Genomic DNA, 124423 nt, shown 5'->3' with positions numbered 1-124423 from the left:
AAGATGTAAAACAGTTTTTTTTTCACTTTTGCTTTTCACTCAATAGTTTTCTTTGCCTTTATTTCATACACTGTTTTCTGCTGCGGACACTGCACCAAGCTGAGGGAACCTTCTCCACACACATTTCAGTAATATCTGTCTCTTTTTATTCATTAACTTTTGATTGTTTTTTATTTAAGAAAGCACTCATTGTCACTTGCTTTTTCTCTAACTTTTGCATCTTTTGCTGAGGCATGGTGATAATCAATCAATCAATCAATCAATCAATCAACCTTTATTTGTGTAGCGCTTAATCACATCAGCAGACATTTCAAAGTGCTTTAACTCACAGAGAAACCCATCAGGACTCACCATGTATAAGCTGTAAGTCACTTATGCTTGCTCTGGAGGGTCTAACTAACTCCTCGCTCTCACTGCAGCGTGTAAAACGAGCAGCAATCATGTTGCCTGCGTGATTCTGCCTTATTAATAAGGCAGAATCACGCAGATTTGATCTCACGCTTTTCTCGCGCAAGATCAAATAATAATGCCGATTTCCGGGTTCGAACTTTAAGTGGAGAAATGGAAAAATTGTCAATATTTTTCTTGAATGGAAGTCCATTTAAAGCTTGCGTCCCTGTCAAAAAATGTGCGTCAATGACGCACACAAAAGAGAACACTGGTACAGTAGATGAATCAATGTTAGTTTAAAGAGACACCAGGTGGCCTTTTTCTTATTTTGGGTCTTAATCATGATTTTCAGGTCCACCATAGCTTCACCTCTTTTCAAGGACACAAGGAATACACTTTTTCAGTGGTATCTTCTTGTGCTGAAAACAACTTCCATTCACAGCAGTTTACCAACAAACAAATACAACTGTTAATAACTTGGCACATCTCACATGAATTACCTCTTTGCTTTTACAGAGAAGCAGCCTCTGAGGATTAGTACTTCACTGAGACAGTTTACAGATGCACCAAAAGCACTTGGGGTTATTCATCCTGAAGGTGTTCTGCTCCCAGTCCCAAACAGAATGCTACAGCATGCTCTGTGAGTACTATCTTCAGAATAATTGTACTATTGTGGATACACCAGGCTTGAGGGACCAGCTAATGTAGTGCATGTCATTATGTCATAAGGGATAAAGACACTTCACCAAAACTCTGATATGTTGGAAGGAGGAATAATAGCAAATCTTTGTCAGATTTACAAGACTGCCAGGAACTTTTTTTTTAAATCTCAAAACGCCGCCAGAGAGAATAGAGATGGATTTGGAACCAGTTAAACAAATTCAATCAATAAGTGCAATGTGAGGGGTGCACAAAGATGCTGTCAAAAATGTCAAAAACAGAAGCATTGCCTTAAGCTCCTCCACACAAACCAGTAGAACTTAAAGGAAGGTTTGAGATGGATTAAATTAAAATTTTATATCCATTTTATCTGACAAACGTCAAGAGAAAGCACTTCACATAGAAGCAACAGTCATACGTAGACTTGACAGCTTGCTCAAAGGGGAGGCTCGCAAGCACGACTCAAAGCCGATGGCTCATCAATTCATATGTGACCCCCGGACATTGAGGAGAGATTGATTTCTGTCCTACTCAGGCAGTTCCATCTTTCATTTGTCGAAGGATTTGAAATCTCCAGAGTCGATGCACAGGCATAGACTCTAACCCATTCCCTAAAATTTGTGGAGATGAGCATTTCCTGAAACACGGTGCTGTCAAAATGCACCTCCTGGAACCTCAGAAAAACACACTGATGGATAAACTGTGGAGAACACTGAGTCAGGGAAAGATGGTTATGCAATAGGGGACTAATGGGACAGTAACAAATGACATCTGTAAATGACTTAGCCCAGACGGATGGTGATATTTGAAGATGTATGTGTTAATGGATAGAAAGGAGAAGCCGAGTTAAGAGAACAGCTATAAATATGCATAAATTGGAAAGGAGGAGCAAAATAATGGGAGAAATGTGACACACAGATGAAGGAGAAGCAGCAGGAAGCCGTTAGGGGAGGAAAGCTGCTTTGATGACTGCATTTAATGTGAAAAATGAAGAAAGGGAGTGGTTGAAGGGCTTCATTACTAATATACGGTGGAACTTATTGACTGGTTTCCTCTTGTTCAGTGGTGTAGCACTAAACACACAGACATGAACGATGTAAAAAAAGACACCAGTTTAGCGTTCCAAGAAATCTTATTAAATAGATAGAAATGTGTGTGTGTGCGTGTGTGTGTGTGTGCGTGCGTGCGTGCGTGTGTGTGTGTGTGTGTGTATGTGTGTGTGTGTGTGTGTGTGTGTTTGTGTAGCTTAGTTAACTCAAAAGCTTAATTTAAGTTATTTTTCTCATTTTAATTGTCAGTTAACTGAAAAACTCAGCATAAAGAAGTACAGTATATCTGGGGAAAACACCCATGGATGATTATGTGGAAACTGCGCAACCTGTTTCTACTGGTGGATTGGGGCTCCCATCTGCCTCTTTACCCCTGGAGAGAGCTCCCCCACTGGCACAACATGGAACAGTCTGCGTCAGCACCACTGTCATCCTGATGTATCCAATATACAACATTATACTGTGTCTCCAGAACATATGGAGGACAATTGCTGGCCTGATAAAGTTAGACTCATACCGTAGTGAAGTATTTAGCTAAATCCAAAGCAATCATTTACCGGTATTAGGGTGGAGAAGGTGGAAAAATGGGGTTCTTACTTCAGTGGACCAACATGAAATCACCTGACAAATTTAAACAATCTAATTTACTAAATATCCTTCTCAAATGTAGAGGTATCTTCAACTACCACATGTAGCTCATCATGTCCTTAGATCAAGATTACAATCTCTAAATTAGTCAGAGAAGCGCTTGAAAAATGTTTGTAGAAAGGGAGAAGCATTTAAATATTAAAATATATTTTTGAATTTTGCAAGGAATAGAATATGCTTTAAATGTGTCTGGATACCTGAAATGGGAGTTGTGTGTGATGAATAGAAGTGGATTGAGATGAGTGGGGGTGTAGAATTATCAGTAGATATATTAATCTTTTGATCGATTTTTAGGCAACTGAAATTCATTCTTAGTTTTTTGTTGTTTTTGGCCTCAAATTATTATTTGTTACAATTTGTTTTTTTAATTGGTTCTGTTTTTTCTTTGGTAAAAGTGTTACAGATGGGCCATTCTGAATGTAAGACCGATGGATGCAGATTACAATGTATATTGTGGAACTACTTGACATAATACAAATAAGTACATAATCCAATAACAATTGATTTTTTTATTTAATGTTTAATCTGGTAAACAAGGTTCCACCACAAACACTTAAGGACTACCTTAGTTAGCACAGACTTTACGGTACTGCATGGTGTTCAAAAATAAAACAAATCTTGAGAAATATACTTTTTGATTTTTGAATTAATGAGATCATCGTCAGTGAAGTTGAAGCCAGTTGTTGATTATGCTGTTAGCAGGGGGGATACCAGTAAAAAAAAAAGAAAAAAGATGGTAATTAAATTAAAAGCAATTATCCTTTCATTACACTTCTAAGGTTGTTTTATTAGACATCTTCATCATAACAAAAGGAGGATTTTCTGTTTCAAAGGCTGACGCTGGATTAGTGTTTCTCCTCTCTTTACTAATTGGCTCTTACTAACATTAGTCAGTCATTTCATGCATGCTTATATATGGCTATTTTCCACTAATTCCACCAAAACCTCTTCTCCAAGTGTAGATATGAGCAAATGAATGTCGGCTTAATCACTTTATTTAATTTATTCAAACAGAATATATGGAAAATCCTACGTTTAAATCTAGTGGCGCAGAAAACTCTACTTAGTAAGCAGGACAGGCCAGGAACAGCTGGTGCACCCAACCCCTGGTCCAGAAAGTTATTAATCAGGTTCTGATGAGTCATCTGGTGCCAGACTCCAGCCTCATCAACCTGTAGCAGTTTTCTAAAAACTGGTCATTTTGCTGCCACAGCCAAGTTTTTATGAAGCATTTGTTATAAAGTATAAAAGATCCACCAAAGGAAAGCAATCATAAAATAAATAAATGAATATGAACTGAATATTTAATTAGTTATAGTTGTCAAAATGTGAAGGAACAAAGCAAAATATGGAAACATATGAAAAGTGAGGAAACTAATGAGAGACAGAGACATAGAGATAGATTGTGTAATCATGAAGTGATGTGAGAAACAACGTGTAATCACATGCAGATGTGAAGCAGAAATGAAGACGCAGACAGGTAGGTGGAGGCATCCAGGTGGATGCTGAGTGGCGCTGACTAGTCTGTCACTTTGACACACTGCTGCTGACTATCATTATCCATTAGCCCTCAACCCACAGATTAAACATTAACATCCTCCCTCAGGTGACTTGCAGACTTCTCCGTTTGTCTCTTTCACTGGACGGTGTGTTCACTGCTATCCGTGGGAATCTTGAAGGTGGATGCGAATCACATTCTGTTTATTTCAAATTTATCCTTGCCATCATTGACGGTGTGTAGACTGTTTATTCAAGAGTGCTGTCACCAGAGCATGAAATTACGGATAAGACTGCTCCACAACTGCAGAGAGGTTTTGGTGCAAAAAAAAAAAAAAAAAAGCTGAGATGAAAGCTATCAGCTTCTTAGAAACAGTTAACATCACTGGCAGTACTGGGTGGTGATACATGCTGGGAAAGCTGCAGTTCGATTGCTAGCGCTTGAATCTCATAAGGATGCATACCCTGGAGGCTGTCTGACATACTTGAACTCTAGGGCAGGCTTCATAATTAGAATCAAGGCTGTGGTGCAGAGTCAATAGCTAATAGGGATTAATCACAGTGTCAACAGTCCTGGAGGAAAAATACTATTTAGTGCAATAAGTGTTCTGGTCTCTTGTCTGACATTATTTGAGCTTAAGTCATCATCATTACCACTACCGATGGATCCTTCGAGTGAGTGCTTCCAATCATCAGGCAGCAACATCAACACCAGAGGAGAAAAGACAAGAATACAATGTTCATTGCAGTTTTAGACAAATAGTAGGGAGTAGCAGAAAATGCTGCTTTCCTGTGGCATGGGAGCCATATGTGTGTTTTATGTAAATGAAGATAGAGGTAGGGAAAAAACTGATGAAAATGAATCAGATGATGGCGATTATCCAAAAGAACAGAGTTCAAGATGCGTGTGTGTGTGTGTGTGTGTGTGTGTGTGTGTGTGTGTGTGTGTGTGTGTGTGTGTGTGTGTGTGTGTGTGTGTGTGTGTGTGTGTGTGTGTGTGTGTGTGTGTGTGTGTGTGTGTGTGTGTGTGTGTGTGAGGGTGGGTGGGTGGGAGGTTAGGGGGCATAAGGGAATGAGCCAGTGCTTTGAAACCCAGGAGGTGGTGTGAAATTGGAAGAGAAGGAAGTAGATAGGGATTAAGAGGCAAAAGAATAAGAAGATGTGGGGGGGGGTCGAGGGGGGTGTGAAACGTAAAAATTGAAAGTGGAGAATGGCATGTGTATACATTGTATGTGGTGGAGGTGGGGGGTGGTGATGAAAAGAGGGGAGAGCGCAAATGAGAGGTTGAGTATCGCAAGTAGAGGGAGAGAGAGGAAGAGAAGGAGGGGGTGCAGAGAGGGTCTGTGGGGAGATGGATACAGCTGTGCAGAGAGACGGAGGGAGATGCATAATCCGGAAAACAACAGTAGCCCATACACCAGGACTGGATGGTAGGAGCAACTGAGATTTTGTTTTTCATGGAAGGAACATTGGGATAAAATCCTCAATAAGCGCAGAAGGAAACCAATCTCAGCTGCTCACAGCATCTGGGACAGACAGAGGAAAAAGAGTGGGGGAGGAAACAAAGAGTGGAAAAAAGAGTGACCCGAGGTGGAAAAAGAAAAGCAGAAAACAGAAACAGGTAGGAGGCAGGGAGAAGCATGATGAGACAAACATGTGGAAGATGAAATTGTGCATGTAAAATGTTAACGTGTGTGAAATGTAAAGGTATGAGATGAACGGATGTTGTATAAACCGACAGCAATAAAAAGAAAATGAATAAAAATATATATAAATATAAATATATAAAAATATATTTACATTAATTAACCATCAAGTAACAGGTATTCAAAACAGGCATATATATATATATATATATATATATATATATATATATATATATATATATATATATGTGTGTGTATATGCCTATATGTATATGACCTATAGCAACAGTATGTCTATATATATATAGACATTTGCTATAGGTTGTATAAATTACACATTGACATTAAATAGTCAATGTATTCCAAACTCTGCTCTGGTAATAGCTGGAAACAGCTTGGTGATTGAGATTACATGGATGAAAGTAAGCGGGAAGGAGGCCTGAAGTCTATTACTGAGAGTGAAATGTATCTGCATGAGAAGGAGGGGGGGGGGTGACAGCATGTAACAACTAGACAATGAAGAATTCCTGATGGCTTAGAAACAGGGTTAGTTATCAGCAAGGTTGTGTAAATAAATCATGAGGTAGTGACAGTATTAATTAGACACACTGTGCAACACACCTGTGTGCAAGACACACTCAAAAACAAGTTTGTGAATGCACAGCCACATTTATCTGGACATGGTGTGTAAAATATGTGTATGTATGAGAGTGCTATGTGGACCATATGCCTATATATCCAGTTAACACAGAGGCATATATCACTTTATTTTTGCACTGAATTTTGCACTAACTTGACATAAAAGGCACAGTTTTGTGGCTCCTTATAGTGAGAATGACTGCTAGGCAGCACATTTTGCTCCAGGGTTATGATGATATCCGGGGAGGTGCTGCCACCGTATGGTTGTGGTTGTGTTAATCCCTAAAATGTGAGCATGCTGCAGAATGACTTGTGGATTTGTGGTTGTGTTCATACTTTGGTTTGTCACATCTCCTCTGAGCACAGCTCCTGACCTCAGCCTCCTGATCCACCATGTCCGGCTGGCTGCATGTGCTGCTACTCTTCCTAAGCTTCACCCTGGGGTGAGGCCAAAAAACACATGCGGATGGCTCAGAGTATATGTTGATAAAATTATTGTGTCTACTGTTTGGGTTTCTTAGCCAACATCTCAATTTTTTTTCATGCCTCTTCTCCATTAGTAGCACCTGTATGTATCCTGGGCACTATTGGGCAGAATGGAACGACTCTCAACTTCTGCCAACAATTCAGAAGCTGATGAAAGGATACAACCGCTACCTTAGACCTAATTTTAATGGTAGGAATGAGCTTGCTGCAGCTTTTTAAGCATCAGTATATCCCTGACATGAAAATTAACTTATTTACAACTCTTCCCATGTCTGTCACAGAGGGTCCTGTTGAAATTGGGATGAGTCTTGATATCGCTAGCATTGATGCCATCTCTGAAATTAATATGGTATACAGTTCTCTTAAATATTTTTTTAAAGTCAGTAGGTTAATAATTGGAAAAATTCATACACAAATGTTAACGTCATCATCTTCACATCAACTATCTTAGGACTACACAGCAACTATCTTCCTCCGTCAGCGGTGGCGGGATTCCAGGCTGGTGTTCCCGGGTAATGAGAGCATCAGTGTGGACGGACGCCTCGTGTCGCTGCTCTGGATCCCCGACACATTCATTCCAGACTCCAAACGTTCCTTCCTGCATGATGTCACAGTAGAAAACCGCCTCATACGTATCTTCAGCAATGGCACAGTCCTCTATGCTCTACGGTAAATGTATTTTTAAAAGGGTTTCAGTGTATTGATTTCATATTTACGGGTGATGTTCACAGCCTTTGCAGAGCCTTTGTGAGGAAACTGAGTCATTTGAGCAGAAAATGAAGGAGAGTTGCTAACAGAAAAACACAAAAATGTAAGAAAAGAGAAAGGAGAGGAAGAAAACCAGGCAGTTTCCCAGATTTTAAGTTGTTTTCATGCCTGCAGTGGTCACAACCATGAATTGGCCGTAGGTTCTACTATATAAAGCAAAGGGGACACTTAGGTAACATGACTCAGTCAAACAACTCAAGGGAATGCCACTGCATTTCCGTGTTTGTCATGCCCTTCAATTCAGCTCACATTGCGTTAGCGTAGATTGACAGTTCTCGAGGGCAGAAGTAAAAATTTGTCCTAACATCTAATCTGCCATCAAACTGGAAAGGAGCTTTATTATGACTAGACAGCTTTATTTAGGACAGAAAGGGTATTATTGTGCAGAGTGGATTTGTCTTGAGGGGAGGAACACGTGTTGATTCATAGCTGTCAGTGAGGTCTGATTTGATGAACCCAATTCAACATTGGCATTCTACCAAACTTCTTTTTGTTCTTCCATGTTTGTTAATTCAAAATATGCCATTATTCTTGCTTTTCTTGTGAAATGAGTTTTTCTGTGTAAGACAAAGAATAATGATGTCCTTGAGATGTTTACAGCATTGCTACAGCATCACCCCCACAAGATTTATAAAAGCAGAGGAATTTGAGTTCAAAGGCCTGGAGACTATCTTTGAGATCAAGCTACCTCTACATAATTTATGCATCATAGAGAAATGACTAATGTTGAATCTTCAGATACGAGTGGTTTTTTTTCTCTTGTGATTGTATCTCTGGGGCAGATATTAATTGATTTCTCTGTCCTACATCAGAGGAAATTAAAAAAACTATGTTTTGAGGAGGGTTTCTGAAGGTTTCTAATGATCTTGCTATGAACACGTAACAGAATCACGGCAACGATCGCCTGCAACATGGACCTCACAAAGTACCCAATGGACAGACAGGTGTGCACCCTGCAGCTGGAAAGCTGTGAGTACCTATGAATACCAAACATCCACCAAGTGTGTAGGTGGACATAAATCACCACCATCTCATCTTCATCACCATCATTTTCATCATCACTGTTGTGAGTATTTTACAGAAGAAACTATGATACCTTAGCAGGCTGAATTAATCAAATCTCAACAATTAAATTCTCTGTGTGTGTGTGTATGTTTGTGTGTGTGTGTGTAAGGGGGCTACAACATCCAGGATGTGGTGTTCTACTGGACACGGGGGAATGATTCAGTGAAGGGTCTTGATACACTGAGACTCGCTCAGTACAGTGTCGAGAGCTACTATACATCAGTGTCACAGGCTGTGTATGAGACAGGTATGAGACTCCAACTCCCAGAATTCCTTTTACATGTGCTGTTATATAAAGGAAACATTTTGAAAAAGCTGCTACTCTCTATGTCTCCTCTCAGGACAATATCCCAAACTGGTTTTGCATTTTGCGCTGCGCAGAAACGTGCTCTTCTTTATTTTGGAAACGTATGTTCCCTCCATCCTGCTGGTGGTTCTCTCCTGGGTGTCTTTCTGGATCAGCCAATCCTCTGTGCCAGCTAGGACCTGCATTGGTCAGCACCCGGTCTCTTACTGCACAGCTCCATGGCTTAGGACCATTTGACTGCCTGCTTTTGAATTACCATGATCTGATTTCATCTGAATTTTGTGGGATAAAACTGCTGCATTTTATTATAAACATAAAGCATGTTACTTACGTAACCAAAAAAATGACTTAGAGAAACAAAAAATGCTGCAAAATTTGATTCCACATTGCTTGAGATAGATGTAAATGTCAATATTGTGTTAATGCAGTGCTTTAATAAATGCAGTAGGGAGACCCTTAATAACTCAGTAACGCCTGGGGCAAACTGATCATAAACTCACGCAATCACGTGTAAACTGCATTACAACAAAATATATAGTATCTTCATCCTATTAGAACAAGTAGAAGAGATGTGCATCTAAACATTTACACATCCATCACCAGAATTGATTTCCAATTTCTAGATTAGAAATTCATCAATCTTCATGTATTATGAAAATAATACTGTGATATATTTCCCAGGAGTGACAACAGTCCTGACAATGACCACATTGATGATGGGTGCCCGCACCTCACTTCCTAATGCCAACTGCTTCATCAAGGCCATAGATGTGTACCTGGGGATCTGCTTCACTTTCATCTTTGGTGCGCTGCTGGAGTACGCCTGCGCCCACTTCTATACCATGCAGCATCAAACCATAGAGGATCTACACAGGGTGAGGAATGTGTTGTCACTTTTAATGAAAAAGAAAGCAAAATGTTCTGAAATGAAAACACTGCAATCTATGTATCTATCAGGAACTCTTGAAGGAGTTCAATGAATCCAATGGAAATGGCTCCATCCCCATTGTCACCTCCACCCAACCAAGACAGTCTGCGGAGATTGGCTCCACTGCAGAGGAACCTACGGAGCAGGCAGAGATGAGTGACAGTAAGACAAATGTTGGACCGACAGAGAGTAAGCCACGACAGGGATGTGGCCTGTCCTCGGTGAAGAATGCAACACGTAGGGTAGCTTCCGTCTTCACCGTGGAAAATCCTCACAACATCGATTGTCACGCTCGCACCATTTTCCCCATGGCTTTCCTGGTTGTCAATATCCTCTACTGGCTGTACTATCTCTTCCTCTGAGCGCCGCTTTCAAGCATTGCTGATGTCGCCACACTGAAGCTGCTCTACCTCCTCATTCAAGGTGAAACACCATTAACTAATGCCTGGATCTAAATTTAAACATTTTGTATCACATAAAATAATCCTTTTTTGTCAAATAGACAGGACTACAAAGTGATAAATACCAGTTGAATTTCTTACTTTCATCATAATCTGTATTGAAAGCTATATTGGTGATGTATGAATGGATTACTATGAATATTTATCATTATGTCAATTGAAATGCAAAGCCTGTCTACTGACAACTCTGTAATATGAGAATGAGCTTGTTAGCTTTAAAGTATAGGCTGTCTAAACTACATCACAATACCTTGCACTGCATTCAATTGCCTTCATTGACTGACGTAGATGTGGGTTTTATTCTTGTTCTGGCTTTCATACATTGTTCGTATGACAAATCACAACATATAAAGAAATGAAAAGAATAAATAAGTGAACAAAAACACATTGATTCATTTTAATTTATTCAGTGTCTGAAGGGGACGAATGAATTATTGATTTAACATTTGACAACAATGATTAATCCCTTATCCAGGCAGGAGAGCGCTAAAGTGCAAAAGACAAATACAGGTTCAGCAGAAAAGTTCTATCAGAGACGACATTTACACGCTTAAGAAAAAGTTTGGATTGCATTGCCACAACATAGCTGGAGTATTCAGATGCTGTTGTACAATGTGCTAAAAAAGGTCAAAATCACATTTAGTCCCAAACAAATTACTGAGCTGCTGACTTTGCTGTACAGCTTCATCAGAAGCAGATAAGCTAATAAGTAGAGACTTAACATAATCATTGCCCTAACCTCTCCTTAGCATACAGGTAAATTTGCCTGGCAAGTGGGTCAAAGTGATGATGAGTGATGAAACCTGTAACAGTATACTGTAAAACATACAAAACAGTAGTTGTGGCACACCGTATAAAAGCATACAAAAACATACATAAAAAGGCTCAAAATGACTTGGACTGACTCGATTCTCTTATTTCCCACATCACATTTCTCGTGTGGCACCTTAACAATGACCTATTAAGAACACACTCATGTTGGCTTTCCTCTGCATTGCAGCAGTCTTACCTTATCCTCTTCTTGTGACTTTCTTTCTCAGACTCTTTGCTCTCTACTTTCTGTTTTTGAATCAATGCATTTAGACACATCCGGTGAGCAGTCTTTAGATTCCTTCCACTGGGAGTTATCATTTCAAGACAGATGGTTAAATATTGAGTGAAATGTACCTCCACCTAGTGGCTAGTTATCTTCAGTACAGTTTGAGTTCTTTGTAATCCAAAATGTCTGTTTAAACTTGGAAGGATTGAATCACAGTCACAGTGGTTCTTTCCTGACACCCGTTGATTCTTTCTCCAATCTGTTCCATAGTAATGATCTTAGGTTCTTTTCTTTGACTCCCATTCCTGTAGAAATAAAAAAGAAACAGGGGATTTACAATATACAGTATGTCTGTTATTCTAGTGAACCTTAATTATTTAAAAATTGCACAATTTTCAGCCCAATCTGAGAAAAATCTCTTCATTCATATGTAGAGCACTTTTTAATAACTCTCAATATACAGTCAGAAGTTTGTTAACACACAGATTATTCTGAGTAGTTTTCTGTAAGAAAATTGAATGCTGAAAGATGAGTTTTTTCTTAACTTTTTAACATCGTTCTTTGTTCAAAACAGCATATTTGAAACAATGCCCCACTTAGATGGGAGCATAAAGTAATATGGAAGCTAGGTCAGTGATTGGTGGAGTAAAATCAGCACAATAGATTATCTCAGTAGTGGTTCAGCCTAAATACACTGGAGGTGCATAAATATACAGGTACTTAAAAGTCTTCAGCAAAGACAATCTGCCATTTCTTTTTATTGTTCTCTCCTTAGTAGACTTTTCAGTTACACATAAAACCAGAACACAAAGCTCTGCTGGGGATGAATTTATAATGAGTGCCGTCTCCCTCATTTACAGGATGGTTGGAGTTTTAAAAGATCCTTTTTTCAAAAGTTAGCACTTCCATGCCCAAAAAGTTTACTGGTTTAGGGGTATTGTGTATATGGACCATTACAAAAATGCTCTAAACCAACTAACTCAGAAATACAGATTCTCTTGTTAAACTACAAGAAAGCAAGAACATTGTTCATAGACCCAGAGCTGTGGCTGAAATGTGGGAATAGAATTATTTTAATTTACCTTTGCCTTCTGCATGACAGTTCCTGTTGAAGAAGCATAAACTGAAGGAGGTCTCCTCCTCATCTCAGAGGCACAGTTCACTGGCACGCACTCGCTGTATACATAATGTGTCTTTTTGCTGGGGGCCTACAAAAACAGGACAATGAAAAAGACGTGAATTAAAAAAGTAAAGGCAGGCAGCCATGAATGGATTTCAGCAACACGTATACCTTAGTGGGGGGTTTAGCCTCAGCAGGCGCGCCCAGTGCTCCTCCAGCCAGGCTCTTCTTGAGGTTTTCTTGGACTTGCGTTAGCCGGAGCTCCAGGTCCACTCTCTCCGCCTCTTTAGCTCGACAAGCATCTTCCAGCTGCGACAAACGTCTGTTCAGGGAGGACTTCCTCCTCTCTGCACCACACAAATACAGGGGAGCACGGAGCACAGTGAGACACACAGCGATCATCAGAGTCTCATGCCCTTCTTGGGATTTAGTGAAGAGTGTAGAATGCATCATAGCACCTAATAAAAATTCTCAAGAAATGCATCAAGTAACTTTACTATTAGAGTGAATATTACTACAACAATGGAAGGAGGCATTAAGAATCTTAATAGGTACTTTTCACATATCAACCATTACTACTGTAGTACTAATATGGACAGTACTCTCACCACCGCCTGCAGCACCCAATGTACAATTAACTACAGTTGAGGTGGAATTCAACATCCATTTATGTAATTTTAATATTAAATAGCGATTATGGGTTATCTTAATGCCTGATGGGAGTTTGTACTCTCACATGGTCTCCTGTGAAGGAGTTCAGAGTGCAGGGTCCGATATAAGAATACAGACTAGATTCACTTGATATGCAAGTCTTTTAGTTTTTTAGAATTTAAATATGCAACAATTCTCACAAATTATGAGTTCCTAGCTAGTGAGTCTCATTTGTGACTCATGGTTCCTGCAGCTTTATTGAAAACAAAGAGTTTGTGCAACATGTAATTTCTATTTTCTGCCTTACCAGAGGCTGTCTTCATCTCCTCCTTTAGCTCTCTCTTCTCCTGTCGGAGGGTCACTAGTGCATTTCTTATTCCATCTCTTTCTCTTTCCAGCTCATCTTTCTCTTTCAGATAACGCTTGGCATCCTCTTCAGCTCTTGTTTTCCCATACCTTCCATACTGGTTGGTGTCTGGGTTTAGATGTCACAAGGGTGCAAAGGTTAAGGGTCATATAAGTAGAGGTTATGGGAAGAAGACAAATACTTCACTGGAATATTTCTGCTTGTCTTTCTCCATTTCTTACTTCTATCATGACGAGTGTGATGCCATCGCTACAAATCAAATGAAAGCTTAGCAGAAAAATGTGTCATGTGTCATTTTTCAAACCAAGAGTTCTGCGGGTAACAATAATATGAAGCATGAAATAAAAGATAAACAGAAACAGAGAGGTCAGGAGGCAAGACAATGACTTTCATGTGAGCTCCCAGTAAAACTTAGGTTACAACCTGAAGTCTTTGATGTGCCAGAGACACAGAGTGGGTCTGAGAACGAACACTGAGAGGAACTTTGAGACCAATATCACTTTCCTATATCGCAGGATGCTCATTTCCACTGAGGCCAAAGTAACACGACACCAAACATGGGAGAGTTGTGTGAATGCGGTGAGAAAGGAGTATATAAGAAGACTATTGAGCTGGATCAAAGTTCATTTCATGACTGTAGAGCTGGAGCTAGAGCAAAACCATCTGTCTCCAGGTTCTATAAGAACTGCAGTTATTATTGCTCTTCTTCTCCTCCATGGGTACAGTATTCTAAACTTTATAAATGTATCCATGAGTTTCTGTTTATTTAAGATGGACATACATAAAGTGAAGAATTTAAATCATGCTGGTTATTGTTTGTCACCCTTTAAATTTATTTCTGTTTTCACATTGTTTTTTATCCTCTCTAGTTTTCTTATTGACTTTTAGATGTCAGCTGAATCACTTACGTCAGATTCACCAAATCTAATAATCTAATTTAATTAATTTTAATTTATATATTTGCAGAGAAGAAAATGGCTACCTTTCAAAAATTTTGCAGTAATGTTTGCCACAACCTATAAATAGACCTGATGGGTCAATTTGGGGATGTTACTCTTTCATTTTGGTGATGTTATTTATATGCACATAACAGTTGACCTGCACTACTATCATTACAGTGCAACTCATTTTACTATTAACACTATCATCATTGCACACTTTACAAAAATGTAAAGTTAACACCTCTGTCAAACAAAAGTATCAAACCCATTTATGAAGTAGTGATCAAAATACTTGATCAGTGTCTTTTTCCCTTACTATATTATCTTTTACAGCCTGTTGTTGCTGCATCAGTAAAGGTCTACATGCATAGTTGTGTTTATAACCCCCTTTGGTCTGCACATACATACTTACTTGACCCTGTTCGCTTGAGGGGTACTAAAGACTTGTTTCTGCCACTGCTGGAGGAACTTGAGTGCTGCTTCTGACTCCCAGACTGTTTCCTGCAGTTTTCTACTAACTGGGAGGAGAACAGATGGGGCGGAGGGACAAGTCAGACAAAAACAACATGCAAATCATCAAATTTATTGATTTGAGACAATTGAGGATTGTGTTTGTGGCCATAGGTGAAGATAGGTATGTGCTTAAGTGCAGGTCAGGGAGGTTAAGAGGGGGTTTTACAGCCTGTAAAACAACCATGACCTTATGCCATCCTGTCACCGGTTTGAACACTCTTTGAGTTTTGTTGTGCTCCACTTCTATGGCCACACTCCTTTACCTGGCCAACAAAAACCTATCCTTCATAGCTGTGTCTGTTTGGGGATTGATATGGGATGTTAAATTCAGACAGAGACCAAACCTCTGCACATATATATTCAGCTTCCTGTCCTGTAATATCAAAGTAAAGGGAACATGAAAAAGGGTTATCCCACCTGCATGTCCTCATTGGGGACTTCATCATAAGTTCGAGAGTCTGTGGATGTAGAACTGGGGGACGTGGCCCACCTAGAGTCGGGGAAAGGGGGAGATAAAATGAGCATGAGATCCTAACATTGGTCAATGTTCTTGCTTTGACCTCATCCAAATATACCCCCCCCCCTTTACACACAGGAAAGAATGACGAGCAGCATCACGGATGTTAGCAATGGTTTCCACGTCAACATAGTCATAATGCAGTGACTCTGGATCTGTCGCACACCCCGTCTCTGCCAACAGGACACCCAGCCACCTTCCAAGTTCCTCAGAGCTGCAAGCCTGAAAGAAGGCATAACAAATAAGTTTTGAAATATGCTTCTTTCTGCCCACCCAAAGCATGGATGAACTTCATTATTGTCCTAATTCCACCTCAAATAATGTTGATGAGAGCATTGAGAGTGACTCATTGATGTTGGGGGCTATAAAATTAATACAAGCTGACAGATCCTATCAAAGAACTGCATAACCCCCTTAGAATTGTCTTTGGGCAGGTCTCTGAAGTTAATCCCTTTAAAATTTAGTGTTGTAACTAACCCAAATGCAAAATACTGATTAGTACAGGTTAAAAAAGATAACAAGAGGGGGAAAAAATGGTCAGAATTTTACCTCAAGAGCAGCCGTCTCAGTGCTGTTCCGCAATATTCTGAAGGCAAAAGGATGTTTGGGTCCGAGGCCTGGGACTACCTCACAGCCGTGGAGGGGAAGCGGAGGCAGACAGGACCGAGGATCGCCTTTGTCGTGATAGAAGTGTAGGGAGCCTCTAGAAACACAACACCACTGCTCCCGCCACACCTGATTCACCAGCACTGAGAGATAGCCTGCGTTGAGAGGAGCGAAATAAGAATAACATTTTTAGAGACTTCGACACTCGAGAAATAAGACAGGGTAGTTTTCAAAGGAACTTTCATCTGGAACAAGTTGGTGTAAGAAAAGAATGAGAACAACAACAATTTCTTAGCAAGGCTGATATGTAGGAACATTTGTAGGAACATGTGTAAAAACGATTTCAATACATGTATTTAAAGGTATAAATATGAGCATTAAAAGCATGCGGTGAAGTCTTTTAATTTGATGTATTTTTTAATTTAATTTAAACTTCAGAAAATGTTAAACTTAATGGTTCCAGTCAGAAAAAAAATCCTGATTTGTCCAATTTTTTTTGTCATGATGGGTTTTCATAAAGCTGCTGTCCCATTCATGAACTCAGTGAGCTAGGCCATTGGGTCAAATGTCACAACTAATAGTAAAAATTGGTGTACCAGTCCCATCAAATGCTTTATTGTCAAAATTTTCACACTTGCCAAACCTCATGGAAGAATAGTAATGAAACATGGACTGACCTTGACGAGGATCAGACATCCGGAGATCCCCTGGTCGAGGGGGTTTCTTCTTAGAGAAGCTGATGATTCGGGTGATTTTACGGCCAGCAGCAAAAGCCCCCCTTTTAACTTTGCCTATAATAAAAATGGACGAATTACAGTTATTTTTCTTTGTTTCATTTGGAAATTGAAATCCATGACACATGAGATAGAAAAAACAGAGAAGATAATGAACAGTATTTTGATGAAAGGTCATTTTCATGTTATTTAGCATCACATGAAATGGATTCCATTTTCATCTTGACAACCATGCAGACAACCATGAAGGTGTTGTCCATTGTTTGCATATAACTTGCAAAATGTTTTGAGAATCACTAAAATATCAGACTTGGCACTGAATCATACAGAAATTCCTGAAAACTATACTAATATGGTGTCCTCATATTGACAATTTTCTTTTAAGGTTATTCAACCAAGTTGCTTTATATAGATACTTGCTTTAAATTTACACAATGTCATAATCTGCAACTCTGCTATTATCTAAATAAATCATATAAATTATGAAATTATTTGCAATTTATAAACTTTTACATCTGTTCAATACAACTGGAAGACGGATGCAAAGTACAAAAATTATGTGTTACAAACATGTAAACCTCATAATGTTGAAGATTGTAAGGGAAATACATACAAACAAAGATATTGCACAATGAGTTATTATTTCTTCTCACCGTTCTCTCTGCCATTCTCTCCAATTATGATGCCCACACCGTCTGAATCGGATGCATTCTTTTCTGCAGATAACCTCTGTGGGGCAACCAGACAAACAGGTGAAACTTTGAAGAGTGACTGAACTGAACTAATGGCGAGACGTTCCTCTGTCCCACCTACATCCTGTGATTTCCCTCATAGGGCATTTTGCAGTTTTTGTTTTGACAGATTGGTATGCTTTAAGATTAATGTGCCCGTACCATCACTCACTTCCTACCCCTTGTTCTTTCCTGTGGTAACACCCAATTACTCTACATATTTCTTCTTTGTTCTCGCACAAGCTACGGGGATGACTGTATAATCATCTGAGCCAAGCAATTGCTCAGGATAATTGATGGTGACAGGTCAATTGCTACTTGCCACCAACTTTTCCTCACCTCAACAGTGAAAATAAATTGTGTTTTCAGGAGAGAAAGGGCAGGGACATGCTTGGTTACCTTCTGCACTTACCTTATCTAGTTCAAGTTTTCTTGAAATGACAGGAGATGCAGATTCCTCTGGACCGGCACTCTGACCGCTCACCTCTCTAACAACCTATGGAGGTATAGTAAATGTGTCTCTTTTGATTGTACGTTTCCTTCTGATCTTTGTTTCTTCAAATCAATCCCAATTCATATGATTATCAACACTTTTGAAGGTTGTGTTGCCAATATGTAGTCCTACATGCACACCTACAGCATCACTTTGGAATAGAACTTACCCTGAGCCATCTATGGGCCTGCTCTTTGCTTTGCACTGCTAGCACCACTGCATCTCCATTGGGCATGGTGAACCTGAGTTCATGGTGCTTTCTCTTGGTGTCCTTGGGTGCATAGACCACAGTGCACTGAGGCAACAGCAGGTCCACATATGGGCATGTATCCTTAGAACTCTTATAGCACTGCAGACAGGAGGACACATGGCATACTTTATGTTGATTAAGAGAATATGAGTTACAGAGGCTGTGTATAGGTCATGAAAGGGTGACTAAATGCTTTTCTGAACGCTTCTCACCTGTAGTCTGTTTTCCCGAATGACAGTCAACTGTTTTGCCCATTGGCCAAATCGTTTCTTGCGCAGCAGGAAGGCACAGATGCGACAGTCCCTTGCAGGAGGCATGGAACTCTCATCCGAGGGCCACTGATGGGTGAGTTGGACACCAGGGCTCCTTTCTTCTTCATCTTCCTCGTAAGATTCATAGGAACTACTTAGAGCATCTGAGTCATTGTCTGAGAAAGAAACAACAAAGAAGCAAAAGTGTCATTTGTTAGTTTAACAAGTCAGTTTTCATTCTGAATGGGAGACTCAACTTACATGAGTTCTTGCGATGTGAATTTATGCAGGTACTGGGGTAGTTGTTTTCGGCATCCTCATAACCATCCTCAATAGAGTTAGGAGGGCTTGGCCTGACTGAACAAAGAAACCAAAATAAGATTAGTCTTACTGTTCCAACCTGTAATTTGTTGTATTTTTTTAAATTGTTCTATGACTATGTTTATGAAATTTGCAATGCTGAGCAATTACTTAGTGGTTTTAGATAGTTAAGCAAAAGTAAAGAAAATGCTGACCTCTGGTAATGATGTACTCTGGCATTTTTCCTGGGCTTAGTGGCACTGCCTCTTCATAGTAATCCTCAGGAGGAGGTGTTGTAGGCAGAGGGGGAGGGGAATCAGCTGAGTGTGGGGCGAGGGACTCTTCACCGTTTTGCTACGAGAGACATACACAAACAAAAGACTCAAATTTCCTCCACAAACATGAAAGATTGTTTTCACACCCTAGGAACTACACCATCAAAGAGATAGAGAACAACCCTCAAAATTATCCATAAATTAGAACTCTTGAAGGGTCCCTGAATGTGAACTCTTCCAACACTTGGCAGAGTCCATGTGTGTGTGGGAAACCTCTACATAAAGAAACAGCCTCAGTTATGCTTTTATTTCTTTCCTCTCCACAAGTTCTTTAGAGGGCTAACAGTCTATTACAAAGCTGTATTGGAAAAAGATGTATTGGACACTTGCCTCTTTTGTGGTGTTATTTTGGGTGTTCTTATCTTCTTTAGGATCATCTGTAACATCCTTTAGGTCTCCAATTTCACAATCTGTAATGAATAAAATTACACATTTATTTTGCATATATAAAAATAACGTGATATTTGCAACTCTTACATGTATGTGTACATATAACAGCAACATCCTCTTACTTAAACTTACCAAATGTCTCAAAGAGAGATTCTACAAAGCTGGTGCCATTTCTGTACACTGATGAGTTCATGTAGATGTAGTCTGTTCCTGCCACTGGACGTTAGAAAAACACACAAGACACTCACTATCCTGGAACACACTACACACTGCATACACACTACATACACAAACAATTACTGTCTGCAACACTCAGCTTTATCTACCTGTCTTTCCTCACCTGATGGCTGTATCTGCTGCAAGAGGTTCCACACGGAGGTCTTTTTCTCCTGAGTGGAGGAGCTGAGTTTTTCCTGGTCCAGCATCTTCAGCAGTACGCCCAGCTCACTCACCAACACCTCCATTGCTTCACAGAGGGGAGGCAAAGGTCAGGGAGCATTCAGTATATCAGCAGAGAGGTCAAAGGTCTGACTGAAAAGTCCAAACAACCCCCAGGTGTATGTCAAAGAGTCTCTTTCTGCTCTGCCCTTCCCGTGTCTTTCTTTCATTTTCTGTCACTTTGCTTAACAGTTTGTCCAAAACAATCCCTCACCTCCTCCTCTCCCTCTACCCCTTTCCTCATCTGTCTTTAATGGGCAGACTAAACAACACAAGGTGACAGGAAGCATGTTTGCTAATTACTCATGAAGTGAAAAAAAGGAAGTGAAGGTCACTGAAAACCAAAATCATTTAATCACAGACAGAAAATCTTTTTAAAAAAAAGAAAAGAAAGAAAACCAGTGCTTTTTGGTGGCTGCAGTGGCTCAGAAGGGTTGACTCCCTCTGGAAGGCTGGTCGCTCGATCATCACCAAATTATCCTTGAGCAAGATACTGAACACCAATTTCACTGACAAATGCTGGAAGGATCTGTCCAAGGGAGGTACATTATAATAGTACATCCTATTCATTGTATCTGGTAGGTCTAAAACTGTTCAAACAGCGTTGGGCACAAATCTCAATGCTAAGAAGGAATGTCAACTATACTGCAATAGCATTTTGAACAAAAAACAAGAATCTGACCAGGGTAACCATGTTATAGTGAAGACTAGGTGAACCAACAAGTTATTACTCAAATATCTAGTCACATCCTCACAAAAAGAGCTGGTACCGTTTACAGAAATCAATGCTACTTATTGATCTGCTAGATTGGACAGTAAAGCTAAATAAATTATATCAGCCGCAATTTGCTCCTTTTATCGGATTCATCATCTACTTCATCTTAGAATCTTTTGCATCCTGTCTGTCTTCATTGTTGTTGCTTAATCGCTATTTCTCAACCTAGTAATCTTACAATTTTCAGCCAAAAACCAAGTGGCTGAGTCACTGCTGACACACTTGTTTGCCCTCATGTCCCACTCCCTCCATCTCTCTCCTGCTCACTCCCCCATTTTCACAGTCAAGCCACATTAAATGAGATGAACCGTGCATCTAGTTGGGGTCAGTCACAGGACAACCGCTGAGCCAGAAAAGTCTTTGTTCAGTGGGCGGTCATATGGAAGAGAGTTCTGCTGCACTGAACAAACACATACAGAAATGTACACATGCAGAAAAATATGTAAAACACACAAGATTTCAAGTATAAGGGTTTGTTTAATGAGTCGTGTCCAGAGATTGGTGTACCTGTTTGGAAAAGGCTCACAGGTCAGCCTGTTGTGTCTGTCAATTTTCTGAGAATGCTATACATTCAGACCAAAGGCTGGATCACACGTGTTTCTCAACATCCCCTTGCCTATAATCCCATCTGTCAAACAAAACATCTCAATATACTGGGAGATGTGTCTCGTATTTGTTAATGTGTGTTTCACATTTCAATCTGCTCCCACTCCTTAAAAGCAGACATATTTTCGGAAGGTGGGTCTTCCTATGGGCTTAACAATACCCTGCTAAGTCTATTATAGTCAAGAGCAACAGATCCTATCCTTGGTGTGCTTTTGACAGTGTACGTTTAAAAATTTTGTCATTTTGACCAGCGTAGTTTCCTTCTATTGTGATAAAAGAATGCTCATGGGAATGGGATGTTTTTGCCTGGTGAGCGGTCTGTCTATGCCAGAAGTTCCAGCTGTTTAGATTCTGACTCTTGGACACCACTGGAATTCCCCGACACAAGAGGAATTTTATTCACAGTTTGACATCATGGAAGGCAGAAAATGTAATGTACACCTCACAGCAATGAATCAAGGCATTGCTTTCGAGCAGAGTTTGTGTGAGGTAGGCCGAAGCAATCTCTAAAGACCTCGTGTCAAATTGAGCAAAGGGGGATTACTAACTATCCAAGATGTGAGGTGCATAAAACAATGCCAGATAAAATAAATGATTTGCTTGAAGCCATCGGGCAGTAAACTCGGATTTTTTATTTAGTAATTTTTTTTCTGCAGCTGCAATAAAGACAAGACATCATTTTAATCTACCTTCTGATTACTTTAGCTTTTAATCCTTCAGAGAAACCATCAAAAGAGTTCATTAAAAACTTTGAGAGGTGCAGGCAGTGCTCCATTTCTGCAGGAATGTGTGGAGGTACAATCAAGCATTTACTTCCTCACACTAGGCTGGCAATTGCTGTTAAACACTGAACACATTCCTCACTTTGTTAATAGGGCAAGGCTATGCAGAGTGTGTTTGTGCAGGCGTATAGCGAAACAGAGCAAGCAGTTTGTTTAACAGTGCAGACTCAGACCTTTAAAGGAGGCTGACATTAGCAGACTGCACAAGATCTGGGAGGGAGTGACAGAGAAGGGGGGTAGAGTGGGTGAATAATGTCAGTGAGGCAAGCACCTGTGCTAACATGCCCAGCATACCCTGATATGAAGAGTAATGACCTCAATAGAGTGCTGGGGGTTTTCTTTAACTCTTTTTTTCATGCTCAGGACTTTCTTCACATCAAGATGACTTTTCTGGACAATCATCACACAGAAAGAACTTAACAGAATGTCAGAAACAATCAAATGCAGTCACTTGGCAGCAACACTGACTTTCATTATTGATGAAGGAGCATAAGTCTTCCAGACACATGACAGAGTGAGTCTCACAAAGAATCTCTTGGAATCTGTGAAAATGATGGATTTCCCAAACAATGCAGCATGACTGCCGTTCTTTCACCAAGATGCATGATGCTTGAGGCATGAAGTAAACATCACCTGATGTCTCACATCCAGCCTCATGTTTACAGCTTCTCATTGTTGCCTATATTTACATATCCCTTCATTCTTTGCACATTCTTTGGTTTTTAAGTACCTATTGTGTTAGTATAGCAACAAAAAGCAATTCTATTCATCACTTACCCTCAACAGAAGTGGATGAGAGTCCCACCATTTTCTTGGGTTAACAAGGAGATAAACAGGTCATCCATACATGAGTAAGTAATGTAGGAGATATTCCTGAGTCTAAGCCTGCCTGTGTGCCCCGTCCTATGGAGTCTTTGTATGGGAGGTGAGCTATAGTATGCCTACTGCTGCATTCACACGTCCTTTCCCCTCCTCTCTCTGATCTGTTATCTCTTTATACCTCCCTCCCAAAAGTGTCCCCTCCTCTCTTCTAGGGGGGTTGGAAGGTGGGGGTTGGATCACCCTCCACTGATCCCAGGGATTGTATAGCACCTGGGAAAGGCTCGCTGAGTAAACACACAGACACATGTCGACTAATAGCTAACTCACATTCTTTATTTTCCCCCATTCTTTTCCTCAATGCATTGTTAAACTTTAACTAATTGCAGAGACACTGCCAATTAAATGCCAATAAAACCCTTTGAATAACTAGATACAGAAAAACATTACACGACTGATTTATATTTAAGCATGTTCATTAAAGTGACTAAGATAAAAACACCAATCCTTGTCTCCAGTGAGGTTGTCGCTGCATTGTTGCTGAAACATTTGATCGTAATCTATTTGAAAGTATCAAGTGAAAGATCCTTCAGAGATTGGGTAAAAGCCACGCAGTGGAGGCAGAGACAAGTTGAGACATTTCAGAGTTACACGTGGATGACTTGTTGCCTCGAGGCAGATTAATGTGCCCCAACACGATGTAACATGCCACCTTCAACCTCTCACACACATTGATGCTGTGAGAATTCACCCACAAGAACACAAAGACCAACTCACATCAGTTTCACAACCGTGCAGAGACTGATAGACCAAACAACTTTCCACTTAGTGTATACATTTAGTGGACGTCATTACATTTATACATAGTGAATTAATGTGATGTGACCTGTTATTTAGGATCCTGTATATACTCTTAGTATCAGGAAGCAGACTACAACTCGGTTAAACGTCTTGTACAAATTTTTTGTGTATTATGTGGAAATTACAGGAAATCGGTGCTTCCAAAGAAATTAAGCTCCAACAAAAGTTCAGTCAGGAAGACTTTTCCTTTCCGTAGTTTATTTCTCATCAGCATCCTGTCATTCATGAATCTCACACTTAGTTTATATTAATTTCCTTCCACTCTGTCAGATGAGATGTTAGCAGTCATCATTGGCTGATACACTTTTATTGTTTGCTTATCATCTTGCTGCTGGTTTTTGAATATTATTTTCTGTGTCCTTTTAGTTCTGTCATGCTACTATTATGTGTGCTCCTCCACCATTGTTGCACATCATGCCCAGTCTTCACAACCTCACCAATTACATCATTTTATCAGCATCATATCTTCGCGATGATTAATACTAACCCTCATCCTTACCCTAATCCTACCCTTAGTATCATCAGCCACCACTTAGAAATGCATAGTTCATGCTTTATAAGTGCTATAAGATAAAATAAGCCTTTATTCATCGCACGGTGAGGAAAGTTCCAAAATTAATAGTGTAATTATGGAAATTTATAGTGTAATTATGAAACTAGTTTTACTGGAAATATGATTTTAAAGTCTCAATAAGAAAATAAACAAGATATCTGGAGGATAAAAAGTACAGGGTGTCTTAAAGGATGACTTAAATAAAACTCCCTTTAAAAAAAGTTAATCATTGCAGCATTTATTTCTATACTTATTTAAGGTATCAAATAAATAGAATAATATATTTAAAAAACCAAAGCATGTTGTATGACTAATGCATGTTAGCACCAGCAGAGGAACAATAAATGAAAGCTTGTGGTGCAGCTCCTTCAAAAAGACAGAGAAGGATGATACTGAATCTGATTTTAACAATGCTTTGGGGTGGGCATCAATCACATCTGTCTCTTCTCTCTGTTCTTCTTTTCTTTTGCTTGGTAAAAGCTACAGAGTAATGGTGATTCTCTATTATATTAAATTGATGCATCAAATCTGTAAATAAATGTAAATCTTCATGGTAGCATATTCATCAAATTATTTTACTTTGATCTGCTGTAATTCCAAGTTACTAGCAATCTTAGAATGTATCTTCTTTAGAATGCAGGTGGGCATTTCATCCCCCAGTATGATGAGGTCTGGCTATTAGCTGTTAGACTTGGTGTCGGCCTGACAAACCACTCTTTATGATGACAAAAATGTGACCTTTGTCCTCCTGAGTCAAGCTGTGAATTCACACACAAAATGCATAGATACCAGTGGAGGACTGCAGAGAGATGCTAAAACATTTTGAATGACTTTTCTTCTCATTAAAACTGAGTACATGGTGCCTTAGCTAGGTATGGCTAGACATGGTCAAAATTTAGAAAATGTGTGTTTTTTAAAGTTTAAAATCAGTTATCAAATCCATAAGATTAACAAAATATTGCTAAAGTTAAACCAAAAAGTTAAACGCTGCTTTGAGAAACTTGAATGGCAGCACCATCTGTGACTCCACCAGAGATCTGCATCAAATGAAAACCGAAGGTTTTTTCTTGCAGGTCTCGACTTCCTCATTATCTTTGGACACGTTTGGTATGCAGCCATATCCAAACCTGATCCAACATGAAAGATCAGTGAAGGTTGAAGATTGAGTGTGGGAGTGTCTATCTGTCCAGTCAAAAAGAGATTTGAGCAATTTTACCCTGAAACTTTTGAGAGTAGCCGAAAAGCATTTTTTGAAATATAACAGCATGACTGTCGTGACTCAAAGGAGAAAGGAGACAACAGTGTTTAAAAGTTAAAACAATTCCACCGTCTGATTTGATCAAACCTGGGGGACGCATGTTTACAGACAACAATGAATGAATTCTAATACAGATGAAGAATATCTGTCACATGTGGTTGTGGTTCGAAAAGCCCCAATTCATCATAAGTGGATGCTTCATAAAGTTGATCACTTAGGTGTGTGTTTTCTAACAATCCATGCCTACAAAGGTGAGGTAACCCAGATGGCCAGATGTGCTTGGGGTTTAATAGCATCACAATCTGTGCCAACAATGTCTCCTCTCACCAGCATGAAGTGCCCTATCATAATGAAATCCCCTCCCACTCTACTGCTTAGATTCCAGGAATTTCCCAGTTCCTATGGTTCTCCTCTCCCTGGCACAAAACATGCCTGGACATTCATGAACTGATGTCTCTGGAGCTCATGGCAGGTTAGCAGAGACAACGCTGGCTCGTCAGGGAGGTGATGCAAATCAGAACGCGTCTGTCTCATCATCCGACTCAATCAACAGATACTTTCAGTCCTATAGAGCGTTTTAGCATCTTTCAGCTCCCTGTTTTGTACATTCACATTGAACTCATGTGCTAATCTAGATGGTCATCCAGTGAGAGGGTCATCCAGTGTTTCAAGATCGGCGGTTCGATTCTTGCTCCCACCCAAAAACACCCGGAGTGTGAGCTGACGGTGGGAGGTGTCAGCTCACCTCCAGAGCACTGCTAAGGTATCCTTGAGCAAGGCGCCGTCTCCCTTTACAAGCTGCTTTATTTGAGCGTTCCACAAAGGGGGCGCCCGCCACTCTACCTCCCCCTCCCTGCTCACAGGCCCCTTGTGTGTGTTTGTGTGTTCAGGGCTTATACACACTAATGTATATATGCATGTGTACTAACTAGAGTGTGCCACTAATTTCCCCTGTGGGGATTAATTCAGTAAATATATCTATATAAAACGGTGGCAGATCGGCGGTTTCAAGATAGACGGTTCGATTCCCGCTCCCGCCCAAAATAAATACCACTGTCAGCTCACCTCTGCCGAGGCACCCTTGAGCAAGGTGCCGTCCCCTTTACAAATTGCTCATTTGAGGCGCACCAAGAAGGAGCTGCCTGCCACCCTTGCATGCCTACAGGCCCCCTTGTGTGTGTGTGTGTGTGTGTGTGTGTGTGTGTGTGTGTGTGTGTGTGTGTGTGTGTGTGTGTGTGTGTGTGTGTGTGTGTGTGTGTGTGTGTGTGTGTGTGTGTGTGTGTGTGTGTGTGTGTGTGTGCTACAGGGGCCTGTACTCACTAATATATGTATGCATGCGTTTGAACTAGTAACTAGTTTGCTTTCTTAATTTCCCTTCGGGGATCAAACCAGTATATAAAATTTAAAAAATAAAATAAAATAATAATAATTATTCATTATTCAATATTATTATGTGCGTAGCCGCTGTATGCTGCTTTCCCGGTACCTGGTTAACAAATCTTTTCATCAAATTATGATGGACAGTAAAACAAAGATGAATGACAGTGGAAATTGGATTTGGTCTTGAACAGAACTGTAACTACTAATAAATTCTATACAGAGGGGTAAAACTGGACACAAAGAACGAAGCGGTGATGTGTGATGCCAAAAGTTACACTGAGCGTTGAGTACAGAGACACACACAAAAAAGACTGTATAAAAAAGAAAATCTTCTTCTACTTCAATTCTTCTTCTTGGTTGTTTCCATTCAATGCTCCATTTTGTTTGTCTTCTCCGTCTTGCCTTAACACATGTAAAGTGAATGAAGAGTGTGTTCCTGAGGCCCCATCGGTATCCTTGATTAGCTGTCATGCTAAGCCAACCATGTGCTGAAATCATCAAGGCTCACATTTTCAGATCACGCTGGGTATAATGAGCGTACTCGTGGAGACCCTTCGAGTCACTGTCATCTTGCTCCACATGCTGCCAGCAAACCCCATTTCCTGTCCTACATTAGTTAATGGGCAACCAGCTGTACAGGGATGCCTCTTATGCCCCCAATAGAGATGAACTTCCTCCCAATGATGACATCACTTATCATCTCCGGCCTTCTGTTTCCCATTCCTGTCAGCTGACCCATTCCCATTTTAACTGAGCCCATTCTTGTGTAGATCCTCTACTGGATAGAATTGAATGTGCCTGCTGCTTCTGACTGTATTTTAAAGGGATGACAATATAATGGAGCTTTAAATGCACCATTATTACAAACCTTATTTTTGCTCCTAGCCCCTCAAGAGAGAGAATTCCTTTCTCATGGCTCTGACATGCTCATGAAACATGTGGGCGGACATTTTAAATAAAAGGACATCATAAATAACTTACAGCATGCATTGTGCAAAATATGTTGAAGCTGAGCGGCAGGTGAGGGCAGCATGTGGAACAGCTTATTAGTTTAGGAGGTGTTGTAAAGGTATACAAATTGAGGGAAAAGGGGAAATAACATGTTACCCCCACTGGTTTTATAGCACATGGGGAGATGCTTGAGGTTACTATAAAATACAGTAATTATTCCACACTCTGCACTTGAAACCACTCTCACAAATACAGGAAGTAAACAAAACGATGGACACCATCCTGGGTCTCATTTGCAGAAGCAGACTTAACAATTAATTTTGATTTCAAGCCAGATTTTTATACATTTTTGTTATTTCTAACAGCTAAAATGGTTATGATTTCATGCTGTGATGCTGACATGATTTTACCTGTGAGCTGTCTATGCTTGACTCAGGCTTTTTTCGTGCTGGCTATGATGGAGTATTGCTTTGTCGGCGTAAACTGTATGAATCCAAGCATGTGGTGTATTGCATGAAATTTATTAAAAATATGAAAAGGATAAGCATTTGAAGATGTGAGGCATTAATTGCCAAAACAAGTCTTTTCACTTTCCCCAGTTTGATGTCCAGACACACATGTTGCCTGCATTCCATCTTCGCAATTTGGTCACTACGCTCCAAAATATTTGATTTGATCTGTCAGATTGTTTCTGACTAACCCCTGATGTAAGGTTTCATCAGAGCTTAAGTTATGAAAAGGATTGTTTGAACAAACATTTTAACTCTGGGAAAATTTCTGAATCCAATATTAAATAAATCAAAGTACCTGTAAGATTAATTGTAAATTCTGCTTTCAATTACATCATATGAAAAGAAAGGTGTTATCATGTCCTAGATGTACATTAATTCACAGAATTCAGGTGACAGAAATTCGAGATTCTCTCATACTTTCACAGTAGAATGGCTTCTGTTTCTTAAAGATAGAATCAACCCAAAGCAACGACACGCTGAGCAACAATTCCTGCAATATCATCAATTATTTATACACAGAATTTAAATGAGATGTGTCCCACAGCCACACAATTACCGCTATTTCTAGGTTGAATGTGCATCCTGACTCGTAATGATGTCCTAATGAGCCTGATCATTCTGTTTCACAGAAAGAAATCTATTCGAGTCATTAGACCCGCTAATCAGGCGCGATGTTTCCTGGTGACTGAGTGGAGAATTATGGGGGTTTTGTGCCCTCCCACTCACCTGTTGAAGCATTGGCTGCCGTTTGAAAGGAAGCAGTGAACCGCAGAGGTTTTTGATGTTCAAGCACACACGCATGCACGCATGCACGCACGCACACACACGCACACACACACACACACACACACACACACACACACACACACAAATCATTTATCCACAGCTACCTAAGGTGCTGAGTAATCTGGAATCTGAAGTGAGATTTAAGGGCCATTGTTCAGTGTTACGTTAGTAAAGCAATGCTGCTCATATTCCAATCTGACAGCCACAGTCCTTTTGCATGATTTCATTATGCTTAAACCTGGGATCAGATAACATACTTTCATTCAAAGAACATCCAAATTTGACACTTGTGGAACAAAATAAAGATGTGTGCTGTACAAGTATTTTCTTCATGCCAAGTGACACAGTGCTGTATTGTTTAAAACAAAATTGTACTCATAGAAATATATGTTTTTCATCATTGTTGCCTCACTTTCTTCAAACAATGTTTATGTCATGGACACCTCTCCTCCTGCTGTTTTCTATTCCCTCCTAATTGTGTCAGATCTACATCGACTGCCAACAAGCATCAACATATCAGCATATGCCTGCAGAACTCTGTTATAAATTTAGCAAACTCGCAGGGGGATTTCCCATCCCACCCAGTGCATCATGGGATAGGCTGATCTAATAACTGAATTGAAACAAGCAGCTTTATAAGATGGACAGGGAGATATAAGCAGTGTGATTATGGAACGGTCACAGTTGCTGCATTCAATATGGAGTCAGGTCAAAGGTCAAAGGTAGCAGACGGAAACATGATGTGGGTTATGTGTTTCTGCTCAACCCTCTGTTCATTTTGTGTCATTTTTCATCTTCTGCTGTGTGTTTTACTCAGATCAGAGATGGCACAGAGGGCTTGACTCAGCCTGCTGCCAGACAAAGGCTCCACAGTGCAGTGTGTATTATTCAGATCCCATATCTGCCTGAGTCCAATGAGATCACCACCAAACTATGTCTCCCTCACAGAAAAGTATTCACATACTGAGAAAGATGCTATTCTGCAAGTGGAGGCACTGCTTTACTGATGCTGCACAGACAAGGGTAACATACACACATGACAGACACAACACACATGCATGTCTGCAGAAACTCTCTCTCACACACACACACACACACACACACACACACACACACACACACACACACACACACACACACACACACACACACACACACACACACACACACACACACACACACACACACACACACACACACACACACACATAGAATTACATGCACACTAACACAAAAAGAGGAAAAAGAGCTGCTTTGTCTCAGTTTGGGGTTTTTTTGTGTGTGTGTGTGTTAATGGGATTTTGACCAGAGCAAATCATCATCTTCATTCGTTTACCAAAAAATAGGACACACTCTTCTTCTTGCTTCTGGCTGAAGTTAACCACATTGCTTAGTATTAGCTCTCAAGAATTATCCAGGGTTCATTCTGTATTCTCATACAGTGAGCTCAAGAAATCATTAGCATGTAGTTAATACAATACTGTATCTCATATGCATATTTATGCTGAATATTATTTTTAAAAAACAGCTTTTGAAATAATTTCAGAATTCCTCTTGGATGATAGTTTTTATTGTAATTCTTTTATGATAAATGTCATGTGATTTAGGCCTGTGTTGAATAATGTCATCTGGACTTGTAAGGAAAATCTGAAGATGTTTTGCCTCTCATTGAAGAGGCTTTTTTTAGTTAGAGGCTTTTTCAACTGCTACTGCTACACTATGTTGCTGGTTTGCACATTAGATTTATACCTGGGGCAAAAGACATTACAGAAATTGCACAATTTCTACACCTGCAAATTAACATAAATCATATTTCAGTGCTGAATTATGGTGGTTATTAAGGAATATATTACAGGGCTTACCACAGGTTATTTTGAATATGACTTGTTTATTCTACAAAACCTCTGTAATAAATGCCCCTGGGAGGATTATGTATGAACTTGTATGCATTCACACCCCAGGCATAGTCTCACCCTCTGCAGAAGAGTGATGTACACCATATGGATTTCTCTGCAGTATTGCTGTGATGCACATCTTCTTTAACCCCATATACATTACTGTGCAGACAATGACCATTGCCTTTACACAATGCACATGTTCACACCCACATGCACATACAAACACACGTATTCAAGCTGTAAAAACCACAATGATCTCCTCTTCTCACAAGGTTTAATGAGGGGGGATTCCATAGGATTGGTCTACAATCATTCATGATTTACAGCTCATGCATGATGGATCATATCTTAACAACTGTACTATAGGTTAGATGCAGTAAAGTATTTTTTTAAAATGGGTGTATGTATGTCTTGATGAAGCCAAAAAGTAAAGGTTGTAAAGTACAAATCAGTAGACGTGATGAGATACGACATGAAACATGCAGCCCACCAACAGCTGGATAGATGACGACAGCAAACTGCATTTTAATGGAGCTCTTTGGCCCCGCTGACCCTCACACCACGTTTTAATTCAACTTGAACAATCCTTCTTTACTTGCAAAGACATTCTCCACAAACTTGAAGTTCTAGACTTTGTGACCTGTGTCCCCAAAACCACATTGATCCTTTTGTTATGCACAATAAAAGACACATTCATGCCAGCAGATTAATAGGTTCTCTTTTCATATATGTATTTGTCTGTGACATTTGGGCGCAGACTCAATCCATCTCCTTAGAGAAGGCATAGATGGATCATGCATTCCATGCCCAGGCAGACGACTCACATGAGTGTTTTACATTAATCAGTGTGAAGTGTGCAGCTTATTACTGTTTGTTCTAGGAGCTCTTACATTTGCTACAAAAGTCACTGACAATAGCCATGATTCATCATAACTGCTGGACTAAATCAGAGACAATCCCACCATTGCAATGCTTCTCCGTAGAGACAGCCTCTCCCCTCTCACGCCCACCTGATGCTCGAGCGATCTCAGTCAGCAGTAGGGAAAACCGCAGCGTTGCCAGCTGGCTTCCATCGTGAATAATAAGAGGCTCCCACCAGTCAAGCTCATACCTGCCTGTCATTGGGTTTTGCAGATTTTATATCTGAACTCCTGACACTCCTCAAAGCAAACAAGGAACAAAATCATAACAGATTGATCAGTGGAAAATTTATTGATAAGAATATAATAACAAAAGTGATATTTATCTCATTGTTTTCATTTTACACCCCACTTCTTTCCTGCTATGGTTCACTCATTGCTCCCACTGATCAGATTTCCAACAGCAGACAAGAAAAAATCCTCATACCCTGCAATATCTGCCAAGAAATAAAGGATCAACAGACAGAGTAAAATAACCCAACCTAACCTACCTAACCTAACCTAAGCAGATATTGAACAGGTTTTCAGTGTGAAGTAATGCTATATTCACAGCTTTCCTACAGAAATGATCAATTAATACTGTGGTAATGATGAATTGCTAATTGTAAGTAAAATATCAAATTAAAATAAATAAATAATAAAATAGAATTTTGGGGGTCCCAATAAAAATATTTTCTCTGTAAAAAAACAGTAGTAATTGAATTCATTTGAGCTTTTTATATCAATGGTAAAAAAAGAAAAAAAAAACAATTGTAAGGCGCAGTTTGAGGAGGAGCATGTTTTTTCTTATTGTAAAAATTATCAATCCCAAATATTTTATATTATTTAAATTACACATTTATAGATCTCATTACAATAAGCCCTTTGTGCAAAACATGCCAGTCAAGACATTCACTGATCACATCTACAGTCGCGTGCTAACCAGGGATCATCAGCTGTTATTGTTAAATTTTTCCTGTGGTGACACAAACACAAAGCTCATTTAAAAAGTCAGTCAAGCTACATCTCAGTGTGTTGGTCGGTGATGAGGCAGATGGGAGTAACCGGAAACTGTTTCTGTCAACCTGGACAAAGCCTGAAGACTCCTCCTCCTTCAGAAACTTTGTGTACACACCAAACACACATAGTGTCAAGGTAAGGAAAGATGGAAAAGAGGTAACTCGTGAACTGGAAAGACGAGGTGACCGATATGAAGCATCTCTGTCTTGTCACAAAACAGCCTTGGCATAGGCTTCATCCCATTTCCTTTCAAAGTTGTGTGTTACCATTACAATCGTGCTCACGCCCCAGGAGACTGGCAACACCAACATGGAAACAAGCTGTGACAGCACCTTCCAGCTGAAGTGTACCTATACCCAAAGTTGTCTTCATCACTGAAAAACTAGATTGGTTCACAAACCTCTCCAAACTATAAACTGACTTCCAAAGTCATGCCAAAGCCCAAGAGGGGGCAAGATTATTTGCTTTCTCTTACAACGAGGAAAAATGTTGTAACGATACCCCTTCCTCAAAGAAAAACATATTGGGTTGAAACAGATTTACTATTTATTATAACAAATAACGGTGCAGAAGAAATCTCTGCTGGTGGGGTCCAACATCAAACCATGACTGCCTGGAGCCTCATTTTCAAATCGGGTTATTTGACTTGACTCAGGACTTGACTTGACTCAGGATGAGGGAGACACTATAACAATAATCAAATTTCAGGTCCCGTCTAACCTTTATCACCAGGAGAACACAGCAACATTATTATTATTTTATTTCCTTCTTAAAACAGGAGAAAGAATTGGGCAGGAAGTGCATGAACATAGAAAACTGATTCTGTAACCTGCATAGAATAGAAATTAGGACATTAACAGAATAACATCAGTCCCACCTGTTCCCACTGTAGGGAGTGATGTTTATGAGGAAGGGTGTGTGGCAGGATGTCACTGTTTTGACAGTCACAAAAGAAATAACCAATAACTGGAAAATGAACATCAAACTCCTTTAGCAGCAGATGTGTTACAGCAGCATTTGTATAATGAAAATTGAACCTACATTTGATGCATTTGGAGTCCATCCCTCTGCTCAGGCTGTTCATGTGAGCTGATGAGGTTTAACCCAAACCCATGAGTGAGTGAGGGCGTAAGGAACCACTTCTCACTGATTGAATCGCTACCATTCAGACCTGCAGGTCGGGAGCCAGTGCTTTTCAACTGGGTCCTAAAGTCTGTCACAGCACCTCTATACACACATGTTCCCTCTGTGGCAAAGACCCTAGATGGCGCTCAAGAGGGGGTCCCAAGGGGTCACGAACCAGGCACAAGGCATGATGATTTTCACCTGCAGTATTTCAACAAAATGACCATATTATATTTTACTTTGTGCAAATATAGTCATGATTGTAAATCAAAAGTTTATTTTGAGGTAGGCAAATTCACTGCCTTTGATGGCTGTTTCTCTTGCTATGTTTTGGCCGTGGGAGATGGAAACTTGTCCTGGGTGTTGATAGGCCCTGCACAGGACAAAGTGTTACAAAACATAGATCATTATGACATTACGTCTGTGTGGGGTTTTTTTTTCTCTCTTTTAAATACTTAGATATTCTGAATGCAAAATCTTGCAGATATGGTGAGGAATAATGAAAACAAAGCTGGAGGATAGCTCAAAGTAAAGCATATTCATTCATCATAATTTCACTATTGACAAAAGTGACTCGTAGCAGTGCAAATATGAGAAAAATAAGTTGTATGAATCAGTCAATCAGGAACACAACCCGTGCAAACCACACTACAAAATCATTTATCTGGGATAAATTCCCGACCCGGAATGGAATAAATGGCTGAAGATGAGACGGTTCCTGTCGTCTGGTTTCCACAGACGTGGCAGTGGCCCAAGAGGAGAGTTAATGATGCCATCTAGTGGAATATTTTTGAATTACAACACTCACCTTCAGCAATGTGATGAGAACATGATTCTAGTGAACTCTTGTTCACCTCTTTCTTTGTCCTCGATGATAAAGGACTTTGCGAATTAGAGACAGGTCAGTCTAGAATCCCTGATACTTCTATTACAATTCAAAAAGCCTTAATTATTTTACTTTATGCTGGCCCATGTCAATACCAAAAAGAAAAAATGACAACACAAAGGTGACTGGGACCTACTGATAACAATTATAAATATAAAGAAACAGAGTAATGACACCAAAACCTCGGGTTTTTGGTGAAATTCCTAATGCTTTCTTTTTCTACCCAGAATGAATGAACCTACGTTTTTAAATCATTTACTTATGACATGAGTAAATGTTAATGTCCAGCTTCAATCTTGAGAGAACCTGATTGTCCTGAAGAGACCCTCTGTCTCATAGAGAAACCTGACCAGCTAAAGGGTAGATGCTGTAGGTAAGTAAGGTAAATAACATAACTAATAAAATACAAGCAGATGATGTCATGTGTATAGACTTAGTGCCACAAACTTTTAAGAGACCTAATGATGATGATGATTGGGAGGGATTTTTTTTAATTTATATATTCACTATTTTAAATCTCTCCTTGGAAGTGATTTATAATACATAATGTATAACATACAGTATAATCAATGATATACATTATGTATTATAATAAATCTATATTGCAACGTTACATACTTACTGTTTTAGTTACTGTTTAGCAGCAGCTAATTTATTCTGAGTTATATAAGAGTCTGTCACCTTTGTCCCCATGCTGCACATTAATGGTTGTTCAAACACGATCAGACAGTACAGAAGAGGACTCCCTCTGTGTTTTTGTTCTGCAGTCACAATAAAATGAACACCAGACATTAGAGACCAGCCTCCTTCACTTCAGTATAGCCCTGTTCTTCCACTTGGAGCCATGCATTACCTAATTTACTATGAAATTAAAGACAGATTTACAAGTAAACAAACAACGACACAATCTCTCAGCAATGTCTCTGGAAATGCATAGATAGGTTTGTGTAATGGTCAACATGCCACAGACAAAGAAACAAACAAAGAAACAAAGAAACAATTGCATCCTGTCGTCTCATAGCAGCTGAGACACTGTGCTGAAGATCAGGACCCAGCCTGTGGATCTGTGTGCTTGTGAGTGTGTGTGTGTGTGTGTGTGTGTGTGTGTGTGTGTGTGTGTGTGTGTGTGTGTGTGTGTGTGTGTGTGTGTGTGTGTGTGTGTGTGTGTGTGTGTGTGTGTGCGCGCACGCGTGTGTGACATTAGGAATAAACGTACATAGGTGAAAGAAGATGAAGAGAGTATAGAGCTATCTACTTAGTGCAGGGGTGTCAAACTCATTTTCACCGAGTGCCACATCAGCACAATGGCTGCCCTCAAAGGGCCAAATGTAGAGTAGAGTAGAGTAGAGTAGAGTAGAGTAGAGTAGAGTAGAGTAGAGTAGGACTTTATTCATCCCTTCAGGAGGTTCCATCAGGGAAATTAAATGTAACTTATAAATGTAACTAAATGTAACTTCATGTAATGTAAAATAAATGTAACTACTCCTTAATGTTAAATAACTCTGAATTTATTACTTATTCAAGTTACAAAAATTACAAACATATTTGCTTGCTGCTCTGTTATAAATCCTTTTAATTTGTCAGGTTATGAAACCCACAGAACTCCATCAATCACGGACCAAACTATCCAAAGTGAAAAAGAAAAATAGCATCAAACACAAGTTAAAATAGCCTTAAAATCTGCATTTCTGCTTTTTCTCTCCAATATATTGTTATAATCATTTGTTTCAGATGTACTGTAATTATTTTCTGTATAAAATTAATTTTGGTGTTCAAAAAGTCTTTTTTCAAACTTGAGTCTTGAAAAAGAGGGGGTGGTCTTATAATCAGGGTCGTCTTATATTCGGGCCAATACGGTAATTGTTTTTTGTCAAAGCACATTTTTGACCTATTTTATTTTAGACACTCTGACCTTTTATGCTGTCGCAGTCCACATAAAATGATGTGGAGGGCCACAAATGGCCCCCAGGGCCTTGACTTAGTGTCTCTCAGGTCATTCTCGCAGTCTGGCATCCACATGTGCTTGGAGTGAAACCTTTGAATTGTGTGCCTTGGACTAAAACGTTACCTGGCAGTGAAGTAGCTCTGAATGATCATGTATATTCTAAAGCGTAGGTAGAAAGTAGAAACAACACTTCACGATAGGAATGCAGGATTTGAGGAACACCGAACGTTTTGCTGGTCCATAACAACTGGAACTAGATGGGCGGGAGTCATCTCTACCGAATAAACGATCTTTGGTGCCGGTCACGAGCAGAGAGGCGTCGGCCCGCAGAGGAGCGGACGGCGGAGCGGAGCGGCGCGGAGCGGACGGACAGACGGACTCACCATGGCCTTGAAGCTGTACCTGGACATGGTGTCTCAGCCCTGCAGAGCGGTTTACATGTTCGCCAAGAAGAACAACATCCCGTTCACGTTCAAACATGTGTCCCTGATGAAGGGTGAGAACACAAGACCAACGGCCTCGGAAGTAGAACTGAAGTAAAGTTGATTGAATTTAGTTGTGTCAGAAACTTTAGGAGGGTTTTGTGGTAATAAATTATATTCCGCTTAGAAACCTTGAATGTGAATGTTGAAGTTAGTTTTCTTTTTTTCTTATGAAGAACAGTCACCTTTCTTTTAATTCTTAGATTTTTCAGTTTTTATGAAGGATTGGTCCAAAAAAAAGTCGTATAAAATATATGAATACCCAAATAAGGGACTTGTTTTGTACTCAGATGAAAGATCAAAGTTTGATTCTGACATGAACTGAACTAGTTTTTTTTATGTCTGTCCAACACATCGTTGTGAGAAAAAAAAGGTTCCAGGTTTGAGTCCTTTCTGTGTGTAGTTGGTATGTTCTCCTGGTGTCTTTTCTCAGGTTTCATCCACATAAACACAGAAGATATTGAATAGTTTCCCACGATAACTAATGTCCCAACAGGATTTAGTAAAACAATAAATGAAGCCATGAACTCAAATGAAGTCACTGTAGGTGGGTCAAAGGAGACTTCGAAGAGGATTTGTGGCGAAGTAAAATTACAGGCTCTTAAAATCTTGAATGAGGAGCTTGAATTTGTTGTTTTTTTCCCCCTTTTGTAAAAACATTTGTTTTAACGACATTTTTTGAATCGTATGTTTTATTCAGGTTTTGCATTGAGATGAGATCTGTCCTTGGTTTGCTGTTTACTTGGTAACACGCTTTGTAGTTTCCTCCATATCCCAGCTAACCCTGTCACCAGAGGGTTCTTCACAGAAAGTCTATGCACAAAATTAAATGTGCTGGTATTTTTAGTTCATGAATCTTTAAGGTGCAGTAGATAACGCTGTCGCCTCACAGCAAGAAGGTTCTGGGTTTGATTCCTTTCTGCACAGAGTTTCTACGGGTTCTCTCTGGTTTCTCCTGCTTCCTTCCACCTCCAGAAACATGCAGTTTAAGTGAAGTGATCACTCCAAACTGTCTTTAGAAGTTAGTGTACCCCACCTGCAACCCATAGGTAGCTGGGATAGGCTTCAGCAGACCTTTGATCCACAATAATAATAAGCCGCTGCACCATTTACTCACGGATTGATTTACAAGTTATTTCACTGAAGCACTTTTACATAATTAAAAGTTAGTCATACTTAGTAAATGTGTCGGTACACAGACAGTTAATTAAAAGAACTTGTTTCCAGAAAACCAGACCAGATTCTTGTTCATCATGTTTCAGAGTTCCTCTGTCACTCCCACTGACAGAGGCATGAATGCACAATTAATTTTGAAGTGCAAATAGAACTTCAAAATGAATTGCAGACTGTTTACCCACAATTCTGTCCAAAGGGTTCCTCAAACAAACAAGTCCAGCAATTTCATACTTTTATTAAAGAAAACTTTTTCACTTTTGTAATATCTCATCCCCTTAAATGATGAGAACAAAGACTTGAACATAATTTAGAGCTAATTTCAAGATGGATTTGGAACTCTGGGGAGAGTTAAACCCAGAAGCAGGTTCAGACCCTTTTTGGATGGGCTGAACTGCCAAAATAAATACTGCATTATTTTAATTAATGAATAAAATGAGTGTCATGAGGGTTTCTAGAATTGTGTGGCTGGAACATTAAATTTTCTTAGTAATGTTACTGCCATATTTGGAACTCGTCTCTTCTTCATCCTGGCCAGTGTTAACTTTATTTATGATTGTTTATGGCAATTAATATAAATAATATAAAACGATTTTTCATCCAAAAGGTTTTATTCAGTTCTGAACTGAAGAAACGTCTTCAACCAACCATAAGCAAGACTAATCGACTTTTTTTTCTCTCTTCCTGATTTATCTTGACCTGGAGGACTGAGAATCTACTCAGACATGGTTAATGGGTAATGTTTTATATCCTAGAACGGTGATTGCCCAGTCCTTTGCCGTTTGTGTTTTTTAAGCTTACCCATGCAGTCATGACCACAGCAATACATCTGAAACACGATGAGTAGAATCAGAAGATGTGAAGTGTTGTAATTAATTTTACTCTGCTCTGGTCTCAGGTGAACATTTAGGGGAGGAGTTTGGGAAAATCAGCATAACAAGGAAAGTACCTGCCATGCGAGATGGAGACTTCTGCCTTGTTGAAAGGTGATTATTGAGTTGAACCATTTAACAGTCATGACCATGCTTACGTTTCCTCTATGATCTCATGAGCGTGTGGACCTCCACAGCGTTGCTATCATGATGTATATGGCACAGAAGTTTAACACTCCTGATTCCTGGTACCCTGCTGGCCTACAGCAGCGTTCCCGCGTCGATGAGTTTCTGTCCTGGCAGCATTTGGATCTTCGCGTGTTTGGAACCAAGATGTTCTGGTACAAGGTATGGTTCATTCTGTTAATTTGTGCTTGCAGGTATCTACTGTATACTGCACCCTATGTTATTGTATTTTTACATGTCAACAGTAACAAGAAATTACACCATCAACATCAGACTTGTATATCAAGGTCACAGGTCCTTTATGAGACTGAGGCAATCAGGGGGCAAAGAGAAGGTGCTATGATGCCCTACTACTCATCTGTGTGGCTTCTTAATTATCATGACATTGTTTTTCTGACAAAATCCATGAAAGGAGGTTAGAGGGAGGTCAAGGCTATGAAGTTCTCACACAAGTTGATAATGGACTTCATCTTCATGGGGGTGAATTCCAGTCTCCAGCTGTGATAAGCTGCTGAATTCCCACACAGATCTGTTACTTTGGTTTCCTGTATCATGTTAGGTGATGTCCAAATTCCAGCTTATTATTGGCTGGACAAAAGACGAGAATTCTACATACAGTTAGTCTTAAGTTTGTGATGGGTTGGATTCAAGCACAGATAACACAAGTTGTACTTTTTCATAAGCAAAAAAATACTTCTCCCACAATGGGTTTAACAGGGTTTGATTACTAATGACTCTGTATTTGCTGTGCAGAATTTAATTCCCAAGATTCTGGGTCAGGATGTTCCTCAGGATAAGATGGATGAACTGATGGAAGATCTCAATAATTCACTGAATACCGTGGAAAATAAGTTCCTCCGTGATAAGCTCTTCATCGCAGGAGATCATATCACACTGGCTGACCTGACTGCCATCACGGAGATCATACAGGTGCATACAGGTTTTATTTGCAGTCAAAATGGTCAAAATTGAGTTGTTTGCTTATGTGTTTGCAGCATCATGCAAAAATTATAAGGTGGATTTTTATTAAAGTTGGTGCGTCTTTAACACGGATAAATACAGACAAAGTCAAAGTAACATCAATCCAGATTAATTCGAGCATATTAAAAAAATTAATCAGATTATATTTCCACATTGCACATCATCTACTCGACAGATTTTGATGGTACCTGGTAGAAGTAGAAAAGAAATAATTCATTTTCACTGTCTAAAACTTTATTAACCCATGTTAAAAACATAATTGTTACTGAATTACACGACAGCTAGTGTGATTTATTATGGTAGTGTACTTTGAAGAAAAGCACGTAGAAAGTCAGAATCAGGATTTTAAAGTGCCTCTTTGTGAGGAGTCACATGGGTTGACTGAAGAGTTGGTTCTTCCACATTAATAGTCCTCTCCTCGCTTCTCTCACTGGCAGCCTGTCGCCACCGGCTTGAAACTGTTCGAGGAGAGACCCAAGCTGAGAGCCTGGCATGACAGAGTCCGGGCAGCCATTGGAGCGGAGCTGTTTGACGACGCCCACAAAGTCCTCATGGGACTGGAGGAAAATGCTAAGGAAGTGGACGCAAGCAAGCTTCAGTTCTTCAGGCCCATGTGTCTCAAGATGATCTCGTGAAGAGGGGTTATATCTAGTTAAGCAACATTAACTTCTTATACACATCAGATAGAGAATAGTCATTACTTATAGACTGGATAATGCACAGCCTACATTGAGAGGTTTCATTTACATGTTAAAGCAGAAAAACTCAGAGGCAAGCTAACTATGGCCTTCTCATGTATTACTTTTTTAGCAAGACTGTCTTTCTCATTTTGACAGTTAAAAATGTCTTCTATGCAAATATTCCTTCCCACCATTTATGTCTCATCACAACAGGTGACGTGTAAACAGCTCGTGACACAGAGTGATTTGAAATGTGAAATGCAGCTCCAGTCATTTCCTTTATGTTTAGCAATAGCAATCAGCTCTATGCCCTGTTAAAATAAATGTTAGCCTTCATTCAAGCCATAATAAACTGTACCTCCATTCATTCAAAACTGTTGTTTTCATTCTTCAGTTTTGGGGATCAACATTCACATTGTAAAGCTTTATTTGTTGTCCTGCAGAGGGGGAGACATGCCAATTTACATCACTATGAAATAATTTAACTAATTTACCATAAAAGAAGGATTTATTAAGTTTTGGCCATCACCTCCAGTAAACATCTGAAAATCGATGATAGAATCAACACGATTAATGTTTAATTTATTTTAACCAGATAAGTTAGTTTGTCTGTATACTTAGTGCTCACCAGCAGAACGAAAAGTACAGTAAAAGTCATTGACTGAAGATTCTTTGTGATGTGATTCCAATCCACACCTGCACTCAACAAACAAGCTACAGTTAGCTCACTTCAACAAGTCCATTTTGAAGAGCTGTACGCAGCGTGGACCCAAGTAGAACACCTGTGGACAGGGGCAACAACCACAGCCACAGAGGATTCATCGACGGTACGATTAGCATCATTTAACACTTTCAGTAGAGATGTATCTCTGGCCGGTTCTGAAACCAAACTGTATGGAGATAAGAACACTGTGGCTCCAGGTGGTGGGTGGTCTGCCCTTCGACAATTCGGAAAACATGCAAGACAGGATGGAGAAAGTTCGTAACAGCTGGGATCAGAATTGTCACCCCTTTGAAAGAGGGGGGTGACGGCACAAAATTTTCAGATATAAGCAGAGATTGAACTATCGAGAGACGGGGGCTACAATTATATGAGCTGCTAGCTTCAGGAAAAGAGCTTCTCCTATATCAAGTAAAGTGTTTTCTTCACTATAAGGCACACTGGGTTATAATGCGCACCTTCAATGAATGGCCTATAAAATATAAAAATCATATATAAAGTGCACTGGATTATTAAGCGCACTGGATTATTTAAGTGCATCTGATTATAAGGCGCACTGCCAATGACTGGCCTTTTTTTTTAAGTATTTTTAAAACGTTTTCACATATAAGGTGCACTGGATTATAAGGCGTACTGTCGGTTTTGGAGAAAATTAAAGGCTTTTAGGAGAATCCAAACTGCTCCCCCTGAGCGTCTGCTGTACAGTCTGGAAGAAGGTGGAGGTCACTTGAAAAGGGAAGTCTTAGGATGTAAATTAGTTGATTTGATAAAAGACTACATGGTGTGGACAGAGGAATGACCAATCTTGTCAAATAGTTAACCATACGAACTGTCAGAGACTAAAATGCAGTTAGTTTTTATTTTTGTAAGAAGTTGAATAGACTTTTGTTGACATGAGTTTCATGATCATCCAGGATTACAACTCCAGTTGTATGGAGTTGATGTTTCCAATAACTTTATTTTGCTTTACTGAGTCTGAGTTCACGTGGTTCTGAATTCCACTCAGATTTATTCCAGGAGGCCTTTGCTTTACATCAAATCTGATGTTTTTAGTGAACCAGATCACACAATGCAAAATTAAATAAAGGACTCCAATGGTTTTTAATTCTGAATTCCTTTACAGGGGCATGTCTGTTTAAATTAAGAGTAAATGTGAATTTGAGCGATAACCAGAGTAGGAATGAGATCAAATCTGTGCGATCACAAAAAAGAAGCCTGTATTGTAAAGTCTTTTCAGGAGACATTTTGAAATGATCACACAACCAGTACAACAGTGATCACTAAAGCCTTAGGCAAAACCGCCTCTCATGTACTTTTCTCTGAATGATATTCATTCTTGTGCAATTTTTTTCATAGACTGATCATTGAACCTGCAGTCAGGGAAAGATTTGGTGCAACCAACTGGAGTAGGACAGAATTGGAGGAATTAATCTTGTCTCAATTCAAGTCATCTAATAACACTCAGAGATGGGAAAAGATTTCTTGCCCAGGATGACTTTAGCATCTACATTAGCAGTATGTGCGCATGCTGTCAGCTCAGCAAGTTTAGGGAAGTTTCTGTAGATATTTAATCAACTTTTGCAACTATAATTTTAATCTTTAAATGGTGAAACTATGGACTTCTTTTTGGTATTCAGCAGGCGATTCAGAAGACTTTCAGGGGAGGTGTGGTTCACAAAGTTTATCAGCCTGGCATGATTACAGTTGGGCAAACTTCACGGCATGTCTGAATCTGTTCTGTGTGTACACACTACAGCAAACAGCAACAATAGTGTGTATTCAAACACGTCTGCAATGACAGATATCCAGTAAGGCCGCTGTGGAATAACAGCTTCAGATGGAGACACTTTCCTTTATCCTTAAAAGCTTGATCCCATCGACCGAGGGCCGTAATGTGACGAACCAGAATTGGCTGACAGACTCCTCGACATGGAATGAAAAACTTTGGACTTGATGAAATGGAATCCAAGCTTGACCTCAGGTCCAGGAATAACAGATTGCAGTATAAATCAACTAACTTTCAGAGTTTATAATTAACCACATTTGCGTAACCATTTGGCTAAACAAACATGAGGAACAACTGGAAGCATTCGTAGAAGCTCTCGTTCTTTTAAAGCTTCTCTAAAAGCCTTAAAGTTGATTTTGGTACTCACTCCATGAAGTTAAATTAGGTGTATGGATATAAAAAAACAACATCTAAGTTATTTAGCCAAAAACCTATTTTATCAATAAAAATGCAACCAGTAAAGATTCACACTGATGAACTGTTCAAAATTCAAATAATGAAAGGGAGACAGAATTTTTTCCTTTTTTTCAAGTTCAATTTTTAGTGACAAAATCAAAAAAATAACCCTGGATCTCTTTGTCAGTGTGTTAAACATGTTGAAGAGCATTTCGATGTGAGTGAATGTAATCTGTAGCTACAAAAGTATTATCATTATTATCATTCCAAAAGAGCATAAACAGTGAACGTAAATGGATGACAACTATCTGTGTCTTCACTCATCATTCTATTGCAATGAGTTGGAAACCCCGCGGCAGGAGGGCAGACATGGTGTTTCCTTTAGCCTATTCCAACTAACATTACTGCATTGCACATTCTTTTGGTTGCCACACATCTGCACTGTGATCTGCATCTGTCAGGAACCAGAATATTACTTGGAAGCAACCTGCTAATCCGTATGTTTCCATTCTCACTTTGGTTTTACTTTGCATACAAATCAAAGAGGAAAAAAAAAAATTGTGCCCATCTCATTTCAATCAATTACTGTAAACCAGAGGGACACAGTATTTCATGTGTAAAAGTAAAAACAGGGAAAAAGGTCAATAAAATGCATCTTAAACCAAAGATATGCTGTATGCTCACTCATTCATTCTTTTCTTCTAAGCATCCACCCTGTTAAAGTGTCATAAATGATATATCTACATTCTACTCATTCAGATTGCTGGTGCTGCACACTCATAACTAAAAGAGCATAACAAATAAGGCAAAGCCAAAATTCTCCTCTTTGTAATGTAGTACCCATGTGTGGCCTTAGAGTGGGACGGTCACATCCTTCAGGCTTAAGATAAGAGCGGCACTACTGTACTACAGTTTCTATTGCTTACACACCACACCAGCACACAGCCACAGCTGCGCTGGGGTCCGTCTGTGCATAACGTCTCTGTGGCATTTCCGCCGGCATTTCCGTGGCATTTCTCAGCAGCCAACGGCGGCGTGACTCAAATTTGGTTCGTCATAGAAGGAGCTCTTGAACAGGTTCTCAGCCATGGCAGTGAAACTGAATAAATGTCTTTGTGTCTCTTTCCTCCGCATTCTGCAAAAACAGTCATGTCTCTCAATCCAGTTATGGCAGTATTTTTTAATTTTTGTTGTTGTTGTTGTTTTTTTAAAACAGTCGGGTTTGTTTCTTGAGCTCATTTCTCTTCCACAGAGCCAGTCGGTCGAAATCCTCCATAGTCATTCCAAATACTTGGACAAACTCCTCTGGGGACAGGTGGCGCTGAGAACACACAGAATATATCAGTTATTAAATTGAGTCATTTTTCATTTTCATTCACACTCAAAAATGTGGTTTTCTACTTTTCTTTAGTCGCCACTGAACACACCACAACTTCCAAAAAGACAGATCTAAATTTAATGACGGTGGTACACATAACATTTCTAAGACTCAGACTCTGAAATCCTTCCAAAAGAAATACTTTCCACTTCCATACTTCATAAGAGATCATTTTATGAGGAAATAATTAGAAAAAATCACAATATCTTAAGATGTAATTTACTGTAACAGATAATTCTGTTTAAATAGTAGAAAATTTGACATTCTGAGCTTGGTTTGTTATTTCCATGACAGGCCCAAGGCATGTGGAGTATTTCTACTTGGAACATTTCCAGAACTTGGCTATGACTCAAGTATTTGGCTGAGCCAGAGACCAAATTCTGAAAGGTCCGATTCAGGACTTACCTCCAGCCTGGCTCTGTCCACGTCTTTGGGGAGTTTATTACGACCTCTGGTGGTGACAATGAGCGCTTCATAGGGATAGACCTGCAGAGTGGAACAGGAGAGGCACTTTTACAAACTTCAACCACTTTATTACAGTAGCACTGCGAGTATTGAGCATGCAGGCTGACTCACACGAGACAAATTATTTAAGTGATTATTTTAAAACCTTACCTTGTATTCTGCTGGGAGGAAAAAGGAAGAGAATTAAGTCAGGCCACTGGAAAAAGCATTAAATTAAATACTTCAATCTAATGAGAGCTCGGCGTTTTAAATACATATTAAATTACCTCTGCTTCCCCAGTTGACCTCGCTGCCAGTGTCATACTGGTACTGGTAGCAGTCTGCACTCTGAGGCTGCAGGGGAATAAAGGGGCCGCAGCTTACAACTTATTGCTTGTACATATACACACATATGTGATTAGATGTCAGACATGTCTAAAACTACTGGTCCTATGCCTGTTCCTCACGGTGAAGTTCATACACCATATGTTCTTTTATAGATTTAAGTGTTGATTGATAATCAGGAGTGGATTGATAATAAGGAGTGTAATTACAATGTAACAAATGAGGCTAAACGTGCTGTTTTGTGCTTTGGGCTCACCCTCTGGATGCCATTGCGTCCATATCCTGGTAGCGAGGCAGACTTACAAACAAAATCTACAATAGAAAAGTATAGGAAAGTATTAACTGAGTCTAATTTACAAATTTAGAGGAGTTTGAGAAGTCATGCAGCTCCAGTGCCAGAAGATGGAGCTACTGTCTCATCGAACAATCACATTTGAGCTCCTGTAAAACTGGAGCTTCATGGAATCCAGAATAAACTGATCATCTGTGACTGAAGGTCAACATTTATTCAAAAGCTATAGACTGAAACAGCTACGATTCAGATGTTTCACTGCTACAAAATGAGCTAATTTACATTAGACGTCAATAATGTTGAAGATTTATTAAATATAAATTTTAAACTTACCATTATCGGCACTGTACTGAGATCTGGGTGCTGTGAAATGAAAAAATAATTACTTGACATCTTTATTCTTTCCATTTGTTGTAAATATCACACCTGCTGCAGGATTTTTCATCTATTATTTTTTAAATATTGATTCCATTTTTCAAACAAAATTAAAGGAAAAATGTTGTCGTTTTTTGACAGCCTTACGAAAAAGGTTACGTCAGGTCGCCTACTGAAGCCTGGCAGAAATACAAAACTTCAAAAAGGACATTGAGGCAAAAAAAAAAAAAGACATGCTGGGATGGGTCAGGCAGGAAGAGGTGAAATCCACAATGTGAAAACAATACACACAGACAAACTGCATGCTCCATCTAATCGCAGAACACAGCTTGGTTGGTTAGACGCCTTTGTTGCCTTTCAACCACAGCCAACAGATTCCTGTTCAGTCGTGTTCCCTGCCATTAGGGAAGCTTTAATGAGAGATCTTACTGTTCATAAATAAACCAGGACATGGGACACCAGCTGTGAGAGCGAGGAACGTACAGAGGGATGGATTGATAGAGAGATGGAGAGTGAACAGAGCAGAGTCGAGGCAGAGAGGAGGAAAAAAGCAAGCAAATTGAAGAAGGAGATGGAGGCAGGGATGGAAAAAAAGGAAGTGGCAAGAAGAGGAAACTGATGGCGTCTAAAAACTGATCCTCACACACACAACTCGTATGTATTAAAACTGCTCCTGTGCAGCAGGTTAGGTGTCAAATGGTGTAAATCAGTGTGGTCAGAAACAACAACAACAACGGGGAACATCTGCTGGACATCAGGGGTTCAACAGCAGCTGTTCCCTCATCTCAACATCTCTCCATCTCAATAAACCACACCACCTACACGAGCCTTGACCCCCTCTGACCTCACTACCCTTACCCTAAACCCCAGTGACAGCAGCTATCAGGCTTCATAAAAAGCCCTCATGGCAACACTGGGAGGGGGGCAAGGACGCGACCCCTCAGAGGTGCAGTCAGAGGTGGAGGCATGCATGAGTTTGCAGAAAAAGGATGAAGAAACAGAGTGGGACATGCATTGGGGGGCAGGGTGGATCCTTACATCCGTTGACAGTGTTGTTGAAAGCCATAGTGCTGTAGCCTGTAGTGTTGAGTGTTTCCTTGCTCCCACTACGAGAATTCCTCGCACTGCCCCAGGGGTCGTTGTCATAGGAACCAGATCTGGCTTTCATCTCCTCCTTTAGGATCATCCTCCCAATGCCACTCCCAATCTGAGCGGGCACAAGGAAAGAAGAAGGAAAGGGGAGACAAACAAAGGGAACACGGCTAATTTAAGAAGCATGTAAATGTAAGATGGGGAAAGATAAAGATGAAGAAACAGAGGGTAATTCAGGGATGCGTGATAGGAGGTGCATTATTTATGGATGTTTCTGAGGAGGTGTCTGTCTTCCAGATGATGATGTTAGAGAGAAGGAAAATAATGAAGTTCTTACTCTTTGAAGACCGTGACTCCAACTCTCTTCATCACCTCCTGTTGAGAAGCGTCGTCTAGGCATTCGATAGGCTGGGGACAGGAAGCAAATTAAACATAAACAGAGCTCAGAGAGGGTGAGCAAATATAGACAATACAGAGTGACAACAAGGAACTGCATTCACGTAGTGACATGACACTGTGTACTACCTTTGGGAGAACTGGTGTAGGTGTAGTAGTCAGACTCTGACTGTGTGTATGGCTCAGGAGGGAACGTGGACAGCCTGGAGGATCTTAGGATGTCCTCACTGGTCCTGCTTTTGGTGGCTGCATCAACGTGATTGTCTGTGAGGACACAGATCAAGTTAGGAGTGAAAAAAAAACAAAAACAACACAGAGAGAATCTAGTAACTGGTCATTCTGGTATACAAATTTTTAGATTTCTGCTTTAGCCTTTGCGGCCTGGAGTTAGATGAGAGGATCAATCCCTCGCTTATGCCTGCATGCTATACGTGAAGTCGTAGGTCATAGTCGTGTAAAGAACTACTGCTATCCAACGTTAACACATTCATAACTCACAAATGACCATATTACGTTTATATCATCTCTAAAGAAATTGGCTATATGTCAGAATGCGGGTGGTTAGACTTCTTGGGAATATATAATATATCAAGACTTTTAACTTTATATAGTTGAATAGAAGAAGCTCTCACATCTTTGTTAGTCTGAAACCTCCATCCTTCCATGCTAAGACAACTGTCTTTATACTGAACAAGCAGATTGAGAGTCTAAACATTTCAACATCACTCATTTAACTGACAGAAATGAAGTTGGACCTGCTTTGACATTTCCGTAAATGTTATGTGTTTGGGATTATTTCTTAACAAGGCGCAGCGACTCTCTGGAGTTATTCCTGCCTAATTAGCATCTGAAAATATGTTTCTTTGGTTTGCAAAGAAAATTTTTGTCTTGATGTAGGAAGAAAACCCCCCAAAACGAGTTAACTGGTCAGCTGAACATATTTGTCCGAAGATATTTTTCTGCAGATTTTAACACTGATTCATGGGGTAAAGCTATTTCCCTTTGCTTCCATTCTTTAGCTGTGCAATGCGGTCAAAACAGTCTCTTGCTTCAAGCGTCTCACAGACAGATATGAGCGAGGTATCAAGCTCGTCTTCTAGCTCTAGGCACAAAAGCAAATAACCACATTCTTAAAATGACAGTACAAGTGTTCTATGGAGGAAAATGCGTTAATGGATATCACAAAAATGTACAACCAGAACCTAAACAAACGCTACAGTTCATATAGGAAGCCATTATATCTGACATCCCTGTCAGATAAATATTTCATCCAACAGCAAGAACATAACCAGCATCATCACTAGTACACTTCCTGTTTAGCCTGGAGCACACAGCCATTTCATGAGCCACGTTGTGAGGTGATGATAGGACACTCTATGCTATGGACCAGTCAATGAGAGTCAATGGAGACGACATGCAGTGTAATGCCAGCTAGATCACTCTTCACTCTGTTAGCCGTTAGCCACGCCAGCCCAGATCCGTGAGCCATTGAATTCTTATTCATGTGAAGCATCACGACCATGGTTGACATTTACATCTGTGGGAAACGCTTTCAGCCTGACGGCAGGGAGAACCACTGCACACACAAAGTCAGAGATACGAAGTCCAGACGTGGGATTAAATAAAAGCAATGGCAAACAGACGTATACTGTTCTAACAGCTGGACAGACATGAAATATCTAGTGAGTTAAACAGTGAGAGGAGGGAGATACTTACTGCAGCAATAGTGGAGCAGAAGGTGGAAGGAAGTGAATAAAAGTGATTGGATGCAATAAAGAAGAGGTGAAAAAAGGGAAACATTATTGGAGCATCCCAATGTGAGAGCGTTGCTACCCATAGAGAGATCTGATGCAGCCTCGTTTCTATACAGATAGCAAACTTGCCAACTAGATAGTACATAAAAGGCCTTCAGAAAACAACACATCCTCACACGTGTCTGTTGAGGCTCTCGAGTTGTGTTGATATGGTCAATGCTGTACCCACAGACAATAATAATCACTAGATGTTTATTCAGAAAGACCGGAATAACTGACAAAGAAACAAGTGTGAATCCTAACAGGGTGAGCTTAAAGGATTTTCAGCTTTTATCAGAAGATGAAATGATCAAATTCACCATGAGCAATAATTCTACACCCACAGGAACATTATGGCCAGTGATGTACTAATTTTAGCTGAGAAACATGGACGGGGAAAGCATCTTTACAAAGGTTGACACAGTTTACGCACTACCCCACAGACAGCGACACACACATAACAGAACAACATGCAGCAAAACAACAAAGATGAACCATCCTCCACTGAGACTGTCAGGAGAAGACAGTGAATCTTTTGTTTGTACGGAAGCACACCATCAAGATGGCAGGAGTTCTTCTGAGTCTAATTACTTTAAAAAAGGGTAAAAATAGCAAGTGGTGTTAATTACACTGAATTGCTTGTTGACTGAATGACAACATAAATACACACAATTAGGAAATCCACGCTCTCAGCTGTTGGCTCTGTTTTCTACATCACAACCTCTGGATTTAAACAAGTACAACTATAGTAACACCTCATGACTCACTGACCACTAGTTGACTAGAGAAGGAGACATACATAGCTATGAATTTATATTTTCTTAATTCTTCATTTATTCTGAGGAATTGTGTCCAGTGTGCAGCCTTCATTGAATTCATAGCCTTTCCCATCTAGACTCGCCCTGTGTGACAAGCGTCTGTCTTATTAAGGACCTTTTACCATCGAGCAGAAATGCAAGTGATCTTATGGAATGTCTATTCAATTTTACACGCTACAACTTTTTGTGGTTTTGTTATTGATAGCTTCAATTTCTGCGATAACTGGAATGTCAATACTAATAAATCACAAAGGGTGGTTGGGAAATATCAGTAGGTCAGCAGAAACATCTAATCTGAAGCACAGCATGACTAAACCGACAGGAGGACAGGCAGGCTAAAGCGGGGCTAACTGCACTGTACCAGCTCTCTTATAGATGGGAGGCTTCCTGTAGATGTTGGGATCCCCTGTGGCTGAGGAGAGAAAGAGGAGATGGAGAGTTCAAACATGGAGGAGTAAAAGAAGACAGGAGTTTAAACTGGGATTATTAAAAGGGAGGAGGTGGAGATTAGGGAGATGTTTGTAAAGGAAAGCAAAGATGCAATATGAGGGTAAGAATATGTCAGCGCAAGAATACATGGTACAGAAATGTGGCATCACATTTTCTCACCCTTATTTCCACACAACTCAATGTGTCCCGTCTGCATGATTCACATCAGCAAATCATGGATATTGATGTCTGTCGCCAAGTAGAAAAAAATCTATGAGATTCTAAAGCGTGCCATGAGGAGATGAGGAATCCTACCTGGTACATGAAAATGCTTAGGGGGCTGGATGGTGGTGGGTGTGCTTGACCGCCCTTCTTGGCCATAATAAGGTGAACTTCTGCCACTCTCAGAGCCTGCAGCCGGCCACAGCCAATCACAGCAAAGGAAACATGAGCATGAGGCCTCAACACACGTCTCATCCATGGAGAAGGGAAACCAAACACTCATTCAAATCATAAAGGGTCACTGGATAACTGTTCCACTTGTGTAAAGACAAACGTAACTGACTAGTGTTTATTTCAGGGAATTACAGTGTCAATGCACACGTGTAAGAGTTAAATGTAATGACAGCCGGGAAGCAACAAAATGACAGCTGTCAGAGCTGATATATTATGTTGGCATTGTAGTAAAAACATACTAGTAATGACAACATACAAATGGGAATGAAAATAAATGTGTTAATAACTTAAATGAAAATTTTTAATATTTTGGGGAAATCTTATTTTGAGGGGATGAAGGATGGATTCAATGATTGATTGATTGATTGATTGATTGATTGATTGATTGATTGATTGATTGATTGATTGATTTTCGGACATATTATTACAACAGACTTCACCTTTATGTCACCTGCAATGATCATGTCTGTATGCAAATATCTAAAAATGGGGTACAAAGTTAGCGTGGATATGTTTAAATCTACAAAAGCCATCTGCAAGCACCTCCAAAGCTGTTGCAAATATTTAAATTCCCAAACCTTAACTGTTACTAATTATTTAAACAACTTTTTGATTGTCTTCAGGGGTACCATGACTAGCTTCACTTAGCATCATTTGCAACAGACTGACATTAAACTCTGACTCACCAGGGTAGCCGTAGTGCTGCGGAGAGCGAGGCATGATGGGAGACATGCCTTGACGACTGTATGTTGGTGTGTCAATATAACCTGGACTGGAGCACCGCCTCTGCTTCATGTCCAGACTGTCATAGTCCTTACAATCAAGACAAGGTAGAAGAAGGTGGGTGAAACAAACACAGCGACAAATAGCTCAGCGACAGGACAACATGATGACAGTTCATGTGTTCTAACATAGAGACTGCTTACCTGAGAATAGGGAGAGAGCGTCCCCAGTGACTGGAGAATCAGTGGAGAGACATGAGTTATTGGTTTTACCGAAGCAGAATAGCGAAACAAATATATCACTGTCTTATTTACAGAATCATAAGGCAGACCAAACATGATCTGTGGGGGTTTCTGCATGGAGCAAAGACAAGTAGATGCATTTAAACATGTCAGTTGATGCTCATTCACTTTCTTGCAAAGAATTAATTCTCTTTCATGTCTGTAATATTAGTTAGCTTCATAGGTACTACGAAAGGAAACTTAAGTTTCCTTCACTAATAAACATTTTCTCCCTTTCTTCAGCCTGTGTGCTAAACTAAGCTAAAAAATAAACTAAGATAAGCTAGTATAACTGCTTCCCTCAGTGCTACAGATAAGGCAGTGCCTTACTCAGTATCATTATTCTCATCTAACATTTAGCTAGAAAGTTGTTCCAAACATGCAGAGATAATTACAGCTCTTCATTTACAATTTTTTAACAGTTTTACCAAAAACTCATAGAACATTAGATAAAAATAGATAAAACAGATTTTCATCGATGTGTTATTATTTTATAGCAATGAACCAGTAAACAAGGTCATCCTGCGAGTTGCTAGATTCATAGTGCTGTCAGACTGTGAAGAAAAAAAAAAGAGAAGAGCTCCTCATGACACATCGATCCACTTGTGTACGTAAAAAGTGTTTTTGCAGTACTGAAACTATCTGTCAATTCCATTTTCTATTTCATATTTCCATTTTTGCCTCAACAATTTCTAATTTAAAACAATCACAAAACAATGTTTGATAAAATGAAAATAGAAATAACAAGCACTAAAAATCATTGAACAATAATGAGGTCACGGTTTTATTTGATTTTCCTGTGTGAACAGACCAATGATGACACATAACTAGGTTTAGCCTGGAGTGTGTAGCAGAAGTACCTCCCCATAGCTGTAAGTGTCTAGCCTGTCATCAGAGGTGTATCTGAGGTAGGGTTGGTATGAGGAGGATATGAGGTCTGGCTGTTGGACCTCATATATGGCTTTGACCTTTGGCAGGGCAGCTAGGTCCTTATAATCTAGGAAATCATTCTTCACTCTGGCCTGGAGAGAGGACACACACACACCAAAGACAACACAAACAAGACCCAACATCAACCACATGGACACTGCACAGTAACAAAGAAGAATGGAAACTCCACCAGTGACAATGAGCAGATCATGCAGGGCTTAGACGAAGTGAGAAATTAGTTCTTTTTTATTTTTTTTATTTTTTTTTGTACACAAGTCCGGTTCCCGAAGGGAATTAAGAGCACACTCTAGTTGTAAATTCTTCAATCAAACGCATGCATACATGTTAGTGTGTACAGGCCCCTGTAGCACACGCACACACACACACACATACACACGCACACGCACACACACACACATACACACACACACACACATACACACACACAAAGGGCCTGTAGGCATGCAAGGGGAGGTAGACTGGCAGGCAGCTCCTTCCTGGTGCGCCCCCTCAGTAAGCTGCTGACCTTCAGGAGCTTGGAAGCAAAGAGCTGGAGCGAGGAGATGGTGTACTGTACACAACAAGCCTGCTTACACTGCATTCCCCCTCATCCATCACCTCCAACACAAAGGTCATTGATTATGAGATGGGAACAGAGCAGGGCAGGGCTGGGTAGACTCCTGCCTGCATACAGCCAACCCCTAACATGCTAACACTGCCAACATGCAGCAACACTCAGCAGATACGGTTGGACACCGTTCCATCCATGACTGATGCCCCATTTTGAAATGGAACTGGTCCAACTCTGCATGCTTAGAAGGATGACCTGCACATAAACCTGGTGTGGTTCACACCTAGCCAACATATATTATTTCATATACTGTATGTACGTAAAGTATGTTTAATTTCAGCTCAAATGCCACTGATTTGATGATTTTCAGAAACATGTACGGACATTGAGTTTAAAACTGGGCCAAATTTAGTTGATATGTGACTTTTTAATTTTTATATATGCAGGTTGAATCTAAATTTTTATAAATCTAATTTCTAATTTCATGATGATGAAAATTACAAATTGAAATAACCCCCCCCCCTCTCCCAGCATCCACCATCCTGAATGGATTTAATTCCTTGGTTTATCAGCTTAAGATACTTGACTACTGGAGATTCCCTTTCTTCTAAAAAAAAAAGCTAAATACTTCTTTTTTGCCCTTTAAGAACACGAGTGTGAAGCCGCATTCACACCACACCATTTTTATTCTGTTGTGAGTGATGAGTTTACATACAATGCCAATGCTTACAGTCACTGAAGTGATAAATTTCTCTTGCACTGAGTGACAGTGACCATGATAGATTCAAAATTTGCTCATCACCACAGATGAGAAATCCTAACCTGAGTGGCTTTGGTGGACGTAACTGCTGTTTTTAGGTGGGGAAGTGGGTGCTGTTATAGACAACAGCCAAAAATTCACTCACCAGGGAAAATAACCAGGGAATCTGAACAGCTAGAGTATGTTTTTTGGGATAAAATAGGATGGCACTGAGTAGACACGCAGCGGCTCCTCTCTCTCTCTCTCTCTCTCTCTCTCTCTCTCTCTCTCTCTCTCTCTCTCTCTCTCTCTCTCTCTCTCTCTCTCTCTCTCTCTCTCTCTCTCTCTCTCTCTCTCTCTCTCTCTCTCTCTCTCTCTCTCTCTCTCTCTCTCTCTCTCTCTCTCTCTCTCTCTCTCTCTCTCTCTCTCTCTCTCTCTCTCTCTCTCTCTCTCTCTCTCTCTCTCTCTCTCTCTCTCTCTCTCTCTCTCTCTCTCTCTCTCTCTCTCTCTCTCTCGGTAGAGCGGTTCTTTCGTGTGTTTTTTTACTGCCTGTGGGTCTGAGAGGACTGTAATTTCATCTGTGCTGTATGTTGTGCGTATATGGAACATTTGACAATAAATTTGACTGTGACTATGTGATAAAGCGATAGCTTGAATAATCCAGTGTGAACTGTAAGACTGACAGGGTTGTAGTGTTGGTTGGATCCTGCACTGAATATGTTCACTGCACTGTGAACATATTTACTGTGCAGCATGAATAGCGTGGCTACAGAGTTTGTAAGGGCTGAGAAGGTCAATTTGAGATATTACCATGCTCACAATCACAATAGTTAGGCAATTATGCTAATACATGCAAGCAGGAACACAAGGAGCCGCAGAGGCTGATGGGACAGTTCTGAGTCATAAATGAAAGGACTGGAGGAATTTCAATGCTATTTTTCCAACTAAATTCATCCCAGCAGTAACCGACACAACCTGTCTCGACATTCTAATTTGATCTCTTCCTTTGAGCTCCGGCCCCATCACTGATGACACAGAGGTTGGGACACAGACAGGTGAACAGGCCAGGGGAGTGAGCAGCCTCTCAGGGTGGTGATTAACCATTGGGTGGTGCTGGTGTGTGTTAGCTGTAGCAGCTGTGCTTTTAAGGTAAGCTTTGGTGGCGGCTACTTGTGATTCAAAGTTACTAAATTCCAGCACACTTACACATATAACCCTGCTGGGGGAGCCTATGGACGAGCCCGGTGGGGAGATGGAGGCCTCTGATAGACGTCTGTGCTGTGAGGTACAAACAGACAGAGAGAAGAAAAGAAAAAAGGAAAATGAATACGGTCAAAAAATTAGAGTTTTCATTTGAAGCATTTGATTTTGGACTCTCTCTCTCACCCTCAGTCTCCTCTCCGCCCTCGCGGCCTGCTTGCATAATGGGTGCCACACCTCACATCCTGACAAACGAGAAAGGCAGAGCAGTTAGGCTGGTGGGTGTTCCCACATGCCACACATTCATGGGCATATATTTTACAGAGTGTGAGACACACCCCGTAAAATATATATGGGTGTTGGCTAATTGGTTTCCAGTCTCACCTGTCAGGTACATTTCCTCTCCCTCTTTGAACATCATGTTGCAGCGGGAACATCGAGCGCAGGTCGGATGGTAGTGCTTTCCTCCTGCCTGTCGGGGGTGGGGGGTGGGAGAGAAGAGGAGGCGTGACTGAACATAAATTGGATTTCTCAACAGTTTTCCAGTGGGGGGGGTATGGTGACGCAGCGGTTAGCGCTGTTGCCTCCGAGCAAGAAGTTCCCATGTTCAAATTCCTGCGTTTTTTCTGTGTGTTTTCACCGTGTCTGTGTGTTCCCTCCAGCTTTCTCCTCCTCAAGAATGCAACACAGGTGAAGTAGTGACTCAATTGTTCATAGGCATGAACCTGCTTCCTGTTGAATGTCAGGTGGAATGGGCTCCAGCCCACCCCTAAGTAGGATAAGTGAATGAATAGACGGTTTTACATATTGGGCCCCCATTTGTGAGGATTTCATTAAGATGAAGATCTTGAGACGTCAATGCACAGACTGTAGTTTTTTCATCAACACGCAGCCATCATGTGATGACCAGCAGCCAGTTTCCTCCATTGCAAAATAAGACCGAAAGTCCCTGGGGGTCAGTTACTTTATAAAAAGTGGAAAATGTTCAGTGAAAGACACAGACATTATACATGTCCTTGTCCATTCCCTGAGGCGACACATAGAAACACACATGACACAGGAGAAACCGACGCATGAAACAATGCTGCTCGTTGTACATCCTGATGTTTCTCACACACATCTCTGCAGAACCGATAGCTTGGGCTCAACCCTGTTTCTCCTAAACACAACAGTATTGAAATTCTATTTATAGATGCATCGCTGACACAGACACCCTAGTATGTGTGTGTGTGTGTGTGTGTGTGTGTGTGTGTGTGTGTGTGTATAGTGTGTGCATGTGGAGTTGGGTATTATGAGGTAATTATATGATGCACTGATTTTCCTCTTCTTTCATAAAGCTAATTATTTCAAGTGATTTGCAGGAAATCAATCCTCTTGGATGAATGGGCTCCGTCAAAAAGAGCTGCCGATGAGCATCACTCACGTTGAAGATGAACCAATCTGTGCTCTGCTCATCCGTCTCAGGTTACTCTGACAGGGAAGGTAGGAGATAACGCACCATATGCATCTCGTGCTTTCTGAGCGGCAGAATGTTTACCATCTGCGGTAGAATGGTATTCGTGCCACAGCTGCCGCTCGCATTTCTATTGAGGACCCCATTCTCTGTGTGGATTCAAGAGGATGCTGTGTTTTTTGGAAATATTCTGACACAGGGAGAGGAAGGAAAGATGTGAAACGAAAGAAAAGAGGATTTATGTTCCACTTTCTACTCCTTCCTGTCTCTATTTATCCCTGTATTACTCTATTTAAACTAGTCACCAAGCCCTCAACAACTTTTGGCTCTGGAATGTTGGACTGAAGAGGGCCACTGTGGAACACACTTAACATTCACCACAGATGTAAACACAGACAAATGTGTGGGAGTCAAGAAATTAAAGCCACACTTTGAGTAGGCACTCATCTTCATCGTAACAGCTCTGACCTCAAACCACTCCATAGGTTCATATTCCAGTTTAGACACGAGTCTCTATAAACCCCGGGACCAGACGGTGTATCGTGACACATTTCTATCAGAGACAGCATTAGCATGACAAAACTAGACTGACAAATTAAAAGGTAAGACAAATTCAAAATCAGATACCTAACAATCGATAACAATCAATATCTTACTCTTATCAAAAACTTATACATGTTGGTGTTCATGGCTTGTCGTCAGTGCTGTACCTCCAAGACATAAAGGGTCATGAAATTAAAATTTGTGAGGGGAAAAGAATGAATGTCACACGTGGAGTTACACTCACAAGTTCCCAGTGAGAGGAAGATTCTTGAGGGAGATAAAGGGAGACAAGTCCCCATGTCTAAAAATAGCCAGGAGAGGCTGATAGGAAAAAAGCACTTTACACCAGCCATTCTGACAAGCACAGGAGAACAGGGACAAGTCACAGTGTGTGTGTGTGTGTGTGTGTGTGTGTGTGTGTGTGTGTGTGTGTGTGCACGTGTGCGTGCGTGTGTGTGTGTCTAGGATCACCTTTACTCGCATTTTCATTAGTGTCGCTGTAGAAATCCTGTCCTGAGTTCAGGGGGATAGTCATGTGAGACAGTCTATCTAATACATTTATTTTCCATCCCATGAGAAAAAACAATTCTCTAAAACTAATCTCTCTACATGTTAACATGGCTCGAAGTGCACGTCTTATGACATCACATACACTGGTCAAGTGTGAAGTGTCAAGTGTGAAAAAAATATCTATCCGTTCGACTATGAAAATGTTCAGCTCTTTGAGATGTTTCCTTTTTGCTGAATCAAAAATGATGAGTTTGGGTAGAGTGAAAAACTACCAAAAATATTAAGCAGTTTAAGCTTGTTTTTTTTTCTCCAAAACTGTGAGACCAAATTTAATATAGGAAATGAACAATCATGCCTATAATCACGTGCAATACATAACTGATGCATGTGTGTCAAGAGATTTTCTATATTAAATTAGGATGGAGATTTGACCTGAAGGATGTGATTCAATAAACAATCGCCAGCTATTTACGAGCTTGAATAATGTAGTAAGATTAATGATGCCATTCCGCCATTTAAGAGTCCCCACAGTGTGTGTGTGTGTGTGTGTGTGTGTGTGTGTGTGTGTGTGTGTGTGTGTGTGTGTGTGTGTGTGTGTGTGTGTGTGTGTGTGTGTGTGTGTGTGTGTGTGTGTGTGTGTGTGTGTGTTTGAGTGAGTGTGTGTTGGTTGGTCTTTTCTGAGGCTCCCACCAGATGAGAGATACCCTCAAGAGACCATTTCGAAACATTTAGTTAGCATCTGTATTTTATCACTTGCTTTAAACCCAACCCTTCTCCCTTCTTCAGTTTCCATTCATCTCCTCTGACTGTATCATCGATGTCCTCTCTGCATCTCTTTACGAAACTGTTCCAGTTGGAGAAATCTTTTTCTTCTCAACCCCCTTTTCATTACAATTCAATCCAAGTACTTCTCTCCTGTGTTCTGCCCCGCTGAACCCCACGTGCACCAACATTTGACTGAGTTACCAGCAGTTGAACTTGTTTTGATCTATTAAAGCTTGAGATATTCCTATTGCTGCTCGATCGTAAGTTGCTTACTCCCTAAAGCCCAGCTGGGCTTACAGGGAGCTGAATAGAAAGCAACTGCTGGATTCTGTTAACACTGATTCCACTCAGTGAGCACACTGAACTCTCAATTTAAAAATGTGTATTTCTGCACAAAAGTAAATCTCTTTAAATGCTGCATCTCCTTTTAAAATCTGGTCTTGCTCTCACCTCTAGAACCCTTCCACTGATGTATCTGGTGCAGGTCTCACATTTCACCCCGTATTGAGCATGGTAATCTGCCTCACAGTATGGCACTCCATCTCTGCAACATAAAGAATGAGAACATCTTTAGTGTGTGAAACGCATACTTAATCCAGGAGAGGATCTGGAGAAGAAAAATGATTCACGTCTGAATCACGCGTTCATCGTACTGCGTTTGAGTTTTTGGTGGGGGTTTTTTTTCAGTTTTTTTCGTTGTCATTTAACACACTTACTTGCTGATGTACTCTCCTGTGAGGACCATGTTGCATGTCCGACATCTGAAGCAGCTGACATGCCACTGTTTCTCCAATGCCAGTAGAGACTGGCCGTGCTTGATCTCATCTCTACAGCCTGCACAGTCTGCAAAGGAACGGCGCATGAAAGAGAAAAGAAGGCAATAAAAGACAGGGAGAGAAAAAAAAATGCAATGGAGAAGTGGAGGCGGAAGAGGATGGAGGCAGAATGAGACAAAGTGTAATTGTATATCTTTAAACACCAGTGCAGTTTTTTTTTACCCTTGTGGCACAGCCACCTCCTTAATCAATAATGGTGCTAATGCAGCCACTATAGAGATCGCAGGCTTTAAAAAAAAAAAAACTAAAAGCACATTAAACATGATTGAGGCAGGAAGCAAGTGTCACTAAAATAGCCTCAGAGTAGAAGCAGCTGTATAAAATCCTCCTCTCACATGAGACATGTACAAATGTCTCTGTCTATTTATCGCTCTCAAACACAGATGCACACTGTATGCGAGCGTAATGCCCTCATAAAGATGCCAAGTGTTATCGACCAGGACCAGATCGAGAAAAATTCAGCACGCAGAAGAGGCTGCAAAGGACGTACAGTTGAGAGTCAAAATGCAGACAAAAGGTCAGAGTTTCCATTTGTTTCCCTTTAGAACGTGATTGGCTTCGCTTAACCTTTTCCGACCAGGTCTGCTGGTCCCCAAGAGAAACCGGGAGTCACAAGAGACCACTTCATCCATACTGTCAGCCAAGACAAACTGTTTTTGTAGTCCAAAAAATGCAGCGCATTGAGTCAGGTTTCCGCAGTCTGAATAAATCATAACTGAGCGGTGAATGTGCCGAATATACTGGGTCTGGATTTCAACCCCAGACCGCTGCCGTTTATAGCTGTTTTCATCTGTCATATGGTTTCTTCTTTGCTTATCCATTAAAGGGACAGTTTAATTTGAGGAACTCAATTCAAAATTAATTCAAACTCAAACTTAAGTTAAGTTAAACCAAGAGGGCAGGCTATAGCTAGAGCCTTCCTCCCAGCTCCTGCAGACCACACCGGGTCACATCTGAATTTATCACATTTATACAGGGGTAGCAACTGTGCTAGCACATGCAGGAAGTGGCATCAACCAAGAAAATGAAAAGGTGTACATTTAACAATAAAGTTGACTTTGACTTTACCTTAAAAAAAAAACATTTCTCAGGGTAAGGGTTTAGTTAATGATGAATAAACAAGTAAAGGTTCACTAAAAATATCTCTCATAATGTAATACATTATTGTTGCCCTTTGCTCTGATCTAAACATTTATACAGGCTAATTGTATCTCTATCAATTTCAAACCATTTACTTGCTTTGTTAAATACCACAATTAGATACGAACAGGCTGTAAAGGCCAGTCCATTTCATTTAGTGTCTGCACTCTGTGTCCCGTCTCGGAGACAGCCTCCTAAGAAGAACGTAATGAACATGCACTTGGGGATCTATTTGAATTTTATCCTCCTGAATGGAGCGATCTGGTGAGGACAGTTACTCACTGCCTCTCCAACATGTTTTATTGCTGCCCAAGTAATGAGCAGCAGACTGTAATAGGGACAAGACTCACTGTCCATCAGCATGGCTTTGTCTTATCATAAATTGCCATCTTTTAGCGTCATACTGGAATTATGAAAATGCATTTCACATTTGTGTAAAAGATGTGCAACGTGTGCTCATGCAGGAATATTTAACCAGAGGGACAGTGAATTCACATCAGCTTGTATTCTCTCTGAGCTGACTATAATGAATGAATGATGAGTCTGCTTGTATTGCATGATTTTCATCTGGTGGATCAGAACACCGGGTCAGAATACCGATCTATCACTTGATTAGCTAAATGACTTAAATAGGCCTGGCGGACACATCGCATTAGACTTGATGCGCTGAGGCATCAGGTGGCTCTAAACAGACCAAAAGAGCGCCGAGAGGATGCTGTACTCACGGCTGGGCCCGTGGATTTTGATTGGTTCATTTGGTTTGACGAGTTTGTGAGAGCACTGCTGGCACACGCAGTCCTTTCCGCTGAACGTCACTCTGTCTCCGATGGGGAAGGGTTTACTGGGGAACAACAAAAACACAGAGACAGAATTAGTCAATAAGCATGAGACATTTGAAAACGCCTGTAGTGATTCAATGGGTTTACGTTAAATCTGAGTGTACATGTGGAACAAATGGATGCTGATTGGCACATATTAATCCCCAAGGGCAGAAGTGAACATTTGTGAGCAGCAGTATGGTTTCATGCCAAAAAAGAGTACTACAGATGCAGTATTTGCTTTGAGGATGTTGATAAAGAAGTACAGAGAAGGCCAGATGGAGTTGCATTGTGTTTTAGTAGATCTGGAGAAAGCTTATGACAGGGTGCCCAGAGAGGAACTGTGGTATTGTATGAGGAAGTCTGGAGTGGCAGAGAAGTATGTTAGAGCGGTGCAGGACATGTATGAGGACTGTTAGACAGTGGTGAGGTGTGCTGTAGGTGTGACAGAGGAGTTCAAGGTGGAGGTGGGACTGCATCAGGGATCAGCTCTGAGCCCCTTCTTGTTCGCTATGGTGATAGACAGGCTGACAGACGAGGTTAGACAGGAATCTCCATGGACTATGATGTTTGCAGATGACATTGTGATCTGTAGTGAGAGCAGGGAACAGGTGGAGGAGAAGCTAGAGAGGTGGAGGTTTGTCCTGGAAAGGAGAGGAATGAAGGTTAGCCGCAGTAAGCCAGAGTACATGTGTGTGAATGAGAGGCACCCAAGTGGAAGAGTGAGGTTACAGGGAGAAGAGATCAAGAAGGTGGAGGATTTTAAGTACTTAGGGTCAACAGTCCAGAGCACTGGAGAGTGTGGAAAAGAGGTGAAGAAGCGTGTACAGGCAGGATGGAACGGGTGGAGGAAAGTGTCAGGTGTGATGTGTGATAGAAGAGTTTCAGCTAAAATGAAAGGAAAGGTGTACAAAACTGTGGTGAGACCAGCGATGTTGTTTGGTCTAGAGACAGGTTCACCGAGGAAAAGACAGGAGACAGAGCTGGAGGTAGCAGAGATGAAGATGCTGAGGTTCTCTTGGGAGTGACCAGGAAGGATAGGGTCAGGAATGAGTACATCAGAGGGACAGCACATGTTAGAGGTTTTGGAGATTAAGTCAGAGAGGCCAGACTGAGATGGTTTGGACATGTCCAGAGGAGAGATAGTGAATATATTGGTAGAAGGATGCTGAGTTTTGAACTGCCAGGCAGGAGGCCTAGAGGAAGACCAAAGAGGAGGTTTATGGATGTAATGAGGGAAGACATGAAGGTAGTTGGTGTGAGAGAAGAGGATGCAAAGGACAGGGCTAGATGGAGGCAACTGAATCGCTGTGGCGACCCCTTAAGGGAAAAGCCGAAAGGAAAAGAAGAATCCCCAAGGTGAAGCTAAATACATTCTGACATCCTCTGTGAACCTGGAAACACATTCACAGTTAAGGTGGTGAGTTAACATATTGACGGTTGCAGGAGCACTTGGTAGAAGTGTGATTAAAGAGGTGATAATGTGACGCCGCCACCGGCTTCCAGTGCACGACTGGCTCATTTGGTGAGCATGACAAATTATTGGGGGTAGTATGCAGAGCGCAACCTGCCAGGTCACCGTTGTCTTCACGAAGTTCAAAATAAATTAAGCTTTAGGAAAGTAAATACAAACAGACAGGCTGAAAACATGACAGCAAGCCAAAGCCTATAAAATCAAATTAAGCATATCGTGATGTACTGTTTGGTCCTGCCCCCCTCTTCTGCAATGTTTTTGTAGAGAGTGATTGATTTTTTTAGGATGTAGCAATGAATGGGCAGCTAAAAGGCTTAGGGAGGGCTGTTTAAAAGACACTGACAGCAGTAATCCTTTTACTCCCCCCTCCAAGGGCTGCAACCAGAGCCAAGACCCAGAGGGAGGCTCTGGTCTCCAGCTGAGCGGTACATCCATGTACACTCATATGTACAGAGGCATGAATAAAGGCTGGGGCGCTAACTTCTCTGGAGGCTCCAAAGCGTCCTTCTGTGGGAGCTCAGGAGTGTTTTATGATCGTTTATGTCAGAACGGGCAAAATGTTATTCCAGGTTTTCACTTTAGTGTTTTTACATTATTCAATGAAGGACAACATGCACACACAAAACAGAAAATACAGAGCACACCAAACAATGTTTCATATATACATTATTCAACACAGACCCAGTCTGATAAAATGTTCATACTTTGATCCTTGAGTTCATTCTTGTGCTAAACATTTTAATTTACTGTAATTCTTAACATGCTGGCCTTATGGGGCAAACAGGATGTTATGTCATTGGTGTCATTTGTTTGTGTGTTTGTTTTTGTCAGCAGTAAAACTCACAAAGCCTCACGTGGAGTCCAGCGACATTCTGTGAAGCGGTCAGGTTACGTTAGGGTAGGGCTGCAGGGGAGTGACTTGTTGATGCTTGTTAGGAAGATTGTTTGCAGCCAAATTTTTATTTTTTAAATTTTTTTACTTACACTATTTGTGGACTAGTTGCTATGGTGGAAGTACATGCTTGTGCTCCACGAGTGCCCTCTAGCCTAGAAATAGTTTTTTTCATGTATGCCTGAGCATGAAAATAAAAAACAACATAACAGGGATTCTTCAAACTAAAATAACTATGACAGTGTTAATTCATCACAAAATATTTCCAGTGGTTTCAGACAATTGCTTTGTAAAAAAAAAAAAAAAAAAAGATTGTATTTTGGTCCATTTCGATTATTCAATCATTCAGAAAGATCTTAGGCATCTACTTTCAATCTGTGATGACAAATGTTGAACTATGTTCACATTTTCAGTCCGTGGGTGACATCTGGAGTGGTGTCAAGAAAAAAAAAAGTACTTAACATTTGGAAGCAAATACAGTTCCCATCTGTTTTTAAACCTGTAGTCTTTCTTCTTTCCGGAATTTAACTTTTTTTTTTCAGAGTATCGAAGGCTCTTTTTTCCTTTTTTAGGTGTTTTGGGTGTTTCTTAAGTTATTTAAAGCCTGTTTCTCAAGTTTTGCATCTGTGTCCACCTCCGTGCATGACACATTTCATACCTTGCACGTGTTTGAACGCCTGACTGCCATCGTGTCTACCTCTGATGCAGTTGAAGCCCACTGTGTGTCGGTCTTTGTTTGACCTTGTCTTTACCTGTGCGTTGCTCTCACTCCCTCAAGACATTCTTGCCTTGTCAGCTTTTCTCAGGGCTTTAAAAATTCACGCTGCTTACATATTTAATGCATGTTGTTTTTTTAAACTGGTCCCAAAAGTAAAACTACTTCTGGTTTTGGCAGCATGAACTCTGACTCGGATCGCTCCTGCCACAAGGAGGAACTTGTAAATTTGGCTTCATTAGAATGCAGAGTCATAATGACAAAGAGAAAGTAGGACGATGATGAAGGCATCAAAGAAGATTATGTGATGTGGGTGATGATTAAGAGCAGGAGGATGACTGAAATAATGATAATGATGATGGCGGGTGAGAGGAAAAATAGAGGAGGGACAAGAAAAGGATGTGAGCAATCTGACAGAGGGCAGAAGGAGCAGAGAAGAAGAGATTCACCCTCTGGCTGCTGCTGTCTCTTCCACTTTACTCCACACACCCTGACACACACACACACACACACACACACACACACACACACACACACACACACACACACACACACACACATACACACACGTTCGTCTCCCACCGGTTGGTGTCAGTTTAATTTTTTGCCTGTGGCTCTTTGGAATAGCCAGATGTTTATCGGCCAATGACAAGTAGATACAAGACAACAGAAAGGAAAGACGGCTCTTACGGCGCATCAAAACGAAAAGAGAGTAAAACATAGACGAGAGTTCCCACTTACTGTGCGTACAGATGTAAACAGACTGAAGGGGGACTTTTTAAGAATGGAACATTAAAGAGAAAGAAAAGACAGGCTGACAAGAAGAGTGGAATGATGAAATAAAAAGAGGAAATGAGCCGACAGGGATGCTGACTTTGACTTCTCTCAGGAGGAGCTACACAAGAATACTTATGGAGGTCAGACGAGAGATGGCCTACTTTTATTAAATCTACCACAGTGAAACATCAGAGCAGCTCTTTTGTTTGGAATGTCTCAACTACTTCCCCACCCAAAAAACAAACAAACGCCTGAGTGTTCTTATTTCAAAATACTATCTTATTTACTAAACTTACTAACAAGTCATGCTTGCGTTTCTTATTTACGTAGATGCAACATGGGAGATCAGGAGAAGGTCCAATGTCATTAGGAAGAAAACATTGAAAACAGTCCGATATTCCTACTCAGAATATGTGTCATACTATTCAATAACAGGCATTTTCTGTTTCTTAGCACACAGAACTAATACACAATTACAATTATTTTTTTTTATTATCATTATTATTATTATTATTATTATTATTATTATTATTATTATTATTATTATTATTATTATTATTATTATTAACATTGATATTATAATTATCATTACTATTATTATTATAATTATTATTATTACTACTATTATTATTATTATTATTATTATTATTATTATTATTATTATGTGTATTGGTAGTTGTCTACTATAAAAACAAAGCATTTAGCAGCTTAACATCTGGATGATTTCCATTCACAGTTTGTGGAGACCAAAGTGGATCAAAAAGCGCTTTGGTGGCTGCCCTTATGTTTGCCATGAGGGCAGAAACGTGACTCACTATTTGTGTTAACATTGTCTTGAGTTTGCTGAAAGTTTACATCGATAACTGTTAATGCATTCAATAAGATCTTCAAAATGTCAATGACAATATTTTGCTAACAGACACCAGGTGATCAGAAACACATGTGCTGCTCTATGCATGTATGTGTGTGTGTGTGTGTGTGTGTGTGTGTGTGTGTGTGTGTGTGTGTGTGTGTGTGTGTGTGTGTGTGTGTGTGTGTGTGTGTGTGTGTGTGTGTGTGTCTATACGTGTGCACACCTGCAAACGCTGCAGACAAAGCACTTGGGGTGGTACGTGCGTCCCAGAGCAGAGACCACCTCTCCGGTGATGAAGGAGTCGCAGCGGTCGCAGCGGGTGCCGTACAGCCGCTGGTAGTCCGCTGTACAGATGTACTCGCCCTTCTTCTGGAAGAAGCCGGATCGAGCCAGATCACAGTTACATACTGTGGAGAGAGCAGGGAAGAGAAAGGATGACTTCACCAATAGATGCTCACAGTAGGAACGCTCAATAAGGATTCCGATTTCTATGATATGCTCATCAACTGAAATAAAAAACATCCATTCAACATTTTCTCAGTCTTAACACCTCTTTTCTTTTTGTATTTGTATTTTTTCCTTCAACCACAACTGCTAGTGAAGTTATTCCAGCTCTAACCGGTGATGATGAGCATATTTACTCTGACAGGAATATAATTATATAATTAGTGGTAAAGACATTTTTTGCTAAATAATGCGAACGGGGAGGCAAAACAGCAAATGTGCAAGTTCTCAGTGCGTCATCAGAAAATGAACTACAGGCTCATTAAAGATCAGCAGAGAACTCATCAAAACCCTTGCTGCGTATGCACAACGTAAATGTTCAGTTTGTGTTGCGCTTCTCTATTTAGTGTATACTAAGCAGGAAATATGGGCCACAGCACCACACCACGCAACTGAGAGGGAACTCCAGTGGGAGTACTGTAACAGCATTGAGTGTGGTTGTCAATCTCTGGTTCCGCCCAGTGTATGCAGTTCACCAACAGACTGGAAAAATACAAGTCACTGATGAACGTCTGGAAAACAACTGAAAACTGCATAAAAAAGAAAAAGGTCAAAAACTTTACAGAAGGAAAAAAATATTTTCATTGATTGAAATTCATGCTGTAATTAATCAATAAGCCTGAAGGCAATGACTTCACCCACTAGCTGACACTGGCACCATTATTACACAACTACAATTACACAAGACAACTACAACCATCATGCAGCAGTTCCTGCACTAATCAAGAGGTGAAATTGTGATGCTCCTGCTTCCATCTAAAGGTAACAAAATCCAATTAACATGTTATATATGCATAAGTTAATATGTCATATTCACTCACAACTGGGTGGCTGCTTTCTCTATACAAATATTTACTGCGCACATATAAAAGTGCTATCATACTTCAGTACATTTTAAAAAGTGTCAAAAGTTTTCCTCGATCCAATCAGAGACAAAGATGAAGATGAAGATGAAACTGTAAGCCTGCAGCTGAACTTAAACACAAGGTAAGTGTAGACTGAAGATATGCTCAAGACTTCAGAAACAAGGCAGCAGGAAGGTAAATAAACCGAGAACTATTAGGAGAGAGTACCGTTTATATTCTTCAACCATTCAGTAGTGAAACATGCTGGAACAGACAACCTGAGGGAAGGATCTGCGTGTTTTCACAGGGCTGCACCACAAATTGAAACATGACAGCCAAACATTTTGCTAAAGCTCATCTCATTGTGCTCGCCCAGCAGCAATTAATCCTGAAAGATGTTTTAATCCTGACACAGAAGCAACGACTGTCAGCACGCTATAGGAAAATGTGGAAAAACTGTTAATCATGGTGTTAACAATGTCATGTCCGCTTACAAAACGCTACCGGGACACAAGGGTTGACTGTGTCACGCGTAAATACGGTAGTGGACGCTTAAAACCTAAAGCATCTGTTTGTGGGAGGATGAAGCATCTTGAATACCAACTGGCTGTAAATACACAACTTCATTCTGACTACTGGAAGGTTTGAGAGTTCAGACAGACACGCACGCACACACACACACACAAGCATAAACCCTTCAAAGGGGCTCATTTAATCTCAAGCTGTTTATGAGTGGAGCATGTTGACTTAATGGTGCAATAAAAAACCAATGGGCCTTCTCTTAAAAACAAAACAATCCCAGCTCCCACAGGAGAATGGAAACACATAAATCCATCCCCGATGAGATGGGACCGTGTGTATGCAGAGATGGGATGATGAAATGAGACAACGTGGATTGTGACACATGATGACGGATCTTTATCACTGTGAGCGGTCATGGCCATCAAGGCCGAAGGGAAGGAGTGAGAAAAGTTGAGAATGAAAAAAAGTGGATGCATGAGCTAAACTTTAAAATAGCCTGTGTATAAAAATGTATGTGAGTGTGTGTGTGTGTGTGTGTGTGTGTGCGTGCGTGCGTGTGTGTGTGTGTGTGTGTGTGCGTGCGTGTGTGTGTGTGCGTGCATGTGCAGGCCACATTTCCACAACCGCTGAACAATGGCACAGAACTTGAAAAAGTGTCCCTGCTGCAGTCAAACCAAACTAACTCCAGCTCTCACCAGAAACCCAAATCACAGGCTATCTGATGCCTTCGTGGAAAAGTGTAAATCTTTCCAGAACTACTTGTAGTTTGAAAAAAAAATCTTTCTTTTGAAATGGTCTGTTTCATCAATTTAGTAAAAGCATTTTTCACTCGAGATCTAACACGCTGCTGTTATATTCACCTTCTCTTTTATTCTCACTTTCTCCCAGCCCCTTTTTCACTCTCCCTGTCTCTCAAAACGACTTTTCAATCTACTCCCAGATTGATTTTGAAATGACGGGAATCTGTTCAATTAGCCTAATGCACTTCATTAACATACGAAGGCCGAACACCGACATCCAAATGGATCTGCTCAGACTGGATTGGATTGGCTGTCGCTGGTTGATTCACTTCTTCTGGTCAATCACATTGTTTTCTTCTGATTGGGCAATTGGCTGATTGAAATGAGGGACGTCCCCCCCTCCTCAGTTGCCATGGGTGATGTAAATCTTCCACAGTTGCCTTTGGCACAAGGGCAAGGATGGAAGGATGAAGGATGTGGCAGCGGTGGCACATTTTAGTTTTAGTGATCAAAAATATAGAATTTTGATTCAGTGAGTATTTGACAGAAACTAGTACATTAACATTACGTACATTAAATCCAGTGAGAGTTACGTTTTTTTGAACAAAAACTTTTCTTTTTAAGTCCTTTCCTTGAAAAGCCTCCCTAAAAGAACCTCAGTTTTGTTTTGTTTTTTGGGGTTTTTGTACAGGCGACGTGAAAGCAAGCCTCATTTCACAATTGTATTTCATTTTAATCGTAACCATTAAGCAAAATCTTGAAACTCATCCCTCCATATGTCGCCAGCAGAGTGGGTGGAGCTGGGTCAGAGCGTGGCGTCTCTACTGCTGCAGAGACGTGGGTTAGCTTGGCTCTGAGAAGAAAGGCTTTGGTTACAGATGCACAACCAGCACCACATGGTGACACCCACACACAGAAACAACGTGCCAACACAACCAATGCAGATTCATCTTGGTTTGGTCTATGATCCCATTTATTTTATGTTATGGTTATTTGTGACAAACGTGGAAATCATAGTAATAGAATTTAGTTAATGAAAAGTTTTATTTATAAGAGAACTACGTATTCTTTGTCATCAATTCGCTTCAAAAGCCAAACATAATCAGCTTTGCGACATCAAAAACTTCATTTAGATTTTTTTCATCTCACCCTGAAAGACCCTCTAATGAGGAAAACTAATAGATTCTACTTCCCTCCTTCTTATAGCTCCTTTATGCCAATGGAGGAAGTTATCACGGAGCGATCATAAGTCTAGTGATTAGAGGTTAGCATGTAGGCTGATGTCTGCAGCTGTGGTCATTAGAACCACGCTGATTAGGCGCCCACAGGGGGTCCGCGTGATTGGGTATTTATCTTCAGCCAACAGATGCAATTAAAATTCCCTTCTCAAACTCAGCCCGGTCCGGAACCCCCAAAATAGTTCTGATACTCCCCATCTTCTCCTCCCCTTCTCTTTCTCTATCTTTCCATTTTAAGACCGCTTCCAAATCTTTGTGGCTCTGAACACGAGGGCTCCACTTTGTCTCTGTTCGAGTTTTTCTTTTCTGACTACAAGACTGCAATTCCTTCCTTGCTTTCACAGTCTCACCACATTCCCCCATAACCTCTCGCACCCGCAGCTGTTCATTCAACTGTGAGATCTTTAAAATGCGACATTAAGTAAATGGACACACTCTGTACAGTAGTTCAAAGTAACCCTGCAAAGCACTGGGGTTGTTTTATAACTGCTGTCAACATCATGCTAATTTCTAAAGTCTTTTCCCAAGAAAACAGTGGCTGCTAAGAGTTTAACAGAGTTATGTCTGTGTAGCAGGGCCGAGGCAGGATTCACCTCTTCAAACCCAATTCTGTGTAACCAAAGTGGAGCCCAGTCTCCACTGCCCTCCCCCTGTCACCTGGATCAGAGCCCTGTGACAGGAGGAAACACTTCAAGAGGAAATAATGGGTTTTCAAAGTTGTGCCAAATCACAGAGTGGGAGAACAGTTTGCCAGACTGGAAGAAGAGTAACACAACAGTCACAAAATAGACACAAAGACTGAGGCTTCCTGCAGCCAAAAAGCATTGAGCACCAAGTATAGCTGAGGGTAGCAGGAGCTCCATACTGATAAATTTTGATGTGACAGCATCAAACTACTGATGCAGAAGGAGAAGTTCAGCAAAGGTTATCTGATCCTTCCTCTGAGGTTCCTCAACTAAATTTTCCTGCCTCGTCGCAAAGATTTGATGCAAGAAGGATATCGCTTCTGGTGACGGAAATATCCCAATCTCACCATCCAGCATCAACAAGGACTTACTGACCGACAGTCCCATCCCTACTGAAGAGCGGGATCAGAAAACAAGAGGAGAATTTGGTGGAACAGCAACATGGAAGAGAGGGAGGGATGGAAGCAGCGAAGGGCTGAAGCAGAGAAATGGTGCGTGACTGACAGGGTTCCCCTCGTACTGGGCGGTAGGAGTTGATGGAGACAGATGGTTGCCTGGAGAAGTCGCTTCATATCAGCAGACCAGCCCGTAACTGGGGCCTCAAGCATTTAACTCTCTGTAGACTGGTTAGACAGTCAGCTGAGGGGAAAGAGCTGTGAATGGGATCACATAAACACAGGGGTAACCAAACTGATGGATGGGATTACTGCAACCCACACTATAAACACTATGCCTCCAACTATGAAGCACATATGGTGATTGAGCACATGTGATTTACAGTAGTCTGTAAGTCAGAAATCACTTCACTGAACCAGACAAGCAACTACATGTCAATGTCTCTCTCTCTCTCTCTCTCTCTCTCTCTCTCTCTCTCTCTCTCTCTCTCTCTCTCTCTCTCTCTCTCTCTCTCTCTCTCTCTCTCTCTCACACACACACACACACACACACACACACACATGCTTGAAGTCAATAGACAGGGTGTCAATGTGCACCAAATCCTCGTCATTGTTCCTGAATCCTGGAGAGTTGGGTGGGGAAAAAGCGCTGCTGCCTGCCACGCTCCCTTCTCTCGCCACCCGAATCTCTCCCTAGCAACCAGGCATTGGCGTGGTGATTGGACCAACGTGCCAGTGGTTGCTATAGTTACAGGAAGCTCCCCTTCCCAGTAACCCCCCACTTTTCTGTGCATCTCTTTTTTGTGTTTCCCATCATAACCTTGCTTTGTTTTTGTCTTCAATCCTCTTGCTATTTGTCATTTCATCTTCACTTTCTCTTTCTGTAGATCTTAGATTGCCCCGCCATGACAGAATAAAACTGTTCCGTAAATTGGTTTTATTAATCCTGAGGCTGAGTAACGGAGAGATAATGATATCCAAAGGGAGATTAAAGTGACGGAAGAAGGTCTGCAAAGAAAAATGCAAAGGTGTTGCAATATTGCAAGGGAATATCAGCAGGAAATGGAGCATTAAGTCAAGTCGCTCTGTGTGTACCTGCTGATGCCTTCATGGGGCTGCTGTATTAGAAAAATATCCTTTGTCTCTTCTAATAAATTACTAATAGGAGCATCCTGAGAGTTTATTCCTGAATGTGTTTCTGTTTTTCATCTGCTCTGGACAGATGGAGTTCATGATTCTGTTTTGTTATTTTTGTACTTTTTTGTTAATCTGATTCAAACACAAGAGGAAACATGAACGCATTTTTCACATGTGATTTATGTGTGTGGTAGTTTTGCAGTTGTGCCACAGTCGGGCGGCTGTTTCTGCTGGAATCATAAAGTGCCAATTATGCTTCAGAGGGAGGCTAAATGTGGTCAGTATGTCATTAGGACAATATGCCCAAGTCATCCCTTCTGCTGGTAATACAACACCACATCATCAGCTTGGTGCTACGCTAAGAAATGCCACAAGATCCACATAATCTACACTCAGACACCCCCGCTGCCTTCTCTCTGTCTGGAGTTAAATCTGCTAGCTGGCTGCTGTCGTGGACATCTTCCAGAGCCTTTTCTGGAGTTAATTGGATGGACGCTGTGTAAAAGCTCTAAATAAGAGGTTAAATCCACAATTTAATTGTTTTTCTGACTAACCTAGAAACGACTCACAGACTTTATGACACAGATAAGGCAATCGGATGTGGATTGACCCTCTGGTGAAATGGTATTATACAGTTTAGTCATTAGCCTCGAAATCACATGCCACACATGCCAATGTCATCCTGTCCCAAGATGAAAAATTGATTTTATGCTTGGGTGACTGTCATCAGCAAAGGAAGGAGGACAGTAAGAGAAACAGAGGGAGAGAAATGGAGAGAAAGAGCAATGGACGACAAAATGAAAATCCAATCATAAACCCTGCTTCTGCATTCAAGACCATTCAACTTCTGACAAAATAGAGTCGAGCTGATAAAAAGCTGACAATAGATGCAGACAATAGAGGCTGGATAGGTGTGGAGAACCTGCCACATGTTTGTACATGAGGTTTCAACGTGAACAATAAACGCTTTACAAAACTGCTGAGTGTGCAGAGGTCAATACAGGAGAGTATATTATGGAGCAGAGGGTAGACACACAATAGTGCCCCGTTGCCTCATGGGAGGTGGAGAGTTCTCTGGAACATGAGATGCCAGCTGTTTAACATGATGGACCTCTGCTGTGAGGGAAGTAGAATCAGTTAGTTATTACACTCAAGTTATGAAGTAATGTTTAGATGACATACACACACACACACACACACACCATCCCCCCACTCCCTTCTACTCTTGGCTGCTTGCTTCCTGTGTTCAACCCTCGTTTTCTCCACGGTGTAGAAAAGTGCTTTCTGATTGGTTCATGGCACCATAGAGATACTGAGAATATCCACCAACCAGGGCCCAGATGCCCCTTCACATCGTTGCCACAGCAACCCCTCACAACGACAGTAAACTTGCACAGATATCAATGTGTACGATAGTGTGTGCATGCATGTATTGTGTGCACTGTATACATGCATTGTCATGTGTGTGGCAGATATACATAGGGACCAGCTAACCAAGAATCCTCTCCCATCAGCACCTCCACACTGAGACAGTTTCACAAACAATTTCTCGTTGTTTCTCACTGCAGAGGAGCTGACCTTTCTGTGAGCACTTTTGGATGTTTTCTTATGTAAAATGTCCAACCTTTGGAGTTATTTTTTAGCTAAAAAATAACTCTAAAATGTATTTTTTTCTCAGTTCAAGCAACAGTAACACTTTACCCTTTAAAGTCACTGTCTGGCAGACGTTTCCAAGATTTGAGGAAATGGAAAAAGAAACAAAAAATGTGTGTCTCAAAGACATGAATCTTGAAATAATCTGAGCTATTTATTCATTAATGTGATGCAAAACACAATATTTTAAAAACTTTTTGCAAGCTGACTTCCTTTTTGTAGTGTTTTATAGTTTTACTTTTTCCCCCCATGCAGCTAGTGAGACTCAATATCAAAGTAACCCTTGTTAGGGAGCAGACTACAGCTAGTGAACAAAGTGGCATAAATTTCTGTCTGTAGTTTAAAAAAAAATGTTGCACAGATTTCTTCCTAAAATATCTAGTTGTCCTTTTTGAAAATCATGTGAAAATACCTGCAGCTAATGAATGGCCGATAAATTTTACTTTAGAATTAGTGCCATGATACTGACAAACTTTCATATGCCAGCATGAAAAAACAGAACTTCATTTGTTGATATTTTATTTTCAAATGCAGACATACTTTATTTCAGACGTGTACTCAACAACACAAATGTTCGGTTTGTCCAAACAATAAAAAAAAAAAGTCCTTTTCACCAGATAATTTTACAAACACTGACATTTTTATTCCTGTAAACTTCCAGGAGTAGTAAGCCCCAACAAAAGTTTGTTTTATTGTTTTTACCGGTAGCATCATGGACTGCTGTTAAAAAAAAAAGGGTTGATGACTTACAGTTCATATAAAGTTCACATATCTGGCCTGTATACAATATTTAGAAATAATCTATTTCTGAGATGGGAATGCATTCCCAAAAAGTCTAAGATGCTACAAAAAGATGATATAAAGAGTATGTCTTTCTGTCAGGTTTAGTAAAAGACGTGGGATTATGATTATATTTTGTTAGTTCTCGTTTTGTTGCACTGCACAGCCAGCTGAGACAGTTTCCTTTACGACCAAAGGAGAATCTTCTCCCAGTTAGCGCGCTAACAAGCTGCCTTAGCAGGAACCCAAGTCCCCTGCAAGGCACCTCTGATCTGTTCCAACCCCCACTGGGAGCTAACAGTAGCACACAGAACACACTCCAGGAGATGGGACGAATGAGGGAACAGTGTTTGTCGTACGATATGTGTGTGTGTGTGAGTGTGTGTGTTGAGTGTGAGTGGTTGTCGTATTTCCAGTCTAGGGGAATCTGAGTCCCATCTTATTTAACTGCCCACCCCTGGGGCACTTGGTAAGACAACACCGGCTTTTGTGCGATCACTCCGCTGTTTGTTTCTAACACTTGTTTTGTTGTGTCATTACGGATTACATTCCCATGTCTTACCGGTGCAGGTGAAACACTTGACGTGAAAATGGGTGTCCTGTACTCGTACCACCTCTCCCTTGCATACTTCCCGACATCGCTGACAGCGGATTGGACCAGAACTTCTTTCATCACTCATAGAAGCTTGTGGATATGCTGCTGAAGACAAAAAATAAAAAGTTATTTTTCCATTTCAATATACTGTACTTTGCAACCTGAACTGACCATCTTGCCCCATGTACTCACTGTTAGGCCTGTGAGCTCTAGGTTTCTGGAACAGCAGGCATGTATCAATGAATCAATTAACTCTTTCTGACCGACAAAAGCTCCCCCGTGTCTCATGAGTGAATGTCTTCATGATAAATGTGATGGAACATGGTGGACGGCAGTAATTGCTCCAACGATGTTTTGTCCTTGTAAGAGGACCAAAGCCTCGCTCAAACCTGGACTGGGGGACCAATTTCTGTACCCCAAACCAACTGATTCACCAAAGTGAAACAATTAGCTTTTTAAAAATCTAACAGTTGTTTGTTGTTTGTCTGATTGCTTTTGTTGTAGTAATGTTGTGTTGCTTATCTTTGATGGCTCAGAAAATTCTGAATAGAGATCCAACTCTAGTTCTAGTTCTACTCTAGGCACATTACAGCTGTGAGCAGATGCTTATTTGTGATTGGATCAGCCAAGACAGGTTAAAGGCAGGAATGAAGACGTGTGAAGCATGAGTAGAACTTCTACAACACAGGATGTGACGTCTGTAAAACCTCCTCTAACCTGTTGGGTTAAGAGGTGATGCTCCAGGATGCCTCCCACACTGTCTCTTCTTTCAGTCACTCACACAAGCTCTCTCTCTCTCTCTCTCTCTGATGTGCACACACACACAGACACACACACACAAACACACACACCCTCTACTGTCTCAGATTAGAAAGTGGATGGATCCCCTTACCTTATTATGCATTAGCTCACATGTCTGACTCCTGACTCGTGAAAGTCAGTTCTCACTTGAAGCCTACAATAAAAGTAAGATTGCAAATATTTTCAAGCAAGCAGCTTTAACTGATGAATGTTCTTAAAGCGTTTTTCAACTAATAGAGACCCTTGAAAGGTTTCATCAATCCTCTAAGCTCTTGCACAAGCACAGACCCCCAGTCTCCAAATACTAAACCTGTGGCAGAACAGCTGAGCCCTGACTTTGCCTCATCTTCCTCAAGGAGCATTAACTGTAGCGGCATATGGGCCGGCATGACAGAGCTCCTGATTCCAATTCACTGGATGAATCCTGAAGGACTCGCATCATTTATGAAGTGTGCATGCTTCCCAGCACACTCTCTGCAGTATGTGTGTGAGGGCATCCATCCATCCACGGGTGCAAGGGAATCTCTGTATGAGTGTAGTTGTTATTTTTCTGTTTGGGACAGGAGTGTGGGCACTGGAAATATGCAAGCATGATTAATTCCCTCTCACCATCTCCCACACTCAACATTCGTTACCTCATTGTTCCCCTCACAATGCTGGCAGTACCGGTGGAACCCACTACCCTGCTTGTCAAATAATAACCCCTTGGAAGGAGGGTTTTCTGTGTGTGTGTGTGTGTGTGTGTGTGTGTGTGTGTGTGTGTGTGTGTGTGTGTGTGTGTGCGTGCGTGCGTGCATGTGTGCACCAGTCACTATTCAAAATATGTTGCTTTATTTTGTAAAAGCAAATGAGCTACATCGATAGCAATGGGTGTGAATGAAAGGTAATGGGAGCAAAAGTCACAACAAGGAAGCCTGCACTATAATCATCATGGATATTTATTTACAGCGCAAACTTTTTGAAATTAGTGAAAAAACAACAACTCTGGAAGAGCATAAGAGTCAGGAAAATGTATGTTCAGGAAACAGCATACAGTCCATCAAACTTGAACCAGTTACTGAATGTATTCATGCATGAATTCTACATGGTTGTAGCGTTCATGGAAATCGACAGGAAACAAGAGATGAGTCCTGCTTGTGTTATTTCATGGTGTTTCACTGAATAGACACATTCAACTTGTGCGTGCTATAAGATGGTCCTCAGCAGAGAGTTCAGGTACAGAACCAGCTCCAGAGTGAAAGCATTGCATAACTCTATCAAAGCAAGTTTACTGTCCTTGAACGCAGCAGAGCTCTCCTCAGAGTTCTTGAACGGCCCTCCGCTCTCTCAGGGCCGCTCTCTCCTGGTCTGAGATGTTGAGTAATTTTATTAATGATGTACACCAGACTACAGGTGTAATCCACTGTAGTCTGGTGCCCAACACCTCAGGAGAGTGGCGCCTGGGGCAGCCAGGTGATCGCAAAAAGGCCAGGGTCAGAGACTCATGCTGGGATCTCAGTCTCAAGGGATGCTGGGAGATATGCGGTGATGGGTGAGTGAAGAGTAGCATAAAGAATCAGAGAGAAGCAGTTCAATGTGATGCTGATTGGTTCATCACACACTATAAAACTATTCACTCTAAATTTACAGTAAGGAATGGTAGCTTCATCTAAAAAGAATGTATTTTTACAGCTTCTTCTTGAATTTAAGAAGAAATGCATTTAATTTAAAATATATTTACTGTTCATTACTTTGTTATTGTAAGTTTACACAACAGTGGTCAGAGTTTGACAAATAAAGTGCATATTTACAGTATAAAAACTCTGAATCTACAGGATGCATCCCATATTAGATGAAAATTAAAGAGTCTTACGATAAAATGATGAATGGGCTGCAGTTAATTTTACACAGGCTACTATAGAATGTGAGGCACCACCTGCTCAACAGGAGCAACAACCATTTACAGAATGATTGACAGAACAATGTAACATGTAGACGCAGTCGGGGATTGAACCACCAACCTTCCACAGATGGCCGCTGTACCTCCTGAGCCACCAGTGATAATTATATAATTACCACTGAATTAAGTACAAATTTGATATCAAATTTTAGCTTTGACATTTTCCTTTCACGTTTTCATGATGCTACGCTGACGGCTGCAATTTAAAATGCAGTCAAGCCTTTCTTATGATACAAAGAACTACTCAATTCAGAAATTCAAGGAGAACACGATGTATAAAACTGGTCCAATCTACAGCGTAAAGCATGTCTGTAAAGCAGCAGTTGGCCAGAAGCCTCCCTGCCCCCACCTCCCTCTTCGTCTACCTTCGTCTCTGTCAGGACCTTGACCAGAGGCATACATCAGAGCAGTGATACTGTCCAGTGTTATCACAAACACAGTCACCCTACGGAGGGAGAGAAAGGTCAAACTGGCACCGACTGAATGATAACTCCATCATACCGGAAACCAAGGTCATTGTGGCTTCAGGATGTAATACACAATCTGACCATGATGGTGTAGCCCTGATCTGAATTAATCTACTTTTTATTTTTATTTTATCCATTCAAATTTAGAATTATATTAGAGTTTACACATTAAATAGCACCTAAAAGCTGTTTCCACTGCTACTGCGATCCTCATAACGTTTTGTACATAAGGGTTCAGCTGCACATAAAGCATACAAATATGTTCATCGTTCTAGATCAATATTTTATTTATCCTGAAGGAGATTCTATAATGTGTTAAGAGAATATACTCCCAGTCATTCGTGTATACAAGACTGGTCAAATGGAGGCGAAGCGACCTTTGTAGTTTATATGTATTTTCCAGTATTTTGCATTAACTTTTCCAGCTAACATTTGTTCGACATGAGGGAAACCTTTCTCCAAAGAAAACAAAAGTGATGCTAGGAGTTCTGCTCGGGTGTGAAACATGACATCTATCTGGAAGCCTCTGGCGCCTGCTTGTCATTTGTGACTTCATTTGCTGGAAATGGTCATGTGATGGAAAATTTCGTTTGGAGGGTGTTTTCTGTTTGTGGAACAAGATTAAATGTTATCAGTGAAATCACTAAATCTATTTGTAATCAGGAGTGTTTGCGAAAAAAAACAACATGTTTCAACAAATCTATTACTGTAAATGTTGAGAAATATCACAGATCGAGTGAAAATCTGGATTCATCCTCTGGATGTGATTTACAGCTGTCGTCATTTTGACAATCCAACAAACAGTTGAAGAGATGTTTCTGTCTGGACAAACATTTACGTGTTTGTCTGAAAAGACGTCGCCTACAAAATAAACTAAAATATTCCCTTCACAGTTATGTTGCATTAGAAGGTGAATGTTTCTGTTAAGGCGCCCACATGGGAAAGCCCTTCAGACTAACCCTGCGTGATGCTTCAGAGCAGACAGCAGAGGTGTCAGGGCCGTCTTTGACATATTGCTCTGCTGATTCCCTCGGGTCCCTGAGCTCAGTGATCAGTATATTGATCAACATGTGTTTTATTGTTCCCCTGAATTGACCTGATTCATCACCGGCTAAAACTGTGTCATTACTCTACTGTCAAACATGGGTTTTTGTTAAATCAAAGTCCTTTCCACCTGAAAACCCTCAGTTTTGTCTGCCAGGCAGAAAATAGGAGTTTGTCCAGTTACACAAACACACGCACACACACAGACACACACACACACAGCTAAGTGACAATGAAAAGCATGAGAGACATAAGGCCCAGTGGATGAGGACAGTCACAGAATGGTGTGTAATTACTGTGTGTGTTGTGGCCTCAGGGCTATTACACCCAGTGCAGTGGAAAACACTGAGCTCAGACCTGCCAAACAGGCCCAGTGATGTCCAAACCTTCAGACTGCTCAGACAGGAGGTGAACACATGCTTGACTGACTGGAGGGATGACAGGAGAAGGGTTGTCCTGTCCTCAGCTCTGACGCCTGCTGAGTTTTTACGCCTGAAGTCAAACTACAGCCGCGTTTCTCCACCATCTGTCTGCTGTGACAAAGCTGACAATGGACATGTAAGTTGAATGTGGACATGAAAAGGTTCACAAACCCCATAAACACATGTCAGTCGTATGTCCGTTTGTGCATTTCTCTTTCAAACACAAAAGCTTGAGAGAGCTCTCCACATGTTGGCTGCGTGCGATCCTCCTCGCTCGCCTGTTACCAGCTGAGATGTCACAGCTAAACAAAAGAATTCTACACGTATTCTCTACAACACCACTCCCAATGCACACCTGACTGCAAGTGACAGTCAGGCGAGGATCGTCACCGGAGGGTTTAAGAGCACTTAATGAATAATGTAGCACCACACAATGACAGGCTAGATAATGAATGATGCAGTAATACTTCCTGCTGTGGACACGTAACGGCCTCAATAACAATGAAGACACCCAAAAGACTTAGATGTTCAAGCGGTTTGCCTTGTGAATCAACTAGTGATGTAAACACACAGCTGAGCAGAAAAGACCTGATGAGAAAATCCTGATTCAGCTGACAGGGGATCAGGGTCAGTCAGCTGACACAAGGTCAGCTTATCCCAGCAGCCCCTGGGCCGCTATAGGGAATGTTGGACAAAAAAGTTCGGGCTATTAGGCCAATTAGTCGTGCGCTCCATCACAGCGCAGGAAACTCCACGACACTTGCCCAGCAGGTCGGAACCCTCCGACTCAAGACGCTTCCCGCTCCCTTAACAAATGTGTCGGAGGACAGGTGGGCTTTTATTATGAAGAGGTGACAGCTGAGCGTTCGGGGGTTCTGGAGGCGAGGTTGATGGCGTGGAGGCTAATGGTAGAAGTGTGAAGAGTTAGGAAGAAAAACAAAAAAAACAATGAAAGACTGGAGAACCAGACATGTGGGAAGGCCGAAGCAACAGCTGGCAGGGTGACAACGTCTCCCCAAATTGCTTCTCCAAGCATGAACTCTGAAATGCCACTTTGACCTCCAGATATTTTTAGCTGACAGTCTATATACTGTAGTTTCACAGCAGTTCTATCTTTTATTGGGTGCACATTAAATTGAAACTATTATTATGGGAAGGAATGAAAACACACTTAGTTCAACCTTAAGATGTGATTTTTAAATTGATTTTAAATTGAAAATTTGTGTTTTCATGTGAAGGAATGAAAGCACACTGAGTTCAACCTGAAGATCCCCATCACATTTAGACAGACCACTGTTACTCCGTGATATGTTAGTTCTTTCTGCTCTCATCTCTTGTCCCGCTTCCAGTGGAGACACAACGCGCACAGGAGACGACTTACCGCCGGAGCTCATGATGCCCAACGTGTTCTTATCTAAAGCAAAGCGTCGACAATAATCCCATAAAGCGAGTGATGATCAGTTTACTCCTTCCGAATTGAGTCATTAAAATGAATATCCAGTGATGCGCATATCTCTCTCCCTCTCTCTCCGACACTGCTTCCAGTCAATTCATGAGGAGATGAACAGAGCTAGAAAAATGTAAAAGAAGAAAATAAAGGGATTGTATTATTAGATATGTAGAAACACCGGTGGAAATCTCAGCAAAGCTCCTTGCTCTTCCTGAAACTGAATGTTTGTTGGCTGATTTATTTATTTTGTCCTCCAGAGAAACAGGCGGCACACCGTAGCGCAGGTCCCTCCTTCACATTTTCGCCCCTGACTGATCTCAGCTCGGCCACGCGCTCCCTGGCTGGGTCCTGCCGCTGTCACCGCGCGCCTCTCGCGCCAGGCGCTCGACAACAGCACACCTTTTCCGGTCATTATTTTCAAAATAAAATTTAACGACCTTACTAATGCGGACAAATGACTGCAAAACGGAACTACATTTACCGGTAGTGCTTAGACAGGAGTGGATCATTAATTAAATGAAATTCATAGTACAACTAAGAGTTCAATATGATTAAAATAAGAAATACAAGATGTTAGAAATACAAAAAACAATGGACATAGAATAAAAAGCATTTCAATGCATACCACCATCAGTCAAAAAAAACAACAACAACAACACAAAAACAGCTATTTTAGGACTTCAATAGAGCAGGTCAGTTGTCCAAGCACCAAAACAACAAGCACAAAGAAAGTAATACCACCAATACCACCCAAGCAAGGTGGGTAGTATTGGTGATGAAGCATTAGAACAGATCCCAGGTCTGGTTGGGTGGCTTTGCTTTACTTTACATCCATCCAACTATTTTCTTAAAATTGCAATAATCTCATCTACATCCACCTTGCGGGTCACAGGTCTACTGGCTACAGGTGAAATGTGGTACACCCCAGATAAGACGCCAGCTCATCATAGGGTCACATGAAGGTCAAACAACCACTAACACATACACTTACATCTGGACAATTTGTTGTTACATATTCACCTAAACTACATATTTTTGTAGATGGGAGGAAGCCGGAGAACCCAGAGAGAACCCACAGAGGACATATGGACAACATGCCACGTCGCAAAAAGGACTCGAACAAATATTGTCTTTTATTGTGAAAGTGAAATTTTATTTTTTCCTGAATCGTTGAGACTTCCGCTGATTTCACGTCTCTTCTTGTTTTAACCTGGGTTACACGACGTCACGCTGTGTTCGTAGCAGGGAGACCGTGGGCTCCATCACGGTGTGAAATGTGTGCAGTGTGAACCACTCATCACTGTCATTAACAACTTTGACTGTAGCCAGACCAAATTCTCAACGTTTGGAGCCATTTGTGAGTAGAGATGTTTAGAATGGGACGTAAGAATATGGACACGAGTAATCTGAACAAACACGCGTTAATCTGTTCTAAAAATGACTTGAATGTTTTGTGACGACGCTCAACGGGGTTTATGGTTCAAACTGCTATGACACCGCCCTCTCCTGGAAAGTCAACGTAAGCAAATTATCTAATGGGATTATTTCCAGGGGAGGAGGTTAATTGTAGAACGGTTGTAGAATCACAGCCTTTGACGTAACTAAGCCTGTTAGGAACACCAATGGAAGCTAATCCTGCAGCTCTCATTGTATAGTAGGTTTACTGACAACAGGCTATTGATAAGCAGTGTGCAATAACCAGATCACAACACCTACAGTTTACATGGATCAATTCAACACACCGAGGGTGACGTTTGTCGTGTATTTGGTACAAAATACCATTTTTAATAAGTACTGTAATCTACATTAAAAAAATCACTTGAATAACATATATATATATATATATATATATATATATATATACAAACACACACACACTGTATATGCTGTGTGTGTGTGTGTGTGTGTGTGTGTGTGTGTGTGTGTGTGTGTGTGTGTGTGTGTGTGTGTGTGTGTGTGTGTGTTATTGAAGTCGCCTCCTGCCTTGTCGTGTGTCCTGAGGAAGCTCTGGTTCTGTTGCCCGGTGTCTGGAGGAAGCTGGACAATGGCGGGATGTGAGAGGCGCCTCTCTCCGTCTCTATACAGTCTTACGTTTTCAGTTCTGGAGATCAGTGGCTAAATAATGTTTTCTGTTTCATATGTGTAGTAAAACTGTAGGCAAAGGGAGATACATATCTGTTTTATTAATACGTTCCAAATGCTTGGAATTGGATGGAGTGCATTGAATTAGGAATTTTGGCTACACTCAGAATCTAGTCAGTATTAATATAATGAAGCAGCTTCATCTGGGTGTTCACGGCGTGGACTGGATGTGTACCGGGTGCTGATTGTGCTCCTGTGTCAATCTTGTGTTGTACTTTTTGTCCAACAAACTGATGGGGCAGAAAAACAGGAAGCCTGCCTTCCCGTGCAGCGGGGCAGGAGGCCATCAGGTCAATACCCTGTTGTCACTGCCAGCAAAAGCGCCAGTGCCCTCTCGTCAACAATAAAGCAAACACCCCCTGATACATGTTATTACTGAAATGAACCTGACACTGCTGACATCACTCTGCATCTTCAGATGAAAACGTTTCCATGAAGCACGCCCAGTTTATACACAGTTTAATGAATTCTCCTCATGAGCTGATGTACACATGACAGAGACATAGCCATGCTAAATGGCCAGATCATCCACTCCTTGTTTTTCTATCAGAGTTAATGTGTCTTTTGTTTACCAGTCACAAACTATCAGCAGTATAATGCATTCTTCACTAACTCTCACAATCCACATCCATTGTCCAACCACATGTGACCTACGCTCCAGCCTCTAATGCTACGCTGTCTCCAAAACGTCTTGTCTTTTCACAATTTTGTTGCCATTCAATACACATGTTTGCTTCACACTCTCTCTCTTTTGTACACAGACACACACACACGCACACACGCACGCAAGCACACACACACACACACACACACACATAAACACACACACACACACACACAGAGAGAGAGAGAGACAGAGAGAATGAATTAGTGACAAAGGAGATTGAACCTGTAAAAATAGGTCAAGTTATCATTACTGTATATTATAATCTATTTTAATTTGTGTCCTTTGTCAGTCACCAGGTTACCTCTGACTGATTATATGAAACCTCTTGAAAATGCAGCAGCAAAGGTCCAGTAAGGCCTGTCTATTTCCTCATTTTGTTACACCAGTCATACCAGTTTGGTCTGACACACCTTTAGTTAGCTGATACCAGAGGATTTCAATCACAATCAACATATTGATGCAATTGTTTGGTAAACGCAGGAAAAAGTACCTGTCTTCCTTCCAGAAGTGCAACACTTTCACACTCCCCTTTATTAAATTCAAACACAATTTGTGTTTTCCACTAAGGGCGATACTGTGATGCCAGAAAGAGTGGGGGACTTATGTCGACTAGGTTTGCATCATGTTTCAAGGCAACCTCTCTTTATTTCATTATTGACACTTTTTCATTTCAGTTCACGCCCATCTGTGTGAGGGAGATTAAATCCCCCCAGTCAGCTTTGCTTTGGTTTATTTTATATGTGCGTCCTTAGTTAAATATGAACTCTATAACTGATTGTGTATCCCCAGTCCTCAACACTTTGTGGCAATGTCACCCTGAATACGAAATATTGCCACTGCACATGTGATCATGCAATTTGCTATGCAAGGCTGCTGGACAGACCGTTTATTCTGCTCGGTCTGCAAAACCATTTGTGCGTGTGTGTGTGTGTGTGTGTGTGTGTGTGTGTATGTGGGAGAGTGAGTAAAAGAGAGTGAGAGAGAGAGAGAGAGAGAGAGAGAGAGAGAGAGAGAGAGAGAGAGAGAATGATGGGAGGAGTTTAACAGCAAGAAAAACTTCCTCAGTCAGTGATATGTTGTGTGGAAACCTCTGTCAAAAGCACAGGCTCGCATAAAAACACTCACTGGCTCACTTGGACTTTATTTTCCTGCTTTTCTTCATCTCCACTTGGGAAAGAATGGCAGTGTTGTCAGCTGTCAGGAGGTACAACCCACCGGTTAAATGGTGAAACCATTTACACACCAATATGCTCACAGATCACACACACACATACATACACTCACACATGCTCACACACATACATACACTCTGACACGCACATGAGGAATGAATTGAGACGAGAGAACCGACAGCGGCTCAGAGGTAAGAGGTGTTTTTCTGCTTTTAATATCACTTTACAAATCTGGCTGTAACCTCATTCTGTTCAGTGGGTTTAATGGTGCTGCACTTTGTACGTAGTCACATAACTATAAAGATGTCAGTCCACACGGTCTGTCATGAGCAGGCATGCTTTAAATGACAACTCTGGTGTCGTGGTTGTTGTTCCTCCTTCTGGTAATGATGTGATCATATACACTGAGGCTTGTAAAGTCCCCTGTGAGGCTGAAAATGATTTAGAACTGACATTTTCTGCTATCTCGAAAACAGAAAGCAATGTTAGATTGTGGGAATAGATAAGAAAAGGACTCATTCACACAACCTGGTGAATTTCTACTTGTGTTTATTTCTGTTTTGTGTACGTATGTGCTGCAATGCAATAGTGTGGGAATCTCCCTGCGGGGAACTCTGCTTCAGACACACAGACATGTGAAGGAGCTAACGGGGGACTATTCTAAACTTAGAGACCATAACCCCTGTCTCATATTACTGTACTTCAGCTTCCACATTGCATTTTTCAAAATCTACTATCACAGATTGCTTGCACACGCCCGCCCGCACACACATGCATACACACACACACACACACACACACACACACACACACACACACACACACACACACACACACAGTCAGGCCAAACAAGTTTTCTTGTCATGCGTTTGAAAGCAGCCAGACAGTGCTGCTGACACCACATGTTTCTGGTTAGGCTGAATACTGTTGTCATGGGCTGCCCAGAGTCACACACTCGCAGTCCAGGCTCCTGCTGCGGTTTCGAACTGTGGTGAGACCAAAAGGTTGCTAATGGTATATGGCCAGTTGGACTCGTCAACCTTTGTCTTTACAGGCAATGTATATTGTGTTTACGGTACTGCGAGCCAATATCGCAAACATGTATTGCTTCCACTGGGCTGTAGTAATGCCATCCATGGAGTCTGACACCACAGCTGTCAGGAAACTATAGATCCTTCAACCAAAGCGGCAACTTACATCAAACAGCATCACTGGAAATCAATCAATTAAAACAATCTGAACTTTGTCAAGTGCATGTCTCATGGCACAACTGCCCCTGTTGCAGCATTTGATGCGTCCAAAGGCCAAGCATGTGACGCACATGTTGACCTTGAGCAGTCTGTTCATGAGATTAGACAGAATCTGTTGCATAAACAGACAGCGTCACAAAAGGAATATCAGAATTGTATCAGTCATGCCCTCAGACACAGTTTTGGTTTCACATGAAACACGCTTTTAAACATGACATCGGAAGTACTGTGAGACTGGTCTCAGATAGGGATATTTAACGCTTTTCTGGAGGATTTGACAATATGTACATGTCAACTAACAAGTCTGTGAGAAGCTGTCAATATGATACAATTGACTGAATGCAGTTATACTAAGATTATTAAAAAGGAGACAAATATATTAACATGAACTTAGTCAGAAGATATAATTACTAAAATATTAAAATTCTTCTGTAGTATCTAAATGTAAATTTCTTTAATGTAACATTGCATGGATTAAAGTTAGCTAAAATAACATTAGTCTTAAATACTACACCATCTACAAATCTGTATAGAAATAGTAATGGAATATTTTTGGAACTAACATGACCAAATAAGGGGAAAAGTACTTCTTGAAAAAATGTAAATTATATTTTTATTGCATTTCCTAATCATAATGTGTGCATTTATGCAATTGTACAAAAGTGTGTTGGTTAAAGACAACAATTTTCAGCAAAACCAAATGCCTCGTTCCCATTTTAGAGACTGCAAGATCTTTAATTAATTTATGAGTCAAAAGAAGCAGAACTGTCAAAAATTATTTAATTTGAAAATAATTCCTGTAGTTACTTTTGAAGCAAAAAAGATTTTTTTCTTGTTTTTTTTGCACCCTTTTAGTTTAAAAAAATATTTTCTATTTTTCTGTTTTTATCATCATGTCAGATCCAATTTTCCCAACATATTTCTGGTCAGAAGTTGCGTGCTCAGCTAAATCTAACTGATCTGGGGGGAAAATTCTAGTAGGTAGTGGAGTGATTTAGTATTTCCTTCTTGGGGTGAAGTCAAAGACTCTGAAATGACCTGATTTGCAGTCTCAGTCACATTGATGAAACTGTTAATACCACAATTTCCCCAAATGAAACTTGATAATACTGTGTCTTTAATTAAACTATTACGGTCAAATATATTTATAAATCTTCCAAATTCCCCCCATCAAGTTTGCATCATTTGCCACCAATCTCTAAAAGGAGGCCATTGGAAAGATTGTCAGCATTATAAGTTTGAATACTCACACAATTTTGGGAAAAAGTAATTCTTCTGAATCTCTGGGGAAAAAAATAATACTAAAATTAACTAATGTAATGGAAACAACAACACATTATTTTGCACTGGAGAGATGCCACCCACATGATGTGACTTTTCTAAGCTTTCATTGTTTATAATAACTGCACATTAAAAAAAATGCTTAAATGACAGCAACAACTTTCATTATTATTATGGTATGTCCAGATCCAGAGCCTCACACTCATTGAAACTTCAAACCACAGTATTTGAGGGGCATTTTATTACTCTATGAGTGAACACATTGTGTTAGAGCATTAAGGGAAAAAGCTACAGTAGTAGCAATAAAATACAAGAATTAATGCTCACTTTCATAGGAACCATTGCTGCATTCTAGATATCATCTCAGTTGGCGCTGGGTTGCATGATGTCATTGATTTGGCAGACTAATATAATGTTACACACAAGCTTCATCAGCGAACCTATAGTGGGGGTGGGGGGTGGGTGAGGTAACGTTGTCTTGGTGTTTACAAGTCATATTGTTTGACTGTTGCCCATCTGATGGGAGTAAACAGAACTGCTGAACCGTGTGATGTAGATGAAGCGATCCTTGATCTATGCTACTGGAACACTCTCACCCTCTCACCATGACCTTGCAGCCCATCCCTGTGTGACATTGCCTTACAGTAGCTCAGCAATGCATTCTCCCTGCCACACAAACAAAAGACACAGAATGTCTTTGTGGCACACATATTCCCACCGCCTGGGACACACACAAACAGTAGAGAATGCATAGGGAAACTCTGGCTGAGGCCTGCCCCCCACACACTCATACCAATCGCAGAGAGTGCTTTGTGTATTCACTAACTGACTGGGCAGCTTCTAGAGAGAAAGAGAGAGAGAATCTTGTGGGAGGGGGGAGATAGAGACAACAAGACAAGGGGATCACAAAGAGAAGGAGACCCAGACAGACAGAGAAGAAGAAGAAGGAAGAAGAGATGAGGTTGTACAGATGTGGCACATAGACTTCGCTGTGGGAAGACAGCGTGAGCAGGACAGGAAAGGGAACACAGATATTGGGCGGGGAGCCGGACTTGTCAAACTCAGAGGAAGAGAGAATGGTTATTTAAGAGGATTGGAGGAAGTGATGGGATGGCATTGATCCCTGGGAGCTGCGGGCTCTTGGCCCAGATGGCGTCTTGTTGCTGCAGACCTCTGCTCAATTCCTGCTGTGGACCGTTCATCAAAGTCTGCCTCTCCTCCTTCACAGGTCTGTCCCAGCCCACTACTATATCATCATGAGACAGAGAGCTACAGTCAGATAGACAGGAGTGTAGGTCTATTTACAACATGGGTAACAAACTTAGCCACGAAGGTAAAGACAGCATGGTGTGTCTCTGTACTGTAATAATATGACCGTGCTTGTGATGACTCAAGCAGTCGTGCTGGTACTAACCATGCTTTGTGCGGAAGGATGGAAAGAATGGGCTTTTGTCTTTTTTGGCCTAATATCACTTTGCATTGTGTTGTTAAGTTGTTCGGCCCATTGTGTTTTTTCTCTTTTTTTTTCTGAATGCTTAGCATTAAGATATTTCTGTTCTGTTGTGCTTATGTCCTGGAAAAGCATGGGAGAAATGTGACATCATTGTTATCCAGTTATTTGTTACTATCTGGTTAATACTATCATACTTTTTCATGTGTAATCTGGTCCGACTTTGTGTTTTACGGAGTCAGGGCAGCTGTATTAGAAACTGTCTCTGCTGGGTCTGTGTTTAAAGCCACTGTATGCCCCCAATCCAGATAACACTGCACACTAACCAATGGCAACTTGGTGTTTCAAAAATAGCATGCTGCACTCACCTCCCCTCGTGACATTACTCTGTCACCCGTAACCCACCACCTACAGGAGATGTCTACTTTCATCATTTTGGCAATTATACTTATTTGCTTTCTTGGTGAGCTCAGAAGATAGATAATACTATTCAGATAGGACTAACACTGAAAAGTCTTCAAGCTTGTCTTACAAGTCCAGTTGACTTTATTCAGCACAGAGATCTACTGTAGTTGCAACTTGCCTGGTTACAAGTAATGTAAACATCCTAAAACTCACTGACATTTTACCAGTTTCTTTTTTAATTTAATATTGACATTTTAAATATACACAAATGACTATCTGCTTCTGAAGGTTTTTATTTGCAGGGGGTCGAGCCTCTTCACTTGGGTACAGTTCCTTTCTAGAAGTAGTCTAGCAAAATGGCAAATTAATATTTTTTTCATTTTGTTTTTGATAGCACAACATTTTCTTTAGTGAATTTTGAAAATGGCTGTCAGCCTAATTCTTTCATAGTCAATGCCACACTAGCTTTTCTTATGTTTAAAGTCTTGATGTAGTGTCCATGTTCTCAAATAGTTATACTAAGATAATCCTTGAGATATCTAAGATACCATTTGCAGTTGGAGTTACTTTTAGTCTTTTCAAGAAGTTGATCAAAAACATTTTTTCTTTAAATAGTGTAACATACAGGGCTTAAATGGGTCTCTTCATGTTCATGTCCACAAACTGAGTTTTTTCCATACTTACAGATATCTCCCCGGCTGAGCTGGATGCTCTCTGGAGGGAACCACCATATACTCTAGGCGGAACAAATGAGCACTTTTCAGGAAATGACACAATGACTCAAGGTAGGTTATTGTGCACTGAATATCTTTATTGACATAAAAACATTTTTTACTATGGAGTCTTTATTTTGTGTGGAATCCAAACACCGACACAAGGTTCTTTGGGATGTGCTCCAGTCTGTTTTGGGACATCCTCCCTGCACAATAGAACAAACCAAGGGAAACTTGCCCCCACAACTTCCATCGCCATCTATCAAGCAGCCTTCTAGGTGATATTTATAGGTTTAAAAGTTCCTGCTCATGCACTGAATTAATGCGAATCCTGCTAATCAATCTCAGTGATTCCCAACCAAGGAGCATTTCAGCAGTTGCAATTTATACATACAAAAGTACATAGATATTATATAAATGCTTAATTCTATATACTCAGTTCTTGGATTGTGACCTCTAGACAATGCATATTCATAGAAGCAAATTGACAGAAGTTATCAGCTAAAAAAGAAATACAGAGAAAAAAGTACTGAATATGTGGTGAAAACACCCCTTGTATTGACTCAAAGGTTGACCTAGAATGTCACTCAGTGGAGCGTGTAACTCTGCCAACTTGTGCAATCATATCTATTTATTTTGCCCTGACCATACATAAAGGTTTGTTGGAATTGGTTCAGTGTTTTGTAAGCTGAGAAATATAGAAATAAAAGAAATTGAAAAAAAAACAAAAAACTAAATAAATCCATAAACCTTAAAATTCCCTTTCCTGGATCAGAGCCAACATTTAATAAGCTTTTTCCAGGCCAATTCCAAATCCTTCCCATGGATGTTGTTGAAATAGTCTTTGTGTAACTCGCTAAAAATAGAGAAAACAAAAAAACAGTCAATCTGATATGAGTGAAAATATAAAATCCTTGGCAAATGCAAAAAGCCAGCAAAGCTCGTAGTAAACAGATTGATTTAGTTTTGTTTTTTTCATTTGTTTTGTTTTTTTGAGAAGTGGTGAAAAGCATATAACTAATAGATAAATTGTTAGTTTCAGTAGCTGAAACAAATGAATGAGTGAATGTTACCTTTGCGTTTTCACACACAGTATGGTGAGTTCTAACTTCCCCAAACCAAACTGGTTAGAAGGTACACGCCATCGGATAATGAGTTCTCAGTTTTAAAGTGCAAGCTAAACTAGGAAATACGCTGTATTTCATTAGGATGAACCAAAAGCTGGAACAAACCCAAAGAGGGTATTAGACAGTAACAACGCTACACTTCCTTTGACTGAACCTTATGTACTCATCACTTCATACAAAATAATAAGAGATCTTGGCCCTCCATAATGTGTTTATGTCTCTGTTTCCATCTAGTATACATTATTGACATTCAAAGAATTTACAGTGTCCAATAATGAATGGTGTTGAAGAATTATCTTATTTCTTCTGACTGGACTGTTGAGCTACAGATGTGTTCTGTTTAATGGCTAAACAGTGATAGCCATCTTGTGACAGCTGGTAAAGTTCCCAATCAAATCTCCATGACGGATATTTACATTGTACTTGCTTCACACAGCCCTCTGGACTCTTCGGTCAAAATTATTTTCCTGAAATGTCTCTAACACAGAAAAAGCCCTAAATAAATAAAATGCTATTTATGAAACACTGCCTTCAGTAATATTGGTTTGAGTTTTCAACCTTAGTTATGACCTGAAATGATGTATAAGCATGGTATGAGCAGAGTATACCACCAAGGTGTATTAGAAATAAGGAATGCAGTAACAAGATACTGAGGAATGTTGTATCAGCACTGCTTAACTTTTGATCTGAGGTTTATGAAACTGGACAGACCTACAGCCTGGGTATAACTGGGATGTCCTGCACCCAATCAGAGCCTGGATTTTCATTCTGTAAAGTTGGTGCCACCATCTGAAACCCACCTCATAACAGTTTGGCCAAAAACTAGAGAGCAAATCTCTTTGAATGTGAGGGGGGGCAGAGATACATGCCAGAGCAAGTAAAGCATGAGCCTGCAGTTATTTCTTATCCCTAGGATATAGTCAAGTATTTTCCTGTTTTAGCAGAGAATGAGACCGTTTGAGAGTCTAAGTCTGATCAAACAGCATGTTTCTTGTCTACTCTCAGGTGCAGGTGATGAGGAGGATGGTCCAGGAATGGAATCAGGTGAAGTGGAGCCTGATAGCTACTGGAAGAAGAGGAAACAGGCCTTCCTCAGAGGAAGCACTGTGTCACTAGGTGACAAATTCTCTTCAGGTATGTCTGTTGGTGAATGTAACATAATCCTGACTCATTTCTATTGGAAAAAATTTCCCATGTATTATGTGCATATATACTGAAACACACTTCCCCATCTACCAACATTTTACTCACTCAGCAGTTTAGCTCCACTCCATCACGCCCCTCCCTCCATCTAACTCTCAAACAGACCAGTCCAGTAAGAGGCTCTAATAGCTTTGCTATTCCCATGGGGACAAACATTATGCTTATAGAGCATTTCACTGGAATAAGAGCTTCTGCTGAAAATGGTACATGCGATATTTCACTCATGCCATAACTTTAGCTCAACTTTTCCCATTTAACACAGTGACAATGTAAAATAAAATCAATTCACTTGTTTTATATTATTGGTTAATTCTGGCAGACAATTGATAATGATGATGATGATGATGATGATGATGAAGATGAAGATGAAGATGATGATGATGATGATGATGATGATGATGATAAAAATCCTTTCTCAATGGATCAAAATATTTTATCATCCATTGCCCAGAAATTGTTCTGGTGTTTACTGGGCGGAAGAGGTCCAACAAGGGTCCAGATGGGGCCCTACAGGAGGCTCTGCGCACCCGGCTGAGGGTCGTGGAGAGCAACAGCCAGGACGTCATCCAACTCTTTAAAGTGAGTGGCATTACAGAGGCATTACTGAGCTATTCAAACCTCCTAATAACATAAACTACTCTGTGGAGGGTATCTCTGCACTAAGACCAAAGGATATTAACCACGTATGTTCAGCCTGCCCGGCCCATGTCCAGTATCATCACAATCTTTTGCCAAATCTTAGGTAGAAATAGCTTAAAAAGCTTTCATATTATTCAGGAACATTATGGAAAAAACACACAGGTAACAATATTACAGAAATAAGAAAATAGCCGCCACATTCCCGTAAGTCCGCTGGCATCAGCTCCAACAACCACCGTGACTCGTCAAAAGCAGAGGGAGCAGTTCAGAAAAGGAATGAATGAATGACTTCTAAAAAACTAATTTCTTGCTATCTGGTTATTATTTGTCAGGATTATCATGTAATGAATTTTTTGTTTCATAAAAATTTGCAACTCAAACTCTATCATGTATTCATTACGCTGAGCTGTAGATACAAAGGCTTTAGTCAGGCTGAGATGAGAAAAGCAAATGAAATTATTCACTATTGAACATAATTTACTATTTCAGGTACTCAGGTGATTTAAGTCATTTTCTCAATGAAAACACAATATTATTATGATATACCTTTACATTAGCATAACAGATAAACAGAGGAAATTGCTTTTAACATGGGGGTGTAGAAAAAACATTAGAAAAATTGTATGGTGGTTCCATCGGTGAGAGCAATATAGTGGACACTTAAACTGATATTGATTTTTTTTAAGGCAGGCTTTCATATAGGTGCTGAATGAGCTGCTGTCCTGGACCACAGGAGAACATTTACTGCCTAGCTTCAAACATCAAGACTCAAGATGCTTTTCCAAAGTAAACTTGGGCAGTGCTGACCAACATGCTGTAACCTTTGTTTTCAATGCCTCTATATAGAACAGACTATGAGAAATTATGTTTCTCTGACTTGTGTAGACTATTTTGTTGTCTTGTTTTTGTGTGGGTCAACCCCTGATCTTGCATTCACAACATAACAAGACAAACAGAATGAGATTCAGTAATTGTACAGTATCCCTACAATGCAAAATGTGGATGAAACGTGAGATTTTGTTTCTGAAGGACTTGTCTGCACGTCTGGTGTCTGTCTACGCTGAGAAGGATAGCTTTGTGCTAACATTCAAGACAGTGGAGGAAATCTGGAAGTTTTCAACATACCTGGCATTAGGTAAGACTCTGGCCATGAAAACATATTGTGTCAATTAGATCCTTCATAAACACATGATTTTCTTTTGTTCCCATGAGCACTGTTGTTGCATATGTCTACTATCTGAGCTCTTCTGACATTTAGCGTCAACTTGGATTTGACAGAACCTTTCTACTGCTAAACTATATAGAATATCAGCAGAATGCATTTAGCATTACCTTTAATTGTTTCTTATTTAGCATGTTTTGGTGACAAAAAAAATGCAAAAGTTTAAAGTGCTACAACAACATAAACACAAGAGTGCCCCTTCCTTACAAAGTTTTTCTGCATGTATCCTACTATTGCTGTTATCAAAGAAACTGTATTGGAAAGTTGTAGACTGGCTGAGGATAAATTAATATTGTTATAAAGAGTATTTCTCGACTACTACTAACAAATACCTGACCTGTGTTCCAGGTTATGTGGCTCGCTGCTTGGAGAACTTTTTGTGTGACCAGTCCATCTGGCTGGACCGAGAGCTGCTCTGTGACCTGGAGATCAATGTCAAAGTGGATGAGGAGCATATGGCAACCCTGTACCTGGGGCTTTTGTTGGAGGAGGGTCAGTAATTGTACAATAAAGACTGACATTTACTAGTACAAATTTCATTTTTTACAATCAAACTGAAAAAAAGAGATTTACTTACATGTGAAAACTATACAGCTGAGAAGTTTCCATCAACTATCACAGCTGTACTCTTTTGTATTATTGAAGTGTATTCAGTTAAAACTGGCCACAAGATGACTTCAGCGGTTTATTCATTTTTTTCCAAAATATGAAATAAGTTTGTGTTTGTTCAGCTAAAGTACAACTAATACACTACCTTCCTACAGGAATGTGCATTGATTTCCTTATTCCTGTTCCCCACTGATTTTCTCCTAAACATGTCCCAGAGGCAAAATGCTGAACAGAAACCTGTTATAAGACTGCTGTGCTAGCAAATAGTGATGTGAATTACATTAACTTAATAGTGAGGATAAAAAACATCCATCATTTGCCAGTGACTGTGTGAGTTTGCACAAGCTGAAGCACTTTTGCTGATCTTTAGTGGGGTAACTTTATATTGACACAAAAAGCTTCGGAGGAACTCTTCTCATGCTAAGATTCACACACCCTTTTGTGCTACAGGAGTATATTTGGAGGATTGTTAACTCACAAAACGACCTCTCTGCAGGATTCTTCTTTGCTAAGGCTCTATTCACCAGGAGTGAGCAGGATGAAGAGGATGAAGAAAATCTGCCATTCAAAAAAAATGACCTGGTGACGGTGAGAGACACGGGGCAGGGCAACATGTGGGAGGGAACCATGCTTACCACGGGACGCCATGGTCTGGTGCCAGTTAACGCCATGCAGCCTCTGCCTTACCCCTTCTACCAGTGAGTCTCTCTATTGTTTCTTATTTTACAGAATCTTAAATTTTAACACAAGTGTCTACAGAAGCAAAATCTAGCTGAATGAACAACGTGACACTGAAAATGCAGCGGGTTTGGCTGAATAATTTTTTGTTTGATTAGGTGGTTCCTGAGGAAGTACCCTGGCAATGCTGGATGTTCACCAACAGAAAAGGACGCATTTGAACATTCAATTGGTAAAGATATTTTTTCACACGTTCACACATACAAACCGATGTATAACAAAAAACAAAACATAAGTGTTGCCACCTTTGTGTTCTTGTATTCAATACGGCGTTCTCAAATGACTCCTTAGTGACAGGATCCTGTGTGTCAGTCACTGACTACAGCCCAGTGGGACCAGATGAGCTTCAGCTAAGTCAAGGTGACATTGTGGAGATCCAGGGTCTACTAGTCCGAGGCCTGGGCATGTTCATAGGAACACATACTTCCACTGGTCGGACTGGTTTTGTACACAAGGCCCATGTCAAGCCTCTGGACACCACACCCCTGTGAGAATTTAATTTTTTTAAAACTTGGATAACTTGGATGATGATGAGGATGGGTAACATTCTGTTACCTTGAATTACTTTCTTGCTTTGATCCTGTTGTTATTTCTCATGAAGTCCCAGTTGGTGTTTATGTAGTGTACACAGGGTAAATGGGGTGAGGATGGCAGAAGGGATAATGCTGCCTTTGTTTCCTTTGTGCAGAGCCAGACATTGGGTGTTTCTGAGTGAGGAGGAGAGGGCCAGCCTGGCTCAGGTCAACCCATGTAACTTTGAGCCAAGCGACAGTAGCCTTCTGGACAGACTCTTCTCCACTGACATCAGCTCAATATACAGGCTAGGTAAAACAACAGCTGGTCTGATCAGGAGACATTATACTTTTTACTATTCAGGGGAGGGCAGCGGTTGTGCAGCTAAACCAAAATTGTTGAAATATATGCTCCCCATTCATTTGAAGCCCCTATTTAGTCAGTCAGTGATTTACTCAGGAAAAAAAAAATTCCATCTTCATCCCCAACTGGAAAATTGATGCTTAAATTGATTTGCCTTGTGTGTTTCCAGATAGACTGGATGGGACAGATTTCACGTACATCAGGAATCGTCCAATACACGGTAATGCCTTACAATTTATTGAGGAAAACAGCTGCTTATGGGCTTAGACCATTCAAACTGCTCAAGATGTTAAAAATGTTAATATTCTGCTGCGCTCTCCATTTGTCTTGTTCCTAGATCATAATTTCCCTACAAGCGCTCGTCAGAGCACCATGTCGGAGAAAAGTGCAGGGACACCCTCGTACTACTCAACTCCTCGCACATCCGTCTCTCAATCCCATCCCCGATTGTCGCTCTATCACTCCCACAATCCTCTGCCACAGGAGGGAGAGTGCCTGTCTTTCACCCTAGATGACACGTTCAAAGAGTTGGACGAATTCCAGGAAGACCCCCCTCTCGTCTTGGAGGAAAATAGCTGGGTGGGGGAGGATTCGGAGCACAGTGATCCCACGCTAACCCTGCTCAAATGTGCACACTTCCAGGTCAGCAATGTCCCAGTTCATTCAATAATTTATTTATAACAGGGCCAAGCACAGAAGAAAAGCAACACATGGCTTTTTCGTTTTGTCTTTTGCTTTCAATTCTACAGAAACTGTGGCACCTTTTACAATCTTTTTTTATTTTGAGATAACTGCCTCTTTTGTGAGCAAAATACTATGTTCAGATCTTTTTCTATGTTTCTATTTATTAGATGTAATGTGGCCAGCTGCAATTGTTGAGTTTTATCAAAACAACTCATCATAAACACAACCATACTGTATATTAAAACAGATATTCCTCATCTTGTGAATGCAACTCTGGAAACATTTTGTTTAAATACGTAAGTTAATATAACAATGTAAAGACAGAAAAGTGTCATCCATATATGTACATTTTCACAGGAATATAATTTGTTATTGTGTATGAAAGAAAAGCATCTTGACAGTTAATTTTTTAGCAGATGTTGTTGTGAGTGAAATGGGAATTATTCTGACAAAGTTTGTCCCGTTGGTTTGCAGATGCTCTTACTGCAACTTTATTTTCACATGCTAAGATTTCTTTTTTTTTGCTTTTTAGAAAAGAAGCAGTAACTGCATAAATTGAATTCATTCCCAGTCTCTCTTTTTGTCAAACACCTACATCTTGTTTAGGGTGTCCTCCTCATTGTTTTTGTTCACGGTTTTATATAGGATGACTTCCTGCCCCTGTATGACCTGGACTATTCCTTCTTGTGGGTGACTTTCAATGGTAAGAGTGAGGAAGAGCTGTCAATTCACCTAGAGAGCATCAGGGAGAGTGCTAAGAGGATGGACATGCACTGGGCACATCGACGAGCATGCTTCCTCCTTGGAAGACTCTGTGCTAAGAAGCTAAAGTTCTCCCAGGTTTGTACTACACTTGTAGCATTAATATATGTGTTGCTGTATAGTGACATGGTTATTCTTCTTGAAATGGATTGGAAACATTAATAATTAAATTCCACACTGATCTTTTAAAATTATTATTATTATTATTATTATTATTATTATTATTATTATTATTATTATTATTATTATACTCTTTCATCCAGTTGATATCACCTCCTGTGTTGTGTTCTCCTCTCCTCAGGCTCGTGTTTACTATGAAGAGGCGCTCAGTGTTCATGTGGACAGTTTCTCTGACATTCCTTTGCTCACTGCACTCTTCACAAACCTCACTGCTGTCTATCTGAAGCAGCGAATGACTGACAAACTGTCCCATACTCTGGAGAAGGCCAGTGCCTTGCTCCTCTGCCTCCCCTGCCACTCCTTCACCTCCACAGATGAGGTTGAGCTGCTGAAGCTGCTTCTAAAAAGATCAGTGGTGATGGGGGACAAGCATCTGGAGGCTCGTGTCTGCTACCTCATTTCCAGCCTCTACCTGTGCCTCAGGAAGTACGACAATGCCCTTCCATTTGTTGAGCGAGTGCAGTTCCTCTCAGGGATTCTCAGTGACTCTTCCAAAGGACATCCCATAGCTCCCGTGGACCTCAACTGGCTCTTGAGTTGGCTCTATCACCGTAAATACATGCCTCATTTGGCCCTGGCCTCTTTGAGCCTTGACTCCAGGCAAGATCACTCTCTTCATGATGCTTTCCAGAAGATCGAGTTGTTTATCAGGAATTCTGTTCGCCTTAATCCATGCTGGAGAGATGGAACCTCCCTCGTCCCTGCTCAGATTGTGGTCTACCTTCAGCAGGCTCTTGCTATAGCTGAGCAAGACGAGGACCTGAAGACCCAGCGGGACCTGTGTCAGGGCTTAGCTTCAGTCTACCAGCAGTATGATGCACTTGATAAGGCAGTGTGCTGTGCTCAACGAGCTGTGGAGACAGGAGGTCACATCAACGAGGAGGAGGGCTTTGAAGCCTCTGTGCTTCTTGGCTGGCTGCTTGTGTTGACAGACCAGGCTGAGAGGGCTCAAAGTGTCCTACAGCCACTTCTCATATCGCTCCAGGTACATAAGAGGATGCTATTACCCTAGATGTCCATATGGGTAGACGGTGGAGGTGTAGCTCTCTCTGTTCTCTCTCCAGGGCACAGACAGTCCCACACAGCGAGGTGTTATCCACAACCTCTTCGCTTTGTGTCTGAGACGGCAACGTCGCATCACAGAGGCAGGCTGGCATCTTCACTCGGCCTTGGTAATCTCCAGGGAAAGTGGACACCAGAGGAACCAAGCCCTGGCACTGGCCAACCTGGGCTGCCTCGCATTGGATGTAGGGGCAACAGTGGTGGCAGAACGCTTCCTAGTCAGGTTAGATCGTCCCTAAGACTCTCTACTAACTCGACAACAATAAAAAGCTAACATGATCATAACTGTTTTTCCAGAGCCCTGCATCTGTTTTTGGTGCTCTGGGAAAGTCCCACAGATGAGGAGCATGTCCAAACCTACCTTTGGCTGGGACGGAGCTACAAAGAGAGGGGGAGGACGCACGACAACAGGGCCTGTTATGAAATGGGCCTACTTATTGCACTACATGCTAAAAACTTACACAGTGAGTATAGGTTAACACATTTTGGTATAAACCTTGTTTATTTCTTGCCAAGCGATTGACTCTCATGTTCACCACTAGCAGTTAATTAACTTACCACAGTTCACGAATTTAAAAAAAAAAATTGTATACTTTAGTAATCCCCAAAGGGAATTTAAGATTGCACTCTAGTTTGAACAAACACATGCATGTTAGTACAGGCCCCTGTAACACACATAAACACACACAAGGGGGCCTGTAGGCATGCAGGGGGAAGTAGAGTGGCGGGCAGCTCCTACATATATCGCCCCAAATGAGCAACTTGTAAGGGGGGACGGCGCCTTGCTCAAGGGCACATCAGCAGTGCTCGGGAGGTGAGCTGACACCTCTGTTCACACTCCAGGCTGCTGTGCGGGAGCAGGAATCGATCCGCCGATCTTGGAACACTGGACGACCCGCTCTACCGCTCTGCCTTTTTACTGCTGAGCCACTTCCACACTCTCCCCACTGCCGCCCCTTAAAGTGGAAATAGAGAAGAAACAAGTTGCTTGTATCTGTCACTTGCTAGAGTAACTTCTTCCAGTACTTCTTGGGTTCAATAATTACATTTATATTCCATTCAAAAATGAAAGGTCCATTGTTTAGAAATCAGGAGTCATTTGACTATGACTATGGAGTATTTGGAGACTATGCAGAGTGGTTGGTGGTGGACGAGTGAGACTGGTTTGAAATCACTGCTAACTCTTGACAAGAATGCAAATGAACACATTTCATCAAAGTGTTGAATTTGTCTATAAAAAATGTGAATATTTACTCATCTAAAGTCACCTTAGATGAGTAAATATGTAAGCTGGAAGTACCACATAGAATTTATCAAATATCAAATATTGGGTTACTGACCAAATTTCAGCTTAGAAATTCAAGTTTATTTATTTGTCATTCCGTCCACATCTACAGTGTATGTAATACACTGTAGATGTGGATGGAATGACACATACGTGTATTGTCATACACGTATGTATGACAATCAGTGGCCACGGTGTGATGCAAATTGGTGGACTGTACCCTCCAGGTTTGAGGTAATTTACTGCCAAAAGTGAGGCAGTTCAGTATCAACAGAGCTCTTGAAACAGACTATAGTCCCACCAGTATGGTCAACAGCTCTGCATAGTGACTGAAAGAAGAGCATCTTGGATACAAGAGGTCAAAATAAGTTTCCTTTGTGTTACGTCTTGGTTCAGAGATACTGTGAGGAACCTGGAACAACTAGTTTGGAATACTGGTTCAGATTCCTCAGGGGCACCTCCCTGTTGGTGGAGTCCAAGGGTAGGACCAGAGCTTGCTGGAGGCACAACATATTTATTAAGCCTGGGATCTCCTAGGAAACAAAACATCCCTGGAGAGAGTGACGTTTGGAATAACATTTCTTGACACAGCCCCACTGTGACCTCGGATAAGGTCACAGTGTGTTTGCTCAAGCCATCGTAGAGACAAAGTGGTGCTTCTTATGTGCAGACATGATACGATGTGCTGAGTGAGAAATTTCAAACACCTCAATCATTCATGATATATACAGTGCTCCCTCGTTACTCGTGATTAATGCGTTCCAGGAACCACAAGCAATTGATGAATTCCGCGATGAGTGACAAACCATTTATGTTATTATTTACTATAATTTAAATGTTTATGAACCCTCCCCATACTGATATTAAACCACCTTCAATCTGTATTACCTTTTCCCACACTCTTATCGACTGTTTAAAGCACTTTTGTGTCTTATGTAAGTCCAAGACTCACAGAACATATCGCACTTCAGGATGCTGTCAGCCAATAGAATGCACGTACGGTATCACGTGACTGCCTACCAAAAATCTGCGATGAGGTGAAGATGCGAGTGTTGATGCCCAAATGCGCAAATTCTTATAAATATATACTGTATAAGTAATAATTTAAACACTTCACCTGCCTTTTACAGGAAAAACTGGTAAGATATTTGCTATTTTTCCTCATAGGTCAGTTGGTGGTGGCCAAGGCCCTGAGTCGGCTGTACGCTGACATACTGCTGTATGGTCAGAGCATTGTCTACAATGAGCACTGTGTGTTGGTGTCCAGAGAGCTGAAGGACAAGAGGCTGGAGGGGGAGTATCTGGAAATCCTCAGCAGCCTCTATCTGTCGCTTAACACTGAAAGGTGAGTTTGTAGCTTCCCACACATCCTCTATTAACCAGTACGTAAGGCAAACAGTCTCCAACACGGATTTTTGGTTTGTAGGTCATCTCGTAAATCTCTGGACTACACCAAGCAGAGCCTGAGGATCTCTATTGATCTGGGCAAGAGGGAGGAGGAATCAGAAACCTGGCTGCAGGTGGGACGCATCTATTACCTCATCCATGAAGACGAGCTAGCTGACATGTACCTGCAGGTGAGGAGAGGAAGTGTAAAACAGTAGTTTTGAGCAAAGACTGAACTCTGCTATTGTGCTCGTTTCTTGTTCTCTAATTTAGTGTCCCCAGCTTCTGGCTGCTAGTAAATCCACAATCCACAATGTCTGTGTTAGTAAATAACAGACATTATCACCAAATGTTGTGTTTCATCTTATTCTTGTGAACATAGCATGTTTTGCACTTCCATTTGCTTTTTATTGCCTGTAATTCTTGTTAATCTCACATCCCTTTCCTCTCATGCTGCTACAGAATAAAATGTGAATAAGGCTTCAAAAAAGCTTTTTGAAGGAGAGTGGAGTGAAAGTTGTGTATATTATTTAAAGATTGCAGTTGCTGTTGCAGTTGCTAACAGGTGTGGTTCATGAAAGACAAAAAAAGGTGTTTCCAACAACAGGTCATTGTTAAACTTTAAGGGTTGCAGACAAGTTCAATAAATCACCCAGTATTAATTTATATCTTTTTTTATAGGCAGCTGTGAAGACAGCCCTGAGAATGAATGATCCTCACTTTGCCATGAACATCTATGAGAAGGCAGGAGACGTTTACTTCGAAGGTCACAAGAACAGGATGGCCTCACTGCCTTTCTATAGGGTAAAAGGAAAATAAAATAGTTATGGTGGATTTTATTAATCTCAAACCTTATTGTTCTTAATGCATAATTTTCTACAATGATCTGTTTTTTTCTTCTTTTAAAATTTAGTTTCCATTTACATCACTGATTTTATTCAATCAAATGATCCATAATTGGTTTCAGGATGGCAGTCTGCCATTCGCACGGAGCATCAATGACATCCATTCAGAGCATCGTCTGCTGAGCAAACTGACAGGGTTGTTGATGAAGCATGGAGAGCAGGAAGAGGCTTTGCAGTACGCAACACTGACCGTTCAGGTCGCCAGAAAAACAGGTAAAAGCATGGGATGTAGTAGAATCAGCATCTTCCGATCGTTGGTAAGGTCCAAACGATGATGTAGAAGTAGCTAGATAAAGTTTAAAAACTTGAAGCAACTCGACAGAACCTGATGGTGTTGTTCTGCAGGTATGGATGTGAATGAGAGGACAGCTTACCACCAACTAGCTACAATCTACTACAGCCTGGAGCAGTATGAGATGTCAGAAAACTACTACCTCAAGTCCCTGTCCCTCTGCCCGCCCATCATACAACACCCTATGGAGACTCGCTACTACACCAAGGTGTACAACAGACTGGGCAATCTCACGCTGCACAAACTGAAGGTAGATAAAGATATTCCTGTGTTGCATGAGCAAACAATTCACTGAGCAGGGTGTTGTGTGTGCATACTGATTGCCCTGTGGTGCGACATTCTGCACAACATTCTGCTCACTTTATCACTATCATTTGTGTTATGTTATAACTTTAATAATGGAACAAACTTTACAGATTGACCATTGTTTCAGGAATTATAAAATGTTATAATCTTATTGAAATAGCCAAAAGATAAATAAAATAAATACGCACAGAACATAACTTATTTTAAACTTAATTTCTTAGAATAACTCAAATTATAATAATAATAATAATAAATTTTATTTATATTGCACTTTACATTATAAAAATCTCAAAGTGCTACAAAGACAAAGAGCATAAAACCTATGGTGAAGTAAACTAATAAAAACAGCACAACCCAACAATAAGGTATATATAAATGACTAAGGAAAGGCCTTTTTAAAAAGGTGAGTCTTTAAGCCACATTTAAAAGAATCCACAGTCTGTGGCACTCTCAGATGGTCAGGGAGAGCATTCCACAGACTGGGAGCAGCCGAGCAGAAGGCTCGATCACCCATGCTGTGCAACTTGGTTCTGGGGACCTTGAGGAGGTTTGCTGTGCTGGAGCGGAGGGTGCGTTATTGCAATACATTAACTATAATCAAGGCAGTCAGAGACTGGAACATCCCGCGACTTACCCTGATCTACTTCCAGGGTAGGTCAGGGAACCCTTAAAGTAGTACCTGACAAGTGCATAGCTTTGACCTTTCACGGTAGGTCAAAGCTATGTGCTAGCTTTGATCTATGGTCAAAACTATGTATTAGCTTTGATCATAGATCAAGGCTAGTGCATAGGTAGATCAAAGCACTAGCTTTGACCTATGGTCTTACACTGGCCTTTTCCCTTGTCTTTCTATCTTAATTCAGTTCCTGAGTGTACAAAAGTTGAAATTTGACCTTGACCTAGTTTTCTAAAGGTCAAGGTCATCATCTCATTTTCATCCCCTTTGCCGCCCAAGTAATGTGCTTTTTGTTTCATCTTTCTATCTGCAACGGTTAAGAATATATTTGGTAGACTACTGAATGGACAAACAAACAGACGAACGGACGAACACACAAACACTGACAATTACAATACATCACCGCTTTGAAGCGGGATGTAATGATATTGAAGGTTTTGTAACAGAATTTTTTACTAAGTACGTTAAGGTTAGGTACTTCTAACAGTAACATTTCATTTATTTTAATCTAGGATCCAGCAAATAGAGACCAAAAAATTTGTGTTCAAATATGAAAATGCTGTTTTTGATTTATAGCTCTGTTATGATCTCTGCCCTGCTCTCCCTCTCCAGGATGCTTTTGATGCAGTGGGTTACTTCCAGTTGGCTCTGGCGGCGGCTCTGGAGGACCGGGCTAACCCAGAGGCTCTCTACGTGGTGTACATGAAGCTGGCTGAGATTCACTGCAACCACATGCCCGATGCTCAGCTTTGCCAGATTTACAAAGACAGAGCCCAGAGTCTAAAGAAAGTTCTGTCAGGAGAGGAAGGTGCTTGTATCGGAGATGATAACATGGATGCAGACAAAAGCCCTGGCCACAAAAACGAACATGACTCTGTTGCTGATGTGGAATGTCCAGAAAGTCACAGGATTTTACGTACACCTGAAAAAGAGAACCACAACAACATCTCGTTGACGAGAACTAAAAAGGGAGATAATGGGAAAGAATATTATACCATTTCTCCTCCTTATAAAGATGTGGCCGTCTCTGTGACTGAGACAGAGACTGTTACCCTGAAGTCTTACAGTGACAGTATTTTTGCAGAATCTTTCGATACAGCAAAGGAGCAGATCTCAGATGCCTGCAGCTCCACAGACACTATACAAACTTATCACAATCAGGCAAGTGACTTAGACTTTGACACTGCCCACAGCACGTCCAATCAGATTGGAGCTTATCAAGAAGAGAATATCTCAAGACGCATGTACACAGATTCTGATTTCCGGGGTGAACAAAACACCCTCCCTGAAGAAACAGATCCTTGTGCAAATCCAGATGAGGGAGATGTTCCCCAGTCTAACAATGACCAAACAGGGAATGCATGTATGAAGTATGATGAAACTCAAAGCGTGGATTTGTGACCCCAAAGAGGAAGAAACATCATGTCAAACACTTACACAGTGAACACATGGACTTTATGATAATGTCGGCACACAGTCTCCTTGTGGCACTTTATGTTCTTCACTAACATTTCCCTCATTGATCACATTTCCTGACAGACCCAACGTTCCTGCCACGTGCACTTGGTAGAATGAGAGATGATGTCAACACTGTTTTGGAGATAGAGTGACTTTAGAATTTGTCACTTATGTTTTTTAATAACGTTGTATGTGTGGTTATGAGATGCATTGTGCTTATATTGTTGTTGTTTTTTCTTAATGTATTTGTAATATCTCTGGAAGATATGACCTAAAAATAAAGAATGATTTTTTTTTTTTTTGCCAAGCGTTTATTTGTGTTTTTGTCCAAGTAAGATGTCGGTGGTGTTGAGGGACAAAACAGAATCAAAATACAGATAGAATTGAATAAAAGAGAAATAACTTTTATTTGTATAAGAAACCAAAAGTAAAAACTGAAATTATAACTGCTATACTTAACAAAAAAATCAACAACAGCAATAATAACAACAATAATAATAAAATGCATTCATCCCAGCTTTTACAATACATATTTGAAAACTTTCAACTAGAAAGTCATTAATTTGAAATATATTCTCAACAAAGTTGGTCGGTATTGAGACATTCCACTCAGGAAATTGGTCATTTGCTGTGGATAGCGCTCATTCTCAGATGTAGATACAGTGATTGAGAAAGGTAGGTGAAGTATGTCAGTCAAATTAACCAAATAAAAGACAAACCTACATAGTGTTTCTCACTACTGTTTTAAATAGGGCAGAAACAAAGTGGACACAGACATGATTGACCAGCTTTTAAAGTAATATTTTTGAGTGAGATCGGTTCATTGAAAGTTGCAAGTTTACAAAATAACTAAGAATTCTACTTTTTACACAACCTTTTTTCTTTGTATCAGGATGTGGATGAGTGATCCAAAAGATTGTAAAATGTTCACGTTTAGGGGAATAATGTCAATATGTGAGCTTCATTTTTTTTTTAAATGAAACATATTACATTTTTCAAGACATTACTGACAGTATTGACAACTAAGAGAGACACAAACAGAGAAAAATGTCCTTTTGAATTGTTTTTTTTTGTTTTTGTTTGTGTATTTAGAATAATGTTTGAGCCACACCATTGAGGAGGTAGTGATGTTGTTTCCTTGGAATGCGTTGTTGGTTTTAGGTATCATTTGTTTTGTAGTGTATTCTTGATCTTTCAGTGTGAAAAGAGCAAAATTTGTTCAATCATGTTGTCTTAAAACCGCCACAAGAGGGAGTTCTCGTGTCAAGTTTATGTTTGTTTTATAAATGCAGACATGAAACTGTTGTTCCTCATACTATCCAGCGGTCGGCATTAAAGGACAATCCTCAGTGCAGCCATTTTCAACAGGTGACACACTGAGACTGATTTCCATCATCTGTCAGGAAATCGCATAAACCCCAGCTGATTGAAACATGTTAACACAAAGCACGAACTGTCACCTCTGTTACCGGGCTTACGTTTACAATAATAATGTTGATTTGTGTGATAAGGCCCAACGAGGAGTAAGAAATAGACATACAGTACATTTCAGATTGAAATGCACTTGCTTTGTACATTTCGCACGACTTGAACTTAGTCCCATTTTTGGAGGAAGTAGTGTTCTAATTACACGTCTTGGATTACAGAAATAGGATATTAAGCAAAGATCTGGCACAATGGTGAACGAAAAGCAAAACATGTGAGGTTTCAGAAAAAGGATGTATTAAGACAAGGGTGTCACAAAAAAAAAACAAGCCAAACCAAGGAATGCGTGCATATATTGTTCGCATGCTGTGTAATGTTGCAGGGCTTTTTCTTTCCCCGCAGGAATCAGTTTAGACTGTTCAAACTCTGCCAAAACAAGCACCGAATTGTTCTTCCTTTTAAAGTATTCCCAGTGTTAAATTAAAATGATCTTTTGGGATATTGGCCTTTGGAGTTTTTCATAGGGACTCTATTGAAATGGAAAACAAAATGGAATTACAGAAACTCTTCAATGTCAAAGTAAATATAAAAAAACCCCAAACAAACACAGTTCACTAATTTCTTGGAAATCAAATGCTTGACAACAAACAATGAGCAAAACCCAGATGACATTAAAATGTTTTCATTTCGAGAAGAAGAAATTGGAATTGGAAATTGAATTGAGAAATTTCAGGTTATGTACACATCTTTTACAATGCTTCCATGTCCTCAATGTTTATTATGTGGTTTATTGAAATAACTCTCCAGAGTATGCTGTTATTTCTTTATGTTTAAAAATATATTATGATGTAAATGCTACACCTCAGTAAGAACCTGGTGGCAAACACTTTTATACTATAGTAAAAAAGTTTAAAGGCCCTACAAAACATGTAATCTGTGTGTGGGGGAGAAGAAGGGAGGTGGGTGAGGTGAGGACAGGGAAATCTGAATGCGTTAAAAAGAATGTCGAAACAAGAAACATATCTGATTTACTACAACCCAGTGGAAACTTACAGACACTGCCTCATTTTTCTATTCTGTGGTGTATTTGTACACCACACCTCTCATTTCTGGAACAATAGCTTTCTTTCTGCAGTTCACATCCTTAACTAACAGGTTTTCTTTTTTTAGTGTGTTCTATCTTGAGCATCTGAACAAAACGTGATTGGATAGCTGACTCAAAGGTACCACACCTTTAAGGATGACTCCACTGCAAAATAATTTTATTTCCTTACCACCAATACCTGTTTATGTTTTGCTAAATATAAAGATTAGTCGGTGGTAGAACCCAGTACGTTCATTTCCCTGACAGAGCAGCATTGGCCAGGGTAACGTCTGGTGAGCTACATGAGCTAATTCCCTTCTATCGGCCTGAGATGTGTTTTACATTCAAGTCATAGCTTCCACCTCACATGTGGAGTCAAGGTTTATTCTAGGATATTTCTTTGCCACAGGACATTAACCACAAGCCCATGAAAACACACACACACACACACACACACACACACACACACACACACACACACACACACACACACACACACACACACACACACACACACACACACACACACACTAGTTAGCTGAGCGCTATCTCTCTGTATTCATATCTGTAGCTCCTTATTAGGCATCTGTTTACTCTAATGACCAGCATCTTCATCTCTCATATGGTGAATGCTGTCTGCAGGCCTGGGAACGTGTCAAAGGATAAAGAAGAGAAGTGGCGAGTTCCTCACAAGTATGACAGGTCCAAATGATAAATGTCTAGTCATATTTGGACAACGGTACAATTGCATGATTTAACATTTGTATGATTTACAGATTTATTTAAAAAAGGAAGATTTTCAGACATTTCCCAGCTGTCCCTTTCCCAACATCGACCAGTGAATGAATGAATGTCATTACACTGATGCAATTCATCAGTCTCAAGTATAGGGATTCGTTGCCGTAACATAGAGGTGCATGATTGATGGAAGCGTTCTATTTTAACCGTCCTGCTGATGAGTGTACAAAGGTGAGGATTCTGGCTGATGAATACATTCTTCAAAAGTCAATCCTGGCATCTCAGAGCGCGCAACAATAGTCTGTGTTATCATTCTAAATGAGAAAGGACTTCACTGCAAGTTAATAATGCATCAATAGATGATAAACAGACAAGCCATTAACAAATGTAATTGCTCACATTAAGAATACAGTACAATCTACCAGAGCTATCTCACAGTCAAATTGATTGCAATAGTTGTTTTGTCAGATAACTGAGCCATTAGGGGGTAGAAGGGGGGAAAAAGGTTTAAATAGGGTCCTTCTAGTGCATCCTGTTTCTGTCGAGGTGTGCATCACAGTGCAGATTTACTGATATTTAAAGAAAAATCACGAAACTAAAACAAAAAAAACTTGCAGCTTGTATCTATCTGTTCAGTAAGTTGTCCAGAAGAAAATATCCAAAGCTACTCAAGCCTTAAAGCCAGTAATTTATAACCAGGAAGTCAGTAGTCGCAAGAAAGTAAGAGAAGCAAATAAAAAAACAACAACTGCGCCACCATTTAATGTGGAAATATTAGAAGGTATGATTAAAAGATTCAGTCAGTTGTTTGGTTGTGTATTGCTTTATAGAAAAAAAAAACTACATCAATAGTTCGGACCTTTGAAGTGATGTCTGGAAAAGGAGGAGAAATTGCAGCGGTAAAGCAAGAAGGCATTCTTCCTGAATCTCTCCAGTTAAAAGTTTTCCTGTGTTCCACGATTTCCTTTACTTAAAGGTAGTCTAGAAATTACCACAGTAAACATGAAAGTTTTTCAGGCAGTTATGAGAAAGGAGTTGATGGTACAGAAATGTTTTTCTTACTGTGTGAATCACAGCAAATGAGAGTATACAGTCACTTAGCTCACTGACAGGTAAGCTGGTAGTGCAGAATATTCTTAGTGAATACCGCAGACCACAAGATCAGATCTTAAGAACTCCTGCAGGGAATAGAAACAGTGTGCTAAAAGAAACCAGAGAGGGATCTTGTGACTGGCTGATGAAAGCAAGCATGTCCTGGGCTTCGCTGAATGCTAAGAGTTACCTCACCTGCTGCTTCACCAACAAGATTGTAATCGACCCACAACACTTATGTGGAAAGGATTATGTTAAAACTATGACATTATTACAAGAAATGAGCTGTGATTATATTCTGCCACTTTCTGGTCCAACTGTGCTTTAAGAAATAGTAGAAAAAAACAAGAAACACATGGTGTTCATGCTGAGCCAAGACATTTCTCCCCCAATTGATTTGCACTGCCTGTCATAAAAACATTGATTTGTTTCTTTAACTGTGTTTCATTGCCAAAGTGAGTCCGGGAAAGAGCTGAGGCTGCAGAATCTCACCTAAGGCTTGATTCTTACAGAATAGAGCCTTTTGAAAATGTTAAATACTCTATCTAAATATGAGCTGTCATTCAGTAGCCTGCTGAACATAGACATGACATGTTAGTGTAATTTGTTTGAGAGTAAACTGTATTTAGATAAGTGCTTAAATGCATCTTTGGCTTTAGATGGAAGAGGATTCTGAGTTAATATTTGCTTTTAATGCACAAGGTCAGGTGGAGTCACTTTTTAGATGAGGACCAGCTGATCTGAGATGTGCCCCTGCCTCAGGAACTACACGGTCACAAAAACATTGAAAAACCACACACACACATGCTACTTCAGCCCCTGGGAGAGAGGAGACGGCAGACATTGCGGTGCCTCAGTCGCTCTGGTCGCCAAATTACCAGGGGACTTATCGATCTATCAGAGACAACATTTTCACATACTCACGCTATATCATAGCTGAAAAAACTTTCATCCAGAACCGAAACAGATCCTTGTTTTCCCAGAGAAATTTCCTCCCATTTTTCTAATAGCAGCGACTCAAACAACACGGTGTGTCCAGGAATGGCAAAATTGCCTTTCTTTAAAAAAATTCTACTCTCAAAGGGAATATTTGTCAATTTTGAAACAGGTTTGCATAATTATAGTGTTGGTGGAATGTCCACAACAGTAATACAAATCGTCTCTCTAGGAATGCACCCAGCGCTTTTCATGTGTTTGCAAGTTCCAGCTTTGAGGTTAGACTTCTTCATTTTATGCTCACTTCCACAGACACAAGTGATAAATATTACCCAAGAGTTTTTGTGCTCTTTTTATTCCTTTCTGTCAGTATTGAAAGTTGGCCTTTAAAGAGCCACAGAGCATGCAACACATCTCACAGATTTATGAGCAAGAGACTGCAGTCATCACCTTTTAAACACGTTTAAAGTCCTGAGATATATGGAGCAACTGACAAGTCTTAAAATTCTGATGCCAAGAAAACTTGGATTAGAAGATGACTGGCAGCGAAGAGCCCCTGAGTACAAATTGGATGCTTTTAGACTGAAGGTGCCTCTTTGTCCTCCTCATCAGGTTCTATCTGCCCTCCTCTTCAGACAGGGCAGAGATTAACCTGCAGCTGAGGTTAATTCGTTCACCACGTGATTGAAGCTTTATGAATCCTGACACCTTGTGAAAACGTGTCAATGGACCAGAGAGATTGCAGCAATCCAGTTGTGTCTTTGTGAGGATGAGTGTATTATTTTGAAGGCAGGCTGATAGCTTTTGAAGTAGCTTTCTGTATCCTCCTTTTGTTTCCCTTTTTTAAAACCCTGTTAAATGAACCCTTCATCATGGACTCTTCCAGCATCATCTCTGTGTGGTGGAAACCGATAGATGACAGCAAGAATGTTGATAGATGTTGATCGTAGAGACTTGCTGGTCTCCCATTAACCTTCCTCACCAATTATGTCTGATATTGAAATGCCGTGCATTTTTAAAAAAACAATGCTAACAGTTAGCAGATTTGATCGGCTGTCAGTCAGTCAGTTATTTGTCACTCTCCGAGTTTTTATTATTATTTTATTTTTTCTTTGTTTCCACCAAATATATAATATTGATAGATTTTCTCACAATAAAGAAATAGAATATTATATAGTTTAAAGTTATGCAGTATATCATTAAGACCTGAAGTATTAAATAATCTGTCATGGACATGAGCCGGTAAAACATTTAAAATGTGTTGGCACATGAGTTAATCCTTACCTCATCCACTGGGTAACATGCAATAAAATATTCCACCTTAAAACTGCAACTCACATTCACTGTTTAGAAAAACAATGCTTCTCCTCTTCTTTTAGTTTTTTCAACAGTGAGTTCACATGATTATTAAAGACAAAATATTTGCTCATTTATTATACATTCATCTTTAACTGTGATGCATATGCAAAGAAACATTACAAAACCAGATAGTCAAAGACACTACAGCCAAGTTTGTTTTTATACCTATTTTAATATTTTTTGGCATCATGTAGAGGTTGCAATCAGCTAAGTAGCAAATCCTTGTATCACTTTTCTTTTAAGCAAAACACATGGAAAAAACAACAACAACCAAACAAACAACAAACCACACCAAATTCCTCTCTTGAGGCCCTGTGTGGTTCACCATTTCTGGGCTACTGCAGAGACGTTGGGGTGTGATGTAGCCAGAGTCTGTGAAAGAGTACTCATTCACTCTGTAGTAATAAAAACACAATGACACAGCCTAGACTGTGGGCAATTAACAGTGTGTGTGCTCAGTGCAGGCATGCCAGACTGCAGAGATGGACAGAGTACTTGACCCCATTACTTGAGTAAGAGTACAAATACTTCTAGTCAAAATTTACTCCACTACAAGTAAGAGTAGCCCAGTCAATACATTACTTGAGTAAGAGTAAAAAAGTACTCTCTTTTAAATGTGCCTAAGTATTCAAGAGTAAATGCTTTTAAATGTACTTAAAGTAAAAGTAAGAGTAAGAGTAAATTCCTTTTTTTTGTCTTTGAAGAGAATGGACCTGACTGAATTACTGTCATTTTACAATTTTATATATAGTACCTTGTATCTCTTGTTTCAGAGAAAACTCTTTGAAACCACCTGCACTGATGTGCTTGCCTGTAGAACCATTATGTTATACCAAGCCTTCCCCAACATCTATAAAAATGGAAATAAAATTAATGGAATCTTCAAAGAGGACAATTATGTCATTTTCACATTTTATTAAACAATTCCCCCCTTCCATACACACACAAGACCAAATGGAGCCATACAGGCCCAACCAACTCGTTTAACTGGGGACCAACTGGAACCCCTGAAGGACTCACTGGTGGACTACTGGTTGAGAACCACTGCTTTACAACAAACTAAATCTCTGCTTTCAACAACTCAATGTTTACAGGAAGGACATATCCCAGTACCACAATATTTGTCTCCCCCAGACTGTCTGTCTCCCCCCACCTGTCTATCTGTCTGTCTGTCTGTCTGTCTGTCTGTCTGTCTGTCTGTCTGTCTCCCCCCCAATCTGTGTGTCTCTGTGGGCCTGTGTCCGCCAGTCTCTGTCAGTCTGTAGTACTGTAAAATTAAGTGACAAGAGGTCTCTAGGTGTGACTTTTGTCAGTTTTTCTTCAGCAAACACAGTAGGCATTTGAAAATGTACTTTTTCTTGTCTGCGTCCACGTTGTCCTTTTTCACTTCTACAAACTCGAACATATCTTTAAGATGAGGCCATGGGTTTTCTTCCTCCGCCTCATCATGTTCATCAGATTCAACGGAGGCTTCTTCAGCAGTTGACATTGCCACCGCAGTCTTGTTTTGAGCTGATTGGGTAGGGGATGAAGTATTTCCGCTTTTACGTCAATCCCAGTTGAGAACGTGTACTTTGATAGGTTTCCTTCTTTGACGAACACTGCGTGTGGCCAATTGCATTTTAGGGGGGAGGGGGGAACAACAACAGGCAAACCTAAAAGTAACAAGTATTCATGAGCCTTCTCAGAAATTAACTTAATTAATTAAAAAAATTTGCCTTGGAAATGTATTCGAGTAAGAGTAAAAAGTATGAAAGAATTCTAGTATTTGAGTAAAGTAAAAATCCTCAGAATCTGTACTTAAGTACAGTACTTAAGTAAATTTACTCCGTTACTGTCCACCCCTGCCAGACTGTCATAGGTGAATATCAAACGGCAATACTGCTGTTTCTCGCCAGCTCATTATAAAATAACAAACATGTAAGAGGATTTAACTTTCATTTGGTGGTTTCAGGGTAAACTAAAGCTTACAACACCCAAGTTATAGTCATATGTAGTGTACTTTTAATATACTAAACTATTATATGAAAGATTATAATATCCATTCACAAACCAGGTTGTCTTTGTTAAATATAAATGCATTTGATGTGTTCAGTTTGAGGTTCTACTCCATTCTTAACCTTGATAAGTAATCTCAAGATCTTTAGTTGTTTAACAAAAAAAGAACATTTGAAACACTTGACTCAGGCTATTTCTCAAGTGTCAAGACATTTTTATTGCTCTATATATCTTATCTGTTGTCCTCCCATGGATCTTTGGGATAGAATTACGTGGTCAGTGTAATCTATAATAAATTGCAGCAGTGAGCCAACATCCAGTTTTACGATGACAAAGAAAGTATTTTCCTATTATCCGGATTTCCCAGCCGTCCATCATCTCCCTGAATCTCCAACTGATGACTGGCTTTCCTGGACTGAAATAGACTTAGCTGCTGTCAACACACAGGACTGATATATTCAGATGACTTATATTTTATTTTTTTCAAAATTTTGGCTTATTTTTTTTATTTTTGAGCTCTCTAATGAACATAAAAGAGACGGCAATGAGGACATAACATTATAATATGTACATCATTTATTTCAATACAACTGTCACAGTATACATTTGTTGTTTTTTTTCTATAAATACCAAAGACACCACATGTTGTAATAGGCATCATTAGCTTAACAGTGAAAAAACATTTGTGCGAATATAGCTTGCAAACATTTAGTAAACATTCAGCTGAGTTGCAACTTTTTTTTCCCTCTGGCCATGAAAAAAGTACAGGTACGACAGGCTTAGTTACCACAGGAAGGCTAAAGCATAGTTTCAATGAAAATTCACATTCACACAGCAATTGATGAGAAAAAAAAGGGTATCTCTTCTGACTCTCCAGCCTATCTTCAGTCTTCAAATGAGTCACAAATGAGTGAGAGGGCTTCTGTGGAGATATTATGGTGCAAGATAACAAGCAATGCTCCACTGCTCCAACTAATAGTTTTTGAGCTCAAATGTGGATTTAAAATTCTACAAATGTTTCATGAATGTGCAATAAAGAGTTTCATCATGGGAATCTTTTTGTGGAGTACAGTGACTTTAATAGATAGGAACATAATTGTAGTGAGGACAGTGGCCCAATAATCTTGATGAAAGTGTTTAAATTTGTTATATGGCTTTCTGTAGATTATCTTGCATTGATAACGTAAGATAGACACAATAAGAACATTAAGACTTGTCACTTGAAATTCATTCTAAAAAGATCCATTTTCAGAGTGGGTATTAATCTGTGGCCAAAATGGGTATGTTAAAACTGATGGACATCCAGATTTTTGTTTGTTATCCCAAACCATTAGCTGTATTTTGGAGTGTTAACCGGTCAGCTAATTGTACAGGACTCGTCCATGATGGTGTATGTACATCAAGTGTCATGGGTGATGGAACGGTGTAAAGAGAGACCTTTGCCAGGAGGGTGCAGTGTGTGTAAATACATTTACGTTATTTTCCAATTGGACTAATACAGATCACAAGAAAATATTACCACACTCCACAAACACCACAAACATCACCACAAATATAGAGCAGACATGCAAAGATTGCTTATGAAGTGACTGATGTGTTATATACACACATATTTGGCAATTAAAGGGACAGTTGATGCCAAAATGAAAAATACATATTACTCTTACCTGCAATGTTGTTTAACTACCTACATAGTGTTGATGTGAAATAATTTAAAGTAATTCCCAGTAAACATTTATACTGTCTTCTCATTAATGACCTTAAAATATAAATTCTAAAATTTAAAAGTCCTGCTTTCTCCATCTAGGATTTATGACCATGTCTCATGAGTTAAACAAATAATTTACACAAATCAGATGTCAGGAAAGAGTGAAAATATTTAACTGTCCCTTGAATTGACACAGTCAATAATTATATAACGGAAAGCTATACAAGTAATCGTATCACTTTTGTGCTTTACAGTGTGGATTTTGGAGGAAAAGATTTATTAACATCTACATTTACTTCGCCGAAAATCCATGAAAAAGAAAAACAGAGCAACAAAAACAACATTCTGAAAAGCTTGTTTTTCACATGGCTAACATTGACATGTGATGTCACCGTAGTTACATCTATTTCTGAGGTCAGTGACTGCAGCACTGACCAAACGTAGCAATACAGTACATAGATATTCCCCTGAGGGAACAAAGTTCACAGTTTTGACAGTGTCAGTTGACCTTGCTCTGGAGGTTACTGTATCAGCATAAATTACCGGTCCCTAGCACTGTTTCAGACTGGTAGAGAATCCTTGCTCCTTCTCCTGCCTTCAGCCATTCTAGCATGCTGTGGCTTCAATCATAAGTATGACATAACCAAACAGAATTGAACTTAAATCTATAGTACAACTCACTTACTCCTCTTTGGAAGTGATATTCCAAAGAGTCTATTGTGTGACTGTGTGTTTGTGGGAATAGGGGATGGGTTAACTATCTGAGCTGTCTGCAAAATGGTTATTTTATATTATTGCTTGCTTGAGTAAAGAATGTGTGATTATAAGATGGGTAGTTTGAAAAAGAGTCTAATTTAATTTTTACCCCTTAAATCTCATTACAACCGCAAATTGTAAACAATATACTTTCAAATCAACTGATCTCTTTGTGTTATTTTTGGGACAAATTTATCTGATGCTCCACCTAAAAAGCATAGATAATGTATTTATTCATGTTTATTGGGTTGGGCTCAGCCGGATTGGGGCATTTCCTGGAGCCGGTACACAAACTGCGTCAATACTAAATTGACTGAAACTGACAGTCACAAAAGGAAGCAATGAGGAACTTCTCAGTGCCATATCTCATCTGAATGTTTGACTTATTTTATAAAACATCCGTTGACAATGAGGAGACTGGGAAACGTCATGGAGCAGTTTGATAGGTGCACTGCCTTGGACTATTTTCTTGTCTCTGTCTCATGTCTGGAACTTTATTATCTCTTGTGGCTATTTCAGCATGCTGTTTATTATTATGTGTGGTTTGTACCCTTCTACCACGACTATGGAAACGGGTCTCAGGTTTCAATCATCACTGCAAAAGCTGAAACACAGCAACCACAAAATGTAATAAACAAACAATAGTTACTGCCAGCATTCAGAAAGGAACAAAACAATTAGGTTTTCTTACACCTAGGCTACATAATCGCCACATAATGTACCAAATGCTGATTTTGATATTGCACAAATTAACCCACGCCCTGATGCAAGATATGACAGGCAGTACTGTATGTCCAGTAGTAAATTATTTTAGCATATACATAGACTACCTTAAATTTTTAACCACAATGATTAATTTCAGTTTTTCTGAAAGATACCAGATACAATCGGGGTGAAAGTGATCTTTATAACACATACTATAGAAACTATCAAGCTTCAGCATATAACAGGGTGGCCGCAGGGTTAGGGTTTCTCAGTCAGCGCCAGTGAAATTTAGATAACTTCATATCTCTGGTATTATCTGCTGGAGTCTCTCATGCAACAGGCTGTAAAACTCTAGAAGGGGGAGCAGAACCTCGGAACTTTGCTGAGCAGTGAAGAGACAGGAAGGTTCTGCAACACCTGTTGTTGATCATCATGGAAATGAAATGACGGCTAATCACAGTTTTGCTTGGCTTGGAATGTATTGTGTTAACCAATGCAGCAAAGCGGCATTAAGTATGATTCTTCCGTAGTCCTTTCCAACAGAAATGTAATGCCTCTTTTCATGCTAAATTAGCATGCCAGGATGAAATTCAGAACAAGAAATTGACTAAATAGTTTTTATGCTGCTGTGATCTAAGTTGTGAGCTCTTTTGAACAAGAATTCAGGGATAAAACAACATGCCAACAAATTAAATTTGACCCAAATAATAAGTAATTATACAATACAGAGACGATTTAGTCACGTAAATAAACAACTGAGATACTGCCCTTTAATTCCTGAGGACAGTGAATGTATTTGAACTATTTTAGATTATCGAGAAACATGTATTGATAGTGGAATGATGAGGTAGATGAACATAAAACTTCAATCTAACAAAAGGACAATCTTCTTACAGTATTTTTCACTACATTGAAAGAGGTGAGATATACATTCCACAATGGAACACGATTATTATGTATTTTTTAAAGTACACCAAAACTAAACAGGTTTGGATTGATCTTACCTTTTTATTAACATTTTTTTTAAAATTTCATGATACTAATGTAAACATGTCTGGAATACCCTGTCAACACTTATCTCTGGCATTGGACTTTAAAGGACCGTTGTTACACTGAGACCTTTATTGCAGTTCCCATTGGTGTCCACCACTCTGTCCACAACACTGCAAACACCTACTTCCTTCTCCAGACATCCTTCATTGGCATCACTGTCTTCAAAGCTGCCCTTACTCCTCCCTTGGTGCTCACTCACCCAGCTATGCCCGCTGTAGAAGTAGCCATTAATGGGCCCTGGGTTGCTCAAGCGGTTTCTCTTCAGGCAGAGGATTTCCTTGAAAGCATACCTGAATTCAGGGCTCCGGCAGTAAATTAGAGGGTTGAAGGCAGAGTTTGCGTAACCTATCCAGTTGAGTATCCTGAATGTAAGGTCATTGTGCTGATCCTTCCATATGGCCACCACCACATTAAGTAGGAAGAAGGGTAGCCAACAGAGAGTAAAGATCCCCATGATGATGCCCAATGTCTTTAGGGCTTTGTGCTCCCGCAGGCAAAACTTGACTTTCTTATGACCACGCCCATTGTTTGTCTCTAAAGTTTTGAGGTTGCTGTTGTCACTATTGTGGAAGCGTCCAACGCTTTGGTCAATTTTCTTCAATTGCCGCTTGGCCTCCTGGAAAACTCGGCTGTACACAAAAACCATGATGACCAAAGGGATGTAGAAGGAGATGATAGAGGAGGTAATGGCATAAGCCATGTTGGTGTAGAATTCACAGCAGTTACTGTCCTCAATGCACCGCTTAGCTTCCTCATCATTTGATATCCACCATTTCATGTGGATGGGAAGGAAAGATATCAAAGCAGCAATGACCCACACCAAGACAACCACAAGGCGGGCTCTGCACTTGGTCAGCATTGACTGGTAGCGGAATGGAGAAGTGATGGCCAAATAACGATCTATAGCTATGACACACAGGGTTTCGATGCTTGCAGTCACACAGAGCACGTCGGTTGCTGTCCAGAATTCACACCAGAAACTGCCAAAGTGCCAAGTCTTAAATATGATGTAACAAGCACCAAAAGGCACCACAATGAGACCCATGACCAGGTCAGCACAGGCCAGGGATGTGATGAAACAATTGGTGACATTTTGGAGACGCTGGAAGCGGGCAATCGCAGTTATGACTAAAATGTTGCCGAAGACGATGCACAAGATGAGTAGAGACATGACCATACCCAGCAGGATCATTGTTGCCTCACTGTAACCCTCCTCTTGCTTAGCTGGGTCTGACACAGTGATCAGCTCTGTACTCACATTGAGGTACACTGCGGGGGTTGTACTTCCCATCTGAATAAACCATACGTAGATAATACACACACAACACATATGAGACAAAAACACAAAGGTGAAGATTGTACTTTAAACCTATTAAACTTTATGACTGTTATTCTATAAAAGGAATGAACAGAAAGCATAAGAAATGCTCCGTTATAGTAATAGAAATTCTGTATAGAAAAATAACATTAAAGTTTGGTTGATTTTAAATTCGCACTAAAAGGAGAATAAACCTCCCAGCACAAAAAACAAAACAAATCACACCCTTTAGCTTCAGCAAACACTGCTCATAGAGCATGTTTTGATATTAAGAAAGAACAGAAGTACCAACCTCCACAGGTAGTTCTTATTTACTGCCTCCCATACAAAGCAGAAATGTCACTGATCAAGTAGTTCCTGTAAGTATTAACTGTCACATGTCCTTTTCCCTGCCTGCTTTTGATAAAGTCAGTCTGACGCTCTCAGTTCCTCAGTTGAGCTGTTTCTTCAAATGTGTCTCTCAGACTATTTGTCAGAGCCCTTATAATGTGCTGTGATGACATCATGGTCAGCGATCAGCCAATCAGAGAGTTAGCCTGAGGGTGCTGCAAGCTCCTGAGAGCTTGAACATGTTGTCCCTGCAGCCACTGTTGCAGGCAGCATGAGAGAAAATCTGTTAAAACAAAAGACATTTAGTTCTGTCTTTATACCTTTTATAACTAAAATTCCTGTTTGTAAAAAATACAACTAATGTGTTCAAAGTTGAAGAAACTTTATGCCCACCAGTATGGTTTTTGTCTGTTTTGACTAAAAGTAAAAACAGACAAAAACCTGTGTATAATGTAACGGTTTTTAGAGGTTTGACTATTAGTTTTCCTTCCTGTTGTACTTTAATGTGAAAGTTTGATGTGCTTTTCCTGCCTTGTTTAACATGAAACTATAAACAACATAAACGAAAATCTGAAAGTCTTCCTTGCAGAAAGCAAACACGGGATCAAATTATTTGCATTCATGTAACGTTGCAACAACAATTTTCTATAGGTTAAACAAAAGAACAGATAATACAATCATCCGCTTTGGATTTTGTTATGAATTTGGACTATTTTGAAATATAATTCAAATTCTAAGAGTGTAGGTCCTGTACATTAATGTATTAGATAAGCAAACACCGACCTTTTCGTTGGAACTGATGTTCATCACAGATTTGAAAAAGCAGAGGAATGACAACTGATCATCTGCTATGACACATTTTTTTTCTTTTTTGTGCTCTACTTTGTGTGTGCCTCAATCTTCCTTGAACTTCGACTGAATACCAATAAGTAACTATCATTATGATAATGTGTTGACATTTGACTGTTTTACTACTGAAATATCAGTGGAGCGTTTACAATGTTAGAACATTAACAACAAAATTTAACTTTAAGAGATACAAACAGAGAGGAAAAGAGAGAGTGCTTGCAAATGCCAACAAACCTTTGAAAAGTTGATTTGCATCACAATCTGAAACAATCCAACCGTAACATTATAGTGTTTGTCTCCTGCTACAATATCACCTAATAGTAGTGCATTTTTAGGGTATACTGTGCATTTCACGGATAGTTTAAACCAAAATGAATGATTATACGTAAATCAATCCCTGAGCTACTACTTTGCTCTGCTTTTTTCACTATCGGGGCTAACGCTACCTGAGAATTTTGACTAGCGTTTGCTCACGCTAATCCAATCATTGTGACCAAAATTCCTAACTTTTCTTCATTCTTTAGTCTTTAAATATGTCCAAAGGTTTTGTCTGGATTCAGTATATGAAGTGTATACTACTTACATGGAAACATTAGTGTTATGTGCGCCCTTGCACATAACACTCGTGGTAGGGAGACATGTGATATGGTAAGCGAATTATATTGGTTATCCAGAAGTGCGCTCCGTTCTGTCAGTCTCGGAATTAAGTGAGACACAAAAGTTCTTTAAATATATCATGACAAGTATAACACTTTTTGTGTTTTGTGTTTTCTTTTGATGAGATGCCATAATGGCAGCTTAACAATAGTCTCTATTATCCTGAGCTCTCCAAATAGAGTTTTTATAAAGGGACTTACAAACCAAACACAAGAAACTAAATAAGACAGGTTTTAAGCAAAACAGGCCAACAAATGTCTCAGGCTGGCTGTGTCAGTCAGTTTCCAGTAAACTCTTGACAGGTTCTTTGCGCTACTGCAGAGATGGGAGAGAGCAATCTGTTCAATACACCTGTGATGATTAAACTGTCCCTTCATGGCGCCATTGTCTGAACCTTTCACGCTTTCTGTTCTCTGAAATTAAGCTCCAAACTCCACTGAGACTGAGGAAGCTGTAGTGCATCACGGGACAGTTGATTCCCTGTATCTGCTGAAACAAAAATATTACCCAACCTTCTGCACAATGCATCAGCCTGCAGAACAAAACTGAGAGGTGGATTTGTGTAGAAGCAGCTTCCTATAACTGACCTTTTCACCCTCTCAACCACCAGCTTGCTCTGCTCTGCTCAGCACTGCAGATTTGAGGCACTTTTTTAGGTGTGTCGGGGGCTAGTCAGTTTCATCTAAGGAAATACTGCTTATAATAGCCTGCCAGGCCCAACAACCACTTCATTTCTTTTTTTCCCTTTCCTTTTAATGTTGGGCTGTGAGGACAAATTCTCTACCTGAGGATGCACCTGCTGCAAAAGTATGTATCCCAAATTTTGTACCTCCCTCAGCCCAGTTGCACACTGATTTGACAGTGAGCTTTGCCGATCTCAATGACTCCACACTTTCTTAAAGTCCACATAAAACTTGAAAGAACCTGTGGGAATGTCATTAACAGGGATGATTCCCTATGATTTAATGATTTCCCCCCCATAAAATACACTCTGGCTTGCACGAAAAACAGCAGTAAGACATTGCTATTTCATGGCTGATGAGGCTTCAAAAGGTTGTGGACCCAGAAGAAAACTCAGGAGCTGAATTTTAGGATGTTTAAAATTCAGACACAAAG

At 40.3% G+C, this 124423-nt stretch overlaps 6 protein-coding genes across 23 annotated transcripts; 3 read left to right on the top strand and 3 right to left on the bottom strand.

Annotated features, from left to right (window-relative positions):
* The first annotated feature begins 6908 nt into the window (after positions 1-6908).
* On the top strand, positions 6909-10445 carry gabrp (gamma-aminobutyric acid type A receptor subunit pi). Its single transcript, XM_068325840.1, has 9 exons — positions 6909-6972; positions 7090-7205; positions 7297-7364; positions 7467-7684; positions 8670-8752; positions 8958-9095; positions 9190-9342; positions 9837-10030; positions 10113-10445. The coding sequence occupies exons 1-9, from the start codon at positions 6923-6925 to the stop codon at positions 10443-10445; spliced, it is 1353 nt and encodes a 450-aa protein (XP_068181941.1). The 5' UTR covers positions 6909-6922.
* Positions 10446-10931: 486 nt separating this feature from the next.
* On the bottom strand, positions 10932-34479 carry afap1l1a (actin filament associated protein 1-like 1a). 3 transcript variants are annotated; one of them, XM_068326116.1, is made up of 19 exons: positions 34362-34479; positions 20123-20248; positions 19915-19998; positions 19723-19802; positions 19273-19411; positions 19019-19114; positions 18719-18933; positions 18426-18605; positions 18176-18259; positions 17686-17761; positions 16976-17089; positions 16242-16453; positions 15769-15914; positions 15593-15665; positions 15075-15180; positions 13662-13829; positions 12875-13050; positions 12666-12791; positions 10932-11888 (listed from the first exon to the last, which is right to left on the bottom strand). In XM_068326116.1, exons 1-19 carry the CDS (start codon positions 34402-34404, stop codon positions 11862-11864), a joined length of 2271 nt encoding a protein of 756 aa, XP_068182217.1. In that variant the 5' UTR covers positions 34405-34479; the 3' UTR covers positions 10932-11861. The 3 variants fall into 3 exon arrangements, with proteins under 3 accessions (XP_068182217.1, XP_068182218.1, XP_068182219.1); XM_068326117.1 differs by lacking the exon at positions 34362-34479 and adding an exon at positions 23161-23355; XM_068326118.1 differs by lacking the exon at positions 34362-34479 and having other exon boundaries at positions 20109-20248.
* Positions 34480-37458: 2979 nt separating this feature from the next.
* On the top strand, positions 37459-42024 carry gstt1b (glutathione S-transferase theta 1b). The gene is made up of 5 exons (XM_068326360.1): positions 37459-37772; positions 39830-39917; positions 40001-40151; positions 40743-40919; positions 41408-42024. The coding sequence occupies exons 1-5, from the start codon at positions 37661-37663 to the stop codon at positions 41603-41605; spliced, it is 726 nt and encodes a 241-aa protein (XP_068182461.1). The 5' UTR covers positions 37459-37660; the 3' UTR covers positions 41606-42024.
* Positions 42025-44683: 2659 nt separating this feature from the next.
* ablim3 (actin binding LIM protein family, member 3) lies at positions 44684-83102 on the bottom strand. Of its 10 annotated transcripts, none has more exons than XM_068326157.1 (23): positions 82741-83102; positions 76654-76791; positions 67815-67998; positions 62788-62903; positions 60803-60929; positions 60537-60630; positions 57200-57287; positions 57002-57060; positions 56822-56893; positions 54236-54397; positions 53298-53327; positions 53058-53184; positions 52231-52326; positions 51848-51898; positions 49005-49139; positions 48817-48887; positions 48426-48594; positions 47346-47375; positions 46977-47032; positions 46663-46729; positions 46547-46557; positions 46337-46417; positions 44684-45874 (listed from the first exon to the last, which is right to left on the bottom strand). In XM_068326157.1, the coding sequence occupies exons 1-23, from the start codon at positions 82751-82753 to the stop codon at positions 45761-45763; spliced, it is 2091 nt and encodes a 696-aa protein (XP_068182258.1). In that variant the 5' UTR covers positions 82754-83102; the 3' UTR covers positions 44684-45760. The 10 variants fall into 10 exon arrangements, with proteins under 10 accessions (XP_068182258.1, XP_068182259.1, XP_068182262.1 ...); XM_068326158.1 differs by having other exon boundaries at positions 46547-46554; XM_068326161.1 differs by having other exon boundaries at positions 49005-49121.
* Positions 83103-84059: 957 nt separating this feature from the next.
* Positions 84060-107596, top strand: sh3tc2 (SH3 domain and tetratricopeptide repeats 2). 7 transcript variants are annotated; one of them, XM_068325271.1, is made up of 23 exons: positions 86697-86981; positions 90550-90654; positions 91863-91961; positions 94022-94150; positions 94671-94798; positions 95888-95993; positions 96429-96572; positions 97186-97387; positions 97526-97599; positions 97719-97914; positions 98116-98252; positions 98473-98523; positions 98641-98945; positions 99633-99827; positions 100051-100914; positions 100994-101214; positions 101289-101455; positions 103444-103621; positions 103703-103853; positions 104344-104466; positions 104576-104780; positions 104913-105109; positions 106454-107596. In XM_068325271.1, the coding sequence occupies exons 2-23, from the start codon at positions 90630-90632 to the stop codon at positions 107240-107242; spliced, it is 4686 nt and encodes a 1561-aa protein (XP_068181372.1). In that variant the 5' UTR covers positions 86697-86981; positions 90550-90629; the 3' UTR covers positions 107243-107596. The 7 variants fall into 7 exon arrangements, with proteins under 7 accessions (XP_068181374.1, XP_068181372.1, XP_068181371.1 ...); XM_068325273.1 differs by lacking the exons at positions 86697-86981; positions 90550-90654 and adding an exon at positions 84060-84166; XM_068325270.1 differs by lacking the exon at positions 90550-90654.
* An 8903-nt stretch (positions 107597-116499) lies between these two features.
* On the bottom strand, positions 116500-121910 carry adrb2a (adrenoceptor beta 2, surface a). The gene is made up of 2 exons (XM_068326223.1): positions 121764-121910; positions 116500-121444 (listed from the first exon to the last, which is right to left on the bottom strand). The coding sequence occupies exon 2, from the start codon at positions 121442-121444 to the stop codon at positions 120194-120196; it is 1251 nt and encodes a 416-aa protein (XP_068182324.1). The 5' UTR covers positions 121764-121910; the 3' UTR covers positions 116500-120193.
* Between the last annotated feature and the right edge of the window lie 2513 nt (positions 121911-124423).

This window comes from Antennarius striatus, chromosome 10 (genome assembly GCF_040054535.1).
Source record: "Antennarius striatus isolate MH-2024 chromosome 10, ASM4005453v1, whole genome shotgun sequence".
Lineage (NCBI taxonomy): Eukaryota > Metazoa > Chordata > Actinopteri > Lophiiformes > Antennariidae > Antennarius > Antennarius striatus.
Note: the sequence above shows the minus strand (reverse complement) of the source record. Positions and strands in the feature narration are given on the sequence as shown.

Coding starts and splice junctions, on each gene's coding strand:
- gabrp (XM_068325840.1), top strand. CDS start 6,923: ATGTCCGGCTGGCTGCATGTGCTGCTACTCTTCCTAAGCTTCACCCTG. Junction 7,685..8,669: donor ACAGTCCTCTATGCTCTACG/GTAAATGTATTT, acceptor AACACGTAACAG/AATCACGGCAACGATCGCCT. Junction 8,753..8,957: donor CACCCTGCAGCTGGAAAGCT/GTGAGTACCTAT, acceptor TGTGTGTGTAAG/GGGGCTACAACATCCAGGAT.
- afap1l1a (XM_068326116.1), bottom strand. CDS start 34,404: ATGAACAGCCTGAGCAGAGGGATGGACTCCAAATGCATCAAAT. Junction 20,249..34,361: donor GGACTCCAAATGCATCAAAT/GTAGGTTCAATT, acceptor CCCTCTGTGAAG/CAATGGAGGTGTTGGTGAGT. Junction 19,999..20,122: donor GCAGCAGATACAGCCATCAG/GTGAGGAAAGAC, acceptor TCTAACGTCCAG/TGGCAGGAACAGACTACATC.
- gstt1b (XM_068326360.1), top strand. CDS start 37,661: ATGGCCTTGAAGCTGTACCTGGACATGGTGTCTCAGCCCTGCAGAGCG. Junction 39,918..40,000: donor GACTTCTGCCTTGTTGAAAG/GTGATTATTGAG, acceptor GGACCTCCACAG/CGTTGCTATCATGATGTATA. Junction 40,920..41,407: donor CCATCACGGAGATCATACAG/GTGCATACAGGT, acceptor TCTCACTGGCAG/CCTGTCGCCACCGGCTTGAA.
- ablim3 (XM_068326157.1), bottom strand. Junction 57,061..57,199: donor AGAGGAAATGTACCTGACAG/GTGAGACTGGAA, acceptor CTCGTTTGTCAG/GATGTGAGGTGTGGCACCCA. Junction 47,033..47,345: donor TCAGTACAGTGCCGATAATG/GTAAGTTTAAAA, acceptor TTTCTATTGTAG/ATTTTGTTTGTAAGTCTGCC.
- sh3tc2 (XM_068325268.1), top strand. CDS start 90,432: ATGGCATTGATCCCTGGGAGCTGCGGGCTCTTGGCCCAGATGGCGTCT. Junction 91,962..94,021: donor AAATGACACAATGACTCAAG/GTAGGTTATTGT, acceptor GTCTACTCTCAG/GTGCAGGTGATGAGGAGGAT. Junction 98,524..98,640: donor CAGGAATCGTCCAATACACG/GTAATGCCTTAC, acceptor TCTTGTTCCTAG/ATCATAATTTCCCTACAAGC.
- adrb2a (XM_068326223.1), bottom strand. CDS start 121,444: ATGGGAAGTACAACCCCCGCAGTGTACCTCAATGTGAGTACAGAGCTG.